General features: G+C 41.5%; 5 protein-coding genes and 1 long non-coding RNA gene across 10 annotated transcripts; 4 read left to right on the top strand and 2 right to left on the bottom strand.

Moving 5' to 3' along the window:
* Nucleotides 1-15,119: 15,119 nt before the first annotated feature.
* Nucleotides 15,120-24,577, top strand: LOC100497196 (prolactin). The gene is made up of 4 exons (XM_031906546.1): nt 15,120-15,251; nt 22,086-22,193; nt 23,236-23,397; nt 24,208-24,577. Exons 1-4 carry the CDS (start codon nt 15,120-15,122, stop codon nt 24,394-24,396), a joined length of 591 nt encoding a protein of 196 aa, XP_031762406.1. The 3' UTR covers nt 24,397-24,577.
* Nucleotides 24,578-43,124: 18,547 nt separating this feature from the next.
* LOC100492700 lies at nt 43,125-44,395 on the top strand. The gene is made up of 2 exons (XR_004223615.1): nt 43,125-43,190; nt 44,338-44,395. It is a non-coding gene; the product is annotated as an uncharacterized LOC100492700 (long non-coding RNA).
* Nucleotides 44,396-45,154: 759 nt separating this feature from the next.
* LOC105945162 (nucleobindin-2-like) lies at nt 45,155-45,680 on the top strand. The gene is made up of 2 exons (XM_031906028.1): nt 45,155-45,304; nt 45,510-45,680. Exons 1-2 carry the CDS (start codon nt 45,155-45,157, stop codon nt 45,663-45,665), a joined length of 306 nt encoding a protein of 101 aa, XP_031761888.1. The 3' UTR covers nt 45,666-45,680.
* A 15,865-nt stretch (nt 45,681-61,545) lies between these two features.
* On the top strand, nt 61,546-66,704 carry LOC108648055. Of its 2 annotated transcripts, XM_031906027.1 has the most exons (10): nt 61,579-61,859; nt 62,571-62,645; nt 63,226-63,312; nt 63,526-63,561; nt 64,282-64,371; nt 64,494-64,544; nt 64,756-64,830; nt 64,939-65,039; nt 65,229-65,382; nt 65,635-66,704. In XM_031906027.1, the coding sequence occupies exons 1-10, from the start codon at nt 61,595-61,597 to the stop codon at nt 65,793-65,795; spliced, it is 1,095 nt and encodes a 364-aa protein (XP_031761887.1). In that variant the 5' UTR covers nt 61,579-61,594; the 3' UTR covers nt 65,796-66,704. The 2 variants fall into 2 exon arrangements, with proteins under 2 accessions (XP_031761886.1, XP_031761887.1); XM_031906026.1 differs by having other exon boundaries at nt 61,546-61,859; nt 64,756-65,039.
* A 2,132-nt stretch (nt 66,705-68,836) lies between these two features.
* Nucleotides 68,837-118,177, bottom strand: ppp6r1 (protein phosphatase 6 regulatory subunit 1). 4 transcript variants are annotated; one of them, XM_031906025.1, is made up of 24 exons: nt 117,860-118,174; nt 104,911-105,143; nt 104,201-104,387; nt 102,828-102,965; nt 102,232-102,297; nt 100,263-100,375; nt 98,939-99,052; nt 98,194-98,362; nt 97,085-97,237; nt 96,733-96,867; nt 96,185-96,249; nt 95,587-95,702; nt 94,674-94,759; nt 93,629-93,718; nt 92,728-92,825; nt 84,283-84,306; nt 81,011-81,068; nt 80,769-80,914; nt 78,169-78,284; nt 77,692-77,845; nt 77,453-77,544; nt 76,888-77,086; nt 75,006-75,111; nt 68,837-69,030 (listed from the first exon to the last, which is right to left on the bottom strand). In XM_031906025.1, exons 2-23 carry the CDS (start codon nt 105,135-105,137, stop codon nt 75,006-75,008), a joined length of 2,652 nt encoding a protein of 883 aa, XP_031761885.1. In that variant the 5' UTR covers nt 105,138-105,143; nt 117,860-118,174; the 3' UTR covers nt 68,837-69,030. The 4 variants fall into 4 exon arrangements, with proteins under 4 accessions (XP_031761885.1, XP_012822954.1, XP_002939288.2 ...); XM_012967500.3 differs by lacking the exon at nt 68,837-69,030 and adding an exon at nt 73,911-74,710 and having other exon boundaries at nt 75,007-75,111; XM_002939242.5 differs by lacking the exons at nt 68,837-69,030; nt 84,283-84,306 and adding an exon at nt 73,911-74,710 and having other exon boundaries at nt 117,860-118,173.
* Nucleotides 118,178-121,276: 3,099 nt separating this feature from the next.
* Nucleotides 121,277-131,690, bottom strand: hspbp1 (HSPA (heat shock 70kDa) binding protein, cytoplasmic cochaperone 1). The gene is given in 8 exon segments (NM_001016069.2): nt 121,277-121,658; nt 124,974-125,085; nt 125,556-125,652; nt 126,368-126,523; nt 127,562-127,786; nt 128,463-128,646; nt 130,589-130,727; nt 131,592-131,690. Coding segments are annotated over 7 exon segments (978 nt in total). The 5' UTR covers nt 130,715-130,727; nt 131,592-131,690; the 3' UTR covers nt 121,277-121,580.
* Nucleotides 131,691-135,306: the final 3,616 nt, after the last annotated feature.

Genomic DNA, 135,306 nt, shown 5'->3' with positions numbered 1-135,306 from the left:
TACAAAAAAGTAGGCTAGAAAAGCTACATATTGGAGCAGATTTATCAAAATGTGAAATTCCAGATTACCACAGTAAAATTCCCCCCATTCTCTCTTCATTTCTATGGGATTTTTAGAAGTGTATTTATCAAATGGTGAACTCTAACTTCCATCCATTGATAAATGCGCCTCTAAAAATCCAATAGGAAAGAATTGACATTGGGGGAATTTTACTGTGTTGAGCTCTAAATTCACATGTTGATAAATCTAACCAATTATGTTTTAGGGCTGTGACAGAGGGAGAGACAAATCTCCCTTGTCGCGGGCGACTAATCTCCCCGAAATGCCATCCCACTGGCTATAATGTAAATCGCTGGTGGGATGGCACACGCGGCGTAGCAATTTGACAAAATCGCCGAAGTTGCCTTGAGAGGAAGCTTTGGCGATTTCAGTGCCGCGTATGCCATCCCACCGGGGATTTACATTTTAGCCGGTGCAATGGCATTTTGGGGAGATTTGTCACACGGTGACTAATCTCCCTGTCTATCACAGCCCTTAGAGTTCTGTATCAGCCCAAGGCAACAACAGCCCATTAGTAGTAAATCACTGTGCCTCCAAAGACGCCCCCAGTAGCTCCCCATCTTCTTTTTCTTGATTCACTGCACATGCTCATTACTGTATATGCATGATTAAAGGTTAATTAGTTAATAATTCAGATTCACATAACATGGCTGCTCAGCAACCAATATATTCAGCATCTTCTATGACAGATCTTATATAATTTTCTGCCTGATAGATACCAACATTTCCCAGGCTTAGCTTCTCAACGACTGCCCAGAGCACACGGAGCATGGGCTGTGCCATTGATACTGGAAGGATAACCTGAGAAGAGCCAAGATGGCGGGCTCCTGTGGACAACTCTGAAGGCCTGAATCATTACTGTTACAGGATGCTAAACCTGTATTTATTGTATTCTTTGTTTTCAGCAATTTGAGTTTTAGCTGCCAGTTTTAAATTATATACTCTCCAAAATTTGAGCTCCGATAAAGAGGCAGTCCATTTGTATATCCGTCCTCAGTGTGTGCTTGACACAGGGCTATCTGGATAATGGGGACAAAGTCAGACCCCCCAACTGCTGTACTGAAACGTTTACTGAAGCGCTCAGGGACCAGCTTTTGGTTCTGGGTCGGTGCTGCTATTGCAGTCCATTTAATGAACCCTTCCATAATATTGGAAACATTAGTGGCAGCTCACTCCCATTTACTGTGAGGTACCATGCGTGCCTTCTACTGAAACACTTCCCATAGTGGCCGAGTGGGAACATGCTCTGAACCTTATCCCCAGCTATGAAAGGCCCACAAGAAAGAGAGAGTATACACTGACCATTATACTGGTCCCTTTCTTAATTTTGTTGTTGTACTTGTGTAATAGAAATAGCAAGGTTATTATTATTATTATTATTATTATTATTATTATTATTATTATTATTATTATTATCATCTTCAAGAGCTTCCCTTAACTTTGTGCAGATATTTCTCAATCTGCTGGTATATCCTGCATTGTAGGGACCTGTCATTGTCCATTTTACCTTCTCACACCCTCCCTTATGACTCCCTACAGTGTTTTAGTTACTCTGACAAGAAACCTACAGAGTAGGGACTGGTGGCTCTGGTCAGTATAACTGAAGACCACCCAAAATCAGTCATTCATACAAAAAGACAAACAAGACAGTGGCAGGAACAGCCCCGTGTGCTTGCTCATAGCCCGTACAGTATGGGACCCGTTATCCGGAAACCCTTTATCCAGAAAGCTCTGAATACACTCTATTATAATCAACTAATTCATGTTTTTAGAAATGACTTCCTTTTTCTCTGTAATACAAAGTACAAAGTATAATTAATCCTTATTGAAAGCAAAACAATCCGATGGGGTTTATTTTATTTTAAATGATTTTTTAGTAGTATAATGGTCCAAACTACAGAAATACCCCTTATCTGAAAACCCCAGGTCCAGAGCATTCTGGATAACAGGCCCCATACACAAATCTGTCAGCCTTGTTATACACATACAATTAAATGCAGAAGTGTATGCTTTTCTTGCCAAATAACAGTAAAAGTGGTGCAAAAATACTGCAGGATTCATTGTGTACAAGAACACAACCCATTTGCAAATTTTACCCCACAGTTAACACTTAATTTTCTGTACGCTAAGTACAAAGCAGCGAGAGCAATTAAAAGTCTCAGGATCCTGTAATTCAGCAGAATCTGGTTTCATTTGCACAATAACTTAGAGGGTGTAGTTCATGCAGCAGTGCCAGTTATATTCCCCAAATACCTGTCTGGAATGTAGGACAAACTCTGCCTTTCACTCTCCCTACTATATTATTAAAGCCTATTTTAACTGAAATACAGCTCTGTATGCCTTTATGACTTTTCCTTTATTGTTAAAATGAATACTCATTATGTTGCCATTTATCAGCCTTTGTCTGGGTGCCATTCTGCTCATCATCTGACCTGTTCTTCATTGAACCCTTGCCTATAATAATAATACATCTGGGTTTGTGCTCACATCTCATCAGTACTGCGGTGCCTTATACCCAAAAGCTTATATGGCCCAACGCTCGTCATCCACCCTGCATCACAACCAAGGAATAACTTTGCACAATTTATACTCATTTTCTTTTTTTAAATATTGGTACAGGTATGAGATCCAGTATCCGGAAACCCATTATCCAGAAAGTTCTGAATATGAAAAGACCATCTCCCATAGACTTTCTTTGCAATAATAAAACAGTACCTGTACTTGATCCCAACTAAGATATAATTACCCCTTATTGGGGCAGAACAGCCCTATTGGGTTTATTTAATGGTTAAATGATTCCCTTTTCTCTGTAATAATAAAACAGTACCTGTACTTGATCCCAACTAAGATATAATTACCCCTTATTGGGGGCAGAACAGTCCTATTGGGTTTATTTCATGGTTAAATGATTCCCTTTTCTCTGTAATAATAAAACAGTACCTGTACTTGATCCCAACTAAGATATAATTACCCCTTATTGGGGGCAGAACAGCCCTATTGGGTTTATTTCATGGTTAAATGATTCCCTTTTCTCTGTAATAATAAAACAGTACCTGTACTTGATCCCAACTAAGATATAATTACCCCTTATTGGGGCAGAACAGCCCTATTGGGTTTATTTCATGGTTAAATGATTCACTTTTCTCTGTAATAATAAAACAGTACCTGTACTTGATCCCAACTAAGATATAATTACCCCTTATTGGGGGCAGAACAGCCCTATTGGGTTTATTCAATATGTAAATGATTTCTTAGTAGACTTAAGTTATGGAGATCCAAATTACAGAAAGACCCTCTTATTTGGAAAACCCCAGGTCCCAAGCATTCTGCATAACAGGTCTAGCATCTGTTAACCAGAATCCTTACGACCTGGGTTTTTCCAGATAAGGGATGTTTATGTAATTTGGATCTCCATACCTTAAGGGCCGCCGCATATGCCATGCCACCAGTGATTTACATTTTCACCGGTGGGATGTCATATCAGGGAGATTAGTCGCCCGCAGCAAGGGAGAGTTGTTGCGGGCGACTAATTTCCCTGTGTACCAGAGCCCTAAATCTGCTTAAAATCATTTAAACATTTAATAAACCCAATAGGATTGTTTTGCCCCCAATAAGGATTCATGCAGCTTAGTTACCATCAAGTACAAGCTACTTGATGGTAGGGAAATCATTCTTAAAAATGTTAATTATTTGCTTAAAATTGTCTCTTTCCATATTTCTGAGCTTTCTGGATAATGGGTTTCTGGATAACAGATCTTTTACCTGTATTTAAACACTTTTAGCGGATTTACAGAACTGAAACAGTTAGCATTTACTGGTCACCTGTTTGGTAGCAAACATATTATTGGTTGCTAGGGGCTGCTGCTCCTGGGCCAACTTTTATTATATAAGGGGGTTAATGTTTTGTACATTGAGTACAAATATATCGGGGCATGTTATTATAGTGCGTAAGCCAACATCACCAGTGATGTTGCCCTTAGTAACCAATCAGCATTTAAATTTAAAGGGTCACCAACAAGTTAGACCAGGGGTCCCCAACCTTTCCTACTCGTGAGCCACAATCAAATGTAAAAAGACTTGGAGAGCAACACAAGCACCATAAAAGTTCATGGAGGAGCCAAATAAGGGCTAAGATTGGCTATTAGGCAGCCTCTATGCACACTATCAGCTTACAGGGGCTTTATTTGGTAGGAAATCTTGTTTTTATTCAACCAAAACTTGCCCCCAAGTCAGGAATTCAAAAATAACTACCTGGTTTGGGGGCACTGAGAGCAACATCCAAGGGGTTGGTCAGCAACATGTTCCCCCCGAGCCACTGGTTGGGGATCACTGAGTTAGAGAACAAAAACAAATATCTGATTAGTTTCTATGGTCAACATTACCAGTGTTGTTTGCTTACACACTATAATAAATATGCCCCTTAGTGTACAATGGGATTAAGAAATGCCTGGATGATGCTCAAGTCGGCAGTGGGGTCAACTAAATGTTCCATCACAACAGAATATCCATGCAGGGGGAAATGAGTCAAAATAACTAGGAAAATGACTCAAAGTGCCATATGTTGGTGACTTTTAAAGAGTCAGTGTTTGATTTTTACTGAAAGTGATGTTCTCTTTCCTCATAGTTTAATTTTGTAAAACCTCAGGGGAAGTAAAACTTGTCTATTTTGGTCCTAGCTACTGTGCCATGTCAGGATCTGATAGGAATCTACTGTATTGCTAACCTTACTGCTGACTGGTCATTTCAACAGAAATATTTATCTTATTATGTAAGTAGAATTTGGAATTATTCCCTACAAATGACACTTAATAATTGGGTGTCCAATTTTGTCATCTCCACTGCCATTATACACATTTTTGTGATCCAGTACTGGCAGTTGACTAGGGCACCTGACCGTACACTTCAAGACCATGATCAAGCTCAGTGCTGTCCAACTGGTGGCCCATGAGCCGCATCCGGACCGTGCCCATCCCCCACCTGTCTGGCTGCTGTGACTGCTTACCTTTGAGTAAATGCTCTATGCTGCCTGTGTGTGCCATACTCTGCCTGTCCTACCCTGCCTGTTTGTGCCATACTCTGCCTGTCCTACCCTGCCTGTGTGTGCCATACTCTGCCTACCCTATGCTGCCTGTGTGTGCCATACTCTGCCTGCCCTATGCTGCCTGTGTGTGCCATACTGTGCCTGCCCTACCCTGCCTGTGTGTCATACTCTGCCTTCCCTACCCTGCCTGTGTGTGCCATACTCTGCCTACCTTATGCTGCCTGTGTGTGCCATACTCTGCCTACCGTATACTGCCAGTGTGTGCCATACTCTGCCTGCCCTATGCTGCCTCTGAGTGCTATACTCTGCCTGCCCTATGCTGCCTGTGTGTGCCATACTCTGCCTGCCCTATGCAGCCTGTGTGTGCCATACTCTGCCTTGCCTATGCTGCCTGCGCTGCTGCCATAAGCGGTGTTGAGAAACTAGCCCCGCAAGTTACTGGGGGGTGAAAAAAATCCGCTACTAATTTTAAAAATCAGAATTTTGACTCTTCTAGTGCAGAAAGTGCCCCCCCCCACCCACTCCGGCATGAAAAAACAAAGTGAGGGGGCAGCACAGACTTGGCCGCCTTCCTGCTATTCCTCTCTTTGTTCTTCCTGCTATTCCTGCATAAAGTACTGGTGGTACATGGAATTTTGACATATATACTGTAGCCTTTTTCTCATTTTTTTCCTACATTTTGATGTCTATATTTTTAATAGAAATAAAATGAATTGTTTTTGCTTCACTGGTACATTCACTGGTGTAGTAAACTGCTTGTGTAGACATTTTGGTTAAGGGCATTCTTACTGTTTTGCCATTGCTTGATGATGATATTCCTATTCCTGTTGTGTGCTTCCTGTTAAGCTGAAAGCCAGCATGGAGCAGGCCAGATCTACCTGCCATGTTCTAATAAATATACCAAAAGTTCCAGTGTGTATCTGTACCTGAACTAACACAGCAGAAGTATTAACCCACCGCTAGCCAGCAGTTTATTACAACTGGCATATTGTTTTATTATAGATATGTACCTTATACATATAGTATATCTGGCGTCTTTCCCCTTTGGGATGCCATGGCAACAAAGAACTCTATTGGACTCCAGAACTGTATAAATACATATGGGCTTCACATACTCTGTAACCTTGAAAGTCACTGCTTCTACACTTTTTATGCCAGACATTATTCATATAAATAAATAAATAAATCCGGAATTTTTTCAATAAAACTACTTTTTCTTTTGTATCAAGTCCCTGTGTGTGCGGCACTCTTTCTATTATATTTTTGTTTTTGACCTGCACCAAGGGCGTTTGGACTTATATAGGGTGTGCTCCTCCCTGTGTACTATATATATATATATCTCCTACCTTATATAAACACTGATTTATTATAAAGAAATGCAATGGAAAACAACTGCTCTTTATAAATAGGACACATTTTCCCCTTAGGTCCCTTTTTTCGTTTGACAGACATTTATAACTAATTCAAAGTCTATTCGCTTAATAAGTAATAAAGAGCAAAGACAAATATTGGCTGACTATAAATAGCCACTAATTGCATGTATAATCATCGCAGAATTTTACTTACCTTTGTTGTTTTCAAGGCTAGAGCGGTCATAAAATATGGATTTCATAGTTTTGTGCTCGTATCTACTGTAGCTACCACATGTATTTATTCATTGTCTGTAATTTATCTGTCACATTGACCTACTCTGCCCTTCTATTGCCAGGCCCTTAAGTCTGCCAGCTCCCCTCATACAATGAGAACACAGGGAGCACTGTTGCAGTCTAGAAACCCAGTGCAATATTAATGGTCTCTTGTAACGAAGATAAAGGGATATTAAACATTTCTTACTGAAGAAATGTAACTTTCATCAGTCCTATTTGGTAACACCCCTTGTAAATGCATTTTTGTATCCACAGAGTCTTTCAGATCGGGCAATATCTGTGAGGGCCATTTCCAAACCTTCAGCTTGCTTTTCTTGATGGTGGGCTTTGAGGTCTGTTTGGGGGTAGATGTAATTAATATCAACCTTATTGTTTAAGTGGAACCTGCCTAACTGCTAGTTGATTTAGCGTAGGGCGAAAAAACGGCAGACTCTCTAATTTGTGGAAGAAAATTCCTTCCTGACTCATTAGAGGGCAAAAGGACCAGTCTCTGGACCAACTTTTTACTATACTTGGTATTTTTTTTTTCTTTCTAAAAAGAAAGGAAATTTGACAAATGGCCTCACTGTAAAGAACCCTATCGACAACTGAAGGCAGAACCTCTTTTCTCCTAAATCGATGACCTTGTGTTGCTGTGAGGTATTGTGTATATAGTTGTATCCCTGGTTAGGTGCCTTTATTCCAGGATAAACAACCCCAACTTAACCAACCTTTCCCCAAACCTGAGCCCTTCCTTGCCCATTATCAACTTAGCAACTCTTCTTTGGACTTTATGTATTGAATACCAAAACAACACTGCAGAAGGGAATGTAAGGGAAGGGAAGGAAGGGAGATTGACCCTTTCATCCATAAATCTATAGCCATTTTTAAACAGCTATAAACCTTGCTGGGCCCTCCCGACATTGCTCGCTACAGCCAAATTTATAATCCCCAAAAACCCCTGGTCCTATTCCTTCCTATAGGCCATTTTTTAGTCACATGAGGGTTTGGCCTTAGCCTTTCTAGCCATAATATGAGCAGTCAGAAAGCTTTCTTGCTCTTCCTGATCTTACTTTGACTTCTACACTTCCCCATAACTGCCAATTCTTGATGACATTTTGATGATTGGGTTGTTGAGTGACAGCCCAACGTTTGAGGAGTTAGAGATTCTATTAAGCTGTGTGATAGTCAATAGGTCACAACTCCTAATGGCTATTTAGGCCTAACAAGAAACCCTGCAGAAACTAAAATAGTGGACAGGTGTCCAAATTTTTGCACATGCCACAATTACTTTTGCATTCAATTGTAAATAGAATTATCCAATGGTGCATGGTGTACATCCCCTTTATAAAGAATACAGAAGTGAATGTCTGAAGGTGGCTTGTTGGTTGCCCCCATTTCTGGAGAAAAACGCCAGCTTTCTTATGTTTATTGCTTTAAAAAGCCAGTGTGGCTTTTTCATATATTGCAAATGGCATTGATACTCCATTTTATGATATATATATTTCTCACAAATTGTCACTGTACTTGTGTCTATGACAGATGTATTACGTGAGCACCAGTGCATCATGATTACTTCAGTAGATGCCCGTGCATTCTGGCAGAGTCGGACTGGGCTTTCGCAGACCCAGACCTGATCACTGCCTGCCCTCCCTCCCCCGATTGTGGCAAAAGTAAATATAAGAGTGAACGGGGGGAAAAAGGGGCTGGCAGTGGGTGAGAAGGCAGGCGGTGGGGACCCCAGACAGGGTGTAGGGGCCCCTGGGGTAGCAGCCTTGGTGGCCTTTGCACACCCCAGTAAGACCCTGCATTCTAGGACACTAACCGAGATACTGAGCACACCATACCCCCCCCCCCCCACATTGATGGTTCCTCACATGTTGCAATAGGTATTTATACTGTAATCAAGAACTAACCATGAAAGCATTTTTCTTACATTCCCTGCTTTCTATATTTCTGTATTTGTGTTATGAACAGGGAACATTGTTAAAACCATCATATGGAAACCAACTTGTGCTGAGTGCATCACTTTCACACATTTCACTTCTACTTTCTTTTTAAGCTGCAACCTTGGGGGAGCTGTTTCAGATTTTAAAGTGTCAGGGCAGATTCTTGGGTCGGCGCTTATCTGCAGGCAGAGAATCTGCCCCATGTGGCATTAGCCTTAGATTTTCATTTGAACGGTCTGACATGTTCCCTACACAGCATGCGGTATACAGCAGCACACAACCCACACTCCCTGCTAATGCTGGGGATGCAGCTGGGGAACAGAGCCTTACGCAATTTAATGGAAACTCCTCCGTTCACAGGTGGGGGGGCAGCTGCAGGGGGAACTCCTCTGTTCACAGGTGGGGGGGGCAGCTGCAGGGGGAACTCCTCTGTTCACAGGTGGGGGGGGGGAAGCTGCAGGGGGAACTCCTCTGTTCACAGGTGGGGGGGGAAGCTGCAGGGGGAACTCCTCCGTTCACAGGTGGAGGGGCAGTTGCAGAGGGAACTCCTCCGTTCACAGGTGGAGGGGCAGTTGCAGGGGGAACGCTTCCATTCACAGGTGGGGGGTGGCAGTTGCAGAGGGAACTCCTCCGTTCACAGGTGGGGGGGGGAAGCTGCAGGGGGAACTCCTCCGTTCACAGGTGGGGGGGGGCAGCTGCAGGGGGAACTCCTCCGTTCACAGGTGGGGGTGCAGCTGCAGGGGGAACTCCTCCGTTCACAGGTGGGGGGGGCAGCTGCAGGGGGAACTCCTCCGTTCACAGGTGGGGGGGCAGCTGCAGGGGGAACTCCTCCGTTCACAGGTGGGGGGGCAGTTGCAGGGGGAACTCCTCCGTTCAAAGGTGGGGGGGCAGCTGCAGGGGGAACTCCTCCGTTCACAGGTGGGGGGGGGCAGCTGCAGGGGGAACTCCTCTGTTCACAGGTGGGGGGGGGGAAGCTGCAGGGGGAACTCCTCCGTTCACAGGTGGAGGGGCAGTTGCAGGGGGAACGCTTCCATTCACAGGTGGGGGGTGGCAGTTGCAGAGGGAACTCCTCCAGCTCCGGTCACAGGCAAAGCAAGGAGGTCTGCAGAGGGGAACAGAGAATTACACGGACTCAGTGAAAATCCTCCGGTCACAGGCACAGGGAGGGGGCTGCAGGGGGAACGGTGCCTCACACAGTATGACTGAAACTCCTCCGTTCATAAAGAGGAGGATGCAGGGATTGCGCAGCGCTGGCTGAAGCATGGTAAACTTGGAAGAGTTCAGCTAATTTTTTTTCCCATGGGGCTTTGCACTTTTGAGAAAGCTCGTGCACAGTTTTAAAAGTACTGCTTCTGGTCATTTTGAAAAAAAAAAAAGTTATGGTATGTCATTACACTTAACACTCTAAAAACATTCCTATTGTAAACTGAATACTGACAGCAGGTTCTCTTTAAGTGATCCTATTCTGCCCTGAATACTTACACAGCGCTCTCTTTATACCCCCTTATTCTAACACAGCGACTGTTATAGAGGCTGATATTATTTAAATAATGAATGAGTTGGTAAGGAAGGGCGACCGAGGGATGGTGGGCGGGTTGGGGGTATAAAGAGGGAGCAGACGCTGCTGTTGTGTATTCAGAGCTGACAGATCAGAAGATCTATAGATGGAAAGAAGATCTCTGTGATTATAAAACGTAACTATAAAATGAGCCTGTCCCACCGCTCATGGACAAGGAGCCAATGGGGCAGAACCGTTACTTGTGTTGTGGACATCGCAGAAGAGTGTAAAAAACTTTGTTTTTGTCTATAAAATACAATAAATGATGTTTTTATTTTTTTTCTGTAGTCTCTATTCTAATTCTAAGATAAACTATAAGGATTATACAAACTATTTTATACATCTTGGGGGAATTCGAAGTAATAATATCATATTTCTGCCTCCTTATTCACAGCCCAATTTCCCGTAATTTTCCCGTAACCGCGACATTATAACAGACATGTTTTACACCATAATTTTTCCGCTATCTGACGAAAATGTTGGGGGAAAATGTTGACAGGTTATTTTGGCTCAAGTCTGTATAGGGAACATTTATATAAACAACATTGTCAAAGCACAAAAACAATTGTTTACCATGTATACAACACTTACAATTTGGCGCCATTACAACAAATCCATAAAACAATAAGATACCTTTAGTGAATGTGTCATGCTTACGGCACTTTTACAATTTGGCGACACTGAGCAGAGCACATAAAGTTTTTATACACAAGGCTCCCTGTAATGGTTCTGGGGCCCTGGTACACAATAGCCTGTATGATCCAAACCTGAAAATGTTATTGAACTTCAACCCCAAGCTCCCACTGAGAACCTCTGGCTAACAATGGATGCTGAGATTTCTACAGTTATTAAATAACAACTGGGGGCTGTAGCTGGTTAGGTTTGATATAAGAAGTGTATATGGCACAGTGTTTCCTTAGTACAAATTCTATCCCACAAAACATCGATTGGTGCTGTATTTATCAACTGGCCCCTCCCATTATTACCAGAGAAATATATTTGACCCCTGAGTTATTAACCCAGGGCTGCTCTGGTGCGTTTAGCTGGTGTTCCAAAGGAAGTGGAGGTGCTTTTTTGTGCAAATTTAAAAGTCTGGAAAAAACATTATTGTTGACAAAACTGTTGGCTTTCACACATCTGTACTTACAACACATAATACACATACAGTGTACTTATTTTTTACCAGCCAGTGTGTAAATACATCCAGAAACCACACATAATAAAGACCAGCTATTTTCAGCTTGTGGGCTAAACCCTCCCTCTTAGGACAGAAGAGCTTGGCCAGCACTGTGAAAGGGTAAGTGGAAGGTCACTTTCTGTAATCAAGGAGAAGTTTTTAACCCATGATTCCCCAAGTGATCAAAAGCTGCCGCTGAAGAGTACCTGTCACATGTTTCTGTCACCGCTTCAAGCTGTGATGTGGATTCATCAGTTTCACCATTCCAAGTTACCCTGCTTTCTGTTCCATCACCGGGCTTACAGCTAGAAGTCACTGGCACTGTACCTTTCTCTGCACCGGAACAGGGTGGCGCTGCTGGGCTTTCCTGGGATTCACCCAAACAGACTGAGGTTTTGGAGGTTTCTAATAAGAGATTCAATGTAAAATGAAGTGTTTAGTAGTTCTGCTGGGCTTCAGTGTTCTGATCATAAAAGAAAACAAATGGAGCAGAAGCCTGAATAAAAAGATAAATAATAAAATGGAACAATGGCAATGACATTGCAGCCTCACGGAGCAATAGATTTTTGGCTGCTGGGGCCAGTGACTCCAATTGGAAAGTGGAAAGTGTCAGAAAAGAAAGGCAAATACTTAAAAAAAAATTGAAAAAAAAAAATAAAAATTCAAGACCAATTGAAAAGAACAGGCCTTTCTAACAGCCTTGGTTTTGAAATGAAATGTAGGCCAGGCAGTAGTCGGCATACTTTTGGCCGTATAGTGTGCCATACTCACTTTCTTTAGCAGATAACGCTGTGTTGAGCTCTTCCTGAGGTAAAGGTTTGTCTGAAATTACTGGCGTCTCCCCTTGTACTGTTGTCTGGGAACTAAATGCAAAGCAAAAATCGGTCATGTGCGCCCCAAATCTCTCCTCATTCAGTAATTATCTGTTTGGTTGGTAACTAACAGAAAAGTCATTTCCATTAAATCCATGTTTCTATAGAGCTACAAAACAACATGAATCAAAATGTAAAAAAAAACTTAAAGTATGTACAGACCCTATTCATCTTCTTGCATTTAGCATACAGTATTACTGCCAAGCACCTCCAAAATGTCATTTCAGTGCACCATATTGTTGGGTGCAGGGCGCAATGACCAATAAGGAAGAAAAGAGAAAACTACGGCTCCCAAACAGAACAGAATGTGGCCCTACACGCGTATGGACAGTTGTGCGTATCCTATTGTTCAGTCCATGGCACAACCATTCAGGTACTGGGGAGGGTTAGGCAGTGCCAATATTTAGTTGGTTACCTTCATGAGTTTCTGGAGCGGAATCACCGCTATGATCAACGCCATCACCTCCACCAGAATCTTCCTCCTCCCAGGGCCGGCCTTTCCAACTGCGGGGCCCAATTGGAACCAGTTTTGCGGGGCCCCCTTAGTACATTGTGAATTATGAATCCTGCTGCCATAGTTTTATAGTTTTCAGGCTGTTCCTGCTGAATTGTGCTTAATACAGGCATACCTAGCAACATATAAAAAATGTGAATAGGGACAAGAAGCCCTGCCGCGCGGCAAAATTTTTTTTTGCCGTGCCCATGGAAAGAATGCAATTTGCCCTGCAGTGTACTCCCATTCCCAGACTCACACAACACTAGCAGAACAGAGCAGCACTGAGCAGCTTTCATTTAGCCATCATATGGAGCAAACTTAGGCTGCTGTTCCTGCTGAATTGTGCTTAGTACAGGGGAATCCCTATGCTGCCATAGTTTATGGTATCTCTCTGTACAGGCTATGAGCAAACTTAGGGGGCTGTTCCTGCTGAATTGTGCTTAGTACAGGGGAATCCCTATGCTGCCATAGTTTTATGGTATCTCTCTGTACAGGCTATGAGCAAACTTAGGCTGCTGTTCCTGCTGAATTGTGCTTAGTACAGGGGAATCCCTATGCTGCCATAGTTTATGGTATCTCTCTGTACAGGCTATGAGCAAACTTAGGGGGCTGTTCCTGCTGAATTGTGCTTAGTACAGGGGAATCCCTATGCTGCCATAGTTTTATGGTATCTCTCTGTACAGGCTATGAGCAAACTTAGGGGGCTGTTCCTGCTGAATTGTGCTTAGTACAGGGGAATCCCTATGCTGCAAGTTTTATCATCTGCAACATTTCAACAGTGGGTTTCAGTGAGGCCTTTATTTTTATTTAGTATTTATTAACATTTATTAAAAGCTTCATTATTTTTAAATATAACACACCTATATGAAATTTAAATAACAGCAATTACACATTCCAGGAGATATGTGGGATGTTACAGGGTAACATTTGCAGTAATTTAACGCAGTTTTTCATCCCCAGACAAATAAAACCGACCTACCTACCTTTCTGCTTGACTTCCTCCAGTCTTCTTTATTACTTCACTCTATCCTTCTTCCTATATGTAGGGGTTTATAAAAATTGGGCCCTAAGATGTTACCCCAGGATAGACCCCAAGGTTGGGTGGTACTTTATTAGTGCAACACCTTTGGTGCTTGGCACTTAAATAGTTACAGGGATTATCCCTGCAGTTCAAGGTTATGGCCACTGGGTGGCATAATCGGTATAAAAGGCTGTGCAGCCATGTGCTGACAGGTCTTCCTGCCTGGGACCCCTCTGGCTAGAGGACAGTGACAGGCTGGGTTTAGAGAGTAAGATATCTATCATAGGCCGCTCTAGGAGTGGCAGACAGGGTATTTAGCTGGGCAGCTTGGCCCCACCAGGAGACAAATTGAGATTAAGATCTACCAGCACTAATAGCTGGAGTCAGGGACTAAAGAGATAGGAATAGGAGGTTGCCTAATCCGGGGGATAGCCGGGTGACATTCCGGAGTGAGGTCTCCAGGGGGTGTCTGCTCGTCGGGAGTACCGGGGATAGCCCTAGAGAGGGTATTCCGGCGTGAGTACCGGAGGGTCATTTGGCTGGAGTGTTACCGGTATCCCAGGAGAGAGGGACTCCTGAGGGATAAAGAAGGTATCCTGATATATCCTGTGTCTCCTGTATGCAAAAGCTGTCTGCCACTCTGCAAATAAACACAACACTTGGTTCAGCATACTTCAGAGTGTGTGTGTATTACTCCTGGAGGATCTACACTACCTGGTAAGGATATACCCCAGTGAGGGGGGTAGGGTACTAGGAGTGCTGGGAATCCCCACCGAGGAGCAATATATTAAGTTCTCAGGAGGGGAGTTATAGTTCATTCTATCCCTATCCTGGGTGGAGGCACGCCAAAGTATAAAGAAATATCTGTTCCCCATAGTAAGCGGGGCTCAGGACTCCTGAAAAGCGCCATGTATAGTGATATATCAGCAGGTAGTGCCACAGCCGTTTAATAAGTGGGCTACATATATACTTTGCTTGCTTTCAACATTTTTGTCTCCATCCTTCCCTTTTCCCTGTCCCTACTTCCCTTCTGCTATCATATTCTTTTCTGGACACTTCTCTCCTCCCAACCCCCTTTCATATCACACCTCCACGTTTTCCTTCTGCTATCCATATTTAGTTTGTGACTTTATCTTACCTTTTCATTACATTTTCTTCCATCTTATACCTACTACTCTGCTCTCCATGTCTCCTATTCTTAACTGGATATAGCATACGGTGGGGCCATGGGGCAGCAGGGAGGTGGAAGCAGACTGGCCCAGCCACAACGAAGTGCAGGGGAAAGAAGAGAGGAAGGCGGGTCAATCATAAAAATTAAAGATGGCCGCACGTTCCACTCTGGAACGCACGGCTATCTTTAACAGTATACAGTGGGATGTTCTCAGTCGGTTCGGTCCGGCCAGGGAAGGGGGGGCAGTCCAGCAGAAGAATCAGAGGCACAATAAGGATAAGGTATTTTCTGTGCACTGCTTTCCCGACATCTGTGGGTGAAAGGGAGGGGGGAGTAAAAGTTCCTGGTGTCTTCAATGGTGCGGGGCCCGATTTCGTGCAATAGGTCCAATCGGCCTAGGGCCGGCCCTGCCTCCTCCTCGTCAGAATCTCTGCTTTCTTCACTATCAGTGCTCCCACAACTCCTAATAAAGCAAGTGATTTTTGTCACACAATAAAAAAAAGGCCAGTGTGCATACAGCTGATGAACATTAAAAGGGTAGTTTACCTATAAATTAACTTTTAGTGTGATCTCTCATACCTCCCAACAATTGAAAAGTAGAAAGAGGTTCAAAAACATCTGCTGCGCTTCGCGCGGCAAAAGTTTTCAGGTCACGCCCACTTTATGGCCACGCCCCCCAACAGGCCCATTTTACAAAACCACACATGAAAAGTATAAAATACACAAAAGCGCACCAGAAGACAGACAGTAGCTCCCCCCAGCATCCTCCAGCTCCCCCTAGCATCCTCCCAACATCCTCTAGACCCACCAGCATCCACCCAACATCCTCCAGCTCCCCCCAGCATCCACCCAACATCCTCTAGACCCCGCAGCATCCACCCAACATCCTCTAGACCCCGCAGCATCCACCCAACATCCTCTAGACCCCGCAGCATCCACCCAACATCCTCTAGACCCCGCAGCATCCACCCAACATCCTCTAGCTCGCCCCAGCATCCACCCAACATCCTCTTCTTCTCCTCTCCGTGACGTCACACGCACGGCTCTTGTTAGCGCCGCAGCTTCTGCACAGTGAATCCATAAAATGTTAGAACTGAGCGGCACAGAAGCCACGGCGCTAACGAAAGATGCGTGTGACGTCACGGGAGCAGAAAATTTAAAAAGCGGGACAAATCAGCAGCTATCCGGGACTGCGGGACAGAGACAGAAAATCGGGACTGTCCCGCGTAAAGCGGGACAGTTGGGAGGTATGATATATATATATATCAATCCAAATGGTGTCCGCACTCCAAGGCTCAATATTCTGCGGGGTGCATGGCCAAAATTATGTATATACAGAAAATAATAATCATCCGTGGCCAGCACACCCTTCAATACTTTATCAAAAATGTATTGAAAATATATTGTTTAAAACCAAAACACGATGCTTCCTCCTTTCGGTGCATGCCGATAGAGCAGATTGAGCTACATCCGAGGGGAGGCGACAGTAGTAAAAGGCTTCTCAAGAGGGAGGCCTTTTGGATTAGTGAATTAAATTGCTTGTATCCTCAAGGTTTAAATGGAAGTTTGAATTTGAGTTGTTTTCTTACATACAGTAGATAAGCAAGCTTCAAAATATTGATCAGAGATATGTTTTGTATATAACTTTGTAGTATTTCCGTAATGCGTCATATATGATTTTTTTTTTTTTAAAGGTTTATTTTTCTTTTTATTGATAGTGAAATAAAATGTTAACATAAACAAACAGGTTACATATATGGATATGAGTGGTTGGTTACTTTACACAATACAAGTTGGTTATACAGCTTTGTTATCATGAGTACAGTTTTGTTGCAAGGTGTTAATACAGACGCGGTTCTTTTAAGGGGTGAGGGGCCCATTTGATTCACACCACGTGGCCCAGATTTTTTCAAATTTGCCGTGTGCCCCCCTGGTCTCATAGGTAAGTTTTATAAGGGGTAGGGCGGCATTGACGAGTTGTTGCCAGAGTTCGAGCGTGGGTACACTGTTGCCCATCCATCTCATTATAATGGCTTTTTTGGCGTAGAATGTAAGGGATCTAAATCTTATTCTGGCTGCATTGGTGGGGAGCATATCCTCCACCGTGCCTAGGAGACAGGTTGTGGGATTGATGACATTGGGTAGCGCTAGCACTGTTGAGATAGTGTCCATCACAGCAGTCCAGAACTGCGCTATGGGGGGGCAGCTCCAGATTAGGTGAATAAAGTCCGCTCGGGGGGATTTGCACCTGGGGCAGCAATCGTCAGGCGCTTTGCCGAACCGGTGGAGTTTTGTGGGTGTAATATATAGTTGGTGCAGGACCTTGTATTGGATCAACCTGTCCCGTATGGAGATAAGGAATTCATAACAGGTTTCTGTTGTTTCCTCCCAGTGCTCTAGTGTTAAGCTGGGGATAGCGGTGGTCCACAGGTTGTATGCACGTTCGAAGGGTTTGACATTAGTTGCCAGAAGGTGGGTATATATTCTAGATAGGAGCTTTTTGGTTTGGGGTTGGTATAGTGTTGCTTCTAGGTCCAGTGAGACCAGGGTTGGGGTTAGGGTTTGGAACTGCGCCTGAAAGGCGTGCCTGAGCTGTAAGTATCTAAATAGATGTAGGTGCACTTGGGGTGCTTTTCTTCGCAGTTCTTGGTGTGAAGGGAATTGTGCACCTTGGACTAAGTCGCCTAATTTTTTGATCCCTAGTTTGGGCCAGATTGTGAAGTCAGGTAGGTTCTTGATGTGGGGGAGTAGGGAGTTACCCCATAGGGCCATGTGGGGAGATAGATGTGGGAGTGGGTGGCCTAGGAGTTTGAGTGCCACTGCCCAAGCTTTGTGAGGGGTTTTGAGTGAGTCGGGTAGAGCACCTCCGTCAGTAATATGTCTGTAGGGGAAGTTGCCCAGACCCTCCATGGAGTTAAGGAGGGAGGCATGCAGGGCCATGTTGGGGTTGTACGGATTGGGGCAGAACTGCCAGTGTAAATATGATATCTGGGAAGCCAGGTAGTAAAAGAAAAAGTGTGGGAGAGCCAGGCCTCCTTGTTGCAGTGGTGCTGCTAGGCGTTGCCAGGAGATACGCGGTGTTTTGTTTGCCCATACATATGGTATTATTAGGGTGTTGAGTTTGCGGAATAGTGAGCGTGGGAGGGGGTATGGTGTGGCATGGAATATATATAGGAGTTTGGGGAGAAAGACCATTTTCAGTAGGTTGATACGCCCCCAGAGTGTGAGTGGTAATTTTACCCATGCTTTCAGCGTCTGGGCCATGTGGTCCATCAGTGGGTCAAGATTGAGCTTGATAAATTGTGTGGGATCGGAGTGTACATGGATGCCCAGATATCTGAAGGACTGGACCCATTGTAATTCCATACCAGTTGGGAGCGGAATTGCCGGTGTTTGGTCTAGGGTATATACTTGGGATTTGTCCCAGTTTATTTTGAGACCTGAGAATTTGCCGAATTTCTGGATCTCTAGGAGAAGTGCTGGGAGCGATTGGGCGGGGTTGGCTAGGTATACCAGGATATCATCCGCAAACAATGATACCTTCTCGGATATATTGCCGTATGTGAGACCTTGTATGCTGGGGGAGTTCCGTATAAGTATGGCCAATGGTTCAATGGCGAGAGCGAATAGGGTAGGGGAGAGGGGGCAGCCTTGGCGAGTGCCTCTAGAGAGGGTAATGGGTTCTGAGGTAATACGTCATATATGATTTTAATGAATATTTTACTGATATACATTTTTTGAGATGGTATTATAAAATGGCATTTTTTTCTACAGGGTATCTCATGAATGAACTTTTTAACATGGACACTATGTGAGCTCACTGATGCACTAGTGACACCATATGGTGAGAATGTACACTGCACTTTATAATTTTATAATTGTATTTAATGGTATTGCACTTTGATTATTTATAACAAATTATTTATATCATGCGATTATTGCACTATGTTGGAGATTTTATAGAATCACTTATGTCATGATATAATTATATTTTTTTGAATGGATATACAGTATATTAAGATAAATTAAATAAAGCTTAGCTGGATTTTAACAATGAAAGAATTCACAACCCACAAAGCCCAGGATTTGAAGGAAGGATGAATAAACATTTGGCTATGACAGAGTATGTTATTCAGTGATTTGAAGGGATTCTGTGATGAAAAAACATGTTTTTATAAATTGCACTTCTCTAGCAGAATCCTACATTTTAAAATTTGACATGGGGCTAGACATATTTTTAGTTTCCCAGGTGCCCTCAGTTATGTGACTTGTGCTCTGATATACTCCAGTCATGGGCGTCCACAGAAGGGGGCAAGAGGGGGCACTTGCCCCCCCCTGGAAAAGTAGCAAAAAAAACAAAAACCTTACTCCGTTTCTGCAGTCCCCTCAAGCCCGTTTTTGCTGTGCTCCGATTGGATCTTTCTTCTTGTGGATTCTCCAATCAGAGCACAGCTTCCTTGACAGACAGTAAAATTGACCAATCAGAGCACACATGCACACAGGGATCGGGAGATTTTGCAAACTGGAAACAGAAATAAAGACTGAAAAGAAGAATCTGCCCCTGTAACTTTACCTAAGAACCAACTCTCAACTTTTTCTGCAGTTTTCATCCCACAGGTACTATACCCAGGCACTATACCCAGGCACTATACCCAGGCACTATACCCAGGCACTATACCCAGGCACTATACCCAGGCACTATACCCAGGTACTATACACAGGCACTATACCCAGGTACTATACCCAGGCACTATACCCAGGCACTATACCCAGGCACTATACCCAGGCACTACCCAGGTACTATACCCAGGCACTATACCCAGGCACTATACCCAGGCACTATACCCAGGCACTATACACAGGCACTATACCCAGGTACTATACCCAGGCACTATACCCAGGTACTATACACAGGTACTATACACAGGCACTATACCCAGGCACTATACACAGGCACTATACCCAGGCACTATACCCAGGCACTATACCCAGGCACTATACCCAGGCACTATACACAGGCACTATACCCAGGCACTATACCCAGGCACTATACCCAGGTACTATACCCAGGCACTATACCCAGGCACTATACCCAGGCACTACCCAGGTACTATACCCAGGCACTATACCCAGGCACTATACCCAGGTACTATACCCAGGTACTATACCCAGGCACTATACACAGGTACTATACCCAGGCACTATACCCAGGCACTATACCCAGGTACTATACCCAGGCACTATACCCAGGCACTATACACAGGTACTATACCCAGGCACTATACAGTTCTAAAGAATCACTAGCTGACATTAAATTGTTTTTTGCCTGACCTGACATCTATAATAATTTATAATCTATCCCCTACCCTAACACATGGAGGGTAAGTTAACTCTTTCCCTCTGAAAAAGCTCATTGTGTGTTTATATATGTGTTGTTGTTTTTTGCACTTACTATTTTTTTTTTTTTTGTCATTGTTTTGTTCATTTATAGTAAGTTACAGTGGGGCCAATGTTGTGTATCAGTGCCAGTGTTATAGTGCCAGGGCCTGAATATCTGCCATCTGTACCCACTGCTCCTCACTGTATATAATGTGCTGGGTTTGTAAATACGGACTGCGTCTCACTGTATATAATGGGGAGTCAGTACCCACTGCCTTTCTTGCTATAAAACTAACATTAACACATCTAAAGGGGTGGTTCACTTTTAAGTTAACCTTTAGTATGTTATAAAATGGCCTATTCCTAGCAACTTTGCAATTGGTCTTCCTAATTAATTTTTTTGAATAATTTGCCTTTCTCTTCTGCCTCTATACAGATTTCAAATGGGGGCCAAAAAATATTGCTCTGTGAGGCTACAATTTTATTATTATTATAATTTTGTATTACTTATTTTTCCAAGTAGGCCCCTTAACTATTCATATTCCCATCTCTTGTTTAAATCACTACCTGGTTGCTAGGGTAAATAAGACCCTAGCAACCAGATAGCTGCTGAAATACCAAATGGAGAGCTGCTGAACAAAAAGCTAAATAACTGAAAAACCATTAAAAATAAAAGTGAATTCGAATGCGAACTACCCCTTTAAGCTAACTGATCACAAACACAAATGTTTGCAGATCCCCTAACAGAAGTGCGCGTATGAATACTTTTACTACTAATACTAAACATTTTAGGGTAAAAAAAAAAAGCACCCCCACCCGCACTTTTGTACAGTATCCCTGGAAGTCAGTGGGAACGGCAAGAGGTAGTTGGGAGGTTAACTTTTTACGTCAGCAGCGAATCCACTAAGTGTCACATTAGCTGTAGGTCAGTCTGTGTATGGGCCATATTTAGCCTCCCCTAGTATCATCCTGCAAAAAAAAAAATATATATATATATATTTATCTGTTGCAGGATGATGCTAGCTTACTTGCCCCCCCTTGGAAAATTTTCTGCGGACGCCCATGACTCCAGTCACTCTTTACTGCTGTGCTGCAAGTTGGAGTGATATCGCCCCACTCCATTCTCCCCCACAGCAGCAGATAAGCAGAACAATGGCAAAGTAGCATGATAACAGCACCCAGACAGCTGTATTGCTAAAGAAAAAAAAAATGCTCACAAGCCCCTAGTGGTAGATATGAGAATAGCACTCAATAGTAAGAAATCCAAGTCCGGCTTGGGACTATAGATAGATCTCTTGTAATAATGGGAGTGGTTTGAATGAGAGGCAGGAATATGAATAGGAGAGAGGCCTGAATAGAAATATAAGCAAGAAAAAATAACAATAAAATTGTAGCCTCACAGGGCAATAGTTTATGGGCTACCAGGGTCATTGAAAGCTGGAAAGAGCCGGAAGAAGAAGGCAAATAATTACAAAAAAAAAGACTATTAAAAATAAATAATGAAGTCCAAATGAAGAGTTGCTTAGAACTGTATTATCTTATGTATAAGATAATACAAGTTAATTGAAAGGTGAACAACCACTTTAGGGACTATAAAACTGCACCACCAACCATCTAGAGTGTGGGGCACTTATGTGTGTGATAGTTACCCTTTAGAATTATACCTGAACCAGCAATTGGAATGTTCACTTTCACATAGTCAAGGAAATCAATTAACTGGACCTCTATGGTTACAGGATCAACGGTTCTCCCAGGGCCGCCAGTTTTTGGGCAAATCCATGAGCAGCTGTCACACCTCCTTGCTAAGTACCCCGGAGGACAAGGACCAGGCTTTGCAGAGGCACGTAAGTACATACAGAACGGCACAACTGTGTGTTACCCCTGTGTGGCTCCCTGGCATCTGTAGCACAACAAGGCAGGGAATATGTAGATAGGGTCAGGGTACAATATAAATCACTAATCCTATAAATGTATTGGGATATTTGTGAGACCTTTGTGCCTATATGGCCTAAGGGACTGACAAAAAAATGCCTAGTTGGCTGCATGGTTTCCCTGAGCTTGCAGATACACAGATACACCTAAGGGCATAAGGGTGTCCAGTCCCAAGGGCAGCAGAAGACTGACCAATATTGTGCATAAGTTGGATTGAGTGGGTTTTCCCAAACCAGTGGCTCAGGACAACAACAAAAAACATGTGTACTGCCAACCAGAGTCTGCTGTAGGCTGCCAGTTCACAAGGGGGCTACCAAATAGCCAATCACAGTCCATATTTGTCACCCCCAGGTACATTTTCCATGCTTGTGTTGCTCAATGTGGCTCATTAGTAAACAAAAATTTGGGGATCCCTGCCCTAAATCTAGGCCAGCCTGTATCTAGGCGGATAGGGAAGAGATTGGAGGTTCATTCTAATTCTGAAATTCATTGATAGGAATGTGGGCTGAATTGTGCAGGGTCTAGTCACGGTTAAAGAGGCTGCTACATGTGTTTTTAGCAATTTGTGGGATAAAGGAGCAGTTTAGTAGGGATGTAATTCACCGATGAAATGTCGGTGTGCTCACCACTATTCTGTATTATATAATGTAATAATAAAGGGCATTTATGGTTTGATTCCCAAGCAATTGTTTGCAGAGAAAATAACTTCTATTCATCAAAAGTAGCTAATGTACCAATACAGCTCCCCTGATAAATGGCCTCTTGCTCAACAGATTTATTCATTCATTCAGATTCAGTGCTATGAGAGACTGAGGCCTATGCACATACCCATGGAAATGCCAACACTTACATAATAAGGAGCAACTATAATAGTGCCCATAGGCACTCACCTGTGCGTTCATAAGATCAAAGTGCTTTCAGCTGTTACTCACCTTCTTTATTTTGGTTCCACAGCACGACGACCTGATTAACCTGGTGCAGAAGTTGCTGCGCTCATGGAACCAACCCCTGCAGCATTTGGCGCTGGAGGCTCCAGACAACATGGCGAGTAAAGTGAAAGAAGTAGAGGAACACGCTAAGATCCTGCAGGGAGGGATTGATAGGATTGCTGGAAGGGTAAGCAGCTATCCACCCAATACAAAGGGCATTGATATTCTGTTTGTCAACTTTCTATTCATCCCTATGGAATTTTTAAAAGTGTGTTTATCAAATGGTGAACTCTAACTTTCACCCATTGGCAAATACGCTTCTAAAAATCCCATTGGAATGAATAGAAAGTGGGTGAATTTTTCTGTAGTGAGCTCTAATCTCATGTTTTGATAAATCAGATTTCTATTCTGATTTTCGTGGTTTTAGAGGTTTATGAAACCACAACTGAACTCATTTTCTCTAAAAGAATGAACACCAAGTAAATTAAAAAAGCCTTTTAAAAAATCATGAACTAAAAGAATACGTAAAAATGCAAAAAACACAAATTTTTCATATGGTCGCACAAATGAAAGTGTCAAAAAACCCCAAAACCTCTAAAACCATGAAGCAAAGAAAAATCTTCCCGTTAACTTCCAGTGCCCTGGATAGGTTTAGATGGCATAGTTTCACTTTGTCACAGTTTTGCTCCATAATAAATAGCAAAACAAATCACAGCTTTTTCCGTGACAAAATCATATTTTTGCACAAAAAATATGACCTTTAGCAAATGACCCCCTAATTTTTGATCAGTCTGCCACTACAATATAGATAATGAATGCAAGGATCTGATTAGATTTTTCTATGGATCACAGTAGTGGTGCAATGTCACCCCTATGTTTGTAAATTAGCTTATATACTGTATATATTAATGAGGTCCCTACCTTTGCCGTTAATCACACAAGCCAGGATATGTGGATACTACGGGTCTAGCAAAACTAACAGGGCCCTTAACTTTAGATGCAAAGCAATCTGGGAGATGACTTCTACCCTCAGTGGTTCGGCCCGTTGGATCCCAGGATGCCAAAAGGAGATTCGGAGAGTTACGCCCTCTATCACTTGCTGCACTGTTTCCGGAGGGATTCCAACAAGATAGACAACTACCTGAAGATCCTGCGGTGCCGCATGGTGCATGCCAGCAACTGCTAAAGGCGCCACTTGGGCGTCACTCTGTCTGCAATGTCACCTCTATGGTTAGACATCCTAGCTCTGTTCTTTTACTGCACTTACTCCTTATCTAGGGATGTGCCGACTGCATTACATAAGATAGGAGTACATCAAGGGACATATTTATTATAGTGTGTAAGCCAGCATCAGATCTTTGCTTTTGTTTTCTAACTTGTAGGTAAATGTATAAATCTTATTGCTGACTGGTTGCTATGGGCAACATCACTAGTGATGTTGCACACTATAATAAATATACCTGAAGCCTTCAAATCTACCAAACTAAAACTCTGACCTATAAATAAATATTTTACTGTAATTGTTTCCACCCTAATTCCCATGCCCCAACCTCTAAAATGTGATGATATCAGATAGAAATATACAGGCCGGATTTTTGCACAACATTATGAATTGCATGAAAAAAAAAAACATAGGCTGAGAGTGAAAATAGTGAAGTCGATCATTGGTGGCTTTCCCATAGCAAATTAGTTCCACCATAGTGTCCCCCCAATTTGACCCCTGTGGGGTACAGTGTCTTATATGGGACATTTATATTTGTGTCACTGCTGGGAACAAGTATGGACCATTGTAGGGCCCCCCCAGGTAGGGATTTTAGCCTTCACCACTGAATGGCAGAAGGACATACAGAATATGGGAAACAGTCCCACACATTGACAGTCATAAATAAAAAATTATGCCTTTTTAGCAGTGCTTTTTTGCATTTCCCCCAACTGTTTTATTGGAAAGTGCTGCTGGGGGGTTTATGCTCCACCTAGAGGTGCTTTTTCTCTGCACATCAGTCTTCATGCTCAAATGATCCAAAAATCCTAGTAGAGGTTGGTGCTGCCCCCCTTCCCTGCAATTTGGGTCAAAATCTAACCCTTTCCAACCCTTTCAGTAACACTGAGCCACAGCGTCAGGCTTCTGGTAGAGAATAGCAATGCCCCACAGACCCCTTAAGGCTTATATTGCAATTGGCAGTAAGAAAACAGTGTGAATTGCTGTGGGCTGCTTCCCTTTATAATTAAAAGCCTGTGTGGCTGCAAATGCCACCAAAAAGTATTATTTATATGGCGCAGACATATTCTAAAGCATTATAGAGATTAAATGTATTCATATCAGTCCCTGCCCTAATTTACTAGGAGCCAAACTGCCTGTAGGAGTGTGGGAGGAAAAGCAGAGTAGCCGGAGGAACCCCCAGTAAGCACAGGGATAACATGCAAGCTCCTTGAAGATGGCCCTGCCTGGAATTGAACCCAGTACCCCCACCCAGTGCTGCAAGGCGCAATACTAACCACCCTAGTGGTGCCTTTAAACATATACACATCCCTCTTTTCAGGATTTTCCAGCCACATTATGTGAGATAACGTATAAAACATAGCACCTCTATACAAGCTAATGGCATAATGATGTACATAAAGATGTTTTATAGTTCTGTGAGGCAAATGATACCTGTTGGCAGCAATAAATTCTATGCAGTCTCTCTTGCTTCACCTTTATTTCCATATAAATAAAAGGGACAAAGGAGTTTGATTATTGATTCTGTAATGATTCTTTTAATGGACAAACATACATGTTGCTCATAGATGTAACAGTGAGTTGTCACAGACCATAGATTTATTGCATTTGCATTTATTACTGACTGACCAGTGAGTTGATGATAAGAAAATATTTAGTTATAATATTGCCCTTTATTCTAACATCACACCCCAGTAACAGCTCGTTCCCGGAGACCCTGGCACAAGTACAGAACCTTAGATAATGAATATCAAATAGATCATTAGTTTGCCCAAATGCTAATTAGTATTTCATTTCCATGCTGAAGACCAGTTACTTTTTGGTTATATATCATAAGTGAGTATGGCATAGCTGTCTACTTATTATTCAGTTCAACAACCCTTGGGGCCCATAGTTGGCTCAGGCCCCTTTTGCTCACAGAGAGAGGTTAAAGACTTTAGTATCTGCAACATTAAATACGTGTTCACCTAAAAATTTTCTATAACTGCCCTTCAAGATGGGTTCCATGGGCCCAGCTAAGGTTCTGAAGACCCCAAGGGGGGCAGCCTCACCATTTGGGAACCTTTGTGTTTAAATGAAATATAAAGGATGATTAATTTTAAAATTATGCCTTAAGGCTAAGGGGCTGATTTACTAACCCACGAATCCGACCCGAATTGGAAAAGTTCCGACTTGAAAACGAACATTTTGCGACTTTTTCGTATGTTTTGCGATTTTTTCGGATTCTGTACGAATTTTTCGTTACCAATACGATTTTTGCGTAAAAACGCGAGTTTTTCGTATCCATTACGAAAGTTGCGTAAAAAGTTGCGCATTTTTCGTAGCGTTAAAACTTACGCGAAAAGTTGCGCATTTTTCGTAGCGTTAAAACTTAACGCTACGAAAAATGCGCAACTTTTCGCGTAAGTTTTAACGCTACGAAAAATGCGCAACTTTTTACGCAACTTTCGTAATGGATAGGAAAACTCGCGTTTTTACGCAAAAATCGTATTGGTAACGAAAAATTCGTAAAGAATCCGAAAAAATCGCAAAACATACGAAAAAATCGCAAAATACCGATCATTACGAAAAAAACGCAATCGGACTCCATTCGACCCGTTCGTGGGTAAGTAAATCAGCCCCTAAGACTTATTTAACAGACAGAACCCCACTTCTGATAATGGTATAGCAGACTACCAGCTCAACATTTAGCAGTTGCGTAAGTGGGTTCTGGCCACTGTATTAAGAAAATGAGCAGTACCCCAGCTTCTAAGGGTGCTACTAAGGGTGCAATGGTTAAAGCACTATGGTACAAGGTTAAGTTTACAGAACCTAAACTGCTCTCTGTATTACCCTGACCCCCATGCAATAAAAGGCACTAAGTTTGCCCAGTAGCAGGAACCCATAGCAACCACTAAGAAATCTGAAGTCCCTTAAGATGTTAGAATAAAGAATATGGATTATTATAAGCTTTAAATAAGCAGAACAGGCCCAGTTCCATGACACAAAATATTTATTATATAGTGTTATATCCCAGCCCCAAACATTGGGACGAGTCAAACAGATTTTCCTGATTTGGATCCATTGGACCTATATATTGTATAGGATTTGTAAGAAGTTGCAAACTTTCCCGACACAGTCTTGTGATATTGGTTGCACCGGCATGGTAATGGTCAGCACCTAGAAAATACAACCAAGCGTTATATTTAATGGGGATCCTGCAGGCCAGGAAGCAAACTTTATGGCATCTGAAATAATGTGCATCAATGTAAACACAGATATATATATATATATATATATATATATATATATAAAGTTGCAGAATGGAGAGCACACCCGAATTCAAATGCGATACCTGGGTGCACGAGCAGTAGTAATAGAATAAAGGAAAAATTGTCGGCACTCACAGGATTCTCACGAAGGATACTCACGGACAACAGACCATAGTAAGATGCAATAAAGTGAGATTTATTGGTCCAACGTTTCGGTTCTTTACTAGAACCTTCGTCAGGGAAGCTACTATGGTCTGTTGTCCGTGAGTATCCTTCGTGAGAATCCTGTGAGTGCCGACAATTTTTTTTACACACTGACTCATGTAAGTGATATTCAATCAGCAAGAAAACGAAAACTTGTCTCGGTGCTTTAAAAAAAAACCAAAAACAAAAAAGCTTATTGCCTATGGGAAACTACGCATATGCACTATATATAAACTATGAGGACACAAAATAAGTGATGCCGAGTAGATTACGCCTGCACAGCTATTTTATACCAGTGAAGGAACAGCAGCATCTATTTTAAGCAACTGCTATTCTCAGAGGAGAGATAAGGTAGAAGTGTAATGCAAATATGCAGCTAAAGGATCTGTGAACACAGCAAGTTAATGCAGGCCCTGCCCAATGAATTCTAATCACCAACAAACCAGTGTCCCATTTGACCAGAGCAAACCTTACCTGATGTATAAGGTTTAATTCAATACGCCTTACCCAACATATAACAATACAAACACAGAGTTGACCTTTGGGCAGCAATGAAATATGGTGGCTGTGCATTTATCCTGGGAATGTTTCCTGCTAAATTTTTTTCATGGTGCTGCAGGAAAGTTGCCTATGTGGCCAGAGCCGGACCAACACAGGAGAGCGCCCAAGGCAAGCCCCTGGCTTCATCCCCCCCACCCTGCAACTCTCCCCTCCTGACAGCACCACTCTTTCCTGGCACGCCATTACCTCCCCATTCCACCCCCATATGCAACTCCCCATCAGCTAGCAACTCTCTCTGACCTGCCCCCACCGCTGACATTTCTGCTGGGCTGAAGACACAGAGGCCAGCTGAGGTATATACCCAGGGTCCTAACCCCCCCCAGGCATGTGCCTTTTCTGCCTACCCCTAGTTCCAGCCCTGCAACCTTAAAAATCCATATTTTTTTCTTACATAGAGTAGATATACCTTGATAGCCATGGTCTGGGCAGTGTGGTATGTTAAGAGAGTAACCATAAGCAAGGCCACATGAAACTAAAACTGCAGCTTGCAGAGTATACGAGACACACCCAATGATGGTGCATAAGGGGCTCCCTTATCTATAAGTTTAACAGGCTGCAGCTGAGGGAAAGGAGGAGTTTATTTCCACAAAGTCTTCTCAGCGGACTGCCGATTTGTTTCGATTGTACTGAGAGGGATCAGGAAGTTTTATTTCCCTGTATGGATTGTTTAGTGCAAGAAATAACAAAAAAAGTTCATAATTATAGGGGGTACCTTGTATCCATTTCCTGAATGATGGGCTTTGATTTTGTTCTGATGTTTTGGTCAGAAATGGATCCCATGAACTTACGATTCTTCAGCATTCGCCAGTCTGCAAGGGGGAACATGAAAATATGATTGAGGATTTTATAAAAAGAAAAATATATAAATGATTAATTACATAGAATAAGTAGTTATTTAAAGTCTGCAGGATTCCAGTTGGTCTTTTAAATAAAATGTGCATAGATACTTGTAACCAATGATACAATTCATTTTCAGCTCCCAAATAAGCGCAGAAGGGCAGTTTATTGGAACCCTACACTCCTTCCTGCCCCTGCTCTGGCTGTTATTGTTTGATATGGAGGTAACACAAATTGCTACAAAGTTATGTAAACTGCATACGTTTAGGGGCCCGATGATCTTGCTGTGGGGCCCTATAACTAGTCAATAGTAGTTTATAAAGACATAAACATAAAAATAATTACTGTGCTACTAAGTCAGTGGCGTTTATACAAGTTGCTTAAGATTCTTTAAAAGTAAAGTAGGAATTTGCCTGTAAATAGATCCCAATATAAACAGCTGATGTTACTCTATAATAAGCAGTTCATATAAACAGGTAAAAGGAATAATTACTGTACTAATAAGTCAGTTAATTGGGGGCAGTGGAATTTACCTTAAAGAGATACTGAAACCAGAAATTACATTTTTTTACATCTATCGTAACTTGTCTTTGAGTGCTATTATACCATAATTTTGCATTAGAAGCTATAACTGACAGGCTGAGATGGGACAGTCAGGTTTAGGAACTTCACATAACAATTACAGGTATAGGACCCATTATCCAGAATGCTCAGGACCAAGGGCATTCCAGATAAGGGGTCTTTCTGTTTCTGTAATCATACCTTGCCTACTAAAAAATCGATAAAACATTAATTAAACCCAACAGGATTGTTTTGCCTCTAATAAGGATTAATTATATCTTAGTTGGGATCAAGTACAGGTACTGTTTTATTATTACAGAGAAAAGGGAATCATTTAACCATTAAATAAACCCAATAGGGCTGTTCTGCCCCCAATAAGGGGTAATTATATCTTAGTTGGGATCAAGTACAGGTACTGTTTTATTATTACAGAGAAAAGGGAATCATTTAACCATTAAATAAACCCAATAGGGCTGTTCTGCCCCCAATAAGGGGTAATTATATCTTAGTTGGGATCAAGTACAAGTTACTGTTTTATTATTACAGAGAAAAGGGAATCATTTAACCATTAAATAAACCCAATAGGGCTGTTCTGCCCCCAATAAGGGGTAATTATATCTTAGTTGGGATCAAGTACAAGTTACTGTTTTATTATTACAGAGAAAAGGGAATCATTTAACCATTAAATAAACCCAATAGGGCTGTTCTGCCCCCAATAAGGGGTAATTATATCTTAGTTGGGATCAAGTACAGGTACTGTTTTATTATTACAGAGAAAAGGGAATCATTTAACCATGAAATAAACCCAATAGGGCTGTTCTGCCCCCAATAAGGGGTAATTATATCTTAGTTGGGATCAAGTACAGGTACTGTTTTATTATTACAGAGAAAAGGGAATCATTTAACCATTAAATAAACCCAATAGGGCTGTTCTGCCCCCAATAAGGGGTAATTATATCTTAGTTGGGATCAAGTACAGGTACTGTTTTATTATTACAGAGAAAAAGGGAATCATTTTTAAAAATCTGAATTATTTGATTATAATGGAGTCTATGGGAGATGGGCTTTCCGTAATTCGGAGCTTTCTGGATAACGGGTTTCCGGATAACGTATCCCATACCTGTATAACGTGCTTATGTCCAATCAATGGTACATCTATCATACACATTTATTAAAGGAGACATTTTATATAACTTTCATATCCAGTTATAATATTCATCCTCCCTGAAAATGTGAAATCATGCAGAAAGAAAGATGTTTTCAAAGCATTTTACCTCCTAAAACTGCCATAATATGAGAGCTGCATACACAAGCTTTCCAGTGTGAAGCCAGAGCCAAATGAGACATGGGAGTGTTGCTGCCCACTCTATGAATATTCACTTCACTTAAATGTGTCATTGAAGTCTATGAGGGCCGGCGGCCCAGAGTCACATACTGAAGAGTCTAAACCGGAAGCTGGCTAAAGGTCTGGGTAGAGCACAGTTTTCAAGCAGTTATGGACATATTTGAACCCAAAAGTATTAAAATAAAAGCACTTCCTTCTATGTTACATGGTTTAGTGCATTGTAAATATTTATGGTTTATATCCCCTTTAAAATTGCAAAAAGAGGATTGGTGGGGAAATGTGAATGCAGCCACTGAAAAAGTCAAAACAGCACCCGAGCGTCTCTGACAGACACACTTACATGTACTGGGACTGGGGGTCAAGGGAGAGTCCAAAAACTAAGGAAGGGGCAAGAATCCCCCCCACTGGGAAAACGAATGAATGTAAATCTTACAACTCCAAATGCAAATTTCACTAAAAACAACACATTGAGCAAAAAAAAAAAAAAAAACCAAAACATCGGAGGAACGATCTCATGCGGGAATCGAACCCTAACCCTGGATTCCCAGCCCACCCAACCTTACCAGGGTGTCGCCCCAGTCCAATTGAGCTATCCTTCCTCTCAACTGTAGTAGGTACTTTTTGGTCTGTTGTCCTAGCGTGTTGTCCGTTACAGAAGAGCAGTTGGCATCTTCTGTGGAAATGAAACATTCCGGCCTAAAGCCTGTGTAACTAGGGAGACTGTCTCATAAGTAGAGAGTTTGCGCGCAGCTCTATGTTTAACATCGAAATAGGCTAAAAAAATCTTTTTGAAAAACGTTTGACCTGAAAGCAGTGGCTTGTGTGCCCATCCCAGCTGGACCCAATAATGAAAATCTTCTTGCGTCAACTCCACTGACACCCAATGCACTGAATTTTAATTAACACATTAAATCAATGAGCTGCTTATTATAGATGAACGTGAGCTGGTTATATTACACACAATAAGGGGCCTGCCAACATTTTTTGTACTGCGCACGTGTGTTAATGGGGGGCCCTATATAAATAGTTCATTTCTTTAACCAGCACTTTATTTAAGAACAACGTACAGACAGAATCTTCATTCCGGTTATCAAGAGTGGATTCATTTGACCATTAATTATATCAGAGCTAGTAACTATCAATTTTTATCATATTGTTACACTGCATGTAGATTTGTTCACCTGATTCCCCCGCCCCCACCATTTTTATTTATTAAACTTATTTCTAAGGGTTTCAATAATATTTATGGTACCAAGTACATTTACCATTTACACAACACACAGCAGGTTCAGTTTCATCAGAAGCACAGAAATGCCAACTAACCCCATGTGACTAGGGTCATAGTGATCCAATTCTGCATTATTTAAAATCTAATAAAGGTATGGGATCCCTTATGTGGAAACCCAATATCCAGAAAGCTCCGAATTACGGAAAGCCTGTCTCCCATAGACCCCATTTTAATTAAATAATTCAGATTTTTAAAATGTATTTCCTTTTTCTCTGTAAAAATAAAACAGTGCTTTGTATTTGATCCCAACTAAGATTTAATTAATCCTTAACGGATGCAAAATAATCCTATTGGGTTTAATGTTTTATTGATTTCTTAGTAGACTTAAGGTATGGAGATCGAAATTATGGCAAGACCCCTTATCCGGAATACACTTGGTCCAGAGCATTCTGGATAACAGGTCCTATACCTGTACCTCTTCACTCAAAAAGGAAACATAAAAGAAAGGTCTTAAATATGCCTGGAATGGACCATCATCATCTCCTAATGACACAGGGTTGGTCAGTGTCTCTGAGAGCTTGTGTTTTGTGATTATCCAGTAAAGTTAATCAGTTATGTGGCCAGGTTTGTACAACTTTTTTTGCATATTTGTGGAATAAAAGGTGCGTTTTGGGATTTGGGTACCATTAACTATAACCATGTAAAATGGATTTTAGCCTCTGTATGTTTATGTTAAAAGGTATTTGCCAGATTCCTTTCATTTGGGGAGTTCTGTGGCTTATCCATTGATAAAATTGTATGTCATTCTATTTCTTAATTGGATAATTAATGGTACTACAGGTATAGGACCCGTTATCCAGAATGCTCAGGACCAAGGGTATTCCGGACAAGGGGTCTTTCCGTAATTTTGATCTACATACCTTAAGTCTAATAAAAAATCAATAAAACATGAATTTAACGCAATAAGATGGTTTCGCATCCAATAAGTATTATTTACATCTTAGTTGGGATCAATTGCAAGGTACTGTTTTATTATTACAGAGAAAAGTAAATTAGTTTTAAAATTCTGAATTACTTGATTAAAATAGAGTCTATGGGAGACGGGCTTTCCGTAATTTGGAAGTTTCTGGATAACGGGTTTCCAGATAAGTGATCCCATACCTGTACTAGTACCCATTGTAAATCAACTCACCAAATTCAGTAGGTGATCCAGGTGCACAAGGCCCAGTGAGACGCAGCCTGTATTTACAAAACTAGCACATTATATACAGTGGGACGCAGCCTGTATTTACAAAACCAGCACATTATATGCAGTGAGACAAAGCATGTATTTACAAAAAAAGCACATTATATGCAGTGAGACGCAATCAGTATTTACAAAACCAGCACATTATATACAGTGAGACGCAGTGAGTATTTATAGAAAAAACACATTATATACAGTGAGACGCAGTCAGTATTTATAAAACCAGCACATTATATGCAGTGAGACACAGCCTGTATTTACAAAGCCAGCAAATTATATACAGTGAGATGCAGCCTGTATTTACAAAACCAACACATTATATACAGTGGGACGCAGCCTGTATTTACAAAACCAACACATTATATACAGTGGGACGCAGCCTGTATTTACAAAACCAGCACATTATATACAGTGGGACGCAGCCTGTATTTATAAATCCAGCACATTATATACAGTGGGATGCAGCTTGTATTTACAAAACCAGCACATTATATACAGTGAGACGCAGTCTGTATTTACAAACCCAGCACATTATATGCAGTGAGACAAAGCATGTATTACAAAAAAAAGCACATTATATGCAGTGAGATGCAATCAGTATTTACAAAACCAGCACATTATATACAGTGAGACGCAGTGTGTATTTATAGAAAAAACACATTATATACAGTGAGACGCAGTCAGTATTTATAAAACCAGCACATTATATGCAGTGAGACACAGCCTGTATTTACAAAACCAGCACATTATATACAGTGAGATGCAGTCTGTATTTACAAAACCAGCAAATTATATACAGTGAGACGCAGCCTGTATTTACAAAACCAGCACATTATATACAGTGAGAAACAGCCTGTATTTACATGCTTCCATGTACTGGGACTGGAGGTGAAGGGAGAGTCCAAAAACTAAGGAAGGGGCAAGAATCCCCCCCCAGTGGGAAAACGAATGAATGTAAATCTTGCAAAATTTTACCTTGCAAAATATTCAATAAAAACAACACATTGAGCAAAAAAAACCCAAAAAAACAAAACATCGGAGGAACGATCTCATGCGGGAATCGAACCCTAACCCTGGATTCCCAGCCCACCCAACCTTACCAGGGTGTCGCCCCAGTCCAATTGAGCTATCCTTCCTCTCAACTGTAGTAGGTGCTTTTTGGTCTGTTGTCCTAGCGTGTTGTCCGTTACAGAAGAGCAGTTGGCATCTTCTGTGGAAATGAAACATGCCGGCTTAAAGCCTGTGTAACTAGGGGGACTGTCTCATAAGTAGAGAGTTTGTGCGCAGCTCTATGTTTAACATTGAAATAGGCTAAAAAAAATCTTTTTGAAAAACGTTTGACCTGAAAGCAGTGGCTTGTGTGCCCATCCCAGCTGGACCCAAAAAAAGAAAATCTTCTTGCGTCAACTCCACTGACACCCAATGCACTGAATTTTAATTAACACATTAAATCAATGAGCTGCTTATTATAGATGAATGTGAGCTTGTTATATTACACACAATAAGGGGCCTGCCAACATTTTTGTACTGCGCACGTGTGTTAATGGGGGGCCCTATATAACCAGCACTTTATTTAAGAACAACGTACAGACAGAATCTTCATTCCGGTTATCAAGAGTGGATTCATTTGACCATTAATTATATCAGAGCTAGTAACTATCAATTTTCATCATATTGTTACACTGCATGTAGATTTGTTCACCTGATTTCCCCGCCCCCACCATTTTTATTTATTAAACTTATTTCTAAGGGTTTCAATAATATTTATGGTACCTAGTACATTTACCATTTACACAACACACAGCAGGTTCAGTTTCATCAGAAGCACAGAAATGCCAACTAACCCCATGTGACTAGGGTCATAGTGATCCAATTCTGCATTATTTAAAATCTAATACAGGTATGGGATCCCTTATGTGGAAACCCAATATCCAGAAAGCTCCGAATTACGGAAAGCCTGTCTCCCATAGACCCCATTTTAATTAAATAATTCAGATTTTTAAAATGTATTTCCTTTTTCTCTGTAAAAATAAAACAGTGCTTTGTATTTGATCCCAACTAAGATTTAATTAATTCTTACCGGATGCAAAATAATCCTATTGGGTTTAATTAATGTTTTATTGATTTCTTAGTAGACTTAAGGTATGGAGATCGAAATTATGGCAAGACCCCTTATCCGGAATACACTTGGTTCAGAGCATTCTGGATAACAGGTCCTATACCTGTACCTCTTTACTCAAAAAGGAAACATAAAAGAAAGGTCTTAAATATGCCTGGAATGGACCATCATCATCTCCTAATGACACAGGGTTGGTCAGTGTCTCTGAGAGCTTGTGTTTTGTGATTATCCAGTAAAGTTAATCAGTTATGTGGCCAGGTTTGTACAACTTTTTTTGCATATTTGTGGAATAAAAGGTGCGTTTTGGGATTTGGGTACCATTAACTATAACCATGTAAAATGGATTTTAGCCTCTGTATGTTTATGTTAAAAGGTATTTGCCAGATTCCTTTCATTTGGGGAGTTCTGTGGCTTATCCATTGATAAAATTGTATGTCATTCTATTTCTTAATTGGATAATTAATGGTATTACAGGTATAGGACCCGTTATCCAGAATGCTCAGGACCAAGGGTATTCCGGACAAGGGGTCTTTCCGTAATTTTGATCTCCATACCTTAAGTCTAATAAAAAATCAATAAAACATGAATTCAACGCAATAAGATGGTTTCGCATCCAATAAGGATTATTTACATCTTAGTTGGGATCAATTGCAAGGTACTGTTTTATTATTACAGAGAAAAGGAAATTAGTTTTAAAATTCTGAATTACTTGATTAAAATAGAGTCTATGGGAGACGGGCTTTCCGTAATTTGGAAGTTTCTGGATAACGGGTTTCCAGATAAGTGATCCCATACCTGTACTAGTACCCATTGTAAATCAACTCACCAAATTCAGTAGGTGATCCAGGTGCACAAGGCCCAGTGAGACGCAGCCTGTATTTACAAAACTAGCACATTATATGCAGTGAGACGCAGTCAGTATTTACAAAACCAGCACATTATATACAGTGAGACGCAGTGAGTATTTATAGAAAAAACACATTATATACAGTGAGACGCAGTCAGTATTTATAAAACCAGCACATTATATGCAGTGAGACACAGCCTGTATTTACAAAACCAGCACATTATATACAGTGAGACGCGGTCTGTATTTAAAAAACCAGCAAATTATATACAGTGAGATGCAGCCTGTATTTACAAAACCAACACATTATATACAGTGAGACGCGGTCTGTATTTAAAAAACCAGCAAATTATATACAGTGAGATGCAGCCTGTATTTACAAAACTAGCACATTATATACAGTGGGACGCAGCCTGTATTTACAAAACTAGCACATTATATACAGTGGGACGCAGCCTGTATTTACAAAACCAGCACATTATATACAGTGGGATGCAGCCTGTATTTGTAAATCCAGCACATTATATACAGTGGGATGTAGCTTGTATTTACAAAACCAGCACATTATATACAGTGAGACGCAGTCTGTATTTACAAACCCAGCACATTATATGCAGTGAGACAAAGCATGTATTTACAAAAAAAGCACATTATATGCAGTGAGATGCAGTCAGTATTTACAAAACCAGCACATTATATACAGTGAGATGCAGTGTGTATTTATAGAAAAAACACATTATATACAGTGAGACGCAGTCAGTATTTATAAAACCAGCACATTATATGCAGTGAGACACAGCCTGTATTTACAAAACCAGCACATTATATACAGTGAGATGCAGTCTGTATTTACAAAACCAGCAAATTATATACAGTGAGACGCAGCCTGTATTTACAAAACCAGCACATTATATACAGTGAGACGCAGCCTGTATTTACACGCTTCCATGTACTGGGACTGGAGGTGAAGGGAGAGTCCAAAAACTAAGGAAGGGGCAAGAATCCCCCCCCCCAGTGGGAAAACGAATGAATGTAAATCTTGCAAAATTTTACCTTGCAAAATATTCAATAAAAACAACACATTGAGCAAAAAAAAACAAAAAAAACAAAACATCGGAGGAACGATCTCATGCGGGAATCGAACCCTGGGTTCCCAGCCCACCCAACCTTACCAGGGTGTCGCCCCAGTCCAATTGAGCTATCCTTCCTCTCAACTGTAGTAGGCACTTTTTGGTCTGTTGTCCTAGCGTGTTGTCCGTTACAGAAGAGCAGTTGGCATCTTCTGTGGAAATGAAACATGCCGGCTTAAAGCCTGTGTAACTAGGGGGACTGTCTCATAAGTAGAGAGTTTGCGCGCAGCTCTATGTTTAACATCGAAATAGGAAAAAAAAAACTTTTTGAAAAACATTTGACCTGAAAGCAGTGGCTTGTGTGCCCATCCCAGCTGGACCCAATAAAGAAAATCTTCTTGCGTCAACTCCACTGACACCCAATGCACTGAATTTTAATTAACACATTAAATCAATGAGCTGCTTATTATAGATGAACGTGAGCTGGTTATATTACACACAATAAGGGGCCTGCCAACATTTTTGTACTGCGCACGTGTGTTAATGGGGGGCCCTATATAAATAGTTCATTTCTTTAACCAGCACTTTATTTAAGAACAACTTACAGACCCCTTATCCGGAATACCCTTGGTCCAGAGCATTCTGGATAACAGGTCCTATACCTGTACCTCTTCACTCAAAAAGGAAACATAAAAGAAAGGTCTTAAATATGCCTGGAATGGACCATCATCATCTCCTAATGACACAGGGTTGGTCAGTGTCTCTGAGAGCTTGTGTTTTGTGATTATCCAGTAAAGTTAATCAGTTATGTGGCCAGGTTTGTACAACTTTTTTTGCATATTTGTGGGCTAAAAGGTGCGTTTTGGGATTTGGGTACCATTAACTATAACCATGTAAAATGGATTTTAGCCTCTGTATGTTTATGTTAAAAGGTATTTGCCAGATTCCTTTCATTTGGGGAGTTCTGTGGCTTATCCATTGATAAAATAGTATGTCATTCTATTTCTTAATTGGATAATTAATGGTACTACAGGTATAGGACCTGTTATCCAGAATGCTCAGGACCAAGGGTATTCCGGACAAGGGGTCTTTCCGTAATTTTGATCTCCATACCTTAAGTCTAATAAAAAATCAATAAAACATGAATTAAACGCAATAGGATGGTTTCGCATCCAATAAGGATTATTTACATCTTAGTTGGGATCAATTACAAGGTACTGTTTTATTATTACAGAGAAAAGGAAATTAGTTTTTAAATTCTGAATTACTTGATTAAAATGGAGTCTATGGGAGACGGGCTTTCCGTAATTTGGAAGTTTCTGGATAACGGGTTTCAAGATAAGAGATCCCATACCTGTACTAGTACCCATTGTAAATCAACTCACCAAATTCAGTAGGTGATCCAGGTGCACAAGGCCCAGACCCTTCTCAGTCAATGAACAGGAGAATGGGGGCCTCCAGGCACACGGAAAATCCACAGGGCCGCAAAATAAAAGTAAAAATATTCTTTATTAAGGTTGAATTAAAAAACAAACATCTCTAATGTCTCTACACATATCGTGCCCCAGGGCACTTAACGTTCCCATTTGGGTTGATGCAGAATACCTTAGCATAACTTAAATAATACAAAGGGAATAATGCACTTATGTATTTAAACTAAAATCACATTCTACTCCCTGACTTGCACAAGCACAATCAAAGCAGAACCAGCAGTCCACTAAGACGAAAGCACATTATATACAGTGAGACGCAGCCTGTATTTACAAAACCAGCACATCATATACAGTGGGACGCAGCCTGTATTTACAAAACCAGCACATTATATACAGTGAGACACAGCCTGTATTTAAAAAACTAGCACATTATATACAGTGAGACGCAGCCTGTATTTAAAAAACCCAGCACATTATATACAGTGGGACGCAGCCTGTATTTACAAAACCAGCACATTATATACAGTGGGACGCAGCCTGTATTTACAAAACCAGCACATTATATACAGTGGGACACAGCCTGTATTTAAAAAACCAGCACATTATATACAGTGGGACGCAGCCTGTATTTACAAAACCAGCACATTATATACAGTGGGACACAGCCTGTATTTAAAAAACTAGCACATTATATACAGTGAGACACAGCCTGTATTTACAAAACCAGCACATTATATACAGTGAGACGCAGTCTGTATTTACAAAACCAGCAAATTATATACAGTGGGACACAGCCTGTATTTAAAAAACTAGCACATTATATACAGTGAGACACAGCCTGTATTTACAAAACCAGCACATTATATACAGTGAGACGCAGCCTGTATTTACAAAACCAACACATTATATACAGTGGGACGCAGCCTGTATTTACAAAACCAGCACATTATATACAGTGGGACGCAGCCTGTATTTATAAATCCAGCACATTATATACAGTGGGACGCAGCTTGTATTTACAAAACCAGCACATTATATACAGTGAGACGCAGTCTGTATTTACAAACCCAGCACATTATATGCAGTGAGACAAGCATGTATTTACAAAAAAAAGCACATTATATGCAGTGAGATGCAGTCAGTATTTACAAAACCAGCACATTATATGCAGTGAGACACAGCCTGTATTTACAAAACCAGCACATTATATACAGTGAGACGCAGTCTGTATTTACAAACCCAGCACATTATATGCAGTGAGACAAGCATGTATTTACAAAAAAAAGCACATTATATGCAGTGAGATGCAGTCAGTATTTACAAAACCAGCACATTATATGCAGTGAGACACAGCCTGTATTTACAAAACCAGCACATTATATACAGTGAGACGCAGTCTGTATTTACAAAACCAGCACATTATATACAGTGAGGCGCAGCCTGTATTTACACGCTTCCATGTACTGGGACTGGAGGTGAAGGGAGAGTCCAAAAACTAAGGAAGGGGCAAGAATCCCCCCCCAGTGGGAAAACGAATGAATAAGGGGTCTTTCCGTAATTTGGATCTCCATACCTTAAGTCTAATAAAACATTAATTAAATAGGATGGTTTTGCATCCAATAAGGATTATTTACATCTTAGTTGGGATCAATTGCAAGGAAGAAAAAGGAAATCAGTTTTAAAATTCTGAATTACTTGATTAAAATGGAGTCTATGGGAGACGGGCTTTCCGTAATTCGGAGGTTTCTGGATAACGGGTTTCCAGATAAGGAATCCCATACCTGTACTAGTACCCATTGTAAATCAACTCACCAAATTCAGTAGGTGATCCAGGTGCACAAGGCCCAGACCCTTCTCAGTCAATGAACAGGAGAATGGGGGCCTCCAGGCACATGGAAATCCACAGGGCAAAAAAAAAGTAAAAATATTCTTTATTAAGGTTGAATTAAAAAACAAACATCTCCAATGTCTCCACACATATCGTGCCCCAGGGCACTTAACGTTCCCATTTGGGTTGATGCAGAATACCTTAGCATAACTTAAATAATACAAAGGGAATAATGCACTTTTGCATTTAAACTAAAATCACATTCTACTCCCTGACTTGTACAAGCACAATCAAAGCAAAACCAGCAGCCCACTAAGAAGAACCCCCCACCCCCCTTCCCCAAGCTGCAGCCGGCAAGGCTGTGAGATAAAGAGCAGATCATACAGATGGTTTCTCCGTTGACTGCAGATTTGTTCTGACTTGAGGACCAGGAAGTAGAATGAGACCTTACATTTTAAGTGTTTGGTGCAAGAAATAAAAACCGTTTTCTAATTAAAATTCTAAGCAAAAAGTGTTTTGAGCCCTGTTCATTGCACTAAGTTTCCTATTAAACGACAAGTAATTATATAATGTCATAATGAAAAGTGATTAAAGGAAACATTTCATATCACCTTCATATTCAGTTATATGATTCATCTATCTTCAATCTATGGAATCTTGCAGAAAAAAAACCGATTGAATGCATTTTACCTGCTAAAATCATTTTTATATCAGAGCTGCAGAGAGATCTTCACTCTTCTGAAGCCAAGCTACAATGAGAGGTGGGAGTGTCTCTTCATTCTCCCACAGGAAATGGTCACAGCACTGACTGACAGGCTGAACTCTGCTGTAACAGGGAAGCCCCTCCCTCCTCCCTGCCTGTGTATCTGTTACCAGTCTGCACATAGCTGGCCTGCGCTCCTGCCTGATCTTTACTTTTGGAGTTGTTGCAGGAAAAATAACAAAAAAACCCAGTTTAAGGGGCTGATTTACTAACCCACGAATCCGACCCGAATTGGAAAAGTTCCGACTTGAAAACGAACATTTTGCGACTTTTTCGTATGTTTTGCGATTTTTTTGGATTCTGTACGAATTTTCCGTTACCAATACGATTTTTGCGTAAAAACGCGAGTTTTTCGTATCCATTACGAAAGTTGCGTAAAAAGTTGCGCATTTTGCGTAGCGTTAAAACTTACGCGAAAAGTTGCGCATTTTTCGCGTAAGTTTTAACGCTACGCAAAATGCGCAACTTTTTACGCAACTTTCGGAATGGATAGGAAAACTCGCGTTTTTACGCAAAAATCGTATTGGATCCGAAAAATTCGTAAAGAATCCGAAAAAATCGCAAAACATACGAAAAAATCGCAAAGTACCGATCATTACGAAAAAAACGCAATCGGACTCCATTTGACCTGTTCGTGGGTAAGTAAATCAGCCCCTAGGTGTCAAAGTAAAAGTTACAGGGAGTTGCATGTAAAAAACTCTCGGGACACGCCATAAAAAGCGGGACAGTTGGGGGGTATGCCCCAGCTGGTTGTCCAAATAATTTTGTGCACGAAGTGGACAGGAGACTTACACAACAGAGTAAAGGTGTTTTACCTGACAACAATGTATAGCTACTGTAAAGAACCCTGATCCCTTTGCCTATGGATCAAGTCAAACTGTAAAATGGGCCATACATTATCCAGCACATATTGTTACAGTCTGATTTATGCTGTATATGCTGTATCAAGCAGTATTTGAATTCAGCCATTTAAAGGGAGGAATCGGAGCCACCACAGACTGGCAGTACAGCCACGTGCTTTTGTACCGGATGTGGCAGTTTTATCTTGGAAATCAGCATGAAAATGCGTATCCTGTTGCAAACAATCTTTCTCCCCACAAAATGTGGGTTTTTTTTGTTTTGTAAAATCCTGTTTTCGGAATCCCTTTGTTGCACAGATACAAATGGAGATGGCGTCCTGGATGAACAGGAACTTGAAGCTCTGTTTACCAAGGAGGTAAGGGCTTCTGCCCCTGTTAGTATTTCTAAGCTGACTGAATAAATGTCTTGCTGTCTACTTTTTGAATTTCTTGTGTTGCTGTATCTCTCTCATATGTATGTATCTATCAAAAAATATATATATATCTATCCCTAAATATATATAATCTTCCTGAAAGGGGTGTGTGCTTTGACTTATCAGCTCCTTGAGGACGACATGGTGGAGATGGAAGAGGAGAGATTGCGTATGAGAGAGCACGTCATGAAAAATGTATACGTAATTGTATTCACTATTTCTGGAACACACTTTGTACCCCGGGCAGTGTAGTGATTATGTGCTAGCTGTTGTTGGAGGAATTAATAGCTGGAAATAATTTGTATAACCAATTTCTTTGTTTATTATATAATGATATAGATATCGATTGGACAGGTTTAAAAATCTCACAGTGATGACTGAATCAGCTCGTTGTCCTCGCTCTGACGGGCTGTATTCCCTAGGGCCAAACGATCAGATCAGTCCGTTATTGCCCACCTCAAGGTGGGCATATAAGGGAAGAATCTGCTCATTTGGTGACTTTGTATGGCAGCTTAACAGTGCATACAGTCTCTCCTGTTCTGCACAGACAATACAGTAGCTACCGTCCGCTTAGTAAGATGTTGTGGCTTGCAAACCCAGCACACACAAACTAACATCAGTACTAACTGTAAATTTTAGTATCACAATAGCCTTGGATACTATGTTTGTTCAAGAACTCATCCAGGCCCCTCTTATAGGCATTAACAGAATCTGCCATTACAACATCACTAGGAAGGGCATTCCCCAACCTCACTGGGAACCTAAAGGGGGGGCCTCTGGTGCGCTGATCATTTTTATGGGAAAAAAGAACATCCCCTATCTGCCTATAAGCCCCTCTAATGTACTTGTTCAGAGTAATATTTTCCCCTTTAATAGCATTTTTTCCAGACACAACAACCCCAACCCTGACAGTCTCACCTCACAGCTTAAATCTTCCATCCCCTTTACCAGTTTAGTTGCAGTCTCTGCACTCTCTCCAGCTCATTAATATCCTTCTTAAGGACTGGAGCCCAAAACTGCACCGCATACTCAAGGTGAGGCCTTACCAGGGACCTATAAAGAGGCAAAATTATGTTTTTATCCATTGAGTCAATGCCCTTTTTATACAAGACAGCACTTTATTTGCTTTAGTAGCCACGGAATGACACTGCCGGGAATTTTAGTAAAAGAGGGGTCATCCTTAAAATCCTGTTCTCATCCATGAAAAGAACAAAACTGTGGGTATTTGTTATTTCCATAAAGTGAATGCCAGTCACTCATACATAAAGGTGTAGTGGACCTAGCAATAAAAAAAGGCAAACAGTGCCACAATACACATACTGACAAAGTCTTTTTGTTTTAGGTGGACGCAAATCATGATCGCTTGGTCACTCTCGATGAGTTCCTAAAATCTACTGAAAGAAAGGAATTTAATGAAGCTGATGGATGGGAGGTGAGAGCTTGAATTGTGCTATATTGTTGTTACCTAACAACACACAGTTCCCAGAGCAGCCACTGCCACTTAATGGGTTAAATGCCAAGGAAATAATGCATTGATGTGTACAGCTTAATACAGCAAACCTATTTGTTTAATGTAAAGTAATAGCCACAGGGAGCACTGACAACATTTTTAGTCTGGATCATCCAGTGCCTTTGGGTAACATGTCTCTTGGTCATATTGATGTACCACTCACACACAGAAATATGGTTAGCCAGTTCAGTTATCTGCTACTCTGGTTCAGTATCCAGTCTGCTCCCTATGGGCAGATTTGCCCTATTAAATACTTCTTTGACAATGCTGCATTTTGTGGGCTGCCATTCTGTACATTCCGATCTGTATTGTTCATAAGGTCCATTCTATGTCCCAAATTCCCATTAAATCAACACTCTAGTCTGCAGGTATTATACTCTTTTACAATATCTGCAGAAAAAGTAGAATTAGTTGGTACTGTGTAAGTACAATATAAGGGCACTTTGAACTGGTTAATTGAAGAAGTAGCATAAGCCACTGCCTTTATGAGGTATAAGAAATTATAGGTTTGCACGTGACCCATACATGTGGGGCCAAACTTGTGGTTGGAGATGCATTGCCTTAGACTGTAAAGTCAGATAAGCTGGGTCTTCATATGACCTATATTGGGTATATGTGTTAACTCAGGCTTTATTGTGATTGACAGTAGATGAAACATAGGTTTACACAGAAGAGGAGCTGCGCAAATTTGAGCAGGAGCTTTCTGCCCAGGAAACCAGCGGGCAGAGGAACTTCGGAACATGAGCAGTTACAGCAACAGCAGATAGTGCTGGATGCTCAGAAGAAGGAATACCAACAGGTACAGTGACTGCTACCAGGGCAAAATAAAATGGGCACCGTTGGAACATCCCCTTACATACTGAAAGGATCTGTGGTAGGAATATAGATTATTGCACATGAGCCACAAATAACCCCATTGCCACCCAGATGCTGCTCTGAGACCCCAGAAAGGTTAGTTCCACTTTAGTCTGTGCTATTTACGTCATGCTCTTGCTTTTCTTCAGGCTGTTATGCAAATGGAACAGAAAAAAGCCCAACAGACGGGAGCTGAAGCTGCTGCTGGTCCAAACGGGGAGCTGAAGTTTCAGCCTGAAGCACCACACGCAGAATCAGAACATGGTAAGTCTCGTCAAACAGACATTTGCAGTGATCGAACATAGGTTCCCTGGCTGTTGGGTTGACCCAGCTGCAAAAGTCTGCATCTTCTCAGGTTAAGGTTGCTGCCCAACAGTTAACTTCATTAAAAAAATCAAAACATCCTTCAAGGATAAGTAAACTTTAAAATAAGTGAATTGATGCGATTGTTATTTTAAAAACTTTTGCAATTTACATTCTTAATTTATTTTTAATTTCAATCAATTAAGGAATAAAGTACAATTAATATGAATGACTTTGTCACAACAGCTCCATCTGCTGGTCAGTTTGTGACCATGATGTTGTCAGAAAAAGAAAGAGGGCTGATCTGATGTTCTTCTGGTTAGGAAAGTTGTGAGAAACCTCAGATAACATTTCCCACCTCAGATAACATTTCCCACATATTTCCTAACCAGAAGAGCCAGAACAGACCAACCCTCTTTCTTTCTCCTGACAACTTCCTTGCCTGGATCATGGTTGGAAACTGTCCGGCATGTGGCGCTGTTGTAACAACATTCATTCATATTAAAAGTATATATTTCTCATATTTGGGAATCTTAAAAAAACATACCGAATGGAAATTGCAAAGCTTCTTAGAATAGCACTATCAATTTTACATTCACTTATGTTGAGAACGTTACATCGGTGTTAGCTGAAACACTTGTATGAACCTCACCGGCTAGATCCTGCAGGGGGCAGTACTATATGCCTCAGATTTTCCAGCCAGTTCACTATGCCTTGCTTGCAACAGATATGTACAATGACAGACTGCTTGTAGTTTAGCTCATAATGCTGCCAGTCGCAATAAATCTCTATAGGATTTCAGCAATAACTCCCTTGAAGTTCCTCTGCACAAGTAGTGTCACATCAGACATGCCTCCATGTGAGAGAGCGGTCACATTATGGTAGCCTTTCCAGTAGTCACCTGCTAGTCTTAATCTGGGGATCAAGTATATTAAATCTGCTTATTCCTACAGCTAAACCAGTGGAAGAGCAACCCAAACTAGCAGAACAGAAATCAGACGTTCATCCTGCAGCCCCAGGAGAGGCAGACGGTCACCCAGCCGGACAGAAGGAGCCTGAGGTACCTCACAGCCAAGGACAAGACCAGCAAGCACATCCTGGTCAGCCATAGGGGGAAAACCCAAAGAGGACAGTGTGTGGAGGCACAGACCAGGCAAATCTCTAAGCAGATATGCTGAGAAGATCCTTCTTGCTCGGCCTGCCACCCTCCTGAAACTGAAAGTCAAGGGACGTGCAATCAACCTCTGGGTTAATACTGTACATCAGGGCTAAACACTCACATGTAAAAAAACAAAAATAAAGAAATAAAAGCTAAAACAAATGTGGGACCAGAGGTCACTTAAACCCATGTAAAGCACCTTTTGCTATCATGGCTTTTAGTGATTTGATGTTTTTGGCAAATGCTGCAAATCTGGCATAAAACTGTGGCTGTTCCCTAATGTACCATCTCCTCCGGTACAGCGAGAATGGCTTATGTACTAACATGGTGCAATGATTCTCTACTGCAATATCTATGAACCCCCAGAGAACTGCATTTGATCAGGGAAAGCTGATTGGTTAGTATGTCCGTGTTACTCCATAAGCTCTACAATATGTTCTGTAGTATTCTTCTAGCAATCTCATTATACTGTAAATGGGACTGGCCTTTTTATGACAGAGGCCTTCTGATAACAGGGATTTCAGTCTCGGGGCCTCAAGCTGTTGTTATACTACTACTCCCAGCATGTCGGCTGCTTTCAGCTGCCATTAAGGACTGGAAGCGCTAGTTCAACTATTCCTTTGAAGCCTTGATATATGGACATCACTGTTTATTTTTCTTACACCTTTGAGTTACACCTTTTGGTTACTCAAGGTACGCCATTGTCTCAGCTCTGATATCCTCTCTCTTTCTCGCTCGCTCTCTTTCTCTCTCGCTCTCACAGGAGCTGTATTTAGGAAGAAGAGATGGTACATGGGTTTAGGTTTTTGTTACCCTTTAATTTCTTCCTCCCTTCTGTACTACTTTGTTGTTTTTAAAAGCCCCAAGTGTTGTTTTAAAGTGTATTAAAGGGAAATCGTATTGAAAATTGAGTTTCTTATATCAAATTTTTTGTTTGTGTTTCATCAGGATCAGTGTTAGTATTACTTGCCCCAGGCAGTCCCTGGACAAATGATGTTGAGACATTTGAGGCACACTAATGGTTTTGCCCCTCTGGACCACGTCGGCAGCATATTGGCTTAAGTATATAGGGGCCTTCCAATGTGTCTTGACTGATTTTTCAGTCAGATATCTATTGGGCAGATTAGATTCCACTGGGAAAGACTGTATTGGTGGACAAGCCCATATTATGCATATTAAGATCCAATCAAACCATCAGATCAGCCCGATATGCCCAGCACGAGTGACCCAATCAGGCAAAATACTGCTCATCACCAAACGACTAAATCTTTGCCCAATATGGACACCCATGTGCTGGGCCATATCAGGTAAATCTGTTTGGCCCCAGTCTGATCTAAAGCTTGGCTCATTCCCTTCACTCTGTACATTGCTGTGAATAATGAGCTTCCCTGTGGCCTATAGGTTACATAACTTTAGCTGATAAATTATAGCAAAGTACAGTACATTCACTGATTGTGCACAGGAGAATGCATTTCATTTAGCAGGCTCACTAAATAGGACAGTCACAGCATTTGGGGTAGAATACCTAGGGGCTGATTTACTAATCCACGAATCCGAATCTGAATGAGAAAACTAATATTTTGCGGCTTTTTCGTATTTTTGCGATTTTTTTCGTCGCCGTTATGACTTTTTCGTAAATTGTCGCGACTTTTTCATAAACATTACGACTTGCGCGAATTGTCGCGACTTTTTCATAGCCATTACAAATTTCGTGAATTGTCGCAACTTTTTCATAGCCATTATGACTTTCGTGAATTGTCGCGACTTTTTCATAGCATTACGACTTTCGCGAATTGTCGCGACTTTTCCATATTGAGCACTCGAAAAAATTTGCGACAATTCGCGAAAAAGTCGCAAAATACCGATCATTACGAAAAAAACGCATTTGGGCGCTTTTCGGACGTTCGTGGATTAGTAAATGTGCCCCATAGAGTAGGTATATAGCCTTGTTGGCTAGCTAATGCTGCTGGGAGCTATAGTTTAGCAACAGCTAGAGAAGCAGAGATTTGGTGCAGTTTCTTGTGTAGTTTGTGCAATATGGATGTTCTGTCGCAGCAGCAGAATCTGTTGGGAGCTAGCCCATCTCAAGATTGCCGCAATACAATAATGGGGTGCAGGGGTTATGTATAGCTGTACTGTTTCCTCCTTCTGCCCCCCCATCCTCAGTTGTGATGGTGCTGTTTGTTACCCACCATGTTTTCCAGCTGTGACTCCCTAATTAAACCCTTCTGATGCTCATCATTCTGCTGGCTTGTCCCTGATTGGTAGACTTGTTATGTCTATAAGAAAAGCCACATCTTTCCCACAGAAATGTATCGTCCAACTGCGCTAAGGCTACTGCAAGGCCAAATTCTATTCATGCTGGAACTGATAGGGTTTGTAAACTGTAAGAGGATGGTCTTGCTCTAAAAAAATTGCCTTTCACTAGTAGGTAATAAGCAATTTTACAAACAACCACAAAAATGGTACTACAGGTATAGGACCCGTTATCCAGAATGCTTGGGACCAAGGGTATTCCAGATAAGGGGTTTTTCTGTAATTTGGATCTCCATACCTTAAGTCTACTAAAAAAATCAATAAAACATTAATTAAACCCAATAGGATTGTTTTGTCTCCAATAAGGATTATTTATATCTTAGTTGGGATCAAGAACAGGTACTGTTTTATTATTACAGAGAAAAGGGAATCATTTAACCATTAAATAAACCCAATAGGGCTGTTCTGCCCCAATAAGGGGTAATTATATTTTAGTTGGGATCAAGTACAGGTACTGTTTTATTATTACAGAGAAAAGGGAATCATTTAACCATGAAATAAACCCAATAGGGCTGTTCTGCCCCCAATAAGGGGTAATTATATCTTAGTTGGGATCAAGTACAGGTACTGTTTTATTATTACAGAGATAAAGGAAATTCGTTTTAAAATTCTGAATTATTTGATTAAAATGGAGTCTATGGTAGACGTGCTTTCTGTAATTCGGAGCTTTCTGGGTAACGGGTTTCCGGATAAGGGATCCCATACCTGTACTAGTACCCATTGTAAATCAACTCACCAAATTCAGTAGGTGATCCAGGTGCACGAGGCCCAGACCCTTCTCAGTCAATGAACAGCAGAATGGGGGCCTCCAGGCACATGGAAAATCCACAGGGCGGCAAAAAAAAAGTAAAAATATTCTTTATTAAGGTTGAATTAAAAACCAAACATCTCCAATGTCTCTACACATATTGTGCCCCAGGGCACTTAACGTTCCCATTTGGGTTGATGCAGAATACCTTAGCATAACTTAAATAATACAAAGGGAAAAAAAAATTACCATACATATGGTTCTGTTAACTTCTTAATTAATAAATATTCAACAAACCTATTTAATGTGTCAATTAATTTATACAACATTATTAGTGGCAATAAATCTACGTTTGTGGATGGAGAACCATTGTGGTCAAATGCCCTTCCTGCTAGCACCCAGACACTCAAAGCCATAGACCTAAGGGCGCTGAGCAGTACAAGAAAGTAACCATTTCATGCCCCAATGTCCCTTGGGAAAAATATGAATTTTACCTCTTCAGCTGTCGAAAGTGTGCGCTGAAAGTCAGAAAGAAAGGGAGAGAGAGCACGCACATCAAAAGGAGTGATCAATCAATAATTCCCATAGCACAGGTACGCCAAACACAGATAATCACCCGGTGTAACAATACAGGGCACCCACCATGTGCAACCCAATTGTGAGAATCAGAAAAAGAATGAAACTTTCCAAATGTTGACGACGTGACGTCAGAAGATGTTCCAGTCTCAGGCCCACATGTTTCATGGATGGACAACGGAGAGGAAATACAGAGTCTTTTTAAATCAAGTAACATGGAAACATGCAAGTGCTCTAAATGGATCAGTACACCAAGAACCTTGCTTATCTGATGCTAAATAATGTGTATCAGATCTACAGAGCATCAGGTCTCATTCACCTCATTCCACTCCATAGTTCCCTTGGGCTCTGGTACACTGAGTGCCCTATACCTCTTGAATCCTTTCAACCTGAGGCCTTTTAAGAGCTAATATGACCTCACACTTCCACCACAGAATTATGCTTGTAACAGGAAAACACCAACGTTTACCTCTAAGTGGGAAAACCTAGAGTATACTCCCTGCTATGAGGAGTGCCATTTATGGCTTCTGTTCATGAAACACCCCTGGGCTGCAAGGTATTGTTCCCTCCTACTTATGTGATGTCACATTAGGAGAGGCCATTGGTAGATAATGAAGTTAAAACTGAAATCTTAGCCATTAAAGGGGACAAATTGCCTAATTCTGAAAGAACCTTTACATTTACCCTTTCATTGCAGGATGCCACCCAATTCCCATCTTGTGGGCAGACAGCCTCACTAATACATTCCTCAGCCGACACCTCTGTTGACCTGACACAGACCTGAAGCATATTGTGCTTTGTGTGACAACAAAGTTGTGTTTAACTAAAGGTGCAAATTCCCACATCTACTGTGCTTCTGGGGAATAAGCATTAGGGCACGCGCACTATATATTATTTGTTATGGTCTGGGTAATGAAGGTGATTTTAAAGGCTGAATGTCTCCTTTCTATAAAACTATATAATCATGGAATTATTCCAACATGGAAAATACAAAAAGAAGACACAGTAATCCTTAAGGTTTATGGCCCACGGGAGATTATTTGCACACTATAAATCTTCTCTACTCTCCCAGAAATGCCTTCCCACCAGTAATAATATAAATCACAGGTGGGAAGGCATACACATCTCTTTGTTGTGTTGGATGTTTCTCCTTCTAAATCTGGGCTGGTGGGATACCTTTGGTCTACGGCTGCTGCACCAAGGCCATTCATCCAACCATTCAGCCAACAAAACACAGGCTTGGTCTGTCTCAGTGCTGGCTTGAAGTGATGATGAACGAAGACAATGTGAATTTCCTGGCTGGCTATGAGGTCCCACCATTCCAGTTATTGTGTTGGGTTGAAAACCCAAACATACTGTTCTTCCACTTCAGCTTATTCTTCCGCTTCTTCTTCGTCTTCCACTTCTTGTTCTTCTTCTTAGTGCCCCGCATTTTCTAAATGCTACTTCTCCTACAGTTTTAGGGGTACAACACCCAAACTCCCCACACTTCTTGGCCCTAAAGTGCAGCAGGTTGCTTGTGCTTTTCTAAGCGATCCCACCCCCTGTCCTTTTGTGGCGCCGCTCCGAACCCCCCAATTTCCCCATTGACTTTGACAGGGAAGATTTTCAAACTGCTGCCACTCTTACAGTTTGGAGCTACACCCCCCAAACTCGAATAACATAATAATCGGGTCACCCCGAATGCTGGATGACCCCAAAAAGGGAATAGCCAACAACAGGCAATTCAATTTCCCCCATTGACTTTAATGGGGGAATTGAAACTGCTGCCAATCTTACAGCTTTGAGGCTACACTTCCCACACTTGAATCACATAGTCATGGGGTCAGCCTATATGAAAATATGATGATTGTTGGAAGCAGTGGCGTAGCGTGGGCTTTCGTCGCCTGGGGCCGACCGGAAATTTGCCGCCCCTCTATTTAGTTATTCTTAAAAAAAATAGACAAAATAAAAAAAGCAGCCCCCTCCACACAGTGCCCCCAATTGCCCTTAGACAGTGCCCCCAATAGGAAGTGCCCCCATACACAGTGCCCCAATTTCCCCATACACAGTTCCCCCATAGACAGTACCCCCCAAAGACCTTGCCCCCCCCACAGAAAGTGCCCCCATACACAGTGCCCCAATTGCCCCATACACAGTTCCCCCAATAGAAAGTGCCCCCATACACAGTGCCCCCATACACAGTGCCCCCAATTGCCCCATACAAAGTGCCCCCAATAGGAAGTGCCCCCATACACAGTGCCCCAATTGCCCCATACACAGTGTCCCCATAGACAATACCCCCCAAAGACCTTGCCCCCCAATAGAAAGTGCCCTCATACACAGAGCCCCAATTGCCCCATACACAGTGCCCCCAATAGGAAGTGCCCCCATACACAATACCCCACAAAGACCTGGCCCCCCCCATGGAAAGTGCCCCAATTTCCCCATAGACAGTAGCCCCCACACAGTGCCCCCAATTTCCCCCATAGTACATACCCCCAACAGACCATCGGCGGCGACTCCTTCTCTCTTACAGGCAACAGGCGCTTCTATAAGGTTGCGCCTCGTCGCTGACGTGTGACGTCATACGCACGGGCGCAACCTTATAAAAGCGCCTGTTGCCTGTAAGAGAGAAGGAGCCGCCGCCGATGGTCTGTTGGGGGTACGTTATATCATGGTGATACGCCGCCCGGGGCCATGGCCCCCTCGGCACCCCCCTCGCTACGCCACTGGTTGGAAGCCCAAAAGTGGGAGAAGCTAACGCCGGGGCCCCCAAACTTCTGCAGGGTTAGGCAGCAGGTGACTGCGGTTCAAGGTTAGAAAAAGTGGACGGAGCCACCAACAGCCAATCAGATTTCACCTATTGATTTTTATTGGTTTGATGCCAGCTCTCACAAACTTTGCACAGTCAGTCACTGAGTGACTACACATTCAAGGTTTTTTTTCTTTTTAAGTGGGCGAAGCCTCCAACAGCCAATCAGATTTTACCTATTGGCTTTTGATGGGGAAATTCAACCTGCTACCATTCTCACAGTATTAACACCAGGGTCACTAGGGGACTGCCTTTTTAGGTTTTAAAAAGTGGGTGGAGCCACCAACAGCCAATCAGACTTTACCTATTGAATTTTTTTGGTTTAAATTAAATGCTGCCTTTCTCACACTATTTATGTCAGGGTTCCCAAACTTTGCACTTTACTATCAGTCACTGGCTGACTACATATTCAGGGTTAGAACAAGTGGGTGGAATCACCAACAGCCAATCCATTTCCACCCATTAAATTTCATTGGTTTATATTTAAACTGATGCCATTATTTAAGTATTAATTTAAGTTGTTAAACTTTCCAAAGTTAGTCACTTCGTATTAGCCATTCAAAGTGGGTGGAGTCACCAACAGCCAATCACATTTCACCTATTTACTTTCAATGGTAAATAGTAAAAAGCTGTCAGTCTCACAATTTTTATGTCCCCAAACTTTGCAATTGTTGGTCACTGGGGGACTGCAGTTCAAAAATAGGAAAAGTGGGTTGGGCCACTAACAGCCAATCAGATTTTGTCCATTGAATTTTATTGGTTGAAATGAAAAATGCAGCCATTCTCACACAATTTATACCAGGGTTATACCTGTTTGTCACTGGGTGACTTCGACTCAAGGTTAGAAAAATTGCTGCCATTCAGACACTATTAAAACCAGGGCCCCCAAACTTTGCACAGTGGATTTCATTCAGTGACTTCACATTTTTCAACCCAACATGAAGTTTTTTCTCCAACTCCCCTTTCTGGTTCCATCTGTTCTGAAGTGCTGCCTTTTTTGCTCCCCTGCATGATGCAGACTCAACCTCAGTTCTTTTTCTGCAGGCCCAGGAGCGCTTTAGCTAGATCACCAACTGAGAAATACTGATGGCACAAAGCATTTCCTTTTTACCCGTCTGCTAATTTCTATTGCGCTTTGGACTCACTATAAGCAAAAGCAGCAGCACTATCATCAGTACCTGCAGAGACAGGAGCAAAACATCCAATGCCAAAACTCACTGTCACACACACACTTGTTATTTTCCTACATGTATCCCCATTGGCATAATTTGGCACAAACAAATACAGTGGCTTGCAAAAGTATCCGGCCCCCTTGAACATTTCCACATTTTGTCACATTACAGCCACAAACATGAATCAATTTTATTGGAATTCCACGTGAAAGACCAATACAAAGTGGTGTACACGTGAGAAGTGGAACGAAAATCATACATTATTCCAAACATTTTTTACAAATAAATAACTGCAAAGTGGGGTGTGCGTAATTATTCAGCCCCCTTTGGTCTGAGTGCAGTCAGTTGCCCATAGACATTGCCTGATGAGTGCTAATGACTAAATAGAGTGCACCTGTGTGTAATCTAATGTCAGTACAAATACAGCTGCTCTGTGATGGCCTCAGAGGTTGTCTAAGAGAATATTGGGAGCAACAACACCATGAAGTCCAAAGAACACACCAGACAGGTCAGGGATAAAGTTATTGAGAAATTTAAAGCAGGCTTAGGTTACAAAAAGATTTCCAAAGCCTTGAACATCCCACGGAGCACTGTTCAAGCGATCATTCAGAAATGGAAGGAGTATGGCACGACTGTAAACCTACCAAGACAAGGCCGTCCCCCTAAACTCACAGGCCGAACAAGGAGAGCGCTGATCAGAAATGCAGCCAAGAGGCCCATGGTGACTCTGGGGGAGCTGCAGAGATCTACAGCTCAGGTGGGGGAATCTGTCCATAGGACAACTATTAGTCGTGCATTGCACAAAGTTGGCCTTTATGGAAGAGTGGCAAGAAGAAAGCCATTGTTAACAGAAAACCATAAGAAGTCCCGTTTGCAGTTTGCCACAAGCCATGTGGGGGACACAGCAAACATGTGGAAGAAGGTGCTCTGGTCAGATGAGACCAAAATGGAACTTTCTGGCCAAAATGCAAAACGCAATGTGTGGCGGAAGACTAACACTGCACATCACTCTGAACACACCATCCCCACTGTCACATATGGTGGTGGCAGCATCATGCTCTGGGGGGGCTTCTCTTCAGCAGGGACAGGGAAGCTGGTCAGAGTTGATGGGAAGATGGATGGAGCCAAATACAGGGCAATCTTGGAAGAAAACCTCTTGGAGTCTGCAAAAGACTTGAGACTGGGGCGGAGGTTCACCTTCCAGCAGGACAACGACCCTAAACATAAAGCCAGGGCAACAATGGAATGGTTTAAAACAAAACATATCCATGTGTTAGAATGGCCCAGTCAAAGTCCAGATCTAAATCCAATGGAGAATCTGTGGCAAGATCTGAAAACTGCTGTTCACAAACGCTGTCCATCTAATCTGACTGAGCTGGAGCTGTTTTGCAAAGAAGAATGGGCAAGGATTTCAGTCTGTAGATGTGCAAAGCTGGTAGAGACATACCCTAAAAGACTGGCAGCTGTAATTGCAGCAAAAGGTGCTTCTACAAAGTATTGACTCAGGGGGCTGAATAATTACGCACACCCCACTTTGCAGTTATTTATTTGTAAAAAATGTTTGGAATCATGTATGATTTTCCTTCCACTTCTCACATGTACACCACTTTGTATTGGTCTTTCACGTGGAATTCCAATAAAATTGATTCATGTTTGTGGCTGTAATGTGACAAAATGTGGAAAAGTTCAAGGGGGCCGAATACTTTTGCAAGCCACCGTACGTGGTGAAGCAGAGGAGCTTGAATGGCCTAAATATAGTGCCGCGCCTCTTGCTTAGAGTCCCCCCGCCCCCTTTGATGTTTCTCCCAGTGGCCTCAAAGTAGGTGCCATTTTTACATTTCTGGCTTGGAGACAAGTTTTGGAAGCACAGGGACACAGTTTTACTCCAGGCCGAGCCTCCTGCAGTCACATGGGGCTACCAAATAGCCATTCACAGCCCTTATGTGACATCTCCTTGTGTGGCTCACCAACACTTTATCTAAAGCACAAAGGGAATAGGCCAGGTGTGCATAGAAGAGATCAGATTGCTACATTCAGAGTAACCCATACACAAGCCAACAGTATCTGCTGACTCAGCCAGTTCCAGAGTGAGGCAGCAACTTAGTGGTCAATGTACGTGGCCAACAACAGTCTGTCCAATCAATATCAAGCTTAAGCTGGCCATACACGCACCGATAATATCGTGCGATACCTCGTTTCGTACGATATTTGGTGCATGTATGGCAAGTCGGGGAGTCGACCGATATCCAGGCCCGGATTTGTGGAGAGGCCACAAAGGCCCGGGCCTAGGGCGGCAGAAGTTTAGGGGCGGCATGCCGCCCTGCCGCAAAAAAAAATTTAAATTTGGCTCCCATACGGAGCAGTCGGGACCTCTCCCCACTGCTCCGTATGGGCGTTTTAAGGAATGCATGCGCACTGATGGGGTCGCTTTCGCGCATGCGCACGGGGGGCGCACTTTTGCGCATGCGCACTGGGGGGGCCCGCGCTTTTGCGCATGCGCACTGGGGGCCGCGCTTTCGCGCATGCGCACTGGGGGCGCTTTCGCGCATGCGCATGGGTGGGAGCGACCGACAGGGGCGGCCTCGGGGCGCCCAAAACAGAATTCCGGCCCTGCCGATATCGCAGGAGGACCGGTTAAAAGATTTTGATCGGGCGCCATAGAAGGCACCTGAGCAAAATCTGTCTTCAGGGCTGAATCGGCAGAAGGAGGTAGAAATCCTATTGTTTCTACTTCCTTATCTGCCATTTCAGTCCTAAACGGTGTTGTGGCAGATGGTACGATCTAAAATCGCCACGTGTGTGGCCACCTTTACACTGGTAATTTCATGTCATGTGCATGAATGAGACCCCCATCACAGCGAGGGGCACAGCAGCAGTATTGCTATTAGTTAAGTGCGAGTGCAATAAGACCGTGACTACAAAATTCACACAGGGTAATTTACCCTCCAAGCACATTCCCATGCACTGTGGGTTCTAACTGCCAGTTTATTACAGATATAAACAAATTTCCAGGCAATCTTAATTCTGCTCTGATTAAATTTGTGACTGGAGTACAGACCAATCCTGTGAGCTCTTGGGGCCAGGGCAGTTCCCCCTCATTACAAGCACTAAGCACTCATAATTGCATCAGTGACTTGGCTAGGAGGGGTTAAGGGACCATAGCCAACTTGGAAGCCACGTTCCGACCATCAGGATTTGGCCACCAGCCACGCTCAGCAGCCGAGCCAATTATTCCACATACAGCAGCAATGCCCAGGGTTGTTCCTGCCAGAAGCCTATGTACTATCACTGGATACTGAGATTCTGTGCATACAGGTTCCCAAATGGGTCACATAATTGTAACGCTTGCACTGAAGACACGTGGGGAGCTTACTCTAGTGCCCATGCACCTAAGGGTACAACCCACATGGGCTTTGCACCCTGCACTGGGCTTTGTAAATAAGGCCCTGTATGTCTGTAATGTGATGGCAGCTCTGGTGGGGCAATTCCATGAAGAGAGGGGAAGGAACCAATGCGTATTTAATCCTTTGATGAATCCCAAGGACACTAAAGGTGCCCATACAAGTGAAGATTCGCTTGCTTGGTGAGGTCGCAAAGCGAGCGGATCTTCTCTCGATATCCCCACCTACGGGTGGGCGATATCGGGTAACATGTAGGCTAATTCGATCGTTTTGCCCCAGGGGGTTATAATGGCGGCAATGGGGCAGTCGGTTCGGGGACTGCATCAATGAGCCGATGCGGTCCCCGATCCGACTAAATCTTTTAACCTGACCGATCGATATCTAATTTCAGGCCAGATATCGGTCAGGCATGCCCCTCGCTCCAAGGGACTGATATCGGCAGCTACAATCGGCCTGTGTATGGCAACCTTAAGGGGGAATCACAAAGGTAAATAGTTATATCCCTATCAGTTTGGCTTAGTGTGGCCTTCGTTTACACCAGCACTGCCCCAGGTGAAGTCTTGTGGGGCCCAGTTGGGTCTTATTGACCCCAGCTCGCTGGGCAGATGCCCATTTCTACCAATCTGTAAGCAGAGGGGTGGCAAGAAGGAATGGAATGAAAAAATTAAAAATGATTCGATGTCTTCAACTAAGACATATGAGTCAAACATCGCGAGATCATTTTATTATTATTGTTTTTAATGGCCCGGTGATATGAAGCGCCACACAATAAACTACATATCCCATAATGCAGCTCTCTTCTAATCGCACTGGCACTGTGACACATGCGCAGTAGGGGTTGGCGCGCGCATACGCCGTCATTCAAACGGCAGAGATAGAGAGAGCCGGCGCTTCACAAAATGTGGAGAGAAGATATAAGCAGGAGAAACCGGGGAGTTCTGGCGCTTGCTGCTGGCACAGGTAGAGATGATTTGGGGCCAATATATGATTTTTTGGCTGCTACTGCTGCCTGCTGGCATAGGTACAAACTGGGGCCAAATTGGGTAATATATAGTGTTGGCGGCTGCTGCTGCCACAGGGACAGATGGGGGCAATATGATGGCTGCTTGCACAGGTACACGGGGCAATATGGCTGCTTGCACAGGTACATGGGGCAATAATATGGCTGCTGGCACAGGAACATGGGGCAATAATATAGCTGCTTGCACAGGTACATGGGGTAATATGGCTGCTTGCACAGGTACATGGGGTAATATGGCTGCTGGCACAGGTACATGGGGCAATAATATGGCTGCTGGCACAGGTACACGGGACAATATGGCTGCTGGCACAGGTACATGGGGCAATAATATGGCTGCTGGCACAGGTACACGGGACAATATGGCTGCTGGCACAGGTACATGGGGCAATAATATGGCTGCTTGTTACCAAAAAAAGATGCCAGGTGTCCAGCTCTGATAAAATGATATAAGAGCAAAGACAACTGAATTTTAGTGTGTTCAATAAATGTTTATTAAATGTTTATCCTGTTCGGCCCACGACCTAAGTGTGTTTTGAATTTTGGCCCCCTGTGCAATTGAGTTTGCCACCCCTGGACTAAGGGCACGGGGCCCTCCCTATATCAGCAACTGCCACTCTTTTGCCTTTCATAAAAGAAATAAGGAGGTGTCAAATTTCCCTTTGCTTCTCTCCTCCTCATTCTCACTGTGTTCATAGTTATGTGTAACTGCCATTGTGTCTGTCTGTCCTTATTAGGAATTCTCTGGCTTATAAATGCCTAGGAGGCTCCTTGGATGCCAGCGTCTGGGCGTAACAGTTTTTTTTTAACCTTTTGGAACTCAGGCACTGGGTTAATTTAATCCCTATCTTCCCTCATTGGGTAGGGATTAAAGGGATTAGGGATCACTTTTCCCACCTCAATATTTTACCCCTTTATGGCATTCCAGCTGCTTCTCTGAAAATTAACCCATAATATACCCAATTAACTGTTTCCCTTTGTTTTTGCATACTGTACGGACCTGTTAGTTACAGATGGAGTGTCACTTATCGGGGACCCATATAATGTAGGGTTTGCTACTGTTCTGACCCTTTGGTACAAAGTGCTGGTGAGTTATGTGAGCGTTAGCAGGAACCCGTCTGCCTGTCAGCGCTCACACGAGGTGGATTTTTTCCCATAAATGTGCGACTGCAGTTCCTGTTGATGCTTACAGATAAGGGTTAAATATATATGAATCACTGACTATTCCCAAAAACAATATGTACATACTATTTGCCCTCAGGCACAGGGTGGGCTCATAGACATCAGGGAATTGGGAGCACCGACCTAGAAGTTATTATTTGCAGGGTTCCCCTATCCCAGCGTTTTTCAACCACTGTTGACTGGTGTGCCGTAGGCAGGGCCGCAATTTTTACTTTCAAAGTTTCAAAGTACTTTAATAAAATCCGGGCCCTGTCATTGGTTGCGCCCCGTGTGTACGGGTGACGTCAGTACGCACGGGGCGCAACGTTATAAAAGGGCCTGTGCGCGGTCGCGTGTAGGCAGAAGTGCAGAGGAGGCGCGCGTGAGGGGAAGATGCTGCTGAAGCCACTGAAGAGCAGAAGTAAAATGCTGCTGGGCACCAATGTATTAGGGGGGGCCACGGGGCACACTGACTTATGGGGGCACTGCTGCTGGGCACCAATGTACTAGGGGGGCTGGCTCTTGGCACCAATGTACTGGGGGGCACTGCTGCTGGGCACCAATGTACTAGGGGGGCACTGCTGCTGGGCACCAATGTACTAGGGGGGCACTGCTGCTGGGCACCAATGTACTAGGGGGGCACTGCTGCTGGGCACCAATGTACTAGGGGGGCACTGCTGCTGGGCACCAATGTACTAGGGGGGCACTGCTGCTGGGCACCAATGTACTAGGGGGGCACTGCTCTTGGCACCAATGTACTAGGGGGCACTGCTGCTGGGCACCAGTGTACTAGGGGGGCACTGCTGCTGGGCACAGAGTTAAATTTCTTAACATTTTCTAATGGTGGTGTGCCTCGTGATTTTTTTCATGAAACAAGTGTGCCTTTGCCCAAAAAAGGTTGAAAAACACTGCCCTATCCCTTTGTATGTACACATGCAATTGCCTTGTACCTAGTGGAATCACACACTTATACTGTTACTGACGTTGCATGCCCATCATTTTGCTGGAATGTAGTAGTGGTTTGCGCCAATATTTTGCACATTGCATTGCCATAGTAAATTACATTAGTGATTTGGCTGAGGGTAATGGGAACCTGTAGTACATCACTGGAAGTGCCAGCCAACTGGTTGGTAATGTCCGGCCATAAACAGACAATTTGCATGTGAAGCCGACCCATTGTGTATTGGGGGGTGCGAGTGTCAGCCATCATGGCATCATAATGACAAGTGCTTTAGAATGCGCTGCTTTCTCTCTGTGTGTCTCTTGCTGGGTTTATTAAAAACTAGAACATATTTGATAATGTACATAAAACACAATTTATGCCGCTGACATGTAATGTACATAAACCTACATAGAAACAAACTGGTTGAGGTTAAAATTTTTAATCTTTTCCCAGAATAATCTTATTTCTAGCTATGTTAATACCATCAGTCTAAACAAAGAGTCAGACATTGTGACATCACCATCACACAGCCAGTATAACATCACCATGACGACCATTGTGACATCACGAAGGTTTACTTAGAGTGTGCAACAGCACAGCTGAGTCTCATTTCGCTTGTTGATTCCTATGAGCAACAAGTGAAATGCTTTTCCAGCATTTTTATATTATTTTTATTATTTTACTTTTATTATTCTTTTTTATATTCACTGATTCCGCTACTGTTCCTACATTAATATGCCTGAAATGTGCCAAAGATTTTGATAAAATAAAGGATGAGTTTATGCACATATTTGACAAGGAACACAAGCTTGGATCTCCCAAACTGGATTTTATTAAACCAGTTTTAAAAAAAGCATTTACTGCTGCATTTGAGGGAGTTATTGCCAAGATGGAAGAGAGGAGACTGGGTAAGTATTAGCTCTGTAACTAATATGCCCTGCCGGCAGCACTGGGCTTTTTCTATTTGCAGTATTTAATTATATTGTCTGTTACAAATGTATCATAATATCATGTTTTCTTTGTGTTTTTCTTGGCCAATGTTTCATTATACTGACATATTAAAGAGATAACAAAACTCAGTACCATAAAGTATAAAAGTCTTTCATTTACTAAAATGGCAAGACTGTAATTTGGGAAAAGTCTCCAAAAGTCTTGATGAAAAAACACAGTTGCAAAAAAAAAAAAAAAAAAATAACTGAAATTTTACAGCCTAGCTGTTCCCCATGATTTTGTTGCCATAGCAAAACCTAAATATGATTAACTTGTTCAGATTATACATATGAAACCCACCACAAATTACAATGAAGGGATCATTTTGTTGAGATTATGAGCTTTTAACAAATATACTCTGAGGATTCAGCCAAATCCAGAATTTTCAGAATCTGCCATTGTAAAGTTTTGTTCAAATTTAAATTTCAAATAGGGTTCAGATTTGGTATTTTCTCGGAATCTTTTGCGGAGGATTCAGTATTGGTCCCAGTGCAAGAATGATGGATTTGGTGCTTTACTAAATAACCGAGTTACAGGCCTACAGTATATAAACACTTTATGGTCCCATTAATGCACATTCAGACCAACCCAGTATGTGAAATTCATTTTATAATCTGTTTCTTTTACAGATAATCGAGGGATAAATGAATTGGCCAACGAGTTTAGAAAAATAATGAAATCTATTAAAGATTCTAAATTGACAGGTAAGCTTAATTCTACTATAAAGTGATTTAATTTTGAGGAAAAAAAAAAACTACCATGAAACAGTATTCTAGTTGCTGGAATAAAGGAGGCCATACACTGCCAGATCCACCAAACAAGTGGAATTGGATCCAATCCGACCCCCCCATGCACAGGGCCAAAGTAGACTGATCCAATTGTTGGCCCCGGGGTCAGTGATTGGATCATACACTGGGGCCTATGGAGGCCTGTCGGATGAGGATCACATTAATGCCCCCTAAATACACTATTTGCCCAACGGAATGTTTAAACCTGTGCAATTGATATCTGGCCACTTTAAGTGACTTTACCAAACAGATGAAAGAGACAAAATAGAAAGGTTCATCTTTTAAAAAGCGCTACATAATAATCCTATTTTATAGCTGTTTGGGTCAGATTTGTCCTGTTACTAATTCAACAATTCAATGACCCTGCCGTTAGGAATGAGAATTGCCCCCAACATAAAGTTGTATCTAATGCAAGAGAATGTCATTCTAACCAACTTCCCAATATACACAACTTCAGCTCTTTTTCTGAACTCTGCCTCTTTTTGTGTTTATGCAGCAACCGAACTTATCAAGGCCATAGAATCCAACTTCCAAGAGCTTAAACGGAAAGCCGATATTATTGCTCAAACGTTTGAGAGAGAACGTAAGTAATTTAACCTCAATAAATATCTGTACAGCTGTATTGTCTTATATATGCATGACCCCCCCCCGCTAATAGAAAGGATAAGCCACTGCTAAAGCAGATATGAAACATGTAATAATATATCCGCTTAATCTAAACACTTGTTTCTATGGGATATGTTTGACCTTAATTAACTTGAAATATTTACTAATTGTTCTCTGTTTTCCTTTTTAGGTTCATGCCCCAATCTGAAAGGTGGCTTCAAATGTGGTGAGTAAAGTCTAATGCTTCAGTGACAGAGTAATATAAATAGAGTTTGGTTATTTAATATCATAAAGTGACTATTTTTATAGTATTTTTCCACCCATAGTAACTGGCGCATGGGGTATGGGTACCAGTGAGGATAGTGGGTACATGCAAGGTGACACACAGTACATGCAATACTTCATGCAATATTATATGGCACAGGTACCGCACTCATATGTAGGATCTTGTATGAGTAACAGCCATCTCCAATGATGCTTATACCCCCTGTGCCCCCTGTCTGGGGAGAGGCCAATGTAACAGGCAGACTAAAGAGTCTTGTATTTCTGATCTTAGTGCTAATGATGATATTTACTGTACTTACACTGCTTATCCATTAGTTTATATTACAGTTAAGGATACATTACTATGTATGGCCCTGACTCTGCAAAGGGAAAGTAACATATAGCCATTCCATCCTTAGAATATTCTTAGTGACTTATTCAGCGCCAGACTGGGCCCACCAGACACAATGAGGTCCCACTGACAAACATTAGATACAAACAGTTCTAAATGTAGCAGGTGTCATACAGACCTGTGGGAGGGGTATAAGAAAGGGCTGATGGGATTAGTACTAGCTGGGGCCCACAGGGAGATCCCCCAGTACCCTGGCAGGCCAGTCCGACCCTTGTGACTTTAGCTTTGTGTAACTTAGTACTGATATATAATCATTTTCTATATTTCTAGGAGTTCTTGAGCAGAAAATTATTCAGTGCGGCACATGTAAAGAACAGACTCTGTTGTGTGTCGGAGGCTCCACTGAGAACAAATGTGAAGGTACGTATTTATACCATACAGCTTCCATAAAACTTAGTAACGGAGTAGAGACCACTAAATCCAGTAATGAGAGGGTCAAAAATGTATTCACAAATTATATTATTTCTTTTTTTTTTTTCCAGAAATTCTATCCCACTGCCTGATGTGTGTGTGTCGTGCAGGAGTATGTCACCGTAAGTACTTACAGCTTCCACATTCATGTCTGACTACAATATAATATATACTACTAGCACTGGTTTTGCAATTACATTAACAAAGAACCTTCAAATCAATATAAATGTACATTGGAAAGTTACTTAGAATTACAGAATCTTTCACCAAGCATAACCATTGTGGCTGTGTCTCTGCTACGAATGTAAATCTGAATCATTTCTATATCTGCAGACAGAACAACTAAGCAACCGTGCCAACCTTGCAAGGGCTACCAGAAGTGCCTCAATGAGGTGTTACATTGTAAAGGTGAGTTGTGTTCTCTTTTGGGTCTTGGTAGGGTTCTGGCTGGGCCGATAATCAGTCAGCACTTGAGAGCAGCTCATTCATTTTTATTGCAATATTTGTATCTTATAGATCAGGATCTCCGAGTTGCAGAAGGCGAAGATCTAAAATTTGACTGCAACCTGAATTTTCTTAACAGCGTTGATGAAAAGTTTGAATTTGTTTTAGAAAAGGTAAATTGCCCCAATTCTCTATATACTGATTAATCAATTCATTTTTCCCATAGGAGGGTGATGGAGAGGGAGGAGGAGGGGTATAAGTGTAAACTTTGTTAATGAAAGGCCTTTAGATTGCCAATTTGTTGGGAATACTGATATTTGTCACTAACATATAACATGGTTTTACTATTTTTTGTTTTGTAGAGAGAAGAATTGGACGTCTCACTCATGCAGACCTCCAACAAACCGGACATCTTTATACACAAAGCCAACAAGGATGTTTCAGGCCGTTACAGCTGTACGGCAAAATCCAAAGATGCAATGTTTCCGATAAGCAGAGTGGATTTTACAGTAAAAGGTAAGTATTTATTGTTAAATAGCACTGATTCAACCATGTGTATCTGTCTGTGGGTAGATAAAATGGGAATAAGTACAGCATTCAGGGTATTAAACACCGACCCCATATTTTTTGGTCCCATCTCAGATTCTCCTTGAAATTACACATAGTGAGGAATCCTTATTACATACTATCATGCTAGAATATAAAATTTGTTATATTGCGATCTATTACCCAGTATAATAAATATTCATCTTTGTTTCTCATGTGTAGTTGTGAGCCCACGGAAACCTGAATCTCTGGACTCAGTTCCACCTCCTGCTAGAAAAATGAAAGATAAATTTAGAGATAACCAGATGGCCCAGGTCACAGTGATATGTGCTACTGTTATCATTTTGGCGTTTACTGCATCAGTAATGACTTGCATATGGTAAGTGTGCTTTAATTAACATTGGGAATTAGCCTGTGGCACATGGAATGATTCTCAAGCATTCCTCCTATTATTGATACCTAAAATGCAGTTTCTAAATATCCCAAATCACCCCTTCCCATTTTATTCCATGGGTATGGCCTGAGAATACTAGTACCGGCCCTTAATGTTCACAGTCAGCTGAAAAGGGCCAAGCTGGTGCTTTCATGCAATTCCTATTAAACACAAAGGGGGGTGGCAGGAGAGAATGTTTTACTAGAATTGAGCTTTATGGGGAGCTGTGAGAAATAAGGTTAGACCCCTTGGAAGAAGCCTCACACGACTGTTTTTGATGTTTCAGTTTATATATAAGAGAAAAACACAGAGCAGAAGAGGCTCAGGCCCAGAAGAAACCAACGGTACTGGAAGAAGTAAAGATCTCAATGGATAGTGAGAAGCCGGAAACTAGAGAAAAAGCAACACAAACAGATGTCTGAGGGCAACAGATATTCCTTTCCTCTATGGCTGTACCCCAACGTCATTCTGTTACGTGTATCAGCGCAGGTTAAATGCCACAGAAACCCTAAATGATCTTATTCTGCCCTGAGTACTTACACAGCGCTCTCTCTTTATACCCCCTTATTCTAACACTCAGTTGGTGAGGAAGGGCGATCGAGGGATGGTGGGCGGGTTGGGAGTATAAAGAGGGAGCAGACGCTGCTGTTGTGTATTCAGAGCTGACAGATCAGAAGATCTATAGATGGAAAGAAGATCTCTGTGATTATAAAATGTAACTATAAAATGAGCCTGTCCCACCGCTCATGGACAAGGAGCCAATGGGGCCGAACCGTTACTTGTGTTGTGGACATCGCAGAAGAGTGTAAAAATCTTTGTTTTTGTCTATAAAAATACAATAAATTATGTTTTTATTTTATTTCTGTAGTCTCTATTGTATTTATTGGATGCTATTCTATGATAAACTATAAGGATTATACAAACTATTTTATACATCTTGGGGGAATTCGATGTAATAATATCATATTTGCCCCTCCTTAGTCAAGCCCAATTTCCCGTAATTTTCCCGTAACCGCGACATTATAACAGACATGTTTTACACCACAATTTTTCCACTATCTGACGAAAAAGTTGAGGGAAAATGTTGACAGGTTATTTTGGCTTAAGTCTGTATAGGGAACATTTATATAAACAACATTGTCAAAGCACAAAAACAATTGTTTACCATGTATACAACACTTACAATTTGGCGCCATTACAACAAATCCATAAAACAATAAGATACCTTTAGTGAATTTGTCATGCTTACGGCACTTTTACAATTTGGCGACACTGAGCAGAGCACATAAAGTTTTTATACACAAGGCTCCCTGTAATGGTTCTGGGGCCCTGGTACACAATAGCCTGTATGATCCAAACCTGAAAATGTTATTGAACTTCAACCCCAAGCTCCCACTGAGAACCTCTGGCTAACAATGGATGCTGAGATTTCTACAGTTATTAAATAACAACTGGGGGCTGTAGCTGGTTAGGTTTGATATAATAAGTGTATATGGCACAGTGTTTCCTTAGTTGGTGCCATAAGCACTTACAGAAACCCTGCACCGAGTCCTCTGTCAAAAGAAACAGGATTTGTTGTCTCTTTGTTTTCCTGTGCCAGAGACACGCAGCTCTCTCCCCTCTCCCTGCTGGGAGTTTTTGACATGTACAAGTCAGAAATCTTAATAAAAAGTTCTATATTTGACATTGGAATGTTAGGGACATGGTGCTTCCTAATAATTTGGAGTTTTGTGCATAAAATAATATAATGTGCAGTTCTTCCACTCCCATCTCAGAAAACCCATTCTGTAGGGTCTAGTGATGTGCGAGGTGGGGGAAACCTGTGGTTTCGGGCCAGCCTTCACACACTGCTTGCGGGTAGGTTTGGGTTAAGCATCACTTCCCTCTTCGCCGCCCATGACCTTCCTCTGCCTGGGTTCCGCCTCCAGAAGGCTATATTTATATGCATGCCCCTGCCCATACCCTTCTAGATGTCAGATGTGGGGCGGGTTGGCACGGGTCTATAAATTCAGCTGCCTTGCTGGGTTGGGTTAGGCACAGGTTGGTGTCTGGTGCAGGTCAACATTTTGCTGACTGGTACATCATTAGTAGGGGCTTTGTGCAGGAATGGGAAAGAGCCCCCAAACTATTGCTGATTCCGCATGGAATGGCCAACAATGTCACTGACATTTACATTCAGTGGAACCGTGGCCCAAATATTATTCTTCCTCCCAGTTTCACTTCAGAGAATGTGGTTCAGTCCAATAGGGGTGACATTTACACCACAATATTCAACTCTTGGCATTGAGCATGGCTTAGATGGAGGCAACAAATCCTTTTGGCCACATAGCGTTAGTGCCCTTGTCAATAGCACTAAATAGATCAATTTCATGTTCCGTTTTTTGGACTATACCAGCGCACTCATACATGAGCTCCATTGTCGCACAATCAATCTGCATGAAGGCTTCTGTAATCATGGCCCTTAGCCATAAGCTTTTTGCAAATACATCCAAAAACCACACATAATAAAGACCAGCTGCAAAGCTGACACCCACTAATAGAGTCCCAGTCTAAAATTCTAACAAATGGGGGAGTTTCTAATAAACAAGGGTTATAATATGAACCAGAGTGCAAATAAGCCAATGTGCAGCCCCCCCTTAAATAATATAGCTCTGGCCAAGCTATGCATAGCTCTTTCTCTGAAACCCTTTGGAAATGGGAAGAATGCCAAATTAGCAGCTCTGATGGGCTTTTGGGGCAGATCAAGAACATGATTTAATCAAAGTTTCACTGAATAATATGGACTGGGTGGGGCATTGCTAAGACCTTTACTAAAAATGGCTGCACATAGCAAAGCAGTAGGAGCTACGCAATATCACAAGGCCTTTCCCCCTTAACAAAAATGCTATTTCTGATATGAAGTTTAAAAGCCTCCCCTTGCACAAATTCTGACGGGCACCCCTGGTCAATGGCACAAGTGACAAAATGTTGCCACAACTGCAGGCCACAAACTTCACCATGTTTTTAATGCACGTTTAATGCACAATTACTATTTACTATTACTAAACATATAAAACACAAAATGTTGTTAATAAGAGCTTGGAGTCATTGACTGACTTGTCAGGTGAAGTGTATTCCAGAGTTCCATAACTTCTCTCCTTGCAGCCTTCTTAGGGAACGGCCATGGGCTCCTCTTAGGGTTGCACCTATCATTAGGAATAATACCAGCAAGGGGTTAGAGAAGGCGGAGGTGGGTCAGTTAGGGGTGGGGTGACAGCCATAAAAGGGGCAGGGCTATGACATTGAAGGGGCGATATAGGGGGGGCTGATCAGGCTCCTGCTATTTTCATAGCACAGGGCAGGAATTGGGGGCAGAACCGGTAAATTTGTAATACCTGCCCAGCCTTGGCTGCTATTTTACCGGCTAGGGGGCAACCGTAGCTCCTCTATGAAATTGAGTATCTCACAAAGCATGCGAAGGCTATAAATGGTTTCTAAATGTAATTAAAGAAAGGAAATGCTGATTTATTAGCTATTAAGTCATTTATAATAGAGCGGAAACAATGGTTACCACTCGTTAAATACAGATACCATTACATTTACAAATCTTTTCCACTAATTACAGCATGGAAGCAAAATTGTTATGCCCCCTTAACTTCAATGTAATGCTCATTCATTTCCTAGGACTGGGTGTTAGAGTTCAGTGTTGTTGCTAAGCTCTAACACCCCATACCGCAGACTGGAGTTTGACTGCTTGAAGCAAACAATAAACACATCACCCAAAGCAGCAAATGCTTCAATGAGTGCACAGATAGTGCATTAATAAATGTCATAAAATTTGAACCATCAGGAACCCATTGGGATTGCCCAAATTGTAATAAATCTGCCCCTAAGGTTTTGAAATGGCCTTTCCATATTTTCTTTTATACTTCAGATCTCTGACTGTATCATCACCCCTCGCCTGCTGCAGATTATTTCACTTGCATGTCAATGGCAGGCATTGGAGTCAACTTTGGGGGTCGGGGAGGAACCATAGCAGATCCCACGGATGTCAAGTTGCAGTAAAACAGCAAAGTTTGCAATCTGTTCAAAGAAAGATCAGCTTTTGCCTTAGCACAGAGAACTGAGAGTGTAGTATTTACTATACATACAACATATGTATGATAAGGACAATAATGCTTTTAATCTCTTATAATACGTGAATATCCTGTTAATGGCATTCTTATATGTAATTCATGTCACATGTGCAACCTGTATTATAAGAAATAGTGTACACCCCCTCGACCCTTGTGCCTTTATATGAGCACAGGTCACATGGCTGTGGCACCCTGGGAAATGAAGAATTTGCTTTCCTCTGTCAAAAATCCTCTACCATAGGACTGGGATCCTGTTCTGTGTAGTATCTTAGCTGTTTCTAGCACAACACTCTTTTGGACAGAGTTCTCTCATGATGTTCCTTAGAGCTGTTGGAGCCACTCTCAGAGCTTATGAATCACGACACCAAGTGCTTTTACCACACCACTGGGATCACTTTGGCTTTAACCTTCTACAGCTTTTTCTAGTCTGTCCCTAAGGCCTTGGTCCTTCTCCAGCTTCTCATACTCATTCTTCTTGATGATCTTGGCACTGTTGCTCCGCTACATCTATTACCAGAGAGTCTTCTGGTCCTTGTCTACTAGATTGACTGGCCAGTAATCTGCCTATTTTCCTGATTTCTAAGGTTCTTAGCCCCGTTATTCATCACAACTTTCTGTAGAATGTCCCATCTGCACTTGGGAGGGTTTAGCCCAGGGGGCTCAAACTCAATTTACCTGGGGGCCGCAGGAGGCAAAGTCAGGATGCGGCTGGGCCGCATAAAGGATTTCACAAAAAATTGGCTTTCAAGGGATAATGCAAGGCACGGCGGGCGGGAGCTGCTGATTGCGGAAATGACGTTATGCCATCATAACTGTTATTATGGGAAGACGTTCTGTGTGCACAATTAGCTGCTAATAAAAATCGCGATCCATTCATTGCTTTTGAGAAGGCGTTGGTGCGGGCCACAAAATACTGTACCAAGGGCCGCAAATGGCCCGCGGGCCGCGAGTTTGAGACCCCTGGTTTAGCCCCTACGCTGGGCAGCTGTTCCTGTACCCAATGCCAGATACTTGGTTGTGTCGTCCAACGAAGTCCTGTCTAGGGCGCTAGATGCCTCTTCCTATGGATCTGGTTTCTCACTCTTTACCCCCTTTGCATTGCTTGTGCTGTACATGCCAAACCCTATGCCCCAATATGCCCCAATGCGCCCACACACATACCACATATAAACATATATACACCGTCAAGTATATGTATAATTTATTTTTTCTTTCCAGCAAAGAAAAAAAATAAAGGACACATATTTTAATATATTTTCAAAGTTGCAAAAGAAATATATAAATTATTTGTATATCTTTGTTGAATTTTTTTAACATTTTGTATTTCATTAAAAAAAAAAAAAAAAAGAAGAAGAAGAATCCTGTTGTCCGCTCCTCCCTAAGAAGTGGCTTTTACTCAACTCAACTGCATTATTAGCTTCACAGGAAAACCAGTCAAGTACTTTGTTTACTTGTCACACACACGGGTCTTTGTTCCAGCTTGCATCATCTGTTAAGGTAGTTACGACGATGAACACCAACCCGTGCAGGTCAGCGAAAGGCACATTAACATAACGCATGTCTCTGCTTTTTTTGTTTTGGCAGAAAACCTCACAAATGCCAAAAAAAAAAATCCAAAGTCACGTGGGGCTTATTTATAAACACTGGGCAACTTTGCACCTAATAACTCATGGCAACCAATGACATGTTTGCTTTCATTGTTGGATGAAAAAAGCCAATCACTGATTGGTTGCTATGGGTTACTGCCCCTGGGCAAATTTGCCCTGTGTTTATAAGTGAGCTTTACTGAACCAGTTTCTCATGTGCAGGGATAACCAACCAACTTGCTGCTGGACCCCAGTTCTTAGCATTGGGGGAGGGGGGAATCCAAATCAGTGAGGGAGGAAGATGAGAGGCTCGGGGTGTAGCAGCAGCTGGCGCCACAGGTTGTCTACGCCTGCACATGGGCAGCAAAACAATCGATACAGCATAAGCGATAAGGGAAAACTAAACCTAAAACAGAAGCCGGCTCTAGTAACATTCACAAAAGTGAATTGGATCCATTTCTATTTTAGGATTAGTTGCCCTTTGAACAGGAATGAAAGGAAGGTGAAAACATGAAGGCATTAGTTATGTTCCACAGCGGAAAAAAAAAAGGAGAGGGGACAAGTAAACAAATAGAGCAGCAAAATGAAATGTAGAGAACCCCTGGGATGCCACCCACATGGCGCAGGGACCCCCACTTTCTCTATAAATAGTTTAGACAAGGTATTTGGGCAATAGCTGGAATTACTGACTTCCTATATGAAGAGCTACACAAATCCTGTTCTATCAGAGATAAAGGAAAATATATATGTGTGTATGTGTATACATACATACATATGGCTTTATTTCTGATACTAGACAAATAAACCCTTTTTAAGAAATAGCTTGAGTGCAGATATTTGTGTGTGTTTGTGTATTTTTTAATATATATATATATATATATATATATATATATATATATATATATATATATATATATATATATATATATATATATATATATATATATAATATATATATAATATATATATATATATATATATATATATAATATATATATATATATATATATATATATATATATATATATATAAGCACACATACAAATCTATTTATCTTTCTCTATATAATGGAAGCTCTTGGAATGACCAAAGGGCCCCACTAATCATGGGACATTTCCAAAGTGAATTACTTTAGTGCAGAGGACACTAAAAAGTAATCTTCCCCTTTATAAATCTCATATGACTTTTGGGAAGCCCATTGGGAAAGACAGACTTGCTGCAAAGTAGAGGTATTGCCATGAAAAGGGTCAAAGCACCACAATCGCTATGGACTTGAGCCAAAGGAGGTTGCATACATTTCAGGGAGGTGTGCAGTAGCACAACCATCTTGCCTAGGGCAATGCATATACTATATACTTGCTATATGGGGGAGGGGGGGAATCAAGTCTGTAGCCATATTTATCTGAACTCTCCCTGTTATAGACTATGTTTCTAGCACTCTTAAGGGCAAATTATTGCTTTTTCTGCAAGTAAAAAAAAAACATCAGGACAGAAAAAAAATCCATTCATCTCATCAGTGAAACGGTTGGTTGAAAGGATAAATAAACCTTTAAAGTAAGTAAATGTAAAATTAATGAGAGGCTATTCTAAGTACTTTTGCAATTTACATTCATTATTTTTAACTTCCAAGTTATTATGGGATAAAGCAGTGTAAATATGAATTATTTTGTCACACCAGCGCCACCTGCTGGTCAGTGATCCAGTCCAGAAGGTTTGTCTGAAGAAAGAAAGAAAGAGAAGGCTGATCTGATGTTCTTGTTAGGAAAGACATTAGAAACCTCAAATAAATTTCCTCACATCTTTCCTACCCAGAAGAATATTAGACCTTAATATATTTGAAATAAAAAAACCCAGTAAATATAAAGTGCTTAGAATAGCACTCTCATCAATTTGACATTTACTTATTTTAAAGGTTTACTTATCGCTTAATGGCATTCTGGAGAATGCGCCTGTCTGTAAGAGAGATTCTCATCCGTTATTCTAGATAATCTGCAGAACCCACAGGGTCCCCAGACTGCTGAAATATCTAAAGCAGATCACAAGAACTATATGGAACATTTGCCGGAAATATAATTGTACTTGCGTGGAGTTGGGTGCCTCCCAGCCATAACCATTGTTTGCACTGCTGGTATAGGAAAATATCGGCATCCCAGGTTCTAAATTGGGTGAAAATTTTTGGCAATTTATATGGAATCCCCCTTACAATTTAATCATATGAAATGCAGATAATCATTCACACAGTCGCTCGTCTGACAGAGCCAGCATGGTGAGAGAACAGTGTGCATGCAAAGGAAAGATACAGATGGGGGAGGGGCATTCTCACCCCTCCCCCGCACTTTAGATATATATATATATACACATAACTATGCCACTAAGTCATTTTAATGGACTCCAATGGTGGGCTGACAATAAGGCACAGCTAATATTAACAACAATCTAAGAAATCAAGTTAAAATAAAGTTTGAGGTTTTTTTTCGTTTTTTTTCTTTTTACATTTAATACATTGCGTACAAACACCCTAAAAAAGTTAAAACACAGAAAGGGGGATTATTGATTATGTCAAACTGAGGTCAAGTTAAGAGGAAATTTTAAGTCATTTTGTTTAACAATAAAAACTTTTTTTTATAGTTGCAATGAAAGGGGCGGGATTTGATCAATGATGACATCAGCGTAATTGCCGACTCCATGCCAATTGCCGCACAGCGTACATCTGCATAGGCCTCCCAGCATTCAGTCTGGGAAATCTCATTCCTGGTACCTATGAGCCTTTTAGTTCTGCTCTTGTGCTTAAGCCGCAAGGCCTCTCTACATTGAATGCAACTGAAAGGAAAAAGTATATATATATATAATTTAAATTTCATTCATCTTTGTTTTATTTACTGCTGTACTTTCATATATATATGTGTATATATATTTATAGAATCTAATTTTTGTTTAGACAGCCAGAAATCTCAGTGCAAAGTGTTTTTCTTTTTCTTCGGCTCTCACTATGGAGACTTTTCGCAATCAGAATCGTCATTTTGCTCAGTTGTCCCACTGTCCTCGTTCCTAAGGCGAAAGGGGCTTGGTCTTGTTTCTCTGTCCACAAAGAGACACGACGCGGATCTTTGGATGGGCAGTCAATTGTATCTGCTGTAAAGACTGACGGAGGAAGGACCGTTTCTCTGAAGGAGGGGAAGAAACTTAGCTTAACCGCTGGCTTTTATTTTTATGGGGGGGGGGGGATAAAAAATATATTGGGGAAAAAGTGGAGTGAAGCATTACCGGTGATGTTGCCCAGGGCAACCAATCAGCAATTAGATTTTAACAGTTAGAAAACCAAAGCAAAGCATCTGTTTGGCTGCTACGAGCAACATCACCGGTAATGCTTCACTCCACTTTTTACACAGAATGATAAATATACCCTTTAGTAAAGCTTGAGCAGAACAGATGTGCCCCGCCGCTAGTAACAGGACTTACCTAATTTGTATTTTCTGCTGGAGAAATTTCTGTGCTCGGTCTGTCTGTGAGAGTCAGCTGCGGCTGCACCGGATTCTGTACATTACTGTGTGAGGCAACGGATTCGCTAAAAATGACAACAAAAATTGTGTATATGAAGTATTGTAGAAAAAGCCCTGAACATACTATGTGAGCACAAACCTGCATACAGTGGATATAAAAAGCCTACACACCCCTGGTAAAATGTCAGGTTCCTATGCTATACAAAAATGAGACAAAGATAAATCATTTCAGAACTTTTTCCACCTTTAATGTGACCTATAAACTGTACCACTCAATTGAAAAACAAACTGAAATTTTTTAGGTGGAGGGAAGAAAACCAAAAAAACTAAAATAATGAAAGAAATGTTTCAGAGCAGTTTCCATTTAGACAAAGCACTTTTCCCATAGCCAGACCCGGACTGGGAGGCCCAAACACCAACCTAATTAAAGTAAACCCCTTGCTAAAAAACAAACAAACAAAAAAAACCAAAACAGTTGAATCTACGTTCTTGACAAAGAAAGGGTTAAACACTCAGACAGTATCAAGGACAGAAATAAATATTCACCTCAATAAAGAAATACTTGGGCAAGTACTGCCATACATAAGCAGAAGTATATCCGTATATCAGTATCACGACTGAAGCAATATAGTAAAACATAAAGTAATGTGATACGAGACTCACCAATACTGAAGGCTAAAGTAATACCTTAGGTGAAGGTCAGTAACTCACAAGAGTGTGTCCTATTAAAGTTGCTTGGCCTTATTCCAAGCAAATAGTGAATACACAGTGGCCTTTTGAGCTGCTCTATGCTGCTGCCTAGTGGTGGATATTAGTACTGCATCTGGAGAGTAACAGTAGTTGAAGGCATCTCTTAAAAGGAGAAGGAAAGGCAAAGTCACTTGGGGGTGCCAAAATGTTAGGCACCCCCAAGTGACTTTAACCGCCTACCTCCAGGTACCCCGGGCTGGTGCTGTTTTCTCCGTACAGGGGCACCAGCCCGGGGTACCTGGAGCGCAGCGCTTCCTCCTTGCTTTCCGAAAATGCCAGCGGTCGGCGCATGCGCAGTAGAGTGAAAAGCCGACTTTTCTGTTAAAAGTTCCACTATTCACTCTACTGCACATGCGCGCGCAGGGAACCCGGAAGGAGGAAGCGATCGCTGCTACCCCGGCTGGTGCTGTTTTCTACTAACAGGGGCACCAGCCCGGGGTACGGGGTAAGCGATTAAAGTCACTTGGGGGTGCCTAACATTTTGGCACCCCCAAGTGACTTTGCCTTTCCTTCTCCTTTTAATAGATGCCTTCAACTACTGTTACTCTCCAGATGCAGTACTAATATCCACAACTAGGCAGCAGCATAGAGCAGCTTAAAAGGCCACTGTGTATTCACTATTTGCTTGGAATAAGGCCAAGCAACTTTAATAGGACACACTCTTTTGGGTTACTGACCTTCACCTAAGGTATTACTTTAGCCTTCAGTGACTTTGCCTTTCTTTCTCCTTTAAATCAGCAGCACAGAGTAGGTAAATATTTATTTGTAAAACATGTACCACCTGGCCTGAGAAACAATTTCTCACACCATTATTCTCGCTCATCAAATGGCTACCATAAAAAATTGCCGGGAACTAGAATCTACCAGTTCTAACAACCAACAGGAAATAACCCCTGTGACCCTAGGGTTGACATGCAGTAGCCTTGCATTACTGTCCACGTAACTATTTCCAGCTTGTGGGCTAAACCCTACCTCTTAGGACAGAAGAGCTGGCACTGTGAAAGGGTAAGTGGAAGGTCACTTTCTTTAATCACAGGGACGTGTTCAACCCATAATTCCCCCAGTGATCAAAAGCTGCCGCTGAAGAGTACCTGTCACATATTTCTGTCACCTCTTCAAGCTGTGATGTGGATTCATCAGTTTCACCATTCCAAGTTACCCTGCTTTCTGTTCCATCACCGGGCTTACAGCTAGAAGTCACTGGCACTGTACCTTTCTCTGCACCGGAACAGGGTGGCGCTGCTGGGCTTTCCTGGGATTCACCCAAACAGACTGAGGTTTTGGAGGTTTCTAATAAGAGATTCAATGTAAAATGAAGTGTTTAGTAGTTCTGCTGGGCTTCAGTGTTCTGATCATGAAAGAAAAGATAAGTAATAAAATGTAACAATGGCAATAACATTGCAGCCTCACGGAGCAATAGTTTTTTGGCTGATGGGGCCAGTGACTCCAATTGGAAAGTTGGAGAGACAAATGAGAATAGAGGCAAATAATTCAAAAACTATATAAAAAAAAATAAAAAATTTCAAGACCAGTTAAAAAGCTGCTAAGAATTGGCCTTTCTATAACATAATAAAGGTTAACAGCCTTGGTTTTGAAATGAAATGTAGGCCAGGCAGTAGTCGGCATACTTTTGGCCGTATAGTGTGCCATACTCACTTTCTTTAGCAGATAACGCTGTGTTGAGCTCTTCCTGAGGTAAAGGTTTGTCTGAAATTACTGGCGTCTCCCCTTGTACTGTTGTCTGGGAACTAAATGCAAAGCAAAAATCGGTCATGTGCGCCCCAAATCTCTCCTCATTCAGTAATTATCTGTTTTGTTGGTAACTAATAGAAAAGTCATTTCCATTAAATCCATGTTTCTATAGAGCTACAAAACATGAAACAAAACAAACCAACCTGTTTTGCTCACTGAAGTCAGCCCAGCCTTCTTGATGTTGTGATTGGGACGTAGAACCATCCCACACAGAAGACCCTGTATCTGGTGCGTTGGCTGAGGGAGATGAAGGGGGGTTTGCCGGTGTGGAATCAAAAGTTGCACTCCAGTTAGGCTCTGAAAGGTCACAACAATGAAATTCTTACTTAAAAAATCTAAAGGCCCTATTCATCTTCCTGCATTTAGCATACCGTTCTTATTGCAATCCTGACTGCCAAACCATTCTGTGATCCTGTACAAGTCAAACATGTCATTTCAGTGCACCATGTTGTTGGGTGCAGGAAGAAAAGGAAGAAAAGAGAAAACTACGGCTCCCAAACAGAACAGAATGTGGCCCTACCGCGTATGGACAGTTGTGCGTATCCTATTGTTCAGTCCATGGCACAACCATTCAGGTACTGGGGAGGGTTAGGCAGTGCCAATATTTAGTAGTTGGTTACCTTCATGAGTTTCTGGAGCGGAATCACCGTTATGATCAACGCCATCACCTCCACCAGAATCTTCCTCCTCCTCGTCGGAATCTCTGCTTTCTTCACTATCAGTGCTCCCACAACTCCTAATAAAGCAAGTGATTTTTGTCACACAATAAAAAAGGCCAGTGTGCATACAGCTGATGAACATTAAAGTTAATTTATATAGGTAAACTACCCTTTTAAGTAGGTAAGATGTAGGTAGTAATATTCTGAGACAACTTGCAATTGGTCTTTACACACACACACACACACACACACACACACACACACACACACACACACACACAGTGAGTTTCCCCAGGCACAGTTTTATGGTATATCTCTCTCAACAGTACATCAGATAATATAGGCTAATTTCACAGTTTAGAGGGTGTCTGGGTATTTTGTCTTATTTAGGAGCTCTATTTATTGCATCATTCAACCAATTAATTTAATGGCAAGGGCCTGGCACTGCAAACATGGGGCGACAGCACTAATCTGATTGGCAGGGGATGGGAAGTGAGGGATCCTATCATTGTCCTTTCTGCACGCAGACCAGATTTCTGTTTGCAGAGCCAGACTGCTGCCCAGTAGTGTCCACTACACAGAAGCTATAGATCAGTGATCCCCAACCAGTGGCTTGCGAGCAACATGTTTCTCACCAACCCCTTTCATGTTGCTCCCAGCAGTATCAAAGCAGGTGTGTATTCTTGAATTTCTGACTTGGAGGCAAGGTTTGGAGGCATAAATATCATGTCTCTACTGCCAAACAGAGACTCCTGTAGGCTGCCAGTGTATATTGGCTACCAAATAAACAATCACAGTCCTTATTGGGCACCACCTAGGAACTTTTTTCATGCTTGCTTTGCTCCCCAACTTTTTTTTTATATTTAAAGGGATTGTCATGATTTTTATGATATAGTTTTTATTTCTAAATTACACTGTTTACATAGCAAATATTTCACTCTGAATCTGAGCCAGTGCTACATATTAGAACTGCTTTCAGCTAACCTATTGTTTCTCCTACTCCCATGTAACTTGAGGAGTCCCAAGTTGGACTTGGATTTTTTTACTATTGAGTGCTATTCTGATATCTACTGGGAGCTGCTATCTTGCTCCCTTCCCATTGTTCTGCTGATTGGATGCTGGAAGGGAAAGGGAGGGGGTGATATCACATCAACTTGCAGTGCAGCAGTAAAGTGTGACACTACAAGAATATACCCAGACCATGTCCCATTGCAGGTGGATCTGAGACTGGCAGGCCGAGTGGCAGTGGAAATTACCCCTAATCGTATACAGCAGGAATTTGTATGGGAGAAACAGTTTAAAGCATACTGGGAGACCAATCTAGGCTTGGTGTGGAAGCAGATAGAGTGGGATGACAGCAAAGGATTTGCAAGTGGCACATATCTCTCTAATTAAGGAGCAAAACACAGGCTTGATACTGCCCTATACAGACCCATGAGGCCTGTGAGCGAGCAGAGGGCCAATACTCGGGCAATCTCTGGGAATCTCTCAAAATGTTATTATTGCCCCACTGATTAAGCTAAAACTAGCATAGCAATGCAAATGTGAGGGGAAAACTTTTTATATATAAGATATAAATTGAACTTTTTTCAATCAGTTTTACTTGTTTATAAAATGTTAATGAGGCTTTTTGCACCTATTGTTCTAGGGTGAGACAGAGACTTGCCCCCTAACAATGAGGCTGCTAATCCCCATTTATATGTTAATGACCCCCAATGGGGCCCCTACCTTAGGTGTGAAATAGAGACTGGGGGAAACCAAACAAAACAGAAGAGCTTAGAATTGGTCTGACACTAAGCTTTACTCCATTTTGAAAATGACGGGGGAAAATGTCGGGAAAAAATGTCGGGAAAACGTCGTATAAATGTCGTTTAAACGACAAATTCACAAAAGTGTCTGTAAAATGTCTTTCTTTCACCAAAAACGGAAAAGTGGCGGTTGAGTCGGAATTTAGGCTGATTTCTGTTTGTGAATCTGGAGAAAGTGTTTTCCACCAGTTTTACTCCAAAAATGGGCTCTCTCCACTTTTGTGAATTCCCCCCCTCTAACTCAACCACAGACTGTGCTTTATTTTCCAGCTTTTACTTAAAACACTTATTAACCTTTGATCTCTGTATAAGTAAACAAACCCCAACTGTGGGACAATCTCTTCTATTTTTTCCTCGCTCTCAATTTCTCTCTTCTTTCTCACTTTCCCTCTCTCTCCATTCCAGGGTTCCCAACTTTCCTCTGTCTTATTGTCTCTCCTGTATATACTTGCAATAAAGAAAATCTTATATTGTGTGGCTCTGATGTTGAGTGGCTGTTTGGCAAAAGTGGAGTGGCCACAAGTAGGCAGGGTATATAAAAAAATGTGTGCACAGTGGGCAGGCTACGCCCTGTCTCTGGATTTCACTTTGCAAATATGGTAGCCTTTGAATAGATACATACAAACCTATGATTTTTTACAATATCTGGTGTACAGTTCAAACAGAAAAGCTGTGCCAAGGCAAAGGCTAATATATATGCAGAGGAGAACATCCCACTTTAATAAAAATAAATTTAAATTCCCATAAACACACCTTGTCCCAGAGCTTTGTACTGTGCCTGAAGAAAACCGTAACTCTTTTTCAGGCCAGATATCCTCTCCATCTGAACCTTCATCTTCTTCATCATCAAACTGTTGGATTCGCTCCTTGTAGCAAACCTCAAACAAATTGGAATTGGGCTGAAAGTGAAAAAAAAAAAAAAAAAACAGTAAAATGATTAAAAGCATTTCAGACCCTTTAGGCAGAACAGAAGCACTATCTAAATAAATACTTACACCCTCTTCGTCCGCACTGAGAGAAAAGGTAATGTTGGCAGTTTTATCAAAGGGGGCGCTGTAAAAGGGAACAGGACATTGTTAATAGGTTTGCTGAGTAAGCAGTTAATAATGTCTGCTTGTTCAGATGCAGCCATATCAGCCAATCAGCCCCAGAAGAAGAAGGACTGTGTCTTTTGCCTACAGTTATTCACCCATGTGATGTCAGTGACAAAGCCCAAGTGTGTAACACACCCCGCGCCACACAATGCTCTCTTGCACACTGTGCTTGCAACTGCTACCATGCGCAGATTGCCGAACCCGTGCAAGAGTGCCCTCTGCCGATATTTACCAACTGTTTTGGACTTCCAACATCACTGAAAATATGTAAGAAAAATGACTGCCAAGACCAAGCAATTCATCAATGTTGTACTTGCAAAATCCTACGTTTAAATAGCAACACCAGGGTGAGAGGGTGCAAGGTATACACATGATTAGCCTGGTGTGTAGGCGCCATCTCAGTGCATTGTGCCTGAGTCTGAGCTTTCAGAAGGAGCCAGCACTACACATTAGAACTGCTTTCAGGTAACCTATTGTTTCTCCTACTCCAATGTAACTGGAGGAGTCCCAAGCCGGACTTGGATTTCTTACTATTGAGTGCTATTCTGATATCTTCTGGGAGCTGCTATCTTGCTGCCTTCTCATTGTTCTGCTGATCGGCTACTGGGAGGGGGGGGGGGTGATATAATTCCAACTTGCGGTATGGTAAAGTAAAGTGAGACCGAGGTTTATCAGAGCAAAAGTCACATGGCTGTGGCACCCTGGGAAATGAAGAATATGGCTAGCACCATGTGAAATTTCCCAAATATAAAAAACAAATCTGTTTGCGCTTTAAAAAAACTGATTTCATTGCAGAATTCTGCTGGAGAAGCTCTAGTAACTGATTTGTTTTGGAAAAAACATTTTCCAACTTGCCATAGTTCTAGTGAATTATTTAAACGTTGGGCATTGTCTTAATACTTTGGAGGTGATGTGACCATACTTGGTCCTTTAGACACGGCTAGCTTAGACAGACTGAAAAGCAAAGACAAAAAGAGAAAAATGTGCTTAATAATGCACTGGCAGAACCAGGAACCCCAGAGACTCGATGGAGACAGGATACACGATACAAATATGGGAGTGCACGTAGATACAACAAATAAAGGCAACAATGTCCGTTATCTACATGGGCAAAGTAGAAATAAAGCTAGAACCCTTCAGCTCTCTGTGCCTAGGGCTGGGAACACATGTTTCTTCAATACAGTATAAAGTTAATACAGTTATACAGTTAATACAATAAAGTATTAACACCCCTTACATCTGATACTTAGGATCCAAAACCAAATGCTGAAGGATCCAGAAAGAAGGTTGTATCAGATGTGACCTTCTGTCCAGAACTTTCAGTCTTTCCTCTGGATCCCAAGTATCAGATGTGATAGCAACCTTCTGCCCTGAACCTTCAACCTTCTGGATCCCAAGTATCAAATGTGTTAGAACCCTTCTGCCCTGACCCTTCAACCTTCTGGATCCCAAGTATGAGATGTGATAGCAACCTTCTGCCCTGACCCTTCAACCTTCTGGATCCGAAGTATAAAATGTGATAGCAACCTTCTGCCCTGACCCTTCAACCTTCTGGATCCCAAGTATCAAATGTGTTAGAACCCTTCTGCCCTGACCCTTCAACCTTCTGGATCCCAAGTATCAGATGTGATAGCAACCTTCTGCCCTGACCCTTCAACCTTCTGAATCCCAAGTATCAGATGTGATAGCAACCTTCTGCCCTGACCCTTCAACCTTCTGGATCCAAAGTATTAAATGTGATAGCAACCTTCTGCCCTGACCCTTCAACCTTCTGGATCCCAAGTATCAGATGTGATAGCAACCTTCTGCCCTGACCCTTCAACCTTCTGGATCCCAAGTATCAGATGCGATAGCAACCTCCTTCTGCCCCAACCCTTCAAGCCTCTTTTGCCCAGATCCCGAGTATCCGATTTCATATATACCCTGTTTGGATAGCAAGTATTGGGTGTGATAGCAAACTTCTGTCTGGATCCTAAGGACTGAGAAAGAAGGCTGAAGGATCCAAGGGAAGGGTTACTGTCACAGGGTCTAAAAATCACTTAAAAAGTAGGGAACAAACAGAAGGTTGAAAAGAAGTGGTCCTAAAAGAAGTTACCCAATAATATGTCCAGGGTTTGGTCACAGCCTTGCTAAACTGGACTGAAAGGCAAACAGACCTGCTACACCCTCTCTCTCTGGTATCTGTGAGATTAAATGGCAGAAGCCGCCATATATTCGCTTCCTCTCCTTGTATTGTTTGCCTAACAATACATAATTATGTGCACTATAAATAATAAAAATGAAGGGGGGGGGGGGCAGGGTGGCTTAACACAAAGACTATTTCTTAACCTATTGATATCAGACTGTAGAGTGGAATTAGTAATGGCTGTGATGAACTCCCATTAGGGCTGGCAAAAACCTTTATCATATAAGCAATCTCTCACGCCAGCCTGCCTAAATAAGTCTGGTTTTCACAACCTGAAAACTTTCATCTGTACAACTAATGAAAATTTTAAAAAGCCCTTTTACATTGATTTAAGTGTTGTTGGAAAGTCCAATACACTACTTCTTAAAAGATTTACCTGATATGGCAAATAAGCAAAGCATAATGAGAGAATGAAACAGACTGAGCAGCAGGGAACATGGGGTCCCTACAGAGGCTTAAATCAGGATGCCAAGGAATAGTCCAATGCTATTGCTTTTTAATGGAGTATAATTTTCTAAAAAACAATGTGAGCACCGAGCTAATATCGCAAATGGATGCACCGTTCAGGGACAATAAAAATAAATCAATAAATAAAAAGCCTCCACGCCAAATGCCTGGCAGTGCCCTCAATTATATTAGTGGCAATTACTGCACCAACGGGCAGGCTGCACCTTGAGTATATCAATACGCTTCTATGCCTTAAGCATTGGATACCCTATAAACTTTGCTTGGAGACAATCCCAGACATTTTGTTGCCATGATTTAGCTCAGGAAAAGTAGTGGCAATAAATCTGTGTGTGTGGATGGAGAACCATTGTGGTCAAATGCCCTTCCCCAAGGACGGGGAGCAAGGAAAGGAGATTTGATCACCTTGGTTCTTCCTGCTAGCACCCAGACACTCAAAGCCATAGACCTAAGGGCGCTGGAAAAGTACAAGAAAGTAACCATTTCATGCCCCAACGTTCCTTGGGAAAAATATGAATTTTACCTCTTCAGCTGTCGAAAGTGTGCGCTGAAAGTCAGAAAGAAAGGGAGAGAGAGCACGCACATCAAAAGGAGGAACTGAAGAGGAATCAATAATTTGGCCTATAATTAAATTCCCATAGCACAGGTATGCCAAACACAGATAATCACCCGGTGTAACAATACAGGGCACCCACCATGTGCAACTCAATTGTGAGAATCATAAAAAGAATGAAACTTTCCAAATGTTGACGACGTGACGTCAGAAGATGTTCCAGTCTCAGGCCCACATGTTTCATGGATGGACAACGGAGAGGAAATACAGAGTCTTTTTAAATCAAGTAACATGGAAACATGCAAGTGCTCCAAATGGATCAGTACACCAAGAACCTTGCTTATCTGATGCTAAATAATGTGTATCAGATCTACAGAGCATCAGGTCTCATTCACCTCATTCCACTCCATAGTTCCCTTGGGCTCTGGTACACTGAGTGCCCTATACCTCTTGAATCCTTTCAACCTGAGGCCTTTTAAGAGCTAATATGACCTCACACTTCCACCACAGAATTATGCTTGTAACAGGAAAACACCAACGTTTACCTCTAAGTGGGAAAACCTAGGGCTGGGCGATATACCGTTTAATACCGAATACCGGTGGTTTTTTTTTTTTTTTAAACTATATTCATTTTTCAGATACCGCAATACCGGGGTGTCAGGGTACTCACCCATGCGGCCCGGTCTCGCGTGCGTCAAATCGCACGTACATGTCAAAGCGTGCACGTCCGCGACGCGCTGACGGCGCTGGTTCTGCGCATGCGTGGGGGGTATTTAAAAGCTATCAAACGCCTTCTCCTGTGCTATGTTGTCTGCGGCCTTGCCTGGGAAACTAAGCCTGCCTGATTTACCTTACGACTTTCTGTTGCCAATCCTTCACTTGCCTGACTCTGATTTTCAATACTGCAGTAATTATTCTCTAATTTATTAGGAAATGGGGTTAACACCTAATCATGCATGGAAAAAAAAAATACCGTCAAATACCGTGACACCGATATACTTTTGAAAAATACTGTGATATAAATTTTTGGTCATACCGCCCAGCTCTAGGAAAACCTAGAGTATACTCCCTGCTATGAGGAGTGCCATTTATGGCTTCTGTTCATGAAACACCCCTGGGCTGCAAGGTATTGTTCCCTCCTACTTATGTGATGTCCCATTAGGAGAGGCCATTGGTAGATAATGAAGATAAAACTGAAATTTTAGCCATTAAAGGGGACAAATTGCCTAATTCTGAAAGTACCTTTACATTTACCCTTTCATTGCATGATGCCACCCAATTCCCATCTTGTGGGCAGACAGCCTCACTAATACATTCCTCAGCCGACACCTCTGTTGACCTGACACAGACCTGAAGCATATTGTGCTTTGTGTGACAACAAAGTTGTGTTTAACTAAAGGTGCAAATTCCCACATCTACTGTGCTTCTGGGGAATAAGCATTAGGGCACGCGCACTATATATTATTTGCTATGGGCTGGGTAATGAAGGTGAGATTAGTCGCGCACTATGAATCTTTGCTACCGCTGGCAACTAAACTCCAGAAACGCCTTCCTACCAGCAATAATATGAATCACCAGTGGGAAGGCATACACATCACTTTGTGACACGTATGTCTTTTCACCAGTAATTTATTGCGGACGATTTATCTCCCTGAGGGCCATAAGCTTAAAAGCACAGAACAAATGGTGAAGAGGAGGAACCTGAACAGATAGATGAAATCAATTGACCCAATATACCATTCAAACTGCAGCCATTTATTAAGTGAAACAGAACACTGCACCAGACACCTCTATAAAAGGACACGTGGTAAAAACATAACTTCAGCTCCTAAACTTGTAGTCCAAGTCCATTTTCTTATGGCAAAGTCCAGCTAGATAGTAAAAAGGGAGAAATGCCCATCTGTCCCTTCTAAGCAAAACCAAAATAAAGTGAAACACACTTGTGTCAAGAATCCCATAGTACATATAGGTCTTAAATATAAAAATACCCTCAACATAAATGTATCAATGCTGTCTTATATATCTTATATATATGTGTCCCATATATATATATGGGAAACCCTTTAGGGCAGTGATCACATTGTCCATGACCTGCTACAGGTTTCTCCCACTGACAGCGATCAAAAGCACCACAAGGATTTGGGCAATGGCTGCTATCTCCTGAAAATTCTGACCACTGGCATAGGGCAACTCAATGGGAAGATACTTGTAATAATTCAAAGGCATTTTAACTTGGTTTTGAATTAAAAACAGTCTGCTGAGGGGATGCCCAATGTAATAAAAAGGGGTTGCAAAGCATCTAGAAGATTGAAGGCAGTCTCTTTACATAACTGTCAATAATTACCATATTTATTTGGATATGGAACCCATTCCAGCTCACTCAGCTTGAGTAAGTTCATGGGGAAAGACATAAACTACAATATTAGTTACCTCCTAGGTAAGAGGTTCCTTTTTGGATGTTTCTCCTTCTAAATCTGGGCTGGTGGGATGCAGTGAAAAGATCTGTGTTACCTTTGGTCTACGGCTGCTACACCAAGGCCATTCATCCAACAAAAACACAGGCTTGGTTCTAGTTAGCGAGTCTGTCTCAGTGCTGGCTTGAAGTGACGAAGAACGAAGACAACGTGAATTTCCTGACTGGCTAGGAGGTCCCACCATTCCAGTTATTTCATCTGTTCTGAAGTGTTGCCTTTTGTGCTCCTCTTTCCATGTGTAAACTCGGTTTAATTGATAGTCCCTTGTATCACGCTCAAACTTCTTCAGCTTCCGAGATATAATACTCTGGCGAAGTTTATTCAAGATCTCATTATGCTCGGTAAGTAGGCGGCTAAAATCTGCTTTGTTACATTGAGTAGCAAGGTCCTTTTTAAGTTTAGTGATATTCTCCTTCACACTAACCAGTTTGGCTTGCAGGCGTTCAGTAGTAAGACTCATGAGTTCTAGGCTATACTTATTGCTGATTTCTTCCCAGCCTTGTAAAAGTATAGGATCATCAGCACACAAGTTAGGGGAAAGTCCTGAACGCAGTCCTCTTGGGATACGCTTAGCTTTTATGTATTGTCCCAGAGTGGCATGATGCAGACTCAACCTTAGTTCTTTTTTCTGCAGTCCCAGGAGCGCTTTAGCTAGATCACCAAGTGAGAAATACTGACGGCACAAAGCATTTCCTTTTTCCCCGTCCGCTAGTTTCTGTTGCGCTTTGGACTCACTATAAGCAAAAGCAGCAGCACTATCATCAGTACCTGCAGAGACAGGAGCAAAACATCCAATGCCAACGCTCACTGTCACACACACACTTGTTATTTTCCTACATGTATCCCCATTGGCATAATTTGGCACATACAAATACGTGGTGAAGCAGAGGAGCTTGAATGGCAAAATTGACAGCGCTTAAAAATAGTGCTGCGCCTCTTGCTTAGAGTAAATACCTAGCAAAGTACATGGCTTGCACAACCCAGAATCACAGAACTCCAGGCTTCACTTAACCAACGTCCATGCCCTTTGAATGATGACAACCTAGATGTGGTGACTCTAATGCAGTGATCCCCAACCAGCAGCTAGTGAGCAACATTTTGCAAACCAACCCCTTTGATGTTGCCCATTTTTAAATTTCTGGCTTGGAGGCAAGTTTTGGAAGCACAGAGACACAATTTTACTCCAAGAAGAGCAACCTGCAGGCCAGCAGACCACATGGGGCTACCAAATAGCCAATCAAAGTCCTTATTTGACATCTCCTTGTATGGTTTACCAATTGCTATTACATTTGAATGTGGCTCATGAGTAAAAAAGGTTGGGGATCCCTGCACTAACATTTCAGCACCTCAAGAAAAACTGGCTAGAGTGGAGCATAATGTCAAATTAGGTTTTACCCTTTGGTTTAACAAAATAGGATTTTCCTGAAGTTTGAATAGGAGAAAAGAAACAATTCGACAAGGAATGGTGTCTGGAACTGGCAATGCTGGAGCTGATACAATAAACAGACTGTTAACATCTCAGATTAATTAAATAAATTCATCCAGTTACAGTCAAACAAACCGGAAATGGACCAGTGTGGACAGAAACAAGACCACGGCCTATTTTTCAAGACCAAAAAAGAAAGTATGGAGGAAGCAGAGAAGCAGCACTATGCAGCAATGTACTTTATTGGTTTTGCACCATACTACATGATCAGGACAGCATGTCCTTTATCAAGACCATCACTCCACATCATGGCTTAGGCTGGGTCACTGTTGAGAATATAGACAGCCAATCTGGCTTATTATTAACCAAAACCACCATGTCACCACCAACAGAGAAAGATATAAAATGAGCTGTGTAAGAAAACATATTGCCCACCAAGGCATTACTAGAACTTGTAATTCATTCTTTGTCATTCTGAGTCATTAAAAAAGAGTCATTAAAGTCATTAAGAGTCATTAAAAAAGACTGACTTTTGTACCTACATTTACCAATATACAGACAACCCATCAAGGTTTTAGAAAAACCACATTTTGTATTGCCTCTTTTCTTTTTTGAGTGTGACAGCATTACAGTAGACTGTTTAACCCTATGGCTAATTCAAATGTTGAGAAGGACAGACATTGCATGAAAAGATCTAAGGCCAGAAAAATTCAATAGACAACACAATCAAGAAAATGGTAAAACAGCTCTGTCCTATCTAGGGTAATAAGTATGTTTTGGTCAAAGACCTCGGTGAGGATCGCTGCCCGCTTGGAAAGTAAAAGTTTGGCCCCACCAACCCTCTAATATTTATGCAATATCATGAAAAAGCTTATGGAACATCTAACCTATCAGCTGATACGGCCTTATGGCTCAGTCTATGTGGACCAGACTTCTAGGAAACTGATAACTACATACAAGAATATAAAAGCAGTACTTGGACTTCAAGCCAAGTCTACAGATAATTGAACACTTTACAGGCACAAAAAAAAAAATAAAAAAAATTGAGAACTCTGTACATGCTGCTACTCATTTACTACTAAAGTAGCCTGAGATGGGCGCCACTCAGATGGGCACCACTCAGATGGACACCACTCAGATGGACACCACTCAGATGGACACCATGGACAGCAGGTATTATCATTTAATGCTTTACGTGATAACAGCCTGCCTGAACAGGTAGTGGATCAATAAACACATAAGCAGTAAACTTTACTAAGTAAGCTCCTCTGCTTCACCATTTGTTACAAGGTATGCAATGCTGTATTATCTAAAGCACAAAGGGAATAGGCCAGGTGTACATTGAAGAGATCAGATTGCTGCATTTAGAGTAACCCATACACAGGCCAACAGTATCTGCTGACTCAGCCAGAGTCCCATCAACAGTCCAATTAATTTCAAAGCGGCAGATCAGCCAGATATTTATGTGGCAGGTTTAAAAATCCTGTTGGGCCACATTGGACAGTTGTTGCCGTCTCCTAAGTATGCATCTGTCAAACCTGATCTACCAAACGAGCAGATCTTTACATGTACAGCCAGCTTAAAGTGGACCTGTCACCCAGACATGAAAATCTGTATAATAAAAGTCCTGTTCAAATTAAACATGAAACCCAAATTCATTTTTATATTAACACATCCAAACCCATTATAAAGGTATTTAAAAATCACAGCTGACAATCATATATTGCTTGCCCCGCCTCTATGCCTTAGGCATAGAGGCGGGGCAGACAATAACTTTAGCTTTCCATTCAACACTTCCTAGATGTCACTGCACATCTCACTTTCCCCCTCCCTCCTCCTCATCTAATTGTGTAGCCAGTGCATGGGCCTGGGCATCAGGTCCCCCATTCTGGCACATAAACAAGATTTTGGCATGATACAAAGCTTGTCTTAATAACAGGGTCCAAAAAATGGTGCCTGCCTGCTTGCTTTGACTGAGTAATTCCAAGACGGAAGGAAACAAGATTTATATTATTTATATAGAGTAAGTAAAGTTTATTTTGCTCAACTAACAATATAGAAAATAATTTGGAGTTATTTCTTAGGGTGACAGGTCCGCTTTAAGGAGTAAGGAAGGAGACTACATCAACTGTCAGCACTCTGACACAAGCAGATTTAAGCTGCTGATTCAGGCCCTTTAGACCGATTCAGGGTTGCATCGTCTGAGGCAGTCTTCACCTACTCCACCTACCACAAAACAACTTCCATTCTTTTAAATAGCCCTAGAAAAACCTATACACATCTAGTATATAAAATACAAGAGAGTGGAAAGGCACTCAAATATTATGCAGTAAAACTAGAGTAAGGTACACAAACACTCCACTCAGTCTTAACTACTGATACTTAAGGAAGCATACATCTAACATAAAATGAAGAACACGCTACAGCTAAAGCACAGGAAATAAACACAGAAACAATAGACACTTAAAAGAAAAATACTTAAAAACCTGTTTATCACAAAGTGACATTATTCATAGTCCGTGTCGGCAAGAATATTAGGGAAGCACCAAATTTTTAAATTCGGAGACATGCTAAACCCCCCAAGCAAACATCAGGTCTAACTTGCTAATTTTGTAGCATACTTAATCTAGAACTTTAATGTCATCTTCTTAAACAAAAGATTTGATCTGAGCAGCATGAAACTGTGGATTTAGATGAACTGGAACCTTTGCATAAGGTCACAGGATTTGGTGCACCCCAAAAGAACATATTGTATTCGAAGCTTTTAATGCTAACATGACAATGTTGTTCCTTTATGAAGGGAGACTTGAGACCAGAGCATCTGTATCACCTGCATTTGAAAAGTGTCATTCTTTCACGGCTTCCCAACAGAATGCCCATGGTGCCCTGTACCGGATTGGGATTTTAATTTGTATTTTGGGTAATACAGTTGCACTTGCATAGTATGAATGTCACATATGTTTCTATGAACTGGCCACAGAGTTAGTTTCTAATGTCATGCAATGCTCAGTTTAAGAATTGTTAAATGCCTGTTTGCTATCTGCTACACACAGTGAATGGAAAACAGAACATTTAAGGGCTTAAGACATGTTTGCACAGGCTCTTTATTCGCAGAAAAACAGACCATGGCTATAAGGTCTCTGGCACATGGTGAGATTAGTCGCCCGCGATAAATCTCCCTGTTCGCGGGCAACTAATTTCCCCGGGTTGCCATCCCACCGGCGAGGCAACTTCGGCGATCTGCCGAAATCGTCTGTGCAGCGTGTGTCATCCCACCAGTGACATTTTCGCCCGAGACAAGGGAGATTTGTTGCGGGCGACTAATCTCCCCGTGTGCCAGAGCCCTAAAGCAGCCTTTATTTTATTTTTCTTTCAAAGTATACACTATGAAGGGATAGCTTTTGATTTGTACAGACCTTTACTCTTCGGCTAATGTCCCACGGGGAGATTTAGTTGCTGTGATTTTTAAAAAGCGGGTTCCAGCAACAAGTCGCTCGTTTTGCCTCTACATAGAGAAGAATATAAATCGCCAGTACCTGAACTGACGATACTACATCAAATCGCTTATCGCTCCGAATCGCTACAAGACCCTTTCTCGAGTGATCTTACAAAGAAAGCATTGCCATTCAAAACTAATGGAATAGTAAGTAAAACCCACTGAGCAGGAAGCCGCTGAGATTTCCACATTGCACTGAATTGCAACGTCATTTCTAATTGTGAGCGGAGAATATGACAACTGGACTAGTGGGAAATAGAATCGCTCTGTTGTTGAAAACTTGAGAAATCTTGTTAGGAAAAGACAAGTGACTTGTCATTGGAACTCGCTTTTTAAAAATCGCAGTAACTAAATCTCCCTGTGGGACATTAAACTTCTGCAGCACTGAATAACTAAAATTCAGTACATGGAATTTGTTCACCGTCAAAATAATACAGAACACAACAAGCAATATGGCGACTGCAATTCATCTGTATGAAAATAATATACAAAAAATGTGAGGCTTGGTCAGATATGGATCGAACAGGATTAAAAATCCAGTTTGGTGAATAACACAGCGGATTATCCCTTAAATGCATCATAATGCTCCAACAGAGCAACAGCTCAATGACCAAAACATATGAGCCCTGAAAGTCAAATTCAACCACTGTATCATGAACATTTTTTTACTCTGATTATTTCATAGACCTACGATGTGTCCATGTGGTCAGTAATCTGTTGCATAATATGATGCCTGCCCTGCACAACAGACATAGTGACTGCCAACAGTGCCTTATGAAAGCAAAGATAAAAGCTTCATGAATAGACCTGTTTTTGGTAATAAATCCATATGTGACCAGGCTTCAATCAGGTCATCAGGTCAAGACCACAGTTTTGGTCCCATACTTAAGTTGCAGCCAATATAGGCAAGTCTTACAAAACAATGACAGACTCAGATAATTTCATAAAGGCAAAATATAACATGACGCAAACGCAAATCTTCCAATAAAGAATACAAAAAAAAAAAAAAATGTACTGACTTGACGTTCTCTTCTTGCTCTCCAAACTCCTCATCATTAAATCCAAAGTGGTCAATAAAGGCAGATGTCATCTGCTGCATTTGATAATCCACAAAAGCCTGAAACAAAGGATACAGAATAATATTTAATAAACTAAATCACTAATAGATTATAAATACAAACAGATTAAGTTTGTTTTACAAGGAACTAAAGTTATAGTGACTCAGGTTACATTTAAATGGAGGCCATAAAAATCCTTCAAGAGTTGCAGATGGCCCATTGACCTCCACTGAGCAGCCTGATCTAGTTGATTGTTATGATCAGATTAAAACTAAATGACTTATTTCTTGAACAATGTTGCCATTTGTTTTAGCTCTCAAATATACTGGGTATAGAAAGTATCCGCTAAATATATAGTTTGCTTTATAGTACGTAACGGTCAGGGTGTCATGTATGTCAGCTCCCAATGGACAGACGAACATAATAGAACCAATGTTATTTTATACCAAAAGAGCCAAGAATGGTGAGAGTTAAGGTGGCCATGCACATTAAGATCCCCTTGCTTAAAGAGGTCGCCAAACAAGCAGATCTTTCATCTATATGCCCACCTTGAGGTGGGCGATACTGGACTGATCCAATCACTCAGCCATCTGCCCAAGTAAACTGATCACATTTAAGGGATGCAGGTCATTGGGGAGAGGACCGCATCAATGCACCATTGCGTTTCCCGCCACGAAAGGATTTTGAAACCTGTCCGATCAACATCTGCCAGATTTCGGACATATATCCGTCTGACTTAGGAGGTCAGCAATTTTATCGGCCCATGTATGTCCAATTTTAGCTGCTGCAGTGACCTAAGATTTATACCTATTACAGATTTTATATCAAGATATTATGTATTGTAAAAAAAGTGGAATAAAACCTGCTGAAGCACTGCCTCCTGGGGAAAGTTGAATTCTTTCAGGTCGCTCTCTTCGTCATCACTTGAGGAGTGCATGTTTCGTGTGTTAATCTGAGCACAAATAAAGGGTATACGCTTAGTTATATTGCACATGTAAGATTTAAGGAATAATTTTTGTAAGTAGTCTACAGGATTTGTTAAAATCCAGCATAAATAGTATGATAGAAGAGCTATGTAACATAGCTGGTGGATTGTTTATTTTCCATATGTTTATTAAACTTGGGCCCCATCCAAATTGCCTTGCTCCCCCCACTAATCACACCACTGTACACCCTAAACAGTCCTATTTGATGTACCTGGTTGTACAAAGCAAAGTGTTGCAGCCAGGTTGATGGATACCAACCTACACCGCTTCAGGTTGGCTTCTTTGTGATAGCCGACCTGGAGCATGCACTAACAACATCACATTTTCCTAAAACAAATAACAGCTTTTACCAGCAGCCAGTAAATGTCAGTGACATTTACATTTGCAAACAGCATGTTTCATGTTGGGGGCATATATGTCCATTTTACCACACAGTATAGGTCATGGCAGGCCTGTGTCATTGCCCATAAATTGTTTTACAGCTTCTGAAGTAAAACACACAATTTTTAAAGGAGAAGGATCACAGCACATTGCCTATTATGTAATTAACCATTACATCACACATTATTCTGTAGGTAAGTGGCTCTTTTAGAATACTTTAGGATAAACAATAGTTAGCAGGATGAATTAAAATTTTACCTAACTTTCAAAAAAAGGGGTGTGCATCCTAGAGATTCTGGACCACAGCCCTCCCCCGTCTCTCAATAACTGGGGCATTTGCCAGATGGTCTGTGCAGGTGTGAACAGCAAAGCAGAGGACCCCACTTGATTATACAGAAACACAACCCTGCCCTTAATACTGGACCCAATCACAACTAGAGAATCAGGCAGCACTACTGTGCTGAAGCTAGCTCTGCTATAAAATTCACTGCAGATTTTTTTTTTACTGGAGAATAAATTCAGATTTTAAAAAAATCTTACGAGGTCAATGGTATTCTTCTTATTTGTATCTGTAAGAGATCCAGATACAAAACCGTCCCAACATTCCTGTTCTTCATCAGTTAGATCTGTCAGAAGGTATGGAAATAACAGTAACAATCAGGAAATAGTGCATTACATTCTTCCCAATGTTCTGCCCCTATAAATGGTCATGTATGATTTTCTCATTTCCCCGCAAAATGCAAAGGCTGCATGGTTCTTTCAGCTGATTACACTGAGAAACCAGAAATATTGGCTGGAGAGATTGGCAGAAAGAACTTTTGGCAGAACATTTTGCTATAGACTCTCACATCACAATACATGGTCTGCGCTTGGTCATCTATACTTTATTCACATACAGGTTTACTATGAGACACACTGGCCAACACACACACCAATTGTGGTATGCACAGTGAAATTTGTGTGAAAACACATTATTTAGCACAATTGAATCCACACACCTTCTAAAAGTGTGCAGATAATTTTTGCAAAGGCAAAAGGAACACAGAGGGGATTACTGGTCAAACCCCTCACCGAAATTAATCTGAAACCCATAGCATGATTCCCTTGATCTTGGACTAGGAGGGAGGTTGCCAATTTTTTTTTGTCTGGCACTAAAGAGCCATTGTTCCTTTCAAAGTACGTAACTACCCTTTAATTAACCCTGCAAACTCCTGCCAATGTAGTTATGTACAGTAATACCCTTTAAGGCAGAACAATTTATGAAAATGACTTAGCAGAGTTTGCGAATGAAGGAGAGAAAATGACAGAGAATGTGTTAAAAGGTGCCCCATCTTGTGCTTGGGTGACTTCATTGCAAAACACTAACATTTGGAAGTGAAAATGTAAAAAATTTCAAAAATAAAAATGCACAAATCAGTCAGGCAAACAGAATGTGGAGGCTACTTATCCTCACCTTTTATCAGCTGTCCAACTAGAGATACATTTGGTCCTTTTTCAGAACTCTGAACAACTGAATTTGCAATTTTTGTCAGATGGCCCATGAACCCTTTGCGTCGCCCTCCTTCTGATCTAAAGAAAAAAAAAAGACAAATTTTAGTGTCTACACATTGTGCATTCTGATGCATAGACATTCTGAAGAACATCTAAGGAGGATGTGTTGTAGAATGCAATGATGAATTATTAATCAGTTAAAAAAAAAACAAAAAAAAAACAACCCGTGTGTGTAGCTGGCCACACACGTGGCAATTTTTTCGATTGAAAGATCATTCCAACCCTCCACTGATGTTCAGGACTGAATCGTCAGGAAACAATAGGATTTCTACCTCCTTCTGGCGATTCAGCCCTGAAGGCAGATTTTGCTCAGGCACCTTTAATGGCGGCCGAACAAAATCTTCTAACCTGCCCGATCGCCTCCTGCGATGATACGCGCACCGAATATTGTACGAAGATATTATCGGTGCGTGTATGTCCAGCTTTATATATACACATGAATTCTACGTATATATATATATATATAATCTCTTTGAGAATGTAATTTCTGTAGTCCTTACTGTTCTTTCTCGTTTTCTTCCCACGCTGATAAAATTCTCTGAACGAGGCGGCATTTTTGCAGAAGCTGATTAAAAGAAAGAGTATGTCAGATGCCTTTACTTCCAGCACTGAGGTACAGAATTTCCACACAGACATTTTAACTATAGTCAGTTCAGTAAAGCAATGGTGCCTGATAGATAGACTGGGATATAACAGTAGATTTTTAGACTAGGATCACAGCAGCCAGGCATTTCAGTTTAATGTGATGAAGTTTTTTCATGATTATATAACATGTTATGTTGGCAGATTTAAATAAAAGACAACCCCACAATGGTAAAGTCTGGGCAAGTGTGCACTTTATAGTTGAACTGTTAAGTAAGGTATTATTTTCTTTTTTGGATCAGGATTTTATTTTGTAATGTTTTTACTAGAAAGGTAAAATAAAAAGTGCCCAGACAATAACAGGTGTACCAAGTTTACTTAAATCAGTCATCTTTTGTATCTAAAACTATAATTTTAACTTTACTTTTCCCTCAATTGTAAAAACAAAAAAAAAATTTCAACTTACATATCTGACAAGAGGGTGGCCTTGTGCCTCATCTTCAATGGTTTCTTCCAAAGGAGACGAATTTAAAATTGTGGTGATGCACACCTCTACTTGTGCGTGCAGGAAATTATTGTACATGTATTTGAAATAAAGGTCCTAGAAGAAAAAAAAAATCAGTAAAGCAAAAGAAACACAACCCACGTAGCAGGTAATCAAATGAGATCCATAGGGGAAGACTGAAGAAAATTCAGGAGCAGTCATGGACACGATAGGAAAAATTAAACAAAAGTATTTAACATCCATTGGCTGTAACACCCAAGCAATGCATAGCTGTCGCCACTCTGCCTGTGTGCAACATAATTAAGTATCTTACCAGCATGGTGTTCAGTGTGTCCAGCTCAATCAGCTCTTGATTTAACACTTTATTGTTTGCATTTATTATGCTAGCCAACAGTTTCACCACATGTAGTCGAGTATTCCCCAGGGGTGGATCAAGAATTCCCCATGTTGTTTGTAGGCTTTGTTTCTGCAAAAAGAATAAATTACATTTTCAGTTATACATTAATAAATACAAAAAATAAATTTGTGTATGTATTTGGGAGATGCATTGCTCCTAAGTTGTGGCACAGAATAGCCACACATGCATTTTAAGTTTAATAATTTTTTTATGTTGCATGAAAGTTTGGCCACTGGATGGTGCTGTTGCATTGAAACCATGGGAAAATATAACCGAAGCTCCTTAAGAAACAATTGCTAGTAAGCTATTAATACCTAAATTTAACAAAAAAAAAGTAATTATTGGGAAGTAAACTAATTAAAGTGCAACTAAAACCCCACAAAGACATCACTAGGCATGTGCTGTGTACTGGAGACAAGCTTGATACAGAAAGAGCATTGAGGAGGCACTGATGTGCTGATTCCGTAAACAATTGATTTATCCTACATATAGGGTGTATGTTGGCTGGGCAGTGGGAATTTTTTTCTTTTGTTTACGACCAACTTGACATGCCTAGTGAATAACTACAGCAGCTTTGAGCACAAAGAGCAGGGATCCCCAACCTTTTATACCCGTGAGCCACATTTAAAAGGAAAAAGTGTTGGGGAGCAACATAAGCATGAAAAAGGTTTATGGAGGTAAATTTGGCTACTTAATAGCCCCTATGTGGACTGGCAGCCTACAGAAGGCTCTGTTTGGCATTATACTTGCTTTTTATACAACCAAAACTTGCCTCCTTACCAGAAATTCAAAATTAAGCATAGACATAGAGAATGTGCAGTGAAGGCAACAGCAGAGGGAATGTCACACAAAAAGCTATATAATGTATGCTTATTAAATAGACAGCATCATTTCAAGGCTCTTTTTTTTTTTTGAGGCTTTCTTTGCACTCTTTCATAATAAACTGGAACTCCCACTGGCACTATAAAGAGGAATGATGAGTAGCACTGTGACATTTCTTGTCTAAATCAAAGGAGCACTTGTACCTTAGGTGGGTCAGTGAGGAGTTGGTGGAACTGGGGTAGATGATCCTTTATGGCAAGCAGAGTGCCCAAGCTAGCTTGGGTGTTGGAAGAAGAATCTAACCCAGCAGCATTTATCTCGAACTGGCCATCTAGATTACAGTAGAAGCCGCTCATTCCTCCTAGTTCAGACCTGCACAATAATAAAAATAAAATCATTTATACCCGTCTCAAAAAACACTTGAACAATGGAGAAAGTGTAATTCTTAGCAACTTTCAAATAGACATTGCAAATTTTCAGTGGTTTTAAAGTTATTTTTAAATGGAACAGCTGCTGACTGCAGCAGTCAATCTGGTTTGCATTCTCTGCACTGCTGCCTCTGACTCCTTAAACAATGTAACACAGCCAGCTGCTTAACAGACCTGCTAGACTGACTTCTGCTACATTGTTTCAAGAGTCATAACCAAAGAATAGCAAGGGACAGACACATACTGCTTTTAATAGACGTTTCATTAACGATTACATTAAAAATTTACCACTGGCTATAATTAAAAGACAAGGAAAGGATTAGTCACTGAGGGTGTCAAATTGTACTGTATTGTGGGGTGATACTCCATTGCACAGTAGCATAAAGCCAGTGCACTTTTCAGCAAAGAGTGCAGTCTAAGGTTGCACCCCCAAACAGAAAAGGAGAGAGACCAATTTCAGGAATAGCAGAGCTGTTGAAAAGAATAAAAACGGCATTGTAAGCGCAGCACAAAGCCATACCTTGGTCTGCGTGGTTCCAACAAAGTTAAAAGCACTTGAGTTCCATTTACAATCACAGATTCATTATGTTCCCCTTCAAACATGTTGCTCAGGAGCTGCTCAATAGTTTCTTGCCTATGAAAAAATGAAAAGGGAATCAAACCTTTCTGGAATAAGACACAATAATCAATGTTTCTATTATAGAAAGACATTTCACTGCATTCTGGGGGTTTATGGGGACCCACCATAACAGGCATAAAGACCCAATTTTGGCTCAGGGAACAGTAGGAATTAAAATCACACTTCTAAAACAAGGTTTACTACATATTATTTTCTGGGATGTTTGTAAGGCAGGAAACTAATTGCTCTGTTATACTATACATCTTATTTAGTTGCATTTATTTAGTCTATTGCTTCTTAATGACAACAACTTCATCAGGCCCATTTAGATATGTACACTTGGTTGTACATTATAGGCACTGCCATATTTATTGGCAAAGGATGGATCATTTGGCAACTTTACTGAACGAGTGGATCTTTTAATGAATGACCAGCTTTAGTATTCATCTTTAACGCCCCGTTAAAGGATAAGTAATGCTTTAACATAAGCGAATGTAACATTGAGAAGCGTGCTACTCTAATATTCAGAGATATTCAAGAAAATATGTACTATGAATTTGAATGAAATTTTGTCAGTACATGTACCAAACAGATTTTTTTTTTTTAAATTTAATTTTGAAATTTCACATGGAGCTAGCCATATTCTTCATTTCCCAGGGTGCCACAGCCATGTGACCTGTTCTCTGATAAACTTCAGTCACACTTTACTGCTGAGCTGCAAGTTGGAGTGATATCCCTCCTCCTCCCAGCAGTAGTTATCAGAATAGCACTCAATAGTAAGAAATCCAAGTCCGGCTTGGGACTCCTCCAGTTACATGGGAGTAGGAGAAACAATAGGTTACCTGAAAGCAGTTCTAATGTGTAGCGCTGGCTCCTTCTGAAAGCTCAGACCGAAGTACACCATACAAATCACAACAGAATCCTTTTAACAACATATTGCCTGGTGATGCCAAATTACTAGGCTAATATCTGACTAACTAATCTAATTGATGGTGCCTGGAGTTAAGACTATGTTCCTATACAACAACTCTGTCATTTTAATTTTTTCAGAAGAACTGTCTTTAAGAACAGCCCACTGCTAATCTAGAAAGGGGAGCAAGTTGTTTTTCATGCTCATTCAATTAAACATGGATGCAAGTAGTAGTTTTTGGATAAAGGCAATTTGAATGTCAAAGGTCTCTAAACTGGTTTTATAATGATACAAACTACTGCATGTATAACTTACTCTTCCAGGGTTGCCAATAACTGATCTGGTTCGGGACTATCCTGGATCTGTATCATCTGCTCCCGACTCAGACGAATGATGTCACATAAGGACTGTGAAGCATTGGAATGTTGCTGGAACAAAACACATATGTGAACTAGCTGGTACATTGGTTTAAGAACTTCATATTAGGGGGAAATGCATAGAAATACAGTGGTGAGCACTTGCAGATGCACTTCAGCATGTTTTCCAGTGAATTTAATGGGAACCCGCTTACATGTGACATTAGTTACAGGATTATGGCACAAGTTTAAGACTGACTAAAGGATTTGCAATCAAATGAGGATTATGTTGGAATAGCAGAGCAATGCATATCCAGGACAGTGCAAAATCTCAAGTAATAAACTCACATTTACCAGGTATCTCTTATGGAAAGACAATGCTGGAGATTTGCACTTAAATAATACATTATTCTTAAATGAGATGTAACGTGCTTCAATATGTTAAATTATAAATCAGCTTTGAACAGTCTGCGCGAGTACAATTAATTTTTATATCTTAAACGGATCATCATCACAGCAAATTTGTATTGGTCTTAAGACGCAGGGACAGAAAAATAAAATGGCCCTACATATATTTTCCTGTTTATCATAAAGCAGAACAAACAGACCAGACATATGATTAATATTGTTGTATCTAAAACAATCTTTACATCGATGCACTTGAAAAAATGATGTTGCTGATGAGTTAAGATATCAGTGCAAAGCTATACAGTGGAAGCAAAACCAATGTTATATTAGGGCTATGACACACTATCAAAAAAGATGGCTACAAGCTGCTTAGGGCAACGAAGAGATGCATTTGCCTTCCCACCAGTGATACACTTTATGGAAATAGTCACCCGCGGTAGCCGCAATTAACCACGGGTGGCTAATCTACCCATGGACCACTACCCTTAAAGGGAAAAGAAAGTCAAAGTCACTTGGGGGTGCCAAAATGTTAGGCACCCCCAAGTGACTTTGACCACCTACCTTTTACCCCGGGCTGGTGCCCCTGTGAGGAGGGAACAGCACCAGCCCGGGTAGCTGCCGGCGCTTCCTTCTTCCTGATTCGCTGCGCGCGCATGCGCAGTAGAGTGAAAAGCCAAACTTAAACATTAAAGTTGGCTTTTCACTCTACTGCGCATGCGCCCACCGCTGGCATTTCAGCAACGGAAGCAGGAAGAAGGAAGCGATCCACTCCAGGTACCCCGGGCTGGTGCTGTTTTCTCCTAACAGGGGCACCAGCCCGGGGTACGAGGTAAGCGGTTAAAGTCACTTGGGGGTGCCTAACATTTTGGCACCCCCAAGTGATTTTGCCTTTCGTTTTCCTTTAAAGTGATGGCAAGAGTTTCCACTTATTAGGAATATATCATTATCAGTAATCATTTACTCAGAACAAAATGTTTTCTTTTGAATTGTGCTATCCTGCCACAGACCACTATAACACAATTGTGCCATGGCTTCTGTCCCCATTGTCTCAACAGATGGCATCTGGCTTGGTGGCAGGGCAAAGCATCAACTAGCTGGGATTTTGTTTACAATTGTCCTAAACCTCTTTAATTTTGGCCTGCCCTCTTAAATATTGTCAACTATTTCAACAGCGTGGACATGTTTATTAAAGAGATAGTGACACATGCACTTTTTTACATTGTTTGCCAGTGAAGGGGGTATTGGGGCAAGGCTAGCCAACAACAGCAGTAAATGGCAGTTTGTATAAGCGGGACGATTCCCTTTTATAAACTGTACAGAGCTACCAAAACCTACGGCATAATTAAGAAGATTGTAATGGCAAGATGCTGCCCGAGGGTCAAGGTGTTCCAGGCTTTCCAAAAACTCATGTCCCATTGCTTTTAGAAATAATCACACATTTTATGAAATCTGGATGTGAAATAACCGAACATTATATGTAAAAAAAAAAAAAAAAAATGCAAGAATTATGTTGCACTTACATTGTCATCTTTGGAAGGATGGATCATTCCAATTAATCTTTGCACAATTTTCTCTTCATTTAGCCACTGTGTGGGAAAATATATATACATGGATATCACATATTACTAAGCAATGCTGCACATTTTCCATCTATTGTTCCATAAAGTATGAGGAACAATTCTGGGTACATATCATGGACATAAAAGGCAACCATAGGATTATGTTGTAATGTTAAACTTATAAGTAACAATGGCAGAGTACTCTAATCACAGAGTCATTCTAATGCTATACCCTATTTGTAGTAACTTGGAATGCTCAACTCCTGGTCTACAACTTCTAACACCTTAGATTTCAGAAGGTGCTGGGAGTTGTAACAATAACTGAAGGCCTGCAGTGTGCATACAACTAATGTCAAATTGCCACAGCTAAATGCTGCCATCCTAATCCAGAGATGTTAACTGCTTGTCGGTTTCCTGCAACTCTTGCTTAGCAGGGCCCCACTGTGTACAGGGCCAAGGATATAAATGTAGCCCTCTATGTTATCTTATATGTTGTGCTCAGCTATTTGATAATGTCACCATATTTCAGCTGTCTAAGCAGCTCAAGTTAGTCTTACATTAAAAACATCCTGTCTGAGCTGAGGCTGTTCCACACATGTCAGCAGGCGCAGCAAAAGATCCATGATGGCAGAGGTACCAATGTGCTGTAATAACAAGCTCACAAAGTCATCTTTCTGACGAAGAAAGGCGATAATCTGCAAAGGAAAAAACAGTGGCTTACTGCATGTTTCTGTGCACGGAAACAATTAGGTATGTTGCAAAAATGGCCATTCTGTAACCCACAATGCAGTATTCTTTCCTTGTGATCCCAGGGTAATTGAGCACCATACAGATTGCTTCCACTTTAGAAAACTGCATGCCCATTGGGGCACATGCTTTCCCGCCAACATTTGTGTTGAAAGGGTGTCACTTCCAAGGCATTGGTATTAATGGCATTAGCACTCAGTTCCAGCTATCATTGCAACCCACTAAGGAAGGCCTGGAATTACCAAAAGGTCCAGACTGATAGTAATTTCAGGGTCCCCTTGTGTCAATGTGAGCACATAAATCAGAGCAGGCTGAAGCAGTGCACTGGAGCAAAAAGCATGAACAGAACTCTAAAATATATTTAATATATTTCCCTTTTTAAATCAATACATTTGTTAGTCTTAACAGTCCAGGAAGTGAGCTGAATATCATGGCTAAACACCAACACTTATTAGTATGTCTACCTCTGGAGTTGCCTTTTTAATAATATAGAAGAGAAAATGCAATCCAAAAGGTACATGAATGAGGGAGGACCTGAATAGAAAATTATGCTATAAAATGTAACAATAAACCTGTAGCCTCATAGAGCAATAGTTTTTTGGCTGCAGGGGTCAGTGACCCCCTTTTGACAGCTGCAAAGAGCTAGAAAAAGAAGGCAAGTCATTTAAAAACTATAAACAATAAAGACCAATGAAAAGTTAATTAGAATTGTCCATTCTATAACAAACTAAAAGTTAAACTTAAAGGTGAACCACCCCTTTAAAGACAACTTATTTTTGCACTGTGTAATTTTTGCCAAATTGTTGCTAATAAAATAAAGGGATAACTTCAATAATTAAAGGACAAAAAAGAGCAAGTCATTAATGGGGGGGAAGGGGGTGTCTAACTAGTGACTAGCAAAGTGACTGCTGCTGTCATCAACCTTGGATGCTCCAAATCAATTTGGACTTTGCACATGTACAAGCCAAAACTTTTACAAAGGCTTGGATCTGTAAATGAGTTAGGTTTGATGGAGGATTCCTTGGATGATGGTAAATGCCTGCCAAGTCAGTGCAATTTCCAAAGAAACAGAGACCCAGCCTGTGGCAGCCCCAGTGACTTTACCTTTTCTGTCTTTTGAAAATGATTACAGTTGTGCTTCAGACTGAGATAACATTACACGGAATAGTCTTAAGAGACTTACCTGTTCTGTCTTGCGGTTAATTAGAATGCCCATTACTTTGCTGAAGAAGCTACCCAATAAAGGATTCAAGTCCTCATTGGTTTGTAAGAAGCCATAAAGGCGCTTAAGCAGAGACTCATCTTCTCCTAAAGCATCATTAATTTGTGATACATCAGCTGTCAGAATCTCACAGGAAACACTTGGATACCTAGAAAACAACAAATGTTAGCCCTTACAAAAATCTGCTGCCCCACACAAAGCATCAAGCTAAAGGTTTATTGGCTTCTAATAACATTGACCACAGTAAGCACCACTGGGGCAGGAACTGTAAGAGAACTGCAAAATAGGTTGGTGCTATATAAAGAAAAGATAATAATCTGCTTGGTTCCTAATTAGAAGTACTGTATGCCCAATCCAATACCAATTTAAGCTTGGAGCCTAGCAAACTCCACTCCCTGTGCCTGCATCCCCGCCGACACAGTGGCTCCGGGGCAGGCAGATCCAAAAGCTGATCGGAGCTTAGGGGTCGATTCTCAGCTCATGTTTATCCGAAGGCCAAGAATCAGCCCCATGTGGCATTAGCCTTACAATTTCAGCCTTGGGCAAGCCTCCATTATTTCCTGTCAGGAATACCAAAAGGTTCATAGCCAGTTGTACACATATGTGATTTGTAAAATTCTTGCAGAGAAGCTTAGCTGCCAAAGCCCCTATAAATATCTATCTGTACTTACTTATAGCGGATCTTCTCGTCTGTGTCACTAGAAGGCTCTTGTGTGATGCAGTTGACCAACTCTTCCATGTGTTGTGGCTGGACCAAATAATCTATCAGTTTTCTATTAACAACTTTACACTCCTGCAGCACATCCTCCTCGTCAAGCAGCTCGAAGAGGGTAACATTTTCTCTCTCCAGCAGCGTGTCCACGTGTGAACTTGTGTGCAGATCAAACTTCCAAAACATGGCTCACTATAAGGTAGCAGAAAGGAAGTCTGATGAATGTTTAGTGGTTGCAAGGGATCGTTCAATCAAAATATCGGTTTCACACGGATGAAAGAAAAATACAATAGATTCCTACAACCATATAATTAACCCTTTTTTAATTCAATGATGTTTAGAAACATATGCTTTACCTTACATTGTTTCCCTTTGTACTTTAGCCAAAATTATGTGCCTAAATAAATTTTCTGCTATTGCTTTTTTCCTTTCCTTCCACTTGCAAAGCAGCATTCCTGACATGCTTTATGATCGAGATTTTAGCTACACGGCAGAGAGCTCTGTCATAAACCCTATCTATGTATACCTCGCTGCAGCCTTTAAGCTAATGGAGAACATATTGCTTTTTCCTTTTTTTCCCCCCCCCAAGTATCATTACTTGTCTTAAAGCATCTTCTCCCTTCAATAAACTGGAGTCACCAGAAAACACCTGTTTGGGCATTTTCCCAGCGATTCTCCCCTGAAGAGCAGCACGTCATTCTCCGTGCGAGGACCTCAGACATGTTCAGACATTATATAACTTTATGCAAAGGGAATATAAAAAAAACTTTACACAAAAGTTTATGAAATATGCAAACATATCTGCTCAGAAGCCAAGTGGACCCTTGCTTTACTAAAGAATAGCACAACTTGCAAAGCAAATCCATATAATGGAAAGCATGGAAAGCAATTTGGTAACCCACGAGCCCAAACTGCAGCAACATGAAAATGAACACGTGGGACAGAGGGACAGGTATAGACTCTTACCTCAACTACTCCTATGCGTGGACCATTCCAAAGGAATATTCTTTATAGGCGCAAGGTTTGTTTATGTTTTAATATTAACTCCTACTGTTCCCCATAAATGTTTTAAGGCTTTCTGCACCAGCACTGCTTTTTTAAAACTTGTTGACAATAAACATGCAGAGCATAAAGAAGTCCGGAAACGTGTCTACGGCACTTGCATGCTGGTAGTTAAAGTATAAAGAGATAGAGAGACATATTATATACAGGTATGGGGTCTGTTATTCAGAAAGCTCCAAATTATGGGAAGGCCATAGCTCCCATAGCTTCCATTTTATTCAAAAACTTTTTTTGTTTGAATAAACTTATTGGTGATAAAAAAAGGCATTACTTTTCATGCTTAGTGTTACATTATATTGTCAATAAAACATTTTCAGATACAGGAAGACTCTCACTCCTTGGGTATATATTATGGCGTACGCAGAAAATAATTTAGCCATTGCCATTGCATTTCAGTAAATTGACAGGTTAAGTGGCTAATTAAATGGCATAATCATCCTGATACATTTGGTGCCACTGATGTGATCCTTGCTCACCCTGTCTTGGCTACTAGTGGTTGTTATGATTGTAGGGTCCTGAAGAAGCATTCTCAGTATACCAAGGAATTCCCTGGAAGCACTGCCCCATCATTTGACCTTTTTTAATGGTTAGTGCTGCTATATAGCTTTCCCAAGTTTAAAAAATAATTTCTTTACCTGTTTTTCTTTTTGCATAGAGGCTTCTATCCAGTCCAGGGTAAATAGATGGGACAATTTTGAGATAAAGAGAGAGAGATGGAGGGGGTTGTGGTTTGAATGAGTCCTGAAGAATGTCTTTTTTCGTTACTGCTGAGATTATAATCATTAACCTGGTGCTGCCCTTGGTTAGTCTAGAGGGGAATTTTGTTGTGAGGCCTAAAGTAGCCCATTCAGGGGAGACTGGAGTATAATTACAGAGATTAGTGTTAGAATACTCTGTACCTGTGCTGCTGTAACCTTAACATATTAATGCAGGTTTATTTACCATTCCAGATAAATGTTTGGAAGAGTGCAGTCATTTTCTTTAGACCTTTTTATTTTAACAGGAATTCTAGTGTTTGTAAGGGATACAACAACTTTGCTCTGCCTACATATGGAAGAGTGTGGTGTTGATTTCATCAGAAAGTGTGGTTATTACTCTTTTTCAAATAATTCCAATGTTTTGAAATGTATTTCCCTTTTCTCTGTAATAAAACCGTACATTGTACTTGATCTCAACTAAGAGATGACAAATCCTCACTAGAGGCTATTGGGTTTATTTAATGTTTAAATTATTTTTGTTTAGCAGCCTTAAGGTATGGAGAGCAAAATTAATGAAAGATTCCTTATCCGGAAATCTGCAGGTCCCACAATTAGTTTATTTGGCACAAAGAGCGGAGCAATGTCATGGAAGCAAGTGCTGTGTAATAGAGGATAAAGGAAACACCTTTGTTTTAAAAAGTGTTACCTGGGCCCTTGGTAGAAACAATACTTATTATTATGAACATGTATTTATAAAATGCCAGTATATTCTATAGCACTATACACTGAACATACAGACTATACACAGAACCACCAATACAAAAAGTATAGAGGGCCATGCCCAAACAAACACACTGGATTAAGTCATTTAATACCATATCCACACATCCATAATTATAAAGTTTTATGAACACAATATAAAACAATAATAGAGCTGCAGAGCAGACCTGGCTTATTATTAACACATACAGATGGCTTGAGGTTTTTTTTTTTTTTTTTTTAACTCCAAACAAGATTTGACAGTACATTAAACAAAGTAAATAGTGTGTGTTATCAGATACACACACACACACAATGCAGATAGATCCGTGGCTAACAGAAGCCAAAAGTTGGCTAGTTGTGTGCTATCCGAGGTGAGCGTTCCCCTGCCATACAATAATGAGAGTACGTAGGAGTGAGAGAAGTAACCAAGCAGAGATTAGCGTGTAAGCGATAGAGAGCTAAATATGGTGCGAGTGAAGGTGGCGAGCTGCCCTTTTGTGGTGAATGGATTACATAATATCAAGCGGTTTGTTTAGATGTAAACAATCACTTACCCCCTTGGCAACAGAAACAGTGACACAGTGACAAATGAAAGACAATCTAATGCTAGCAAGATTTAGATATCAGCTGTGCTCTAACACACATCTGCTAGAATAAGGGCTATGCAAACTTATAGTGAATGTTAACTGCCCATTAAGGGAGGAGGTAAAAGCAAAAAATACAATTTTGGTTAATATATAATTCTGTGCACCTTTCCAATATATTTCATATTAATTTCATTAAAAATTTTCAAGGGTTTTACCATAAATTTGTAAATGTAACTGCAGTTGAAAGGGGTGTTTGTGTGTCCCTTTCTGCACTTTCCTGTGCAGAACAAATTTTGGAGACCTGGACCTGTGGCCCACAGCCCACGGACCAAACCCAGAATCTGCTTGGACACGCTACCTAACCCGTGACTGCCTTATCCTCAACCAGATCTGCGACCCAATAGGAAGTGTTGGTGCTGCAAACCAGAAGTGACATAATGAGAAGTGGGCGGAGTTGGTAATATAGATAAGATAAGGAATATAGACAAGACCTATCCTACAAGCAACCAACAGGCTACCTGCATTTTATGTGGGTAACCAACCCGCTGCAGGGGGCGCAGTGGAGCAGAATTCAGCCCTGCATGCTTCTTCACAGTTGTGCTTTTTGCTACATTGTTTCAAAAGCCAGAACAACCGAGACAGAAAGTATAAATGGAAAGATAAATAAAATTTTCCACGTTCTTATTTTATAAAATAAACTTGCTAGACATTAAAAGTTATTTTGTTAAAGGGGACATAAACCTTTCTGACAAATTAAAACTGCTCACGATGACCTCTCAGCACCTTTGCTAGGTAAGCCAAGTCATCCATCTAATCCAATTTCCTGAGCACATCATGAGAATGTTTTCCTCCAAACACCAGATTTTCAGCAGTATAGCCTCCAAATGCAGAAGTGGCACTTTGGCCAAGAAAGTGAGCAGCAACCTGACATCTTAGTGAGTTTGGCCGTAAATTGTGAGCATCTGTACCACCACCAAAAATTTGGGCTGGGAAAAAGGTGCCAACAGATTTCTCGGCTTGAAAAGATTTTATCTAGATAGTGCCGCAGGCGACTAATCTCCCAGTGTGCCACAGCCCTTACTATAGTTTATATAAATAAGCTGCTGTAAAGCCATGGGGGGCATGCATTTAAGCTGGAGAAAGGCACATTACATTGGCGATAACAGATAAACTCTGTAGGCTACAATAGTTTATCTGTAATCTGCTATCTAACCTGTGCCATTAAAGCTGGCCATACACGCACCAATAGCCAGGTTAAAAAAAATTTGGGTTGCATAACGATAAAATCTGCGTATGTACTGTATGTATATCTGACAATATCCTTGAGGAACTACAATGCATTTCCAGGAAGTCACTTTCGTACAATTGGTGTGTGCCAACTATTTCATGTTCAGAACATCCTCCAGTTTGTTATTTTTAGGACTTTATCCTACAATTTCAGTCTGAATGTTATTTTTAGATTGTTGCATATGAGCAGCATCCGAACGTTCATCGGAAGAAGACTAAAATCTGAATGTGCATGCTACCTTAAGCCCAATTCTAATCTGCATAGCTACCCCCATGGCTATTATAAACTATAGTAGGGTTTCTGAAGCAAACACACAACTTTCACCAGTGAAGTGCAACAGCACCTTATATTTAAATTCCCTTTATAAACTTCCATTTTTTGGTGGTCAGTGGGTTGGGTTGCTGCTTGCATGTGTCTCCATGTGCACAAGCTGTGCCAAAACAAAACAATATGCAAAGTAACTTTTTTTTTGCCTTTCTTCTAGTTTTGCAAAGCTTGTTATTTCAGTAACAAACAAGAAAGTTACTGGTCCTTTAAATACCTTTTACAACACCTTTGTCCCAATACGTGTGTATTATAAAGCTGAGGTGAAGGTGCGGAAAGGCCCTGAAAACGCTGCCTGAACAGGTTAAATGGAGCGCTTTACACTGCAGGAATGTTGCTGTTATTTGGAATGGATACGTGCCAACTCACAGTAATTCCATTAAGCATGTACTGACACATAAGGACTCGTACGTTAAGGTGAGTATAGCAATTACAGACAAATAGTGCAGCTCGATGATCGCTGGCGGCAAAGTTTTACAGTTTTAAATAAACGCGTGTTTCGCTGTGCACATTTCAGTTACTGGGCCACGTGCACAATCAGTATTAAGAACTGATGTTATGAAAGCAACCAGACGTTGAACACAAGTATCATTTCTACAAATATGACAGACATTTACCAATTATCATGCTTTGGGTGCTAATAATGCTCAATCTGATCCTTTCACCTACGAACTGTTTATATATAAACTGCCTGCTGCCAATTAGCCCCCAAATGCCATGCCCTGGGAACACACACTGCAATTACCATACCTGTGATCTACCCAAAAAACATCTCCAGTTGGTAGGATGAAACAGTATCTGAGTGGGGGGGGGGGGGATATACATGTAATGGACAATGTGCCTCAAAGCCTGACCCAACGTAATAGGAAACCTTTTCCAGGGGCCACCAGGACCATTCTGCAAATACAGCACATATTGCACTCTCTGCAGGTCAAAGATAAAGATCCTGCAGTGCAGTCCCACTGTATGCTCTTGTTTGCAGAATATAGAGTGCTTCAGGCTCCTGCAAAAAGTTATCTATTGCAATGTGGTGAGGATGAGGCACTGAGTGGCTTACAAGGGAGAACACCGACAACTGTCACGCAGTGGAATCTATTTTGGATCAGAAAAACTCTGAGTGGTTCCTAAGAACGGTGCATCGGCAGATGAGATAAACAGAGCTTCAGCATATCCCCATGTCCAGTTACATATGGTAGTTCAGTTCATTGGAAATAATGAAAAAAAAACCTATTTGGCAACACCAATGGATGGCCAAATCCCACAATATTTGCTCTCAATGACGGTTAGATAACACAATGGGCAGTATGTCTATGGCCACTTACAAGACACTGCTTATGCATACGTGCAACATGTATTTGAACCCTCTGTGGCACAAGGAGGCAATGAAGACACATTTCTGAACTAAGTCTAATATTGTTTCGGCTAATAAGTTTTAGTACAATGGATCCAGAGTTTATATGCCAGAAGTGATAAATTTGGGGACATACCCACACAAATAAATGTCCACACAGCTTGAATGGACAAACCAGAACTGTAAATGGCTTATAAGTTTTCTCCTGCAGTGCTACAGCATCCCGATGGCAGCAACACCTTAGCTTACCCTTTAAGTTCCAGTTCTGTACATGTACATTGCAGTGTCCCTTTTGCTTGCTATGTACAGCTATCCGAGTAAAGGCCTGGGCCTGTCACTGTGACTTTGTGTGCCCATATATGTACATACATCCAGCTGAGCACACCACTGGGACACGGCCTGGCAATTAAAGCTACAGGGGTTAGACATGCACCAACTCCATCGTTCCCACCCAAACACTGTTATAAAGATAATTATTATAATAGAGCTAGAGCAAGTACATCCCTCACCCTGCAGCAGCTGACCATATCTCACTTATTATCGCCATACAATAAACAGAGGGAGAGGGAATACATTAGGCCCCTGCTTCACTGAATACAGCACTATGACAGCTTACGCAGACACAACAAGCAAATGAAATACAGAACCACAGGCACAATACATCAGCATTAACCTACTGCTGCCAAATACATACATATGGACTATGCAAACCCCTTAACCACCCCAAAACAACCCTAATCGAATCAAAATAAATAGATTATATGCTAAACTCAAACAATATAATTAAATATATTATGCAAGGGCTCTTTAAATGGATAATTAAAAGCTATACAAAGCTATAAGTCCCCTATTCGGAATAACAGATGCCCATTGTCTTCCTGTTTATTTAAGTTGGCATAAACCAATTTGAACTGTACATGTTTTTCCAATAACAGAAAATAGCTGATTGGATCCAGAGACGGTTACAAAGACAGCAAAGGGTCATGTCCACATGGCTATTTGTTTTAACTCCACAAACTCGTAGAAAACTTTTGGCCTATGGAATTGTCATTGATTCCCGACTTTCCTAAAATTATACCTTGAAAATAATTTTTACCCCTTGGTCCCATCATGATTGTAGGGAACAAGAGCATTATTAAGAGATAAGTAGTGATGAGCACATTTTTTCAGCAGGCATGGATTTGCAGCAAATTTCCACATCTCATCATTGGTGAATTGTTTCGCAAAACTTCAGCAAAAATCCGCCACAAAACAATTTGCACCAAATGCGTGTTTGCAAATTTTCCAGCAAACCGAAACAGGGCAGATTCACTCATCACTAGAGATAAGCACCTGTCAGTTGACTACATCAGGATTCCCATTGTGGGACATATGAGCCCCAAACTAACTAGATTATCAGACTCAAAACTTCCTTCTTGGCAACAAGGAACAAAAGTTGGGGGGCTCAAAGTGAAGGTCAGGTTGGGGGGAGCGGGATTTGAGGAGAAGTGGAGAATGCAAATTTGCTACCCTAGATATAGCACCAGAAATTTCAGTTGTCCTAGATATTCTCAGAACTATGGCTGAATAACACATACTGATATTATATATCTGTAACTTTGGTCAGGGTCCCCGTTAGCTCATAAAGGTTTGAACTTAAGTCTCACAAACACTGGGGATCTGGGGCATTAGATCTCAGAGAATGGTGACTACAATCCAATTGGGTGACATAATAACGGTCTGTGACGTAATAAAGGGTAACTAAAGTTACAATGATTGAAATATATCAATAGTAAGAGAAACAGTTGCTGTTCCGATTCCTAGATCCAGAAGCCCAATGACTGCTAAGCTATACCTTGTTGTACATTACCAATTTACCATCCAGGTTCATTTTGTGCCCCTACCTGCCCCCAGCAACCAAGCTTTAGTACAAGGGCAGCCCAATAGCAGGCTCTGAGCCCAGGGAATTCCAATATAAATATATTTTTTATATCTTACAGACTTGTGTCTGTCCAACCAGCACCTACAAGTAAACTATTTCATGGCAACAAATGAATGTGGTTTTTATATGGCTCAAGGAGCAGTAACACCATAAAATGAAAGTGTTAAATGAAAATCATTAAAATATAATGTTTTACACAACATAATGAACTGTTGCCCTACACTGGTAAAAATTCTGTGCTTCAGAAAGCCTACGTATAGTTATATTAATCAGCTTTAGTAGCCATGGGGGCAGCCATTCAAAACAAAAAAAAATTAGAAAAGGCGCAGGTAAAATAGCAGATAACAGGAACTCAGTATATTAGATTGAGCTTCTACAAAGCGTGTCTGTTATCTGCTATGTAACCCATAGCTTTTCTCCAGCTTACAATGCTACCACCAAGGCTACATAGTAGCTTTGCTTATATAAATAGTAGGGTTTTACCAGTGCAGGGAAACAACACATCAAACAACAATTACATTTCATTTTACTTTAAAACACTTATTTTTTGGTGTTACTGTTCCTTTAAGGTTTTTATCCTATAGCTCTGTAGAAAGCCCTGAATGACATTTGACCTCTGTTAATATCCCTGGGAAGGTACTAAAACTACTGTATTCTACAGAGATCATCTGTTATTTGATGTATAAACTTGTGCCCTATTTAAACATGGCTGCACAGCAGTTAATACACTTATTTATATTAACTATATTGAAGTCTCTGAAGCAAACAGGCAGTTTGTACCAGTGCAGAGAAACAGCATGCTATATTTATATCTATAAAACCCACTTCATCTCTTGGTGCTAGTGGTCCAATAATGTGCAGACCTACCACTGCACTCTTGGATCAGAGCTTTGAAGCGATGAAGTCAATGGATTTTGAAGAACTCCATCACACATCTGGAGAATATACTATTTAGATATATAGATTCTGCTGCAAAGGTTCAAGGCATCAATGGAATAAACCATCTGAGCACCTTTATTGTGGCCTTCGGAGCTTTATATACATCACACGCATGATGAGATAAGCTGATTTGGGCAGGGAGAAGTCTGTGCAGAACCGACACCAGCTGTGGCTGGGCAGCTATGCTTCATTTACTTAAGCAAATGAGTCGGTGAGATGCTGTGGGAAGGGAAATATGTGAGCAGTGTCAGGCTGGGTGAATACAAAACTAGTTCAGAAACAAAAGATGATTTGTATACAAAGTGGCAGTCAGAGCCTGTAAGCATTATGCTGCTGCCCATAGTGAAACATTGATGTCACCATAAAATATAGTGCAATCATATGTTAAAAAAAAAACAAAAAAAAAACCATGTGCCTCCAACAAGGGATATATTAGTTCTACAAGTCAGCAGACACAAAAGCTCAGTATAAAGCACTTTATTAAAGGATAGTTCTGCTACCTACACCATTTTAAGGTGAACAACCCCTTAAGAATAATGAGACTTAAAAGAAAATAATTCTCTTCCTGCAGCAGGAACCAAGATCTGGGCTGTAGAATAAATACCATCTAGTCCACAGGTAGCACAGTAGAAACCCCTAGGCCAAAGCAGATTCTCCTCTCGCACTATTTACTCTAAAGCAGAGATTCCCGAACTGGGGGTCTGCCTCTCCTGGTGGGGTTTAGAGAAACAGTAAGCGAGGTTCTGTCTAAAGGACAATTTGCATAATATTTAATGAAAATGCCCCTGAAACATGTCTAGACTGGCATTTCAAGTATGAAAAGGAACAAAAAAGCCCTCACCAGCCCATTAAATAGTTAAAGTCTATGACCGTGATCCCCAACCAGTGGCTTATGAACAACATATGACTCCCAATGGCCTCAAAGCAGGTGCTTATTTTTTGATTCTTGGCTTATTTTGGTTGCGTAAAAAAAAATCCAAACAAAGCCTTCTGTAGGCTCACAGTTCACATATGGGCTACCACATGGCCTACTGTAGCTCTTATTTAGTACAGGTATGGGATCCCTTATCCGGAAACCCGTTATCCAGAAAGTTCTGAATTACAGAAACGCCATCTCCCACAGACTCCATTAAAAGCAAATAATTCTATTTTTTATAAATTAATTTCCTTTTCTCTGTAATAATGAAACAGTACCTGTACTTGATCCCAACTAAGATATAATTACCCCTTATTGGGGGCAGAACAGCCCTATTGGGTTTATTTCATGGTTAAATGATTCCCTTTTCTCTGTAATAATAAAACAGTACATGTACTTGATCCCAACTAAGATATAATTAATCCTTACTGGAGGCAGAACAATCCTATTGGGTTAATTCAATATTTAAATGATTTTTAGCAGACTTAAGTTATGAAGATCCAAATTATTGAAACCCCAGGTCCCAAGCATTCTGGTTAACAGGTCCCATGCCTGTACCCCCAAAACTTTTTTTCCCCAAACACTTTTCCATTTGAATGTGGCTCACATGTAAAAGGTTGGGGACCCCTGGTCTATGACCTCTCACAGCAGCCCCTCTGGAATTGACCAAAACACACACATTGCCAGTCTTGCAAGATCTGGGGTAAAACTTTTTTTCTGCCCTAGATATTCATGGAACCCAGGCTGACTGAATAATGCACCAATGTTTTCTTTAAGTCTGTATTAATTTGACGAGCTAAAGGGGGCCTGGCCAAAGTTTAGTATCTAAGAGGGTCTTAGGGCTCTGGTACACGGGGAGATTAGTCGCCCGCGGCAAAACTCCCTGCTCGCGGGCGACTAATCTCCCCGAGTTGCCTTCCCTCTGCCATCCCACCGGCGAACATGTAAGTCGCCGGCGGGATGGCAGACGCGGCGGCGCGATTTCGCGCAAATCGCCGAAAAAGACTCGCGAGGCTTTTTCGGCGATTTCCCGAAATCGCCTCGCCGCGTCTGCCATCCCGCCGGCGACTTACATGTTCGCCGGTGGGATGGCAGAGGGAAGGCAACTCGGGGAGATTAGTCGCCCGCGAGCAGGGAGTTTTGCCGCGGGCGACTAATCTCCCCGTGTACCAGAGCCCTTAGGGTGAAGACACACAGAGCTACTAGTAGCAGCTACTAAAACAGACAATGCTGATCATTTACTGATAATTGTCTGTGTGTTTTAGCAGAGGGAATTCTCAGTATTGTCTATGGCAGGAGATTTTCTGGAGTTTAGTAACCATGGAAAAGTAGCTGCTACTAGTAGCCCAGTGTGTCTTCATCCTTAGGGCAATGACACACGATAGGACTAGTTGCCGCGTCACAAAACTTCGTTGTCGCGGGCGACTAATCTCCCCGCAATGCCATCCCACCAGCTAGAATGTAAATTGCCGGTGGGATGGCATATGCGTTGCTGCGATGTCCCGCAGTTGCCCGAAGTTGTCTTCAACGGAAACTTCGGCAAATCGCAGCGCTGCGTGTTCCATCCCACCAGCGATTTACATTCTAGCCAGTGGGATGGCATTGCGGGGAGATTAGTTGCCCGCGACAATGGAGATTTGTCGTGGCGTGTGTCACTGCCCTTAAACTGCAAAAAAAGTCAAACAACCATTATTTCAGTGATCCCCAACCAGTAGCTCGGGGGCAACATGTTGCTCACCAACCCCTTGGATGTTGCTCTCAGTGCCCTCAAGCCAGGTAGTTATTTTTGAATTCCTGACTTGAGGGCAAGTTTTGGTTGAGTAAAAACAAGATTTCCTACCAAATAAAGCCCCTGTAAGCTGATAGTGTGCATAGAGGCCCCTAATAGCCAATCTTAGCCCTTAATTGGCACCTCCATGAACTTTTATGGTGCTTGTGTTGCTCTCCAAGTCTTTTTACATTTGACTGTGGCTCATGAGTAAAGGTGCCCATACACTATAAGATCCGCTCGCTTGGCGATGTCGCCAAGCAAGCGGATCTTCACCCGATATCCCCACCAAGGGACTTAAAAAAAAAAATAATCCGATCGTTTGGCCCTGGGGCCAAACGATTGGATTACATTTGAGCTTATGGGGCAGTCGGTTCGGGGACCGCATTAACGAGCCGATGCAGTCCCCGATCCGACAGGATTTTCTAACCTGGCCGATTGAGATCTGGCCAATTTCAGGCCAGATATCAGTCGGCCAGGCAGCTCTGTTCTGCCCATACACGGGCCGATTAGCTGCCGAATCGGTCCAAGGGGCCGATATCGGCAGCTATAGTCGGCCCGTGTATGGGGACCTTAAGAAAGGTTGGGGATTCCTGCATTATTTGCAGTGACTCTTTGAAGTCAGCAGTCACCAGAGATAAAACTACATGGGGCAGACAGGCAGGGCAGCAGGGGGCAAGTCAGCACAAAGAGTCCATTCTTTTCTATTTCAAGTTTAAGAAAAAGCAACATACAGCAACCAAGCGACAATCATACAATATAGTGGGGTGATAAGAGGGCTGCAGGGTGGGGGGCTGCTGGGGGTACAGCTAAGGGACTGCCCCTATGGGATCCACTGGCAGCACTGCCGGCCCCTTTTCTAAAGTTTGGGGGCAGCTATAAAATGTAGTCGGCGACCCATAGCTTACTAGCTCCCATATTGCTTGGTCTCCTTATAGTTCACAAACTTCTAGGGGGGCGCAAACCGACTACATACCATAAGGAGATCTGTAAGTGAAGGTGGGGGTTCTGGGGAAGCCCATGTGCTGCATACGGAGCGGCAGAATAAAGACCGTGTAACACATGGGATGTTTCCACCCAACTTAGAAAAAAAGTGGAGGCAACGTGAAACTAATCATCAGCCTGCGGGGTCCCGTAGCAGAACTACAGCTCCCAACATCCCACAGCCTACTGATCCCTGCGATACGATTATGGGAGTTGTAGTTCCCACGCAGTTAAAGCGCAGAAGGTTACCCTTCTATGCAAGAGAGTGAGCTGGAGTTCCCACACTAGAGGCCCTTCCCGGTACTTACCCCGGTAGTTGGTATCCTAGGAGACTCAAGTGTTCCTCCTCCCCTCGACTTTTCTCGCAAGGCCCACCGGCGGCGCTCCGTCTTTCCTGCGCTTGAAACGGACGGCGGCCGCCGTTCCTCCGTCGCGGCTACTGAGAGTAAATAAAGTGCAATGGAGAAGCGGCAAAAAGGAGACTAACACCGGCAACTGTCACTTGGGGAAAGTGGGCGGGGACCGAACCAATCTCCAGAAGGACGGCAGCGGCGGAAAGGAACTATTCTTCCGCTTCCGATCTGAATGCGCGTTTGGCTGGGCGGGGCGAGAGGGGGCAAAGAAAGAGTTCCGGTAAGCGCCCTTTTAGTTGGCCACAAGGTGGCGTAGTGATCTGAGGGAAGTGAAGTAGTTCTGCTTCAGGGAGGGGGTCTGTGAGTATCCGGAGTTAGTAGGGAGGGCTATAGGGCCGCTTATGGGATTAATTAAACCAAGTAGATATCCCGGTAACCTGTAAAATAAGGCATTTGTAAAACTCTTCGTAATATCGCAGGCTCTTGGGTGTAAGTGGAAGCACTTTGGGAAATGTTTATTGGTTGTCCTATTGGTAAGCTCATTAGCTAATAGGAGTTGGCGCTCTCATATAAAGTCACACACTTCAAAATGGGATTAGAAACAGCTGAGGAGTTTTCTTTTTATTCACTCATATTCTAAATCATAAAATAGACAATATATTACAAAAAATGAGAATAGAAAAAAAAATAATTTTGAAATGGAAATAGACTTAAAATGTATATACAAGAAATTATCAATCACAGTGCCTTAGAATACAAAGGTCACAATCTCTTTATGGGCTAAATTAGACTTACAGTACCTTACAAAACAAAAGCCACCATCCCTTTATGAGTTAAAATAGACTCTTCCAAAGAATATATAAAATATTTATTCTGCCCAGCAAACTTCTGTTATACACTCATAATCCCGAGTCCTCACCCACTATATAAATAGCCTTTTTAGACTGGCAATTTAGGATTTTTATGCTCATTAACAGCTCATATACAAGGTGAACGGCTATTAATATGTAGATAGTAATTTAAAAGTCTGTTATTAGCAGAGCCCCCTTCTCATAAGTGCGATAAAGGGAGGCAGTGGATATAGTAGGTTAACACAATCCTATGTGAGCAGGGTGTGTGGATAGACTGTCCCGGCCGGGAACTTCCTTCAATGCGAGTGGGTAGCCTTTTCTCCTTATTTCTCCTACTGTGAGGTCATAACGGAATCAGGTGCCTCTTCAAACAATCTTAGGCCTTGGTGGATTATATTATATATAAGTACACTATTTAGAGCACTAAAAGTCCCACAGTCTGCTTTCCCTATTGGTTTCCATGAGAGGGCTCTTATGTCTATAAAAGCAGTTGCATTTGCACATTTCCCATCGCCCAGTTTTGCTTAAAACCCCATTAAAGTTACTTGTGTCAAAATGGTGCTGCTCAGTCCTTCCTTCCTCCAGTTCCAGACATGGCAGCAGTTTCATGGTTCCCGCAGCACCGTGTGTCAGTAGGCGCAGCGGACTTGTGGCAAAATATTCTGACACTGGAAATGACACCAACTGGACTTGAAAATGTTTCAGCACAATTCTGTTAACGAGCCAAACTCCAAGGTAAATGTTGTTGGATCGATGAAATGCATCCTACAAGTCAGGGTGAAGACACACGGAGCTACTAGTAGCAGCTACATTTTCACAGCTACTAAACGCCAGAAAATACCCTGCCATAGACAATTCTAAAGCTGGCCATACACGTAGCGATCTAACAATGTTTCGTGCAACCATCGGTCGCACGAAACATCGTCAGATCCGCCACACACAGTCAGGGCTGAAACAGCAGATAAGGAGGTAGAAACAATTGGATTTCTACCTCCTTCTGCCGATTCAGCCCTGACGGCAGATTTTGGTCAGGCGCCTTCTATGGCACCCGATCAAAATTTTCTAACCTCGCCGACATGCCATACACGCACCGAATATCGTACGAAACGAGGTAGCTGCTACTGGTAGCCCCATGTGTCTTCACCCTCAGATGGGTCAAAATATAATGGGACTGATACAAAAATCAGATGTGTCTTTATCCAATGAGATAAAATCTGACAGTGTCTCACAGACTTGATGTAGATGCACTTGTGTATATAAATGAAGCCTCAGCGTTCTTGCCTTAAGAAGCTAATCTGGCCCACAGAGGCAGAATGGGCGGGATGGAAGTGCCATCTTGGGTGAGAAACAGCCTGACAAGGCTCAGCGACAATACCCAGGCATGCCATGTAACCTGCCCATCAGTGCTGAAGCAAGGCAGATATATCTGAGTATACACTAGCTGGATTTACAGCTGTATCATCTCAACTGAATTGTGTTGCAGTTGGGGTTTTTTCTTGCATTTCTCTTCATTACAACCTGACTTGGGATTGAGACTTTCTTTATCCTTTGAGTAAAAGTAAGACATAATGCAGACGGCACACTGTAGGCTTTCATATTGCCCCTCGCCTAGCAGCTGTCCCCTATAGCTGGCCCACACTAGTGCCTTCTCTACTAGCCCTGTGCCTACTGTTCACCATACAGTGAGTAGGATCCTACTGTACAGTAGAACAGGAACAAAATTACTGCACCCTGAATAAAGTCTCTAGTGCACCAGTGGTAAAAATGACCCAAGTGTAATATTTCTCTTAGTGCCTGATAGAAGGGGAAGCATTTAGCCACATCGCCGGCTCAAATCTGAGCTTTCAGTTTCACAGTGGAGGGAAGAAAGAGTTGCTAATAGTGCCTGCTAAATACTGCTGTTTTATTTAAATAAATTCAAATTATCTATATCTACCTTGCCTTTTTATTTCCCATGTACTTTTGGTCTTTTTCCTCTATTGCTTGAATTTTACTTATTTATTCCGGTTCTTTGGTGCTTCTCTTACCTATTTTTTTTTTTTTTTTTTAATGCTTTTCCTTTATTTTCCTGTCCTCTCAACCTTTCTCTGGATCATCCTTCTTTCCTCACTGTTTCCTTTTACACACTATACTTTGATTTTTCTCTTTTTGTATCATGCATTCTTAACTACCCCCTCCCTTATTGATTTCTTTTTTTCTCCACTTCATTTCTGCGTTTATTATCCTAGAACTTTCTATTTTACATTTTACATTGTTCTGCTCCCCATATACATTCTCTTTGACTTTGCCTTCCCCCCCAATTTCCTATCTGCTCTCCTCTATTTCTGCCTTATTCTATCTTCCTCCATTTACCATGTCTTCCATTTCAGATTTTTGTCCTTCAAATCCTTATTCTCTTTCATGGCCCAATCCCAATGCACGTTCAGTTAAGTTTAAAGAGATGCCAATCCCCTGCCTAGCAAATGGCTCCCCGCCACCTCAGTGCAGGAATGCCACATCACTTCAGTCCATGAACCCTTCACAGAGGGAAACTGCACAGCTTTAATATAGGTATGAATTATGATATAGTATTCCAATCATAGGAAACACATGAACATTAACATTTGTAATGCTTCAATTCCACAAGGTCAAATACATAAACAACCTGCAAGGAATATTACAATTTTACACATTAAATATTTTATTTAAAAATATATAAAGAATCCCAGAGCCCTCTTTTGAAACAAAGATTGTATACATCTGAGATTTAACTCCAAATCCCAACACTGTATTTTTTTTGTTTTTTGCCCCACCATGAGGCAGACATTTAATAATGGCATTTTCTATCATCTATCCATACTACTGTCTTCTGGAGTATTCTGGAAGCAGATTCTTAGAAGACGATTGCAGTACTCCAACTCTTCCTAATCAAAGAAAAAAAATCCATTTAGCAAAGGACAATATGTATAAATAATAACAGCATCAATGAGAGGCAAGTATGGTCTCTTAAACTGGGATGTAATTTAAAAGGCCCCAACCTAGTGTCAACTAGGCAACAGCATAGAAAAGTTATGTAGTGCAATAAATAAGACAGGACATACAGGGGCCCTTTCCTGCATATGTTAGACAGCATTACATACAGGCAGTTATGCTAAGTTAATTTATCCGTTTCCCCTTCCCCATTCTGTAATACAGGTATGGGACCTGTTATCCAGAAAGTTCCGAATTATGGGAAGGCCATCTCCCATAGACTCCATTATAATCAAATAATTCACATTTTTAAAAATGATTTCCTTTTCTCTCTAATAATGAAACTTGATCCCAACTTAAATATACTTGATCTTTGTTGGAAACAAAACAATCCTATTGGTTTTATTTAATGCTTAAATAATTTTTTTTACTAGACTTAAAATATAAAGATCCGAATTACGGACCCCTTATACAGAAAACCCCAGGTCCTTGGATTTTCATTAGTGCTCTCTACTGGTAAATACAACAGAAATTCTAATCAGATCTCCTCCGGGGAATTACATCTCTCACTTCAGAGAGCAGTTGTTCACTGCTAAAACAATGAACATATAACAGGAGCGCCCCCTGCTGTTGTCAGGGCAGAATAGCTAAATTATTCCCCTGACACTTCTCTGCCATTTCCATCAAAGTGACAGCACCAATAGAACCGAGCAGGACTGCCCCATTATCCTAACAGTCATAATATTAACAGTGTAAAAATTTATCATATCTATATTATATAGATCATGATCTATGATATATGTTAAGTTATATGGGCAAGTATACCCCCCCCTTTAATTAGATTTTTAATATTCACTGGCTGCTTGTGGGTTATGACTCCCAATTCTGCAAAACCCCAAGTGACAAGGCAATTTCAACTGCTGCTTATGTTAACTTCTTGCAAGAATACAATGAACAGGAAAATAGCAGTAAGGCTGATGGGGGGAAATGCAAAGCCTGGTAGTTTTCATATTAGTCACCAAGTTAATTAAGAGCTTAGGTTTAATTGCAGAGTGCAAGCAGGCACTTCAGTGGGTTTCAGCAAATAGCTGTTTAGACCTTAATGTACAAATCAAATGTAACAAGTAAATGAGTGGTTAGCAGAGCTCTGGAGTTTACAGTGATAATTTATTCATGTTAAATTACCCATTCTGAATTTGGCTTTACATATTGCCTCTCTGGAGAAACTCACTTGTTTGAAATGAAAAGGTGACACTATCAAAGCATTTTATTTCACTGCCGCCACTTAGGGTGGTTTTATCCAGCCAGAGAGAATTCTACCTTGCATTAACAAAAAATAAACCTGCTGGTAAGGAATACACAAACACGGAACACAATTATAGGAATATGGACCTCAGTGGGTTACTTTGTTACTTTTATGTGTAATACTGAGTGGGAGTATAGTTTTGGAAAGAAATAATGTACTTTACGGCTTCAAATGTTGACACTTTTTCAACCCTGTTTTCTGGTACACACCTATTTATTATTCCTCTACCTAAAATGCTCATGAAAACATAGTACACTGCACCTGTAAGGTGGGTACCGTTACTAGCAGCTGGTGCCTTATGGGCCTGAATCCAATATGGATATCAGTCTGATCCGATTGTAAAACCCTGTTGGAGGACCACATCTGGCCACTTATAGCTAGCTAGGGCCCCATTAGGACCTAATCAAGCTTTTTCACAGGCCCTTTAGCATAACAACAAATGCTGAATTGTGGCACGATGAAGTAAACCAAGCAGTTAACTTAGAACTGTACAGTGCCATTAAACTGGGCCCCTGCAGCTGCGTTTACCTGTCAGCACTTGAAACCAAGGTTTTTAGCCTCACCCCATCGATCTCTGTTCCATAAAAACATGTAGGCACACGTGTGCGTGTCTTTAATGAGAAGGTCTTATCCTTAGTATTGTTAATGCACAAAACTACACCACAATGAACAAGTGTTGGAAATAGACACTGCTATGAATGGACATACCTGAAATACATTCACACTTGGTTGTATTGGTCATTGTATGGTGAGGGTGGGGTTTACCAACCACTCCCTCTGAACACATGTATTTAAAGGTGTTTTATTACACAGTGTGTAGGCTTGAGAAAGGGCTGGTGCCTCAAACATTGCCTGGCACAATAAACACTTTCTACACGGAATCAAGGTGTTGCAGTGTGTTTATCAGTGAGTTATAGTTGAACCTCAGCAGTGGGATTGGCAGCACGGTATAGTAAAGCATTATCCATTTTTTGAATTGCAGGGTTCTAGGTTCAATTCCAATCTGTACAGAGTCTATATATTCTCACAATGCCTCTGTTGGTTTTCTATTTATTTTCTCCTCCCCAAAAAAAACATTTACGAGGCGCATACTACTGTTTTTAACCCATAGACAGGGGCATTGGGCATAAATGTGAGACGTAATATATAAAAATAATAATAATGCATAGGCTGTTAGATGCCAACACTGGTAAAGTATTACCTTAAAAGGAGAAGGAAAATCATTTTGGCATTTTATTTCCAATAGATTTGCCACATAAGTGCCACCTAGAACACTATTTATTCTGCAGAAAGCATTGCTATACCTAACTAAAGAGCCCTAGAAGCTTTCTCTGTTTGCTTAAGACAGCAGCTGCCATTTTAAATAGCTTGCTGTTTGCAGTCTAGCTCTTATAGCTCAGATCACACAATTCTAAGGGAAGGGGGAGGGAGTACTTAGCATTCTTATGGGAGGGGGGAGCATGAGAACTGCAGACTCTGGCCACCTGAAATTAATTTCTGTGAGTGCTTATGGCTGTATTTTCATAGACCTTTCTGATAAAGCTTACTTCGTTTTTACCTTTCGTTCTCCTTCAAACAGAACCGTTTGTTTTCCCTGTTCCAGCCACTCATAGTACTGGGCTGTGGCCAGCCGCTGGCAGATGGATCTTTTGTAACGCTACTACAGTGTCTGGAAACTAGCATGTAGGGATTCTGCCATGACTTTTAAAGAATACTGCTTAAAAAGCTAAAATTTAGATGAAATGCCAGGGCATCTCTCAAACTTGCCTGTTAGAGCCCCTGTACAAAGATACACAATCCTACTATAATTATATATATATATATATATATATATATATATATATATATATATATATATATTTTTTTTTTTATTTTTTTATTTTTTTTTTATATTTATTATGTATGAGATCTTTGTAGTAATATGATTATTGTTCCCACATTAGCAGCACAGTGTGTCACTTACCTGAAACTCTTCTTTTTTATCTAGCAGCAGACATCTTTCTTTGAGAAACTCTTCAAATCCTAATTCCAAGGCCTGACACTCAGACACAGCTTGTGGGAAATCTGTCACCAAACTAAAGAAAATATTGTAATATTAAGTCATAATGCCACTCTTCCTTAAAACAAACCTCAGATGCCTAAAACACATATGTATATATTTTGTTTATTACATATACAAGCCATGCAGTATGAAAGAATATATGCTAAAAAAAAAAAAAAAAAAAAAAGTGGAAACTACAGAGGCCAATTTTTAGCTAGATATAGGTTCATGTTGGGCCGGCGGGAGTCCCCATACACGGGCAGATAACTTGCCAAATCAGTATAAAGGACTCAAACTGGCAGCTGAAATCTGCCCTTGTATGGCCACCTTTAGAGAAGGTAAGAATAAATGCAACCAGGTAGGGGAAGGAACATGACAGCATATGAATACAGCATTGTTTATGTTCTCAACAAATAAATAATTAAAGAGGCAGTCATAACCTCAGGCTTAGCCTCAAAATAATTTAACCCAAATAAAACGGCTATAACCCCGTATGTTACTCACTTGCAAAGTGCACCCAACACATGTTCATGGAAAGGGCTATGATCAGTGTGCAGCAACGAAACCAACTGCGTTACCATACCCATAGAGCATAAGGTTCCTGTAAAGCAAGAAGCATATCATCATTATTATATTCTTTTCTTCAGTTAATAGATAGCAAATACCCCCCCACACACAATTTCACTACATATTATACTTGACCCTATTATTCCTATACTATAGAATATTTTAATATTTCACCTTCCCTTTAGTACTCCATGTTGCATTCACATAACAGAATCCTTTTTAGTTAAACAGTCTGAAACCCTCAGTAGTCCCAGGTTTTGTGTGGCAAATCTACATTCTATGAAACTGTGCTTAAAGGGAAATGCTCACTCACATAAACACACCAAAAGTGCATTATATTCACCCACACAACTAAAATGTAAGATTACTCAGAGTGCCTTTTTTGCTATTTATATACATTATATACTTCCTTTTTTCTTTACTTCTTCATAACGGTTAGATTTTACACAACTGTCATGAATTTGTAATAGAAGCACTCCCTGGTGTTTTGTTCATGTGCGACTGCAAAACCCTTCTATTAGGAGGGCTATATATGTACCCAACTTACTTTCGCCGACCAACCAGTCCAAGGGCCAAATGTACAAACAGCCATACACATGTAAACAGGAAGTGAAGGGGAGGCTGCAGCCAAATATGGGAGTGTATGTGTTGGGGGGCACCAAGCTAGCCAGTTGCAAAGGAGCTCCCCACCAACTAATGTCTTGAAACTGATGTGTCACCATATCTTGCTTTACTTCCCTGTTCCATACCTTTGTGTTCTGGGTGGCTCATTAAAAGGTTTTGCAGCAAGAAGGCAGATTTGATCTTCAGTTTCTGAACATCACTTTGCATGGCTCGCATTAACACAGAGAAGCCATCTTGCTTCAGGAAATCTGTAAGTCCTTCTTCTTGCTCCCGTACCAAGCCTAAGCAAAGGCAGAAACCAGTTTAGCAGATAATAAAGTCACAAGGTAAGCAGATTTTCAACATTGATGTTAGGACAGACGCAGGGCCGGAACTAGGGGTAGGCAGAAGAGGCAGCTGCCTAGGGCGCAACGATTGAGGGGCGCCAGGCAGGAGCCTCTCCTGCCTACCCCTAGTGCTACTTTGTCATTGCCTCCGCCGCTTGTCATTAGCGGCGGAGGCAATGACCGATCTAATGGCACCGCCCCTCCTCCTGTGCTTTGGCGCGCATGCGCCGTTCGGGGGGGCGGGGAGGTGGGTGGAGTTGGCCGACCGGGTTGCCTAGGGCGCCCAGTCGGGTTGGCCCGCCCCTGGACAGACGTGAGATATGAGGTTTCTAATGTTTTTCCTAAGCAGAAGAATGTCAGGCCAGCCCTCTTTCTTTCTCCTGACAAGTTTTTTTTGACATTGTGGTTGGAAACTGACCAGTAGGGGGGCGCTGTTGTAAAAAAATGCATTCATATTAACAGTACTTTTAACCTTTCATATCATGAAATTATAAAAAAAAAAAAAAAAAAAATGTATATGCAAAAGTGCTTGGAATAGCACTCTCATCAATTTTACATCGACTTAAGGGTGTATGCATCCTTTAAGCATTGCTTGCTGATTTATGCAGAGTCCCTGATATAGTTAACCCACACCTAGACTGAGGCATTGTGGTGGGCCTCTTGTCAAAAAGATAGGAGAGTGGATTGTGTAGAAATACAGGGAAATGCTAGAGAATCCATTTCCATCATCTTTCCGCAGAACAGTGATCCCAAACACAAGGCCAAAATCAATCCCAGAATCTGTGGCACGACTTGGAAAAAAAAAAAAATACTATGGTGCACCCAACTAACCTGAACGATTAGTTTTTTCCATATATCATAGGGTGATTATAAATATGGTTGGGAATTTATAATCATCTATGAATTATACATATCTATATTTTTGCAATCACAAACGATTGACACACAATGCACAAATATATTACTGCTGTAGCTGCTTTTAGAGATACTTACAAGAAATAGCAAAAAGGGCTTTTATCCGGACTTGATCGTTAGGGTCAAGGTCCAGTAGTTGCAAAAGAATCTTCACTGCTCCAGAGCGAAGTGCCATCTCCTGAACAAATGGTACATTCTGGCTGCATATGCCAATCAGGTCAGCACATCTCCAGCGCAGCTCTGCTTCTGGGCAGTTTACATAACGAGAAAGTAGGAGATCCATGCCACCCAGTTTGCAGAAATCTGTTAAAATGAAATCAGAAGAGAAACAAGTAAATGACAGGGGAAGTTTAAAGGGGAACTCAAGCTTCCAAACAAAAATTTGTTAAAGAGCCCCACACAACACAGAAACCCCTAATATTCCTATCACTGTAATCTGTTCCTTCAAACATTATGAATTAATACTGAAATCCAGCTGCAAAATAGTTCTTCTCTTTCTGCATCATTTGAAATCCTGGCAGGGGATGAGGGACTAAAACATTGATGTTACAAATTGTAACAACTTCCCCACAGCTTACAGACGGCATGCAGGAACTACATAATCCACAATGCATTGCACTGTGATGTTCCTTTCCTTATTGATGTCACGTGTGCAGGGAATTGTGGGATTGGGAGGAGGCAGGCTGAGGACAGGTGACTACGGTTACATTTTACTGTATTTGAGTCTCAAAGTAGGCAGCCAGATCAGCAGGGGAACAGGGGGTGGGGCTTAGGGAACTGTTTCAAACCATATTTATTACATTAAAAATCATGAAAAGGCTGCATATTATTTAATTGATGTATATTGCAAAGTTTTTACTTTTCAAAAAGCTTTATTTGTGTTTGGGTGGAGTTCCCCTTTAAAGCAGCTAGAACAGGACAAATAATGTACATATGTGACAGCACCCAAACAATAAGGTATGGTAACGTACAGACATACCTGAGGCATTATCTAGATTATCACACAAGTCAGCCAGAAGCTCCAGTGCCCTCTCTTTTCCATCTTCTTCCTCCCCACTGTTTGTTTCATTGCTTAACTCCTGTAGGCATTCCTTAATCATCTTCACCTCATCAGCTTGGCCAGAAAAAGCACTATTCATGGCTTGCTGGAGCCACTGCCTCCTCTGAAACAACAAAAATTAGGGGGAATTTTAGTTTGCTTTTCTCACATTAAAAAATAATTTTTCAAAAATGTTCTTTCTGGGAGTTAGAAAGGAGCCCCTCTGCACTTACCTATTATCAATATAAATAGGACATTAAGGTTACAGGAGCACAGGTATATATTCTGTGCATTAAGCTACCAAGAACTGCCCTCCCCTTTAAGCAAAACAGGGATTGTTTGTCCATATATTGCAATATATTCAAGCTGGCAGAGTACATCCCCGGTCTGGCCAGTCCTACACTCACTTTCATCTGATTCATTACCAATTAAACTGCTTCATTATACATAGGGACTGAGTTTTACCTGCAACCTGCTTGCTTTCAAGGTTAAAACCCCCAAATGGTTGCCCTTTTCTTGGCTCCACTGGGATCACTGTAGCTGGGAAGGGTGGGAGCTAGAGTGGGAGTCAGAGTGGGAGTCTCAGCTTGAGAAAATCCTTACTACTCGGTTACTACACCATGTAGTAAAAATATGAAATGTGTCCGTGTTACCAAGGACACTGCCAGCCTCAGGGGGTGGTAAATTGCCTCGAACTTACAGGGACCCGCTATCACAATGTCCTTTCAATCTGAGGAATCATGTGGCCGCTCAGATAATGCTGATGCATCTTTCGTTTTTTTACATAAACCCAATTAAATAAGCCCATGTAAAAGAGGGGAATATTTTCCCTTTAATTCATTTTCAAAATGAAAAATTAGACCTTTATTCTTATTTTCCATTTGTATTTCTCCAATGTATATATTAGCAGCTACATCTAAATTCATTGAGTTCTTTACCAATTTTTATGAAGGGGTTGCCATTGTCTTGCAGGAATCCTGACTACCCAATCCTTTATGCCCACCCACAGACCTCCTATTTTGTTATAATCCACCAACATAAAATATTAAACAAAGGGACATAATACCACTTTTTTGTGGGTGTGGCCTATCCAAGCAAGCAATATTCTTCCCAGAATTCACACAACTGGATCCTGTACAGCCCTACAGCTATATTATATGTTAATTGCCCATAATTCTGCAGTTTGGCCCTGGCTACCACTCTTTGTTTAACTGTAAATCATACAAAGCATTAGTCACATGGAGACTGCAACCCATAATTATATGGAAGAAGAAACAACAAAGCAGGGCGGGAAGCCGTATAGAAGCTCAAAATAATAGCAACCCATGGTATAGGTAATTACAGTATCTGCTCAGTCCAACTGGGAATTTTAAGAGGAGTAAGTTATTGTAAAAAATAATGATCAGTTTCACATGGAGTGGAAAGCAAGTGCTTAGCTTGGGCAGGGCAGCTCTGTGATTCTCACTAAAAAGCTGATGTGAAAGGTTCATAAAGCGACCCCCGCACTTGCCATACACAGGCCGACAAAAGCTGCCAACCTAGTTCTTCCTGGCCCAGTTTGCAGCTTACTGGCCCGTGTATGGTGCCAGCCGACAGGCCTGTCTGACCTATATCTGCCCAACAATCAGCAAGTTTGCTTTCTCTTTCAGTGCAAGGACCTCATCTGTGCATTAATGCAGTCCTTGTCCGGTCTGCCTACATTAGCAGCAACTGTGATCGGATAGTTTCCCACGTTAAGGTGGGCATAACGTGACGGATCCCCTTGTTTGGTGACTTTGCCAGCAGAGCACATCTATGCATGAATGGCCACCTTTAGAATCTTGTCATTACAGACATGATTTTTCCATTCGGAGATTATGTAGCTCAATAGAACACAGCAATTGCTACTATTATATTCTTTTTCATTTATGCAAAGTTTTACCCGGTATTATTATGTATAATGGATACACTCCCGTCTGTCTGGGGGTTGTAGTTTTGCAGCTAGAGGGCTAAAGATTAGAAAAGCCCTAATGTGGAATAAATGGAAATCTCCCAGTAGCGGCAATGCCCTCTTCCTTATCATGTACCTCCTCTGACATTGGCTCCATTTGGGGAGTAGAGTCTGACTCTGTCCCTGCTTCGATGGCCATCTGAAGAAGGCCCTGCAGATTCTGCCGGTGTGGCCTGTGGCCATCTTGTTCCCCATCAGCCATGGTGTAGATCACACTGTTAAAAAAAAAATATATCATTAGATCAACCTATATTAATAAGACTCATAAGAACCGATACCCCACAAAGAGAGAGAGGAAACAACAACTGGTTACATCCAACTATAAACCATGTTGGCTACAATGCCACAAGCAATGGAAGACAGGCATCTTTTTCTCGACCAGCACAAATGCCCTTGCCTTGAGCTGGCCACACTAACATAATGCATAGGGCTTGGGCTAAACATACTATTTGTCTACTGTTTCAGTACAGAAATTTGTAACTTCCTGAGCTAAACATGGTTTCACTTTCCAAGTACAATGGGAGTAATAAAAGGAAGCATAATCATCATTACCTTACCCAGACTGCAGATGGCCAAACAGAGGGGTTTGTTTATACAGAGCTCAATGCTTCTATATAGAAACAAGCCATCCGAACTGTAAATCATATTCAGTATGGATATGAAACCGACAGCCATTTTAGCTCATGGCACATTCTCTGCTGGCTGAGAAAACATCAGGCCTGCCTCATTATTACTGTAGTTATTGCCATGCCAGAGTAACTGCCGCGCTTATAGAACATTAGCAGCAAAGGCCGAGATACAGGTATATGGAAGTGCCAGTCACACCGTCTCCCACATGGTCACAGCGTGGAAAGCAGCGACACCTAGTGGCCAATTCACCAAACTGCAGCGCCCGGTTTGTTAAAAAAACTATAACTCAGCGTGTTAACAGGGGACGCTGGGAAACAGGGCGGCGCCCTTATCAATACTATGTATCTGGCACCTCTAAAACAACAGGCACAAATCGTGTATAATGCAACGCCCAGCTCTGTCACCGGACTAGTATCCACGTTACTGAGCTATTATATCTTGTACTTTACCTGAATACCTAGCGGTAAGGATCCTAGCCCGCAGCCCGGTACAGTAATGGAAGCGACTATCCAACGCACACAGCAGCCGGAGGTTTATCCCGGGCTCAGCCCAGCGCACTATTTATTCGCTAATGCCCTTTCCAGCTACTTCCAGAAGCTTCTTCCTTTTCCGCCTGACTCATACACGCAGTCATAGCGCCACCTGCTGCCCATTCACAGGATCGCCAAGTGGCGCTTTACTGACCCCGCACTGCATCTCTGCAAATGTTCTTGGTATTTCTTATTCACTGGGAATCCACAGGCAATTGCTCAGTTTCACCTAACGGCATTGTCGCAAGTAAGCATGAAGCTGAATAGCACTTTAGGGACCTCCCAGCATGCAGTCTCCAGGGCAAAATGAACAGTAATTGATGAAGTTTGAGGTAGGTCTACCACCTTTTCTAAAAAAAATACTGGCCTTGCTAAATTTTTAATGGTTTCTTATAAATGACATTGGCATCAAGCAGCAAGAAACATCAAAGCTGGGTAAGAAGATATCCTTGTTACAGTAAAGGTGACCATAGACCTAGGGGCACATTCATTAAAGTACGACAGGTCCGATTACAAAAAATTCGTATTTTTTCGAAAGTTTACAACTTTTGCATATTTTCTGTGATATTTTCGTTAATCTGCGCGACTTTTTCGTACTTTGCGACAATTCGTGCGACAAAATCGTATTTGTCGCAACGAGTACGAAAGTTTCGGATTCATTCAAGCTTCGGTGTCTTGACTTTCATTGGGGAAGGTTCAAAGTCAGAAAGGTTTTTGCGCCGTTCTGATACGAAAATTTTGTGACTTTCGGATTCTCGTACAAGCACATCGCAACTTTTTGCAAAATTAACGCACTTTAGAAATCTTCGTATTTAATGCGAATTTTCGCAAATCGTACTCGTAATTCGTACTTAAATGAATCTGGCCCCTAGGGTAGCCACCTGGCCAGTATTTGATGCCCATGTTATTAATAGGGAAGAAAGACAACATATATAGGAAGGTATCCTCTATCCAGTAGCCATTTTGACCACATAGGGATTATCAAATGGTTTTGCCCTCGAGCCAAGGGTTGGATTATAATGGGCACCAATGCAGGTCACCAGGAGAGGACCACAACAAAGCAACAAAACAGTCCTTACCCTATTGGGATTTCAACTTGCCTAATAGATATCTTGATGATGATGTTTGGCCACATATCTATGGGGGCGGAAGTTGGAAAGGGCCCATACACGGTCACATAAGCTGCTGACTAGGTCTAATGGGGTGGTTCACCTTTTAGTAAACATTTAGTTAGTATGTTATAGAATGACCTATTCTAAGCATCTTTTCAATTGGTCTTCATTATTTATTTTTTATAGTTTTTAAACTATTTGACTTCTTCTCTTTGCAGTTTTCAAATGGGGGTCACTGACCCCGGCAGCCAAAGAACTGTTGCTTGATGAAGCTACAGTTTTATTGTTATTGTTACTTTTTAGAATTTGTTTTTCTATTCAGGGCCTCTCCTATTCATATACCGGCCTCTCATTCAAAATGCTCCCTGGTTGCTAAGGTAATTTGGACCCTAGCAACCAGATAGCTGCTAAAACTTCAAACTGGAGAGCTGCTAAACAAAAAGTGAAATAACAGAAAAAACCACAAATAATAAAAAATGAAGACCAACTGCAAATATTAGTCTATAAATTATGCCAGCAGTTAACTTAAAGGTGAACTTAAAGGTAAAGCTCAACAGCCCCTTTGCCAGTGACTACATGCTGAGTTTTTTGGTTTCGCCAACACTAATAACATGATAAGGAGATTTCAGATTTTCATTACAGGGCAAACAAAGTGACTAGCGCTGAAAGCTGGGGGCTAATAAAAGGGACAATGAAAGATTAGGTGGGCAGGCCATGGGATTAGCCAACAGGGTGGCACAGAATGACTCCATGTGAGTCTGGCCAGGAATAGTGCCCGGTCGCATCACGATACAAGTCAGGGCATGGATAAAGGAGGAAAGCGAAGCTCAGTTCTTGGAACAATACAGCTGATGGCTTCTGGCAAAGAACATCCGTCTCTCATTTCCATACAAATGTTTGTTCCCAGCCTCCATTCTACTCCGTACATTCTTCATCTCTAAAAATGGATTTGATTATGCAAGATATTCCTCCCCAGGCAAGCCGCTAATAACATCGTTTCAGTTACCATAAAAAGTCTCTGCCTTCCATAGATCAAAAATAAACAGGTCCTATCTTGGCGTTTTTACAACTGGCATGGGTGATGGGCAGCTTGCAGCCCTCCAGATACTGCTGGATTACAATTCCCAGCGTCCCCCCGACCCACCCAGTCAGATACTGCTGGATTACAGTTCCCAGCGTCCCCCCGACCCACCCAGCCAGATACTGCTGGATTACAGTTCCCAGCGTCCCCCCGACCCACCCAGTCAGATACTGCTGGATTACAATTCCCAGCGTCCCCCCGACCCACCCAGCCAGATAATGCTGGATTACAGTTCCCAGCGTCCCCCCGACCCACCCAGCCAGATACTGCTGGATTACAATTCCCAGCGTCCCCCCGACCCACCCAGTCAGATACTGCTGGATTACAGTTCCCAGCGTCCCCCCGACCCACCCAGCCAGATACTGCTGGATTACAGTTCCCAGCGTCCCCCCGACCCACCCAGCCAGATACTGCTGGATTACAATTCCCAGCGTCCCCCCGACCCACCCAGTCAGATACTGCTGGATTACAGTTCCCAGCGTCCCCCCGACCCACCCAGCCAGATACTGCTGGATTACAATTCCCAGCGTCCCCCCGACCCACCCAGTCAGATACTGCTGGATTACAGTTCCCAGCGTCCCCCCGACCCACCCAGTCAGATACTGCTGGATTACAGTTCCCAGCGTCCCCCCGACCCACCCAGTCAGATACTGCTGGATTACAGTTCCCAGCGTCCCCCCGACCCACCCAGTCAGATACTGCTGGATTACAGTTCCCAGCGTCCCCCCGACCCACCCAGTCAGATACTGCTGGATTACAGTTCCCAGCGTCCCCCCGACCCACCCAGCCAGATACTGCTGGATTACAGTTCCCAGCGTCCCCCCGACCCACCCAGCCAGATACTGCTGGATTACAGTTCCCAGCGTCCCCCCGACCCACCCAGTCAGATACTGCAAGCCTCGAATGGAACTTCTTGGTGATCAGGATTCAGGAACGGTGGGGCTGGCTACTCTAGTGGGGCATGGAGCAGTGGCTGGGTGGGCAATAATTGGTTACAACTGTGGTAAGATTTAGAGAAGATACCTACATGCTTTCCTAAGAGCCAGTTTTCAGTTCAGATTGGATGAGATTTAGGATGAACATTTTATTTAATTGCCAAGATAGGAGGCTCTTGCTCAACTAGCAGTTCATGTGGGGCTACCAAATAACCAATCACAGTCCTTATATGGCATCTCCAAAGAAATTTATTCATGCTTGTGTGGCTCACCGAAGCTTTTTACATCTGAGTGTGGCTCACAAGGCTGTTTAACTTTGTTATGCGATGAGAGGGCCCTGGCCAAATTCTTGGTGTCAAAGTGGAACCTGTTCCAAAAAGTCTGGCAACCACTGATTTAGGGGTACTCTTGGATTGGAGAGGCAATGGATACATGCAACCCATGCTTTCACACACAGCATATTTGAAACTACTATAGACCATGAGAGTAATGTGGGTGGTGGTGTT

Source organism: Xenopus tropicalis, chromosome 7 (assembly GCF_000004195.4).
Source record: "Xenopus tropicalis strain Nigerian chromosome 7, UCB_Xtro_10.0, whole genome shotgun sequence".
Lineage (NCBI taxonomy): Eukaryota > Metazoa > Chordata > Amphibia > Anura > Pipidae > Xenopus > Xenopus tropicalis.
Note: the sequence above shows the minus strand (reverse complement) of the source record. Positions and strands in the feature narration are given on the sequence as shown.

Bases quoted from the DNA above. Each gene is read 5' to 3' on its own strand.
- LOC100497196 (XM_031906546.1), top strand. From the start codon at position 15,120: ATGGCCGCACGTTCCACTCTGGAACGCACGGCTATCTTTAACAGTATA. The intron at 15,252-22,085 runs GTATTTTCTGTG...CTATGGTTACAG, and splicing joins AGAGGCACAATAAGGATAAG to GATCAACGGTTCTCCCAGGG. The intron at 22,194-23,235 runs GTAAGTACATAC...TTGGTTCCACAG, and splicing joins ACCAGGCTTTGCAGAGGCAC to CACGACGACCTGATTAACCT.
- LOC105945162 (XM_031906028.1), top strand. From the start codon at position 45,155: ATGAAACATAGGTTTACACAGAAGAGGAGCTGCGCAAATTTGAGCAGG. The intron at 45,305-45,509 runs GTACAGTGACTG...GCTTTTCTTCAG, and splicing joins AGAAGAAGGAATACCAACAG to GCTGTTATGCAAATGGAACA.
- LOC108648055 (XM_031906026.1), top strand. From the start codon at position 61,595: ATGCTTTTCCAGCATTTTTATATTATTTTTATTATTTTACTTTTATTA. The intron at 64,545-64,755 runs GTAAGTACTTAC...CTATATCTGCAG, and splicing joins TCGTGCAGGAGTATGTCACC to ACAGAACAACTAAGCAACCG. The intron at 65,383-65,634 runs GTAAGTATTTAT...TCTCATGTGTAG, and splicing joins AGTGGATTTTACAGTAAAAG to TTGTGAGCCCACGGAAACCT.
- ppp6r1 (XM_031906025.1), bottom strand. From the start codon at position 105,137: ATGTTTTGGAAGTTTGATCTGCACACAAGTTCACACGTGGACACGCTG. The intron at 96,868-97,084 runs GTAAGATACTTA...TTTTTCTTCTAG, and splicing joins ACACACTGAACACCATGCTG to GACCTTTATTTCAAATACAT. The intron at 94,760-95,586 runs GTGAGGATAAGT...ACCTTCTGACAG, and splicing joins AGTTGGACAGCTGATAAAAG to ATCTAACTGATGAAGAACAG.